General features: G+C 34.7%; 5 protein-coding genes across 5 annotated transcripts; 1 reads left to right on the forward strand and 4 right to left on the reverse strand.

Annotated features, from left to right (window-relative positions):
- Positions 1-17143: 17143 nt before the first annotated feature.
- On the reverse strand, positions 17144-36912 carry LOC146166387 (multiple C2 and transmembrane domain-containing protein 1-like). The gene is made up of 19 exons (XM_083390840.1): positions 36802-36912; positions 36128-36250; positions 35339-35368; positions 34376-34455; positions 33035-33089; positions 32453-32499; positions 29614-29686; positions 28498-28832; positions 28146-28269; positions 26251-26393; positions 25768-25898; positions 25111-25276; positions 22632-22828; positions 21994-22198; positions 21395-21589; positions 20986-21131; positions 20299-20433; positions 19449-19656; positions 17144-18875 (listed from the first exon to the last, which is right to left on the reverse strand). The coding sequence occupies exons 1-19, from the start codon at positions 36860-36862 to the stop codon at positions 18813-18815; spliced, it is 2517 nt and encodes an 838-aa protein (XP_083246966.1). The 5' UTR covers positions 36863-36912; the 3' UTR covers positions 17144-18812.
- Positions 36913-40788: 3876 nt separating this feature from the next.
- On the forward strand, positions 40789-52782 carry LOC146166388 (uncharacterized). Its single transcript, XM_083392105.1, has 14 exons — positions 40789-40986; positions 41727-41977; positions 43078-43113; positions 44077-44112; positions 44431-44542; positions 44715-44936; positions 45487-45629; positions 46138-46269; positions 46579-46644; positions 47779-47872; positions 48153-48188; positions 48555-48603; positions 48998-49225; positions 50363-52782. The coding sequence occupies exons 1-14, from the start codon at positions 40917-40919 to the stop codon at positions 50547-50549; spliced, it is 1662 nt and encodes a 553-aa protein (XP_083248231.1). The 5' UTR covers positions 40789-40916; the 3' UTR covers positions 50550-52782.
- LOC146166389 (E3 ubiquitin-protein ligase UBR2-like) lies at positions 50490-75951 on the reverse strand. The gene is made up of 36 exons (XM_083392143.1): positions 75797-75951; positions 75329-75442; positions 74817-74895; positions 74189-74290; positions 73453-73592; positions 72804-72942; positions 72542-72604; positions 72037-72169; positions 71082-71186; positions 70459-70646; positions 69638-69807; positions 68983-69082; positions 68517-68645; positions 67691-67957; positions 66931-67131; positions 66323-66499; positions 65901-65983; positions 65363-65490; positions 64166-64323; positions 63530-63626; positions 62797-62954; positions 62079-62230; positions 60946-61148; positions 60308-60467; positions 59673-59857; positions 58974-59161; positions 58342-58566; positions 57592-57771; positions 57031-57117; positions 56487-56578; positions 56247-56402; positions 55318-55443; positions 55147-55255; positions 54422-54516; positions 52772-52870; positions 50490-51833 (listed from the first exon to the last, which is right to left on the reverse strand). The coding sequence occupies exons 1-36, from the start codon at positions 75949-75951 to the stop codon at positions 51692-51694; spliced, it is 5085 nt and encodes a 1694-aa protein (XP_083248269.1). The 3' UTR covers positions 50490-51691.
- A 3015-nt stretch (positions 75952-78966) lies between these two features.
- On the reverse strand, positions 78967-88559 carry LOC146166390 (uncharacterized). The gene is made up of 19 exons (XM_083392153.1): positions 88471-88559; positions 87887-88018; positions 87371-87496; positions 86513-86654; positions 86122-86171; positions 85898-85943; positions 85361-85485; positions 85051-85113; positions 84275-84396; positions 83711-83791; positions 83032-83351; positions 82467-82593; positions 82102-82169; positions 81667-81708; positions 81469-81516; positions 80657-80765; positions 80432-80515; positions 79751-79913; positions 78967-79446 (listed from the first exon to the last, which is right to left on the reverse strand). Exons 1-19 carry the CDS (start codon positions 88480-88482, stop codon positions 79324-79326), a joined length of 1983 nt encoding a protein of 660 aa, XP_083248279.1. The 5' UTR covers positions 88483-88559; the 3' UTR covers positions 78967-79323.
- Positions 88560-90055: 1496 nt separating this feature from the next.
- LOC146166391 (AP-2 complex subunit alpha-2-like) lies at positions 90056-111952 on the reverse strand. Its single transcript, XM_083389024.1, has 22 exons — positions 111781-111952; positions 111242-111310; positions 108653-108795; positions 106916-107109; positions 106192-106321; positions 105733-105864; positions 105281-105359; positions 104647-104797; positions 103981-104149; positions 103547-103684; positions 102166-102348; positions 101057-101281; positions 100170-100364; positions 99782-99880; positions 99333-99469; positions 96721-96803; positions 96436-96527; positions 96043-96161; positions 95408-95530; positions 94532-94608; positions 93806-93933; positions 90056-91978 (listed from the first exon to the last, which is right to left on the reverse strand). The coding sequence occupies exons 1-22, from the start codon at positions 111845-111847 to the stop codon at positions 91901-91903; spliced, it is 2811 nt and encodes a 936-aa protein (XP_083245150.1). The 5' UTR covers positions 111848-111952; the 3' UTR covers positions 90056-91900.
- Positions 111953-113815: the final 1863 nt, after the last annotated feature.

Raw genomic sequence — 113815 nt, forward strand, 5'->3', positions numbered from 1 at the left:
CACGCCCTCGTTTGTTCAACATTAAAGCGAAAGTTTATTGCTACTTTTCTGATACATTTCGGGTCATAACTTAACTTGCTTTAAAGAAAGAGCTTTTGCACAATTGTGCTTCATCAAACAAAAATACATTCTTGGAGTCATTTTGAGTTTATAGATTGCACAAACGCGGCGAGCTGTTAAGATGTTAAAACCTTTAATAAGTTCTTCACCCTCAACATAGAATTTTGCAAAGAAAGTTCAGAAAGCTCCAAAACGCAATCTTCAAAGCAAAAAATAAGAAGAAGCTTGGAATAACAAAACTTGTTGACATAAATCGCAAACAAAGTTAACGACAAAAAAAGCATCTAAATCTAAAATCGCGCTACAAACGTTTTACAAGAAACACCTTTGACAGAGTTAAAAATAAAAATAAGCGCTCAACAAATACGACAAATAGCTCAAATTGCCAAAAAAACGAGCCACAAAAATCAAAAAAACAAGGAATAACCTAAAAAAATAAAAAAAATATCTTTGAACCACTAAAAATAAGCTTAAACTAAAAAAAAAAAATATGTCCCAAACTACAAATATGTGCCAAAGTATTACCCACAACCTCCAAAAATAACAAAATAAAACACAACCTGTAAAACCTACAAACGCTATGAACCACTTAACAAGCAGCAATTCTAAGCTCTACTGCACGAATTCACATCTGGCGTCAACCCCCCCAAACCTCCACAGCGATACTCTACTCTCTCCTCGTCACACATTAACCCTTCGTAAACCGCGACGTCGCTCGAAAACGACAATGTAGGTTTTGTGACGTCACTGTGACTCAGTGTGGCAGAACAATCTAAAATGTTGCTGGAAAAGTGGAGGGAATTTAGAAAAGCAAGCTTTAAAAAGAAAAAAATAAACATTTCAACAGAATGTCGTTTAATTTATTTTCTGAATGATTCTGCGCTAAAATATCAAACGTTATATTTCAATCAAATAATTCTTGCTTTTTAATAGGCAACTTAAGTTAGCAATTGTATTTAAACTTAAAATTGCAAATTTTATCTTGGTGCGGTTTTCTAAACTTTATAAGTTTTGTCGAACATTCTAAAGATTCTCTTTATTTTAAAGCAAGAATAAAAAACCGACAATTTTATTAATTATTTGATCGCATTCAAATGCACAAGAACAACTATGCAAGGTAATTGTTACCAGACAATAAACTCATCCAGCAACAATCGCGTGTTTGTGAGCTGTAAAACACTTGTGTGACATCACAATGCACCGCACAACACACAAATGAACCTAAATCACATTGTGACGTAAGAATTAAATATTACTTTTACCACATCAGTAGTTTTAAAACACATCGAACATTGTTTTTCAACGTAATTTTGCGGCAACTGTAGTTTCAATTGTGATTTAAGTGTATATTTAACTTGTCACTCTGTGCTTCTGTTTGTTTAAGTCAAACTACTTCCAAGTTTTGCTAAACTATAACGCCTGACTTCCACTTCAACGTTAACTACAGCGCCACAAGAACTGTAATACTAGATGCTACAACTAGGAATGAAATGCACCGAAGTACGTTCCGGTTACATGCGCCTCAATATTAAACAACAACCAACCTGTTCCGCGTGACTGCACATCAATTCATTAACTTACTCGCCTCCGCAATGACGTTTACCAGTTCATGTCCGGTAATAATAAAAGATGCCCTTTTGTAACTAAAGCATTTCGCCTCTTTGCTTGTTGCGCACAAATGTTTTTGCAATCCACGCTCAAAATACAGGGGTTCGTAAACTCGGTCCCGTGGAACCCTAGGGGTATGTGGACTAGTTTTGGGGGTTCTTGAAGGCTTAGTTAAAGTTTTACTGAGTTATTTAAAAAAAGGAATGATTTTGTGTTATTTAAAGAAAATTAATTATAAAAGATTTGGCGCCTTGAATCTAAAACTGCTTCAGTTCAACCTAATGTACTTTAACCGTAAACAGCTGACTGTAAACATTACGATCTGTCGCTGAGTCCTGGGACAAACAACTGTAGTTTCCTTTGTAACTTGTTCTGCGTTATTGTTGTTTTGGTTCCAAAAATTAAAATCTATCTCGTTCCTTCCATCATTGTCCACAATAACTTTCACAAAACTCTGGCATATTTATTAATATTGGCATAAGTTCAAGAAAAATAAATGAATTTTCCGAAAAAAAAAAAAAAAAATTAAAAAAAAGAGAGAAAATTAATTCTTAACACTAATGACGATTTACCTGAAAAATAAAAAGTTAAACTGGAAATTGCCACTAGGAAAAAATAAATAAAGACAAAAAAAAATTCAACAAATTGTTTTTTAAAACTCTTACTGAAATAAAATGAAACTTAAATCCATATTTTTAAAGTGGAAATATTTAAAATTTTTAAAAACAAATGACGAAACTTACAAAGAAACGACGAAAAAACAGCTTATTCACAGCGCATAATTTATATATTTATTGCCATAATACTTTCCACTGTGATGGTTTATTGCCGCTTTGTGACATTAATCCGCATAAACCTGTGCCCACGTTTCCAAGTTAATCATATTAATTATGGCGAAAGAAAGCCCCCAAAATAAAAAAAATCCAAGTTTGCTACAGGTTAGTCACGCTCTGTTACGCTCGAGTGCGCTTTACAATTATTACGTGAAATTTGCGCCTAAAACATAAATTGTGAGATACGCTACTTTGTATAAACAGGTTGGTTAAGAATAATGGTTGAATTCTCTTAAAAACAATCTATTTTTGCGATTTAAATCGAAAAAGTTTAAAAACTACTCCAGGTTTCCATATTTTTGTTTTCAAAAATAATTTTTGAAAAATGTTCTCCAAATTGTCTTAAACTGTGATTTAAACCGATTTAAATGATTCTAAAAAATATTTCTAAAAAAGTAAAATGTAGAGATTAAATAAATTCTTAAATAGATAAAAGACAAGAATAAAACCTCGACAAATTTTAAAATTTTATTCCAATTACTCCATATTTTGGTTTTAAGCCAGTTCTCTTCAACTGGGACCACGGTGCACTTTGCGAAACATATGCTTTTGAACTATTAATCCACAAATTTTTTTCAGAGATCAATTCTACTTATTGCAAAGAGCAGTGCGTGAACCAAAAGTAGTAGGTAATGTGTTATTAAATAAACTGCTTAGCTCCAGGGTATTAAACCTATTAAAATTACCGCGAATCAAACAGTAATGATAAAATCATAAAACAAGTTGTAAAAAAGTTTCCAAAGTCAATGACCGCTTTGCTTCTGGTTCGGGATGGGTAATGAGTTGTTTAGAAAAATATATTCACAAACAGAACTCCATGACGACTCGAATGGACAGGGTGCATGAGTCCACCACAACATCTTTAGAGGTGCACCATGGCAAAAGGTTGAAGAGCACTGGTCTAAATTATTTTAACTTGTAGCAAATCCGGCGCAAACCAGGTTGAAGTAGTTTAACAGGTTGAAGTAAAACAAATAGGGCGGATTTTCCTACAGAAAGGAAATTTTTTAATCCGTTTTCGATAAAATATAATACATCTTAACTAACCCAATAAGCAGCAAACTTCAATGTTTTGATTCCTAATTTTCATCAATAAGAATTTACGTCAAACATATCCAACCGAAAATTTCGATAACTAACTTTTATATCGTATCTGAGCGGATGCCAGCCTTATGTTAGACGAACAAATAGAGTGTATGAGTTCACCACAACATCTTTAAGCGCCTCAATCACCTGGTATCGGACGACCGATGCCAGCCTTATGTTAGACGAACAAATAGAGTGTGTGAGTTCACCACAACATCTTTAAGCGCCTCAATCACCTGGTATCGGACGAACGATGCCAGCCTTATGTTAGACGAACAAATAGAGTGTGTGAGTTCACCACAACATCTTTAAGCGCCTCAATCACCTGGTATCGGACGAACGATGCCAGCCTTATGTTAGACGAACAAATAGAGCGTGTGAGTTGACCACAACATCTTTAAGCGCCTCAATCACCTGGTATCGGACGAACGATGCCAGCCTTATGTTAGACGAACAAATAGAGTGTATGAGTTCACCACAACATCTTTAAGCGCCTCAATCACCTGGTATCGGACGACCGATGCCAGCCTTATGTTAGACGAACAAATAGAGTGTGTGAGTTCACCACAACATCTTTAAGCGCCTCAATCACCTGGTATCGGACGACCGATGCCAGCCTTATGTTAGACGAACAAATAGAGTGTATGAGTTCACCACAACATCTTTAAGCGCCTCAATCACCTGGTATCGGACGACCGATGCCAGCCTTATGTTAGACGAACAAATAGAGCGTGTGAGTTCACCACAACATCTTTAAGCGCCTCAATCACCTGGTATCGGACGAACGATGCCAGCCTTATGTTAGACGAACAAATAGAGTGTATGAGTTCACCACAACATCTTTAAGCGCCTCAATCACCTGGTATCGGACGACCGATGCCAGCCTTATGTTAGACGAACAAATAGAGTGTGTGAGTTCACCACAACATCTTTAAGCGCCTCAATCACCTGGTATCGGACGACCGATGCCAGCTTTATGTTAGACGAACAAATAGAGCGTGTGAGTTGACCACAACATCTTTAAGCGCCTCAATCACCTGGTATCGGACGACCGATGCCAGCCTTATGTTAGACGAACAAATAGAATGTGTGAGTTCACCACAACATCTTTAAGCGCCTCAATCACCTGGTATCGGACGACCGATGCCAGCCTTATGTTAGACGAACAAATAGAGCGTGTGAGTTCACCACAACATCTTTAAGCACCTCAATCACCTGGTATCGGACGAAAAATGCCAGCCTTATGTTAGACGAACAAATAGAGCGTGTGAGTTCACCACAACATCTTTAAGCGCCTCAATCACCTGGTATCGGACGACCGATGCCAGCCTTATGTTAGACGAACAAATAGAGTGTATGAGTTCACCACAACATCTTTAAGCGCCTCAATCACCTGGTATCGGACGAACGATGCCAGCCTTATGTTAGACGAACAAATAGAGCGTGTGAGTTCACCACAACATCTTTAAGCGCCTCAATCACCTGGTATCGGACGAACGATGCCAGCCTTATGTTAGACGAACAAATAGAGCGTGTGAGTTCACCACAACATCTTTAAGCGCCTCAATCACCTGGTATCGGACGAACGATGCCAGCCTTATGTTAGACGAACAAATAGAGTGTGTGAGTTCACCACAACATCTTTAAGCGCCTCAATCACCTGGTATCGGACGACCGATGCCAGCCTTATGTTAGACGAACAAATAGAGCGTGTGAGTTCACCACAACATCTTTAAGCGCCTCAATCACCTGGTATCGGACGAACGATGCCAGCCTTATGTTAGACGAACAAATAGAGTGTATGAGTTCACCACAACATCTTTAAGCGCCTCAATCACCTGGTATCGGACGAACGATGCCAGCCTTATGTTAGACGAACAAATAGAGCGTGTGAGTTCACCACAACATCTTTAAGCGCCTCAATCACCTGGTATCGGACGACCGATGCCAGCCTTATGTTAGACGAACAAATAGAGTGTATGAGTTCACCACAACATCTTTAAGCGCCTCAATCACCTGGTATCGGACGACCGATGCCAGCCTTATGTTAGACGAACAAATAGAGTGTATGAGTTCACCACAACATCTTTAAGCGCCTCAATCACCTGGTATCGGACGACCGATGCCAGCCTTATGTTAGACGAACAAATAGAGTGTGTGAGTTCACCACAACATCTTTAAGCGCCTCAATCACCTGGTATCGGACGACCGATGCCAGCCTTATGTTAGACGAACAAATAGAGTGTATGAGTTCACCACAACATCTTTAAGCGCCTCAATCACCTGGTATCGGACGACCGATGCCAGCCTTATGTTAGACGAACAAATAGAGTGTATGAGTTCACCACAACATCTTTAAGCGCCTCAATCACCTGGTATCGGACGACCGATGCCAGCCTTATGTTAGACGAACAAATAGAGTGTATGAGTTCACCACAACATCTTTAAGCGCCTCAATCACCTGGTATCGGACGAACGATGCCAGCCTTATGTTAGACGAACAAATAGAGTGTATGAGTTCACCACAACATCTTTAAGCGCCTCAATCACCTGGTATCGGACGACCGATGCCAGCCTTATGTTAGACGAACAAATAGAGTGTATGAGTTCACCACAACATCTTTAAGCGCCTCAATCACCTGGTATCGGATGAACGATGCCAGCCTTATGTTAGACGAACAAATAGAGTGTATGAGTTCACCACAACATCTTTAAGCGCCTCAATCACCTGGTATCGGACGACCGATGCCAGCCTTATGTTAGACGAACAAATAGAGTGTATGAGTTCACCACAACATCTTTAAGCGCCTCAATCACCTGGTATCGGACGAACGATGCCAGCCTTATGTTAGACGAACAAATAGAGTGTGTGAGTTCACCACAACATCTTTAAGCGCCTCAATCACCTGGTATCGGACGAACGATGCCAGCCTTATGTTAGACGAACAAATAGAGTGTGTGAGTTCACCACAACATCTTTAAGCGCCTCAATCACCTGGTATCGGACGAACGATGCCAGCCTTATGTTAGACGAACAAATAGAGTGTGTGAGTTCACCACAACATCTTTAAGCGCCTCAATCACCTGGTATCGGACGAACGATGCCAGCCTTATGTTAGACGAACAAATAGAGTGTGTGAGTTCACCACAACATCTTTAAGCGCCTCAATCACCTGGTATCGGACGAACGATGCCAGCCTTATGTTAGACGAACAAATAGAGTGTGTGAGTTCACCACAACATCTTTAAGCGCCTCAATCACCTGGTATCGGACGAACGATGCCAGCCTTATGTTAGACGAACAAATAGAGTGTGTGAGTTCACCACAACATCTTTAAGCGCCTCAATCACCTGGTATCGGACGACCGATGCCAGCCTTATGTTAGACGAACAAATAGAGTGTGTGAGTTCACCACAACATCTTTAAGCGCCTCAATCACCTGGTATCGGACGACCGATGCCAGCCTTATGTTAGACGAACAAATAGAGTGTATGAGTTCACCACAACATCTTTAAGCGCCTCAATCACCTGGTATCGGACGACCGATGCCAGCCTTATGTTAGACGAACAAATAGAGTGTATGAGTTCACCACAACATCTTTAAGCGCCTCAATCACCTGGTATCGGACGACCGATGCCAGCCTTATGTTAGACGAACAAATAGAGTGTATGAGTTCACCACAACATCTTTAAGCGCCTCAATCACCTGGTATCGGACGAACGATGCCAGCCTTATGTTAGACGAACAAATAGAGTGTATGAGTTCACCACAACATCTTTAAGCGCCTCAATCACCTGGTATCGGACGACCGATGCCAGCCTTATGTTAGACGAACAAATAGAGTGTATGAGTTCACCACAACATCTTTAAGCGCCTCAATCACCTGGTATCGGACGACCGATGCCAGCCTTATGTTAGACGAACAAATAGAGTGTGTGAGTTCACCACAACATCTTTAAGCGCCTCAATCACCTGGTATCGGACGAACGATGCCAGCCTTATGTTAGACGAACAAATAGAGTGTGTGAGTTCACCACAACATCTTTAAGCGCCTCAATCACCTGGTATCGGACGAACGATGCCAGCCTTATGTTAGACGAACAAATAGAGTGTATGAGTTCACCACAACATCTTTAAGCGCCTCAATCACCTGGTATCGGACGACCGATGCCAGCCTTATGTTAGACGAACAAATAGAGTGTGTGAGTTCACCACAACATCTTTAAGCGCCTCAATCACCTGGTATCGGACGAACGATGCCAGCCTTATGTTAGACGAACAAATAGAGTGTATGAGTTCACCACAACATCTTTAAGCGCCTCAATCACCTGGTATCGGACGACCGATGCCAGCCTTATGTTAGACGAACAAATAGAGTGTATGAGTTCACCACAACATCTTTAAGCGCCTCAATCACCTGGTATCGGACGACCGATGCCAGCCTTATGTTAGACGAACAAATAGAGTGTATGAGTTCACCACAACATCTTTAAGCGCCTCAATCACCTGGTATCGGACGAACGATGCCAGCCTTATGTTAGACGAACAAATAGAGTGTATGAGTTCACCACAACATCTTTAAGCGCCTCAATCACCTGGTATCGGACGACCGATGCCAGCCTTATGTTAGACGAACAAATAGAGTGTATGAGTTCACCACAACATCTTTAAGCGCCTCAATCACCTGGTATCGGACGACCGATGCCAGCCTTATGTTAGACGAACAAATAGAGTGTATGAGTTCACCACAACATCTTTAAGCGCCTCAATCACCTGGTATCGGACGAACGATGCCAGCCTTATGTTAGACGAACAAATAGAGTGTATGAGTTCACCACAACATCTTTAAGCGCCTCAATCACCTGGTATCGGACGACCGATACTATTATCGGACACAATTGAATTTAAATCTAATTTTTAACAAACTCACACAAACCCGTGCTGTCATCCGGTTTAAGCAAACGCACTAGTCACGTGGTTATCTTGCCAGTTGCACGCGCCCGACGCGTGATCACGTGAAGTGACGTCACTTATATGACGTCACTGAGACCGTGTTGATCCCTGGTTGGCGATTTAAGGTTCCAGGAATGCTTCAAACATACGATGTTATCTTACGAAGCGTCGGCGGGACTTTAACCCCGTACCTTTGGAACTTGCTCCTGCTTGGTCAGTAAGTTTGTCAATAATGTGGCGTATAATGTCACTGCTTTATTCGTGGTTAGTTTTTACCGACGATGGTTAACGATGAAATGTGGTTTTTCTTATAGGTTGAAAGAATCACCCACATGTGCAATTTCTGCTAATGGGAAATTATTTTGAGCCATTTTAAAACTTCGAATATTCTGTGTTTACTGAGCTGGTAATTTTTAAATACTGTAAAGTTTAAACAGAACAACCATAAAACCTCCTCCTTATAAATACAAAGCACTAAGGCTTATTTACTTTATACATTCATTTATTTACAACTATAACAACTCCAACGAAACGGTGAATATACACAAGGTCAGCAAATCAAACTCAGCAAGAACTGACAAGCCGCAACAAACTTACAATGTGTTATAAAAACGTTTGCAATTTATTATAATAATTCTAATTCAGTGACGGGCCGAGGATTTTTTGCAACTAGTAAAAGTTCGTTAAAAGGGTGAATGCGTTTGTTTGAATTAAATTGGCAAAAACTTCAATTTAAAAGGAGACGTGACGTATTAGGTTTACAAAAATGTGAACATTACTCTATAAGGTAGAGGTTTATCTTAAAATACGATTTTTGCAAAAACAAATATTTGTGACAACAATTAGCCCCAGCACAGATATATAGCTGCACAGAAATCACTTAAAACTGTTAAATTGGAAAGTTGCGTTACAATAATTAAGTCATATTGACATATTTGTGAAGACGTTAAAATCGAATTTTTGTAAATTTTCACAACACAATGATCCATGGCCACAAAGAAAACGATGTAAAAATATTTGTTAACGAAAACATATGTACTTTGCTTCGTGCGCTCTACTCAAACAAACAACGTAAGCGTTTCACAAACTACATAAATGTAGGTGATCGTGCACAAACAAACAACCCATTGATGACGCACAATAGAAGGGGGGTTTCCCACCCGGGACATCCCCTCCCGCTTTGGTTGAAATCGACTGAATTTGGTGAAATTAGAAACAAGAAAGTCGTTACTTCATTTTTCCCCGAAACTGTCGCCATATGAAACCAAATGACGTCATTGCTGAGCTTAAGCAAAAGAATAGATTTCAAACTAAAGTTTCAAACGTGTTTGTTTAGGTTATTATTCCAAAATTTTGGCCGAAAGTTTAGTTACATCCAGTTGGTTCACTGTTTTCTGTGAAATTTACCTTTTAAGGAAAAAAACACGCTTTTTTAACCAAAAAAAAGCCACAGAGGTTAGTTTTTGTAAACTCCTATTTTACCGCAAATATTAATCGAAAATAATTCACAAATCGAATTATTTCATGCCAATAAACCATAACACATAATAAAAAGATAAAACATTAAAAAGAACGAGAAAAGTAATTTTGCATAAAAATTTGTGTTTTTTTTTCATCTATAAAACGTCCTTTAAATAAAACATCTGCAAGATTTCGCCAAACTTAATAAAAAAGCGAACTTGCAAAAAAATGGCGGATTGAACTTTCACGCGAAACGAGATTTTGTTCCAAACTTAACAACCCACCATTGTTCTGTCACAAAGGCGTGGGTTGAAATGTTAGTGGGAGGATTTACGCATTTCTAAAAACAAATTAAAAAAAAACAAAAGTAAAGCCGTATAATGAAGAACACATTGATTAAAATCATTAAATAATAATAAAAAATAATCATTAAAAATAAATTACCAATAAAAAGTCGAATATAATAAAACACAATTATAGAAAAACAAATTCATTGAAAAAAATAAAACGAGACATCATATCAATGGAGGATATTGCGCACTTGCATAAAACTATAAATTCAATATGTTGTAAAAATATAACGAAAGTCATTATAATTGTAAGGAAACGACAATGAACTTTTAACAAAAACTTTTAGTGGAAGGTTCTAGGACTGGAAAGATAAACAAAGCGACAAACAATGATCGGAAGAATGGAAAGGAAACATTTATAGATACGTAGAAATATTATTACATATTAAAACATGATTTGTTGAAGGTTTTGAGCAAGTTTGTTAAAGAAAGCAAATTTATTAATTATAAATCCAAATTTTAATGCTAACAGCGACCGTTGTTGGTATTCAACATATTTATGTTATATATATAACGTACAGTAATTGTTTTACTTAGACACAATGCTGAGGTTTCTTATGTATATCTCAATAATGTTCGATCGTCGTTCAGCGCTTGTAAAGTCAGTAGCTTGTTTCGCGGCTTCAATGGCAAGCTCGTAATATTTCGCAGCTTCTTTATTAACTGACATTTTGTGATATGTCACTGCGATGTTATTCAATATGACACCATACAATCGATATTTGGCAACATCTTTGCCGTAAGTTTTCTGCATGAGGTCACGAGCTTCGAACAATGTCGACAAGCTGGAATCGTATTCTTTAACCAAAATATAACTAACCCCGATAAACAACACACACCGCGATTGTCGTTGAAATCGTTCTTTTGCTTCAATTTTGTTCATGTTTTGAATCGAGTGTAGCGAGTCACGCATCATTGGGATTACGTAATCGCACGTGATTGGTTTAATCTCAGCTTTGTTTTCAACTGACAAAGCTCCCAATGAGACGTAAATGCCAAACATACAGTTACTTACTACAATGGCAGCATTAAGTGAATTTTCACGCGAGTAAAAAATGGCGGAAACTTCGTAAAACAAAATGGCCTCGTAATTATTTCCCTTTAAACGAATTTTGTCAGCGAGTGATTTAATGTCGCCTCCTGACGCCACAAAGTTGTTTTTGAATAATTTAAGCACTTTGTTTTTAACAACACCGACTTGATCAAACTTGTGATTTTTCATGTAAAGTTTGTAATATTGCAAGTATCCCATCATTGAAATCAGTGCTTCGTCCAAAACTAGATCCGATGAAGTTTTCTTGAACTGCTCAGTTTTCACGATTTCCAAAAAATCTATAAAAATAATAAAATTTTTGCAAAAGTAATGCAACTTAATGAGCGAAAATCAATGTTGAAAATATCTGTGGGTAAAAATAGTATTTTGTGGCAATATTTAAAAACGACATTAATTTTGGATTAAGAGAATCGTAATTATTTAAAAATATTTAATAAACCTACTTTTTTTAAAACTTAGAAATGCCGAGCTGCACCAAATTATAATTTTGCTTAAAATTGCAATTCATGTTGGTCATGGTACTTTAAGTGACGTGTAATTTTTTGGATAATAATAATGTCCACGGCCACTAAACCATTTGGCTTTTTGTGGCAATATTTTAAAGGTGGAAAATATGCTACGTTCTGTTGATTAAATAATTTTTTACAATAATTGTATATTTATATCACTTAATAAGGTAAACCACTTACTTGTAATGGTTTTAATAGCATTTAAGTAAATACTTTTACTCACCAAAAACTGATTCGATGTCTTCAATTTCCAGTTTTCTCTTTTCTACAAAAAAATAAGTTTTTTGTTATTGTTCTATTTTTTATGATTTTATCGTTTTATCAACTTCCGTCATTTAATCAGGGATAAAAAGTTTTGTTGACAACGCGCAAAAAATAAAATTGCGGTAACTTTTCGAAACCCGCGTGTTCCAGTCAATGCTTTAATGCCCTTTAATAATAATTAGTTGTGAACTTAACTGTTGGGGCACTGAGGTTGTGCAAGTAAGACTTATGCGACAAACATGTTGTCAAGCTGCACAGAAACCACGTTCAAATGTCGACAGAAGAGCAAAAATAACTTTGCGTTAATTGTGTTTCAAAAGGTGTTGTGGGGCGCTGCCACAATGAAAGGATATTTATTGCAAATAAGCAACGACAAACAGTATTTATAGGCTTACAGCTACTTCGATATACGTACAATAATTACCTCCGTAACGTACGCGATCTGACTCCAGCTAAGTGAACAATGGGACTGCTGCTTTTGACATAAAACAAAATCCCTTTTATGCTTAATACCAGATGGCGTAATTTGATGAATTCACAGAGGCTGGTGTGACGACGTCACAACCGGCCAGCCTGCTTCATCTGGTTGGCCGGGGTTTCAAGCCGGTAACAATATGGGGCAGCGCAAGCTGCTACAGTTTGATAAAACATGCAATGGCCATACTGCGAATAATTCGCGCAAAGAAGTCTGATTCCCCGCGCAAAACAATTTCGATATATGAAAGACAGGTTCGCGCAAAGCGAAACACTTTTCGCAGTTTTATTGTTAAAAATGGCAAAAACGCAGTTTGTGGAGAGAATGACATGGTTCAAAACCCCTGCGCACAACTCAGATCATACCAGACCGTTCTAACTAAACACAGCCCGAATCGGCTGTAATAAGTAGCAAATATTGCCCAAAAATCGAAAAACGATTTAAAGATAGTAGCCGAAAAGTTCGCAAATCGCAAATCAAGAGCCATTTATCTTCGGTACTAATCTACACAAGTTAAATTTTGATTTAAATGAAGCGTAGGAAAACAAACGAAACATGGAACCACTAAATTTGTTGTAAAAATTTAAATATTAAAAAGAGCTCGCGCCCCCCTAAGGATTGTTTGGCGCCCCATAGGGGAGCTTGTTCCCGGTTAAGAACCACGGGTTTAAACAATGTACGTTTACCTTGGTGTGACGTATGAAAAGGTGCTGGTGATGTTTCGTGAGTATCTGTATCACGAGATGAAGTTGTAGGTGTATCACGAGATGAAGTTGTGGGCGTATCACAGGATGAAGTTGTAGGTGTATCACGAGACGAAGTTGAATCACAAAATGAAGTTGTAGGCGTATCACGAGATGAAGTTGTAGGTGTATCACGAGACGAAGTTGTAGGTGTATCACGAGATGAAGTTGTAGGTGTATCACGAGATGAAGTTGTAGGTGTATCACGAGATGAAGTTGTAGGTGTATCACGAGATGAAGTTGTAGGCGTATCACGAGATGAAGTTGTAGGTGTATCACGAGACGAAGTTGAATCACAAAATGAAGTTGTAGGCGTATCACGAGATGAAGTTGTAGGTGTATCACGAGACGAAGTTGTATCACAAAATGAAGTTGTAGGCGTATCACGAGATGAAAAAGCCTGTGCCCTTTCATGCTGAAATTCTTCTTCTAAAAATCGAATTTCTTTCGCTAAATGAAAACAAAAAGTTCTGATCAAACTTGCATTACGGATCTGCACTTTGTTGGAGGTTCGCTCTACCAACTGAGCTACAAAGGGCCAGAGGGGATCCATTTGAGAAACAAGAACACCACTGTTGTCTGCTGCATCCTGTCCGTTAAGCTAGCCTGTGGTGAGGTTCGAACTCACGATCTCGGCCATAAGGAGATCATCGAAACCATGGTACGAGTTACTTGTGGAATTGCTGGTTCCAGTTTCTTTAATAGTTGTATAATTAGTTTTAAGTAAAAAATAATAAACTAGGTGTTTTCATAAGATTAACTCTGTTTAGTGGAACTTACTCTGTTTGGTTGTTATAGTTTTCTCTGTCGTCTGGATTTCAACGTAATTTCGAGATTTGTGGAGGTTTTTCTGCATAAAACAGAAATGTGGATTGAAATGTATTGAGGATTTAGCGCAGGCCAACCTGTTCAAGGTGGATGACTGACTGTAAGTAATTACAGCTAGGAAAATGTTTTTCTTAAATAAATACGTAACCTTAAAGGCAAGAAATTAAAAAAACATATACGACAATTTTCAAGAAAAAACGAAAACTATATCTTTGGTAAACTCTTAGTTCAATTGCAAACAGTATTTCTATTAATCCATGTAGATAAAAACAAAGCACCATAATTCTTGTGGTCATTTAAAATATTTAAATTAAAAAACAGAAAATTACATTGAGGTTTATTGAAAGTCTTACATTCTGTAAACAAGTGACAGCCACTGTTACATTTTCGATAAATAGTACCTCGTATTTGATTCCATTAATGGACGCCTCTTTCATTTCTTCATCCGCCTTTTTCTTCAGGCTTTCCAAATCACACAGGCGTACTTTTGCGTTTCCAGGTTGAGCAAGAACGATTTTAGTGAAGGCAATTTGAGGATCGTTATAAGCTTTTTCATATTTGCGCAATGCGATGTTAAATTGCTGCAATAGAATTCCTTCCTCGTAGAATTGTCGAATTGTTTCGGCGGTTTGTTGATTCTCAGCGATTAGAGTTATTTCCAGCGAACCAGCTCGAACTTTCTCGATAAAAGCTTCACCAAGTCCTTCAACCACACGAGTTAAGGCCCCAAGGAAAGCAGGAGTGTTTGCAAGTTTGTAAACAAGGTAACCCCCTGCCATAACCACCCCTACTTTAACCGCTGCATCCGAGGCTGCTGTAACCACAGCAGGGGCGTTTTCAAGTCTTAAAATGAACCTTTCTGCTTCTATTTCCAACCCCAGTGCATTTCGGTTCTGTTCGTGCTCACCAGGTTCAGCCATATTTTTACTATACCTCCTAAAAGCTGTAAAAGTGACGAACGATGGCCTCTTGGTTATATTAGAAGTGTAATAACTCCGACATCTCACTTGTAAGTATTGCCACAAAATTGCAGGAATTCAGACAAGCTTGTGGGACTTATGCCCACCCCCCTACCTTATCCTTGGTTTAAAAAAACAGACATTGTGAAACATCGATTATAATTATTATTTTCATGTTGTTTTTTAATTTTGTTGTTGCCCCCTTAGCACAGTCTCGCGTGGTTCGCAAAAATACACTTTCTTCCATCATATGGCCCTGTTTAAACTCGTGTATTTTAAACTGCGTCCTGAGCTGCTGCAAAGTTTGCTTCAGGATTTAATTTAGATGTAAAAGGCTTGACTGGGAGTTTCTGTTTTTGCTAATTACTTAACTTGGACTTAAGTAACTTATCAAATGACTTGAGTGGGTCTTAACTCTTAAGTCATGACCTTTTTACAACACTGCAGATAGTCATACATCTCAACATGCGAGACTGTGGTCCATTTAGATAAATCATAATATATATTGACGAAGTGTACGACAAACTGGAAGACAGTAAACAGCAACCAACTAACTCCATATTCTATGAAGTTGTGAAATTTACGGTGCCTTACATTTAAGGGGTTTTGCAACAAAGCTTGTTTTTGTCGCACAGGCCTTTCTAACCACGCCCCTTTTTTGAATGGAAAGTTGCAAAAACTATTCAAGAAGTAATTATGGAGTTACAAGAAAACTATACTTGCTGTCCGTTGTACATTTTATTCAGCTGCCAAAAGCGTTAAACAAGTTCTCACACAAGGAGTTTAGAAATGCAGTTGATAGCATCCCAGTAAACTTACTTCCTCTTTCACAAACTTAAATAAGTTTACGCTTTTTAAAGAATTTTAGTATTGAACATCTCACTTGTTATAAACTTATTGCAAATGTTGAAGAATTGAAAAGTACCTAAACTGAGAAAAATAAAATAACTTTTAAGGTTTAACAAACTACTTGCTGTAACTGCTGTACAGTTTGTTTCAGCTGTTGGCATTTTATAAAGCTACTTTATTGCTTTTGGAAAGCGCAACGCACAAAATAGTTACAAAGCAGCGAAGCTTTGAGCAAACATAATCCCGCCAGTGTAAACTCCAGACAGGCTTTGGGAAAGTTTTGAACAATTCTACGATGTAAATGAAACTTTATGGCACATTTATATTTCTTGCTGTGAACTCTAGCGACGAAACCTAAATAAGAACAACATCAACGCTGGATTATAACGCAGTTCGGAATAAAACCAAAATAACAGTTGTAATAACGTCTAAATCAGAATAAGTCCAAATAAGATGCATTTGTACTTTAGATGGCTACTTTGTGGAACCACTACTTTGTACAGGATTGGTGAATTTATAAGAAGCATGAAAACTAGGTGTGACGTAAAATTACTGCTGTTAGATCTAGCAAACGTTTTTAAAGCAGGCATAGACGTTTGATTTAAAAATATAACTTGCTAATATATAACATATTTTATTATTGGTTGCGCTGTTGTTTATAGTCAATAAAAATTAACATTTTAACACTTTCTAATATTTTATGCTGGTAACAATATAGTGTAAGGTTTAGGCCTATAAGGCGGATATAATTTTAATCCTACTATATTTGTTGTTTCCTAAAAGTTTATTTTGAAACAAGAGTTTGTGTGAGGTGAGACCAGAGTCTGTTGGCAGCTTACAAAAGCGAACACAAGAACGAGTTGAACAGTAAGTTTGAGCATAGAATACTAATCACAGGGATCGGGGGTATTAGTGAGGAAAACGTTCTGGCATATTGCGACGTTAGATTTATTTAAATTATACTGCAAACCAGACACAATGATATGAACACCATACTTACAGCGGAGCTAGCTTAATTTTTCAAATGTACAATAAATCTATAAGCGACCTGACAGTATGCTCTTAGAAATGCAATTGCAATTGTTTAGTTTCGATTTAGTGGAGTTCAGTTAGGAGTGTGGGAAATGTTTCTTGATTTTTTTATTTTCTTGAGGAGTAAAATTTAGTCCCATATTATCAAAACAACATTTCAGTAAATAATTGGTTTCAGATTTATTTTCGCACCAATAGTTACAAACTACGGAAATCACGCCAAAATATACTTGATTAAAATATTGAAAATGCATTTCTACGCCAGGTTCAGGAATGAAGTTATCGATGAATATATTCCCCTTGCAATTCACGTTTTTAAACATTTCTACCAAAAACACGAATTTCATGGTTGGTGCGTGACTACCTACTTGTGTTCCTGGCGTATTATGAAATATATGATTTTTTAAGTGGAATGTTGAAATACGTCAACGTTACAGTGATCCCTGAAAAATACTTTTGATGGGTGATATCACGTGGCAAGAAATAAATTCACATTAGGTTAAATTACACTGAATGTTGTGAGTTTGAATTGAATAGAATTCGCCCGACAAAACGGGGTAAACTTTTTGTTTTTGGATTTTGAAAAATAAGGAACTTTTGAGTTTTTGGAACAACTTCAGCAAAATGTTTGAAGAAACTCAGTCGGAGTTTTAAGCAGAAGTAGAAAATGTACAAAAAAACTTGATTATCTGGAAAAACTTGAAAGAAGAACATTATTGCAAAGTGCTAAAATGATCGTTGAAATAAATACATACTTGACAAGGTAGACGACAAAAAACAGAAAAGCAATAACTACTCATAAGCTTAATAAATGATAGAAAACATTGCGCCAATTTAATTTACAATTACAACAGTTACCACGCAAAAAAATAAGAAACACCAATTTCTTTATGATTCTAACGATGAAAAAGCAAATAATATCAGTAATTTTTTGCAGCAAAATTATACAAGTGCGGGCATTGTGGCTCTTAAAATCAACTGTTTTCTTGTTTATGTTGTTGTGATAAATTCCGAAAGGCGAATATATAACGTTTAAATAAATATTAAAGCAGAACATTTGGTCCTGTGTCTAGTTTGAATTTCACTTGCAAATTTATGCGTCTCTAGTTTTTATAAAATAGTTTGTGCAAAGCATTTAAGTGAAACGAAGTAGATTCATGTTTTTTTACAATATAACGAGCAACGATTTATTTAATCAGTAAGAAAGCTTTGGGAATGTTCACAAGATTTTGGCGACATACTTTTGGTCCATGGGAAAAAAATAAAATAAAAAGCCGATTGGCAGCTGATATTGCTTGGTCATGCTGAAAATTAATGGCATTATGATTTAACAATAAAAGTCACTCTACAAGTCAAAATTATTTCCACCTGACACTTCTAGAATGCTGAAATTTAGCTGAGGGACGGATTCGTCATATTTTCGTTTATATTTCCACCAGGTTTAAAAGGTTTTTTTAATGAGATAATTTGAATTTTCATGAAATATAAATATAGTTTCTAACTTAAAGTTAAACCTAAATGCAAAAATAACTTGTTTGATTTCACGGCGTCAGAGGTTTGGTGTCGATTGTGTAAAATGTGGGACTGCAATATGTTGTGAGGTAAAGCACGATAAAAGTTGATCAACAAGAGAAAAAATCAAGAAATAAACAGAAAAACAGCGTTTTCTTTGTGAAAAGTACACTCTAAGCAACGCAAAGCTATAAAAACTTCAAGGGTTGAAGAAAACAAACGATAATTGTGACGTCATCTCTTCTTTTTGCTCCCCTTGGGCGAATCAGGGGAGACCTTCAACTCTCTGTATTCGTCCTGGGAATAAACAAGATGTTACGTCGAAGTTGCAAGCAGGTTGCGTGCGCACTCATGCGTGACAAAGTCAACATGGTAAAAGGGTGGTTACCCTATTGTGGAGTTTTTGTCGCATTTTGTTATATTTAAAAGCACCAGGAAAATAATATAAGGGTTAGAAAAAATCATGCTGCTTAAACTGGGGCGGCAAAAAGTGTTGGTATATTTGATAACTTCTGTGTTTGGTTTCGCGGAATAATAACACCGAGAATCTTTTTCCTATTTTTGACATTTTTGTGGCTTTTGCAATGATTTCGTAATAAATAAATTTACAGGAAAATATAAAGTTGTAAGGTGGCTTGTTAGTCCCTTCAAATCGTTGTGTGTCACAAATTACTTCTGGATAATTTAAAATAGGAGAAGTAAGGAAGTATTTTTAATATATAAAGTATAAATTTTGTCCTACGGAGTGACTAAAATTAGACAAATGGTCTCACACTTTAAAATCATTAAACAAAGTAACAAAATTTGAAAAATGCGCAACATTCAGGGCAATTGGCCAAATAAAGAATATTTTGAAATGAAGCATCTCACCAGTTGAACGTTGCTCGGGATTCGTGATAGAAAGTCCATGAGTTCGTTGTTGGGGACGTAATCGGGTTTGCGAAGCCGCTTCGTGAACTTGTTCACGCCCCAGATGAGAACCAACACTCTCACGGGGATGAGATAAAGAATGAGCGAAGCGACGCACAAAACTATCACGGCAAGCGTGGAGAGGAAAGGAACCGTCCACGTGAAAGTGCTGTGAACGAGCATATGAATGTTATCACGATCATGTGATACATGTTATTGTGAATAGACGAATAAACGTGGTTGTACATATTACTAATGTAGTTATTTTTACCATTATTTGATAGTTATCACAATCACATGAACACCTTACTGTCTATACCTCTATTTAATGGACGTTTATATGAAACCCTAACTATATTTCACCAATATACGATTTCAACAAGTATCACGATCACATGAATATCACAAAATACAGCGAATCACCTCACTTTAATGACCTCAAAGCGACAAGACTACGCTGTGATCAAACTAAAGTATTATCACAACTGTTTTGTTTTCCATTTTACCAGCTAACACGATTATTTAAATTCTACCAATAATCATGATTAAATGAGTTACTTCAAGTACAACTACGCTTTACTGTAACAGCCACGAAGTTTCACGATCACATGAATTTTCCTAAGTATTACGATCATATGCATACCTCCCTTGTATATCACGAATTATCACGATTACACGAATATCAACAAAAGTATCGATCATATATATTTGCTTTAATAAAATTTCACTATCACCAATCACATAAATGTCCCTAAGTTTTACAAATACATGAATGTTCCTAAGTATCACGATCACATGAATGCCGCCTCACTTGTAAACCCTCTCCCCGAAGGATGCGATTGTGTCGAGTATGTTCTGTACTTTGGTGAGAACATCCTGAAGCGCGTTGAGTCTTTGCATCAGCGACAACTTCCCCGCCTCGTCGTCAGGTTCATCGTCCTCAGCCCTGCGTGAGTCAACCGTGAGTTCAAAAGATCATATGAACGGTGAAAGTTGTAAATATAACACATGTCAAATATATGATCACAGTGGTCATGACAAGGAGATGCGAAACCAAAATATCACGCCATGAATATGCGTTGTTTTTTTCTGTCTGGATCATGTTACAAAAATCATTCCATGAAAATTACATCCGTTATTGCACTACGCTATGAACATTCTATGAAAGTTTCCTGACATGAACATTTCGTGAAAGTTTCATGACATGAACATTTCGTGAAAGTTTCATGACATGAACATTTCGTGAAAGCTTCATGACATGAACATTTCGTGAAAGTTTCATGACATGAACATTTCGTGAAAGTTTCATGACATGAACATTTCGTGAAAGTTTCATGACATGAACATTTCGTGAAAGTTTCATGACATGAACATTTCGTGAAAGTTTCCTGACATGAACATTCCACGAAAGTTTCATGACATGAACATTTCGTGAAAGTTTTATGACATGAACATTGCACGAACGTTCCACGCCGTGATCGCATCACGAAAGGCTCACCTGACGTTGCTTGTTTCATCGAGTGCGTCTTGTCTGTGAGGGCGACTGCGCCTCACGAAGATGTCGATGTAATTCTTGAGGAAGAGAAGGAGCAGAGCAATTGGGAACATGTAGAGCTCAAAGTTCCAAGCGATCAGCAGGAAAGTCTAAAAACAACCGGAAACACTCAACATATCTGCATGAAGGGGTTGACAATAGGTAAAGCAAACTAGGAGCACGGTAAGTCGTGATAAGTTTATCAAAATCATATTCGCATTTAAAATAAAACAACAGTTTAAAAGAATTTAATTAATTTCAAAATTTCTTACATTTCAGTTATATTTATGTAACACATTGACAAATATATCTTTATAATACATATTTTTTTATATATTCAACTGACAAATTGAATTTAATTCGAATCACTCACGATAAAGGCGAATGCGCTCCTTCGGGGGATTTCCCAAGTGAAGCAGGAGTTTACGAACTCGGCGGTTGCTATGGCAACCTGCACTAGCGCCCACACGCGGTGAAAGTTGTTGAGGAGAAGATTCTTCTTGAACTTCACTTGCTCCTCCATGAAGCGCTCCTCACGTGGACTGAACGTGCGGATCGCCGCTCGAACCTACGTCACAATCAACTATATGTTACGTCACAATCAATTATAGGTTACGTCACAAACAATACAACGTTACAACTTTTGAAATATTTGTAACCAGAACCCATTTTCTTTACCGGGTTACAGATGAAAGTATTCTATGCGACGCCAACCCTGAAACTTGACCGGGTTACAGATGAAAGTATTCTATGCGACGCCAACCCTGAAACTTTACCGGGTTATAGATGAAAGTATTCTATGCGACGCCAACCCTGAAACTTTACCGGGTTATGGATGTAAGTATTCTATGCGACGCCAACCCTGAAACTTGACCGGGTTATGGATGTAAGTATTCTATGCGACGCCAACCCTGAAACTTGACCGGGTTATGGATGTAAGTATTCTATGCGACGCCAACCCTGAAACTTTACCGGGTTATAGATGTAGCTGATCTGCAGAGTGACAGTTCCCTTGCTTCGGTCCTTGAGTTTACGATCTTTAAGGACGTACGACTTTTCCTTCCCGCTGGAAACCCTCAGGACCGGGATCGAAACCCGGCCAAGGAACTCACGCTCGCTGTCCTTGTCTTGGTCGAATATAAGGAGCTCAAGGACGTCGTGGACGTCGCGAAGCGGGCTGCAACAATAAACCATTATTACGTCATTGGACGGTTATATGAATGGACGTCACGGGTTTGTATAAATAACCGTCATGTATTTTTCAGTCTCGAGTGACGTCATTGATGTGTTAATTTATTGACGTCATAATTGGTTTAACTTTAGCTTATTGCGTTACATTTATATGCAATTAGCGATCAACATTTTGACAACTCAATGTTTCACTAGTTTTAAATAAAATAATAAAAGCAAAATAGAAATGAATTTTGGGAAGTTAATCACTTAGTATTAAAAATTTCCTATTTCACAATTTTCTATCAAATTTCTCTAACTTACAATCAGAAATAATATCGTAAAACACTTTGCAACCATAAGTGTGAAGGAACGAAAACTGCTGCTTAAAAGATACAAGTTGAACCCTATGACGTAACAACCCGTCCATTGTGACTCACAATGTGCAGACGCGGTTCCAGACAGGGTCTAGCGTCTTGTAGCAGGTTTGTGTTTGGGCCCTCGCGTTGCAAAGTTGCGCAACACAGAAGGGGTCGGACTTGCCGTTGATGTCGGCGCTCTTCAGCCCACTCGCTGAAACCACGCGCACCTCGACGAAACCAACGTCCTTGAGACTTCGCAAGGTCGAGGAAAGCGCCTGTGATTGGACGAGACAGGGTCACGTGGTTGATGTGAACATATTGAGTAAATTGCCTAAAGCTAATCCACCTTTTTATATACGTTAGGTATCCAATACCTGCGCCCTTCTACGAAAAGCAATTCGGCATTTTCAACTAAATAGTACTGAGATAATTTGAAAATAGTGAAGACGGATGTCGGTAAAAAAAAGGAGTTTAATTGGTTGAATTGGCGCTAAAATGTAACTTCAGGAGGCTTTACGCATTGGGCACACAACGAATTGCTCGAGCTCGACACATTGATTTTTATCGAGCTGATATTGACAAACGTATGGTGAGGGTATTTACTCACAGTTGTAGGGCGGTGATGTCGAGCGTAAAACTAAACATTGCGTTATCGTGTTTCAAAAGATGTGACGACACACAATACAACGGCAATATTGCAAAAACATTATAGTTTCGCGCAAAAAAGTCGGAGTTCCCCTGTTGCGAGACTGTTGTCATATAGAAAATATGGATAAAAAAATAGTTTGAACGGGAGATGACTTTTATCGTTTATCAATAAGTTGGCAAAATTGCAATTTAATATGGCAAAATTGCAATTTACACTTAAAGAGACTTTGAGCTAAAACGTAGTCAACAAAAGTAGAACACATAAGATAGATTTCCGAGAAGCGCGAAAATTTTTTGCAGTTTTAATGTTGAAATTGGCAAAAACAGAGTTTGTACAGCGCTGTAGGAGTGGTGTACAACACAGCGAACCATTGGAATCATTGCAAAAATTAAATATTAACTTAGAGCTCGCGTCCCCCTAAGAATTACTTGGCGCCCCCTGGAACCGCTGCATTATAGAGGGCAATAAAAGTAAATGCGGAGCAGATAGCAATATTTTTTTATAAAATTACCAACCTTCAGCATAATTGTGCTTTATCTGGTCCAAATCATATTAAACCAATTAAAAGTATTTCGTTCTGTTGGCTTTAATAAAGTATTGCTGTTGAAAGACGATGGTTTTATGACAACAGAAAAAAACATTTAAAGTCTAACTGGACAACGATAGTGGTGAAAGACAATATTACTTAAACCCGATGAAGCTGGGTTGTGCTAAAGCTTGCGATATTAAAGCACGGTTTGTCCTTCAACAATGTCGCCTGATGAAAAGGTTTCGAATCAGACAAATGCGATTCATCTGAGATTATAAATCGATGCAGAATAGAACAGAAACTAAAAACAAATCCATAAAAGCGGGATTCGCCATAAACAGAGATTGTTTTATCGATTGGCGCGCAAGTAGCTCAATACAAACGAAAGCATCGCTACAATGAGGTTTTTGGAAGTAATGGCGGTAAGGACTCTCGCGTGCCTTTGTTTCACAACAATCGGGATTTCTTACGCCCTTTTGGCATCAAGCCAGTTATTTTATAAAAAGCAGGAAGAAATTTATTTCAGCTAAAGCAGCATCAGTTAAAAACATAAAAAAAACACAATGCAAACCTACAAACCACAGCGGAACTAAGGGCAGCATGGCTTGGAATCAATTCACAATTTGATCTTTCTATCTAAAATATCATCAATGACTTTATTGCTACACCAAAAAGTCTAAAAATGTTTGCTTTAATTGCAAGGCGGAGGAGATGTCTTGTTTGTAACCATTCAGTGTTTTTTTTACTAAGGTTTCCTTGCCTTATAAAACATATTAAGCATTTTGTGGTTTGCTGCCACTAATATGCAAACTATGGAGTTTGCACTTTCTATTTGAATTAGTTGGGTGAAGTTGAGTTGGACGTTTAATCGTGTTTAACAAGTGAGCCACTGGGACAATCATTTATCATAACCACACGAAGGCTGATATAACAAATATTAAAACGTGTCCGTTTGTTTTAAAAGCAACGAGTTTGGTGTTCGGTGTGCGACACAAACCCACCCTATATATAGACGCCAATATTTTTAACGTAGAATTTTTTTTCACAGCACGCTACATTGGAATAGATTCGTTCCGCGTTGGACGCCATGGAGTCCAGAAAATTTCCAAAACCAACGAGAAGACGACTAACATATTTATCTCAAAGGCAGAAAACTTTGAACTTACAAAATGTGTTCACCATGTTCAATTAAAAGCAAAGTCAAATATTTACCCGATCTTAGTTGAAGGTTAACAAAGTCAAAAGTTGTAAATCATTTGTTTGGGAACATGTATTACTTTTTTGAGGACACAATTGTACCAGAAAAAACTTTTCAACATTGCCATTTCAACTTCATTTATAACCAAGACACCGATTTACATGACGTCACTTTTGCTTACGTATTTCTGACGCAATTCGCTGAGGTCATAAGTGGTGAGGTTCTTCTGCTCTGCCGCCACCTCGTGGACGGTGACGAGAAAAAGCAATGACCCCTGCGTGTCCACCAAGGTCATCGACAGCGAGTGGGTCTCGTCACGTGACAACGACCACAAATCGAGCTCGCACCTGCGGTCACGTGATCAAGTTTAAATTTCCCGCGCAGTTACGCGAGCAGACAATAGGGGGGATGTAAAAGTTGGGAATTTTGAATGAAATTAACGAGAATTTAATGATCGGAAAAAAGGTAAAATAAATTTATGAAAAAAAATTACCACAGCTTGAGAAGCTGACGGCTTCGAACAACAATCAGTAAGCAAGATCTAAAACTTTTAATATAACTTAGCATTTCGCCACATATAAAAGAACAGCATCATCAGCATCTTAATTCGAATGAAGCTATTATAAAAACACTTCACTTTTATCGTCCCCTTATGTTCAGTTGGTGGGCAAGATTCTGTTGTCGAAGCTTAAAACTAACATTTAAAGTTAAAAGGCAGTAAACACACTTTAACTTAACCGATATGCTGTGAACAGATGGACCAGGGTGTGTCAACAATGTAAAATAGTCACAACATTGGAAAAAAGTGATAAACATGATATAATCTATAGAATGTTACCTCCCAATGAAGTCATCCCTTCTGTACACGTCGCGATCCCATACTGTGACGTCAACAATGGAGGTTTCCTTGCTGGTGAGATGGAACATGTATTCCTCCTTCCAAACTGGGTTGAGCGTTTTGTAGCAAACCTGCACATTCCGAGGGTAGGGGGTTCAAATCCCGAGGCGGTAATGAGATGTTTTATTATTTTGGATATTTTTTCCTAAAGTGAGTTTGTTAGATGAAAGGTTTCGCTAGTAACAATAAATTTCTGTAATAGGAGATTAAATAAAAGCTTTTGTTCTAGAATATAGTTGAAAATATTAGCACGTTGACAAGTTTAAAACGCGTTTTCCTAATAATAATGTTCTCATGAAACTACCAAAATTAAATAAGTGTAATATAGCCAGTTCTTAATAACAAACAGCAAACACATTCCGAACTATTGTAAATAATTAATCAAACAAAAGCAGATAATTTTAACACTTTATTGTCACCCACTTTGCTTTTTCTTTTCACTTTCCCCAGCTGCAGTTTGACGTAAGGATCCGACAAACCGTTCGCGTCCCTCGCTGGAAGGTCTGTGCCTGAGACTAGCTGCACTGTTGCTAGGGCGACCGGAGGCTGCGTGCGCATGCTGCTGCCTGGCAACAACAACAGGTTCCATTCTGGTATTATTTTACTTTTTTACCAAAATGTAAATTAATAAATGTCGTTTTTTATTTCAAAAGCCGCAATGAAAAATAATTGCACTTGTTTAGTTTGAGGATAAAACAAAGTCGGGTAAAAAACAATCAGATGTAATATTTTATTGATTATTAGTTCAATGTTTTTACCAATTTATCATTTCATTGTGAAATATTGTTCAGATTTAATGAAGCGCTTTTTGTTTTAAATTAAAACGAATTGTTTCCGGTCTGAACAATTCGGATTGAGTGCGTTAGTTTTAGCGTGGAACAGTTTGGGCATTCTATATTTTCAAACGGAGCCTTATTAGTGAATTTACTTCTCGACAAATAACTTCTTTGGCAACTTCATTTTCACAATAAAATACCGCTGGTGGACAAGTCTTGTCTATTGAAGGTAAAGTAGCAAAACAAATAGTTTAAAGAGAATAATCATGTTTTTACAAACAAGAATTAAAAAAAACGCTCACTCGGTTTACACAGTTTTAAATTATTCCACGAACATGAAATAACTTCTCGCTCGAAAACACCGGTTTGTTCGGTCATTCAAGCCCTTTGTGACGCAACAGTTGCCCCAGTCGATTGAAACCTAATTATCTTTTGTGACGTCATAAGCGAATGCTTACATCTCAATAGCGTGTTGCTTTTGGAAAAAAACAGAAGGGATTAATAACGATTTGAACTTGGGATGGACCATCGTTATTATGTTTCACTTTATTTTTTGTTGTTCAATAAATAGCAGACATGTCTGATAGCAAAAATTTACTTCGGCAGCCCAGTAACTAAAACATGTAAAGTTGGGACATTTAAAAGTTACGTTCACCCTTATAACTTTAGAAAATGCTATTCGATGAGAAATAATAGAAGATTAAGTAAGAAACCTTTTTATAACTGTGATTTTGTCCCTTTGTAAAAATACGTCCAAGCAACCCTACGTGCTGTACGCCCACGATCACGTGATATTACGCCAGGGCCAGTTTATACCAAACAGCAGCAACTTTAGCAACTAATTGTTTATTGCTGTTAATCATAACAACTGGATTATAAAAGTACAGAGAAACTTTTTTAGTCACCTGCGCATTTTTGACTGATATATTTTATATTTTATTTTGCGTGAAAGGATTATTCAAACTTCTTCACAACCAGAAGCATAGTTTGTTCCACAACAACCCAAGTAATGGTAAAAATAGAACTATTCTTATTGTTAAATTGTATTGTTTATTATTGTATATTTAAAAGCGCTTTTTAGTAAGGTTTCGAAACCATGCATTCTGAAAATGCGCGAAAGTAATTGTGGCGTCACCATTAACAATGACGTAACAAAGCAACAGCGGAAATCCTTACACGCGTCGGAAGCACGTTTTCACGAAAAGATTGATGATCGTAAGTTTCCGTAAATTACTACCCGAATGTTCAAAGAAGGTGGTTTCCTAATATTGCAAAAAGTCGCTCGTTATTGAATTTACCTCGAGCCGTTTTTGTTTTAAAGTGAGGCTTTATAAAATTCCAACTAACGGCCTTAAATATCTTAACTGGATATTTCATAGACTACTTAAAAACAGGAAATTTTTATGATTTTCTTGTTCGTTTTTTTAAATTCACCATAAACGAATAAAAATAAGACCATTTTATAAAGATTTATTTGAGTGCATTTTTCAAACAGCACCCAATAATGTCGTCACAACGCCATAGTTACGTCACAATTGCTACCTTTGCGTTTTCTCAGTGCTAAGCTTGCGACGTCGCTCACCCTTCTGGTTGGAAGTTCGGGGGTGTTTACAGGGGTGGGGGGGCGAGGGGCGGGGGGTAACAACTTGCTGGGGGCGCCGTCCGTCTGTGACGTAATAAACGGGGGTTAAAGGGGTGAATAACACTTTTTACAAAAATGTTTTTTTTTAGGAGAAAACAATTCGCACAACAACAATATACTACTAATTGGTGACGTCACTATAAATTAAAAAGCAGAGTAGTACATAATTATGACATTATCATATATATTCCAGAACACTATCCTTGCTTTTATGACGTCACTCAAATTCTGAACAAAGCCATTGTGACGTACCTCTTCAGCGTTCTGCTTGGCTAGTTTCTGCAGCGGAGTGAGTGAAACGCTGATATGAAGAAATCCCAGATCCTCGTCGCAACTCGGGTCTTCCAGCTGCAGCGTGACGTCACGACTGGTGACGTCACACCTGGTGAGGTCGAGCGCGGCGCTTCCCATGAAGTCGTCCCTCATTCCGCGGTCCCAGTCGTAGACGTGCATTGTTACGTCAGAGTTGATGTTCAGTGGGATGTGGAACTGCTCGTCCCAGCGGGGGTCAAGGGTCAGTTTGCAACATTTACTTTTCCTCACGGTTTTCCCATCGACCTTCACCTTCACGTATGGGTCGCTCTTGCCTGTTGGAATGTGGAAAGTACGAATTTACGCTCAGGAAAGCAACTCTATAACAAAGGTGAACTTTGGTTGCGAAAATAAAGATGTTTTTCGCAATTGGGATTTTACCTAACAGGCACTTTTTGTTTACATTTAAACAAGATTTGTCGCCTGACAGAACATCTACTCATATACCTGATGATGGCAAACTATATAGATTTTACAGACGTCAAAGATCGTATAACTCACATGAAAGCTTTAATGATAAAAAAATTCACTTAGATTTAATAAGGTATGAAAACAATTTATATTGAGAGTTTTTTTACCAGCTACAAGAAATGTGGCATTTATTTGGAAAACAAGCTTCTTAACAATAAACATTTTATAAATGAACTTGATTTGGGTATTTTTTCAACGTTTATCCCTTTCTTGTAAGAATTGATCTGGCCAGTCGTTGTTGAACATTATTAAATGCTTTCCACTTATCTTAGGTGTTTTTACCATTAAGAGAGATGTGAGCATAAGGCTCAGAATCCGAACTCTCGCTATGTGCGAAGGGCTCACAGACTACAAAATTACAAATGCCTGGTACAAGCCACTATGGTGGTTTACGTTGAATTAACAATATTAATCATTAAGTCAATTGTTCCCTATTGTATAGTTCTGGACACTTTATGTGAATTAAATCGCCCAATAGTAAATTAAATAATTTGAATAATCATACAAAGAAAAAATTTAAAATATTTAAAAAAAAATAATATTATTTGAGTATCTAATAATAAGTAGTGATCTTAGTGATCTTACCATTTGCATCACGAGCAGCGAGGTTCTCTCCGCTGAGCAAATGAATGTAGAGTTTGTGTGTCGGTGCCGCGTTCTGCAGATGGAAGAGCGACAACATTTCACTAAAATACGGCACCAAACATCAGCAAAACACAACTCTAGGTAAACAAAGAAGTATAGTTTTTCAATTTTGCAACTAAAATCTGTGCTAAAAAACAGCCAAACATGCAGATCCAATAGTTCCAGGGTAGATTATAGAAAATCATTCACAAGTGTCATTTGAGTGATCAATAGAAGCTTTTTACATAAACCTTTGGAGCCAAAAATTTTCTTTATTGATAATAGCGGCATATACATAATATTTATGCACAATATTTCCAACTCTGTAAGAAGGGAAAAGTATTTTTTTTTGCAATTGAAGGTTTGGCTAAAATAAACAAAACATACATATCTAAGTTTTTCAAAAGTTAACAAATTAGGTTTATATTACAAATGGCTGAATATACGTAAATGCTTAGTTTCTTGATTAAACAAATATTATTCTACGGTTTTGCTTGAAAACATGTTGTGTAAAGTAATATGTAGTTTGCCATAAAATATCATTAAAAGCAGACTGTTAAATAAACAAAATTAATTGGCCTTAGATAAGGTTTTGAATTGGGCTCAAGTGCCACAGTAGCATCTTAAACAAATGTGGTTTGTAACGATAACATCTGCAATAAGCTTTGCATTGCTTAGGATTGTAATGACAACAACTTGTTAAAATTTATATAAATATGTAGTGCAGATAATACAAAATAATTCAGACAACTAACTAAAGTATAATTAAAAAAAAATTAATATGTTAAAACAGTTATTATAGATATCAACAGTAGTTCATTTAATCCTCATTACTAAATAGCTTTGCTTAAATATATACTTGACCTGACACATAGAACAACATATACTGCTGCTTCTAAATGGCTACAGGCTGTAATATAAACCCTGCAATTACGTTAAACCATGGGTCTTAGCGCAAATATGAGAAGCATAATTAAATAATGCTACATGCTTGTGATGTCATAGCTCAGGGCTGTTACATCACAAACAAACAACATCAAACACTACAAGGTACACAGAAAAAATGTAATTCAGCAACACTTAGCATTCAGTAAACCAATATAGTGAGGAATGTTTTAACAAGGCAATGTTCAACGGAATGTAAACCAAAGAAACTACAAGATTATGGAAGGACTAGCGACAAAGTTGTGCCTACACGCTCCTGTGGCTTCCTGACCAACCCACACACACGTTTTTGGGCTCCAAGCAACATCTTATTTACAAATGCTGCATACCTCCTTTTAATTGGTGCTAAACGTTTTTTTTTTAAATTATTAATTTGGAAAAGTTCAACATTTTTTTAAAGTTATTAATTTTGCAATAGTTAAACTTCACCAATATTTAACCATTTCATTTTCTTATTACCCCTTAACGCTCAAGTTTGTTCAACTAATAATGAACTTGCATTAAAAGTTTAACCCAAACTAAATAGTAATTATGCACCAACTGTAAAATACATCAGGCAATAAAACTAGCAATTTACCACAAACATGGGTCCTGGGATATTTGACAGCGTCAAAAAATCCATAATTTATCGAGTATCAAGCCTGGGGTTAAAATTAGGAATGCAGCTTCTAAAACAAGGAGCTGACGGCCAAGAATAAAGGTTACGAGCGATAATGTATTGTTTCCCGATTACTCAAGTGCATACTAAGCCAACATAACAGGAAGTTTGGTGAAGGGTATTAATAGTTGGGTGTTGTTGACTGGGAAAAACATAAACAAGGCTAGTTGTAACGGATCGGTTGATCATAATTTACATACTTGACGTTTCCCTGTATTAAAAGCTTGTTTTAACCACAATGTAGTTAGTCACAGCATTACTACTGATAGTAATGTTGTGGTCACACAATTCTCATGTATACAATCATAGCAAACAAAAACAAACAATGTTGTGAAGAAGTACCATTAATCTATGCGGCTTTTACAGTTTTATTATAACTGAAAAATTTAAAACATTCTACAATATTATTATTTAGTATAGTTTGCTGTGTTGAATGAATGCTTTTATTTTAGTGTAATATTTACAACAGCTTAAAAAAAATTGAATTAACCTGCACGTTAACCTAGACTCAACAAGAAGTCCACATTTCTCAACTTTAACAATCTATCATTGAACTAATAAAAATATAAATTGTAATAACTGATAAAATTTTTTAAATAGTTTGATGCAACATTCTGGTAATAAAATCAAAATACCTAACAAACTGTTCTATATAGAACACTATTATATACGGATCTGTTCATAAGTTTAATGGTGAAAATAACGGCCCAAATAGACGTTAAAAGCAACATGCTTTATTTTTGATATGGATATCACTGATGATGGCATGAGTATTTGTCGAAACGTTTGAACAATAAAGCATGTCGCTTTTTACGTCTATTTGGGCCGTTATTTTCACCACTGTTCTATATATCTTAAAAAAAATCCCAAAACTAAAGTTGCATTATTTGGAATTATGTTCTAAACTATTTAACCTTAAAACAGTAAATACTGTCCAAAGCTAAAAAGTTATTATCAGCATTTTGTTTCATATGTGCTGAATTTCAAGATAAAAATATTTATGCCATGTTAACTGTCATCTGCCCTAAAAACTGCAACAAATCACACATTTAAAACATATTCACATCTTGTGAACAAATCTGTGCAGCTTAAAAGTCCCAAGAGACAACTGAGAAGTGTTGCAATTACAGCACCAAACTGCAATCAGTGTGCCAATCATGAACACCTGCCTAAAGACATGAAAATTTAATGATCTACCTTTTTGTTCCCAACTTGGTTCATTTTTCTTCCCTCTCCTGCTGCATCTATCATAACAGGAAAGGTCAGACTGATTATAACAAGTTTGCCTCGTTTATCCCAGTTTGTTGTTAATAGGGTCAGAAGATAATAACGTATCATTATAAAATGTTTGGAGCATAAAATATAAGTTTAGCTCGGCTTGTGGTTTGGTTTCTTTATATATTTTGTATCTTACATGATGAATACAATAGAACTTGACCAAATGCTATGTTGCTAGTAGAGTATTATGCTCATCTGTAGAACATAACATGCCCTAAACTATAAGTTTCAACAACTTTTGGTCATATAAAAGCAGAATAATGCTATATTAAACATTTCAAAAATGTATAAAGTTATTTGAATAGATTTGGCCTTTCTTTTGATAATACATTTTATAAAAAGATTGGGAATTAACTTATAAAAAGGATACACTTGTGCAAATACATATATTTTTTTTATCTGGAACAGGTGTTTTAAGTGTTAAAACAAACCAATTTTTTTTGAATATTTTTTATAAAAAATGTATTAGTAATATTTTTTGAGACATGCAGTTGAACTTACCGTGGATAGACTTGCTGTCGTCGCTGTCAATCATCTTTCGTGACGGTGTAGGGCTCTAGGAACAATAAACAAGTTTTTACTAAAACAGTTGATTGATTGCTAGCTTCTATTTTCATGAGTCACTTCCCCCCCCCCCCGGACAGTAACGCAGTTATCTATGAACAAAACACAGACAACAAATATCGTGTATTGAATAGAATAGAGGTTTTTAAACTAACATGCCTTAATACCAGGGCGATTATTTTTTGACTAGTCAAAAAAAGTAAAAATTTTGTCAAAATTTACTTGTTAGGTCAAAATTATTGCAAATCAAAATTAAAAAAGTGCACATAAATTGTTTACAAAATTAAAGAAGTATTGTCAGATTTTTAAAATTGTCGTTCAGTTAAAATTTTATTCAAAAAAATTAGTTTTAAATTATGCTCAACGACATTTTCACTGTATTAGATCTTTATAAGAGCAATATACGGTATATACGAACCAGCGCAATTAACCACCCAGGCCTAGTTTATTGCAATATGTTCAGCTTGAAAAAAATTGTCAAAATTTCAGTTTTTCAGGTCAAAAAATAATCGCCCTATTTATTACTTATAGCCTTAATACAGTGGTCTCCAACATTTTTATTAACCGACCTTAATTTCAACAAAATGAAATTAGCATTTACATGAGCCCCAAATTTGTTTTTCGATAAGTAATGCTTGAACTAAATAACACTAGCGGTTGATTATTTTTACGAGAAGTGGCTACACATGTGTACCAAATTAAAGTATAAATTAACACATGGTTTAAAGTTAACACATAAAACACAAAGTTTTAATGGTTTTACCATTTTTAATACACTTATTGCGCTTGTTTAAACACTGAGCGCAGTGGTTAGTGATTGCGACCCCCAAAAAGCCTTCCGTGACCCCACATGGTATCGCAGTCCATAGGTTGTAGACCACTGCCTTAACATTGATCCCTCCTTACAATTTAAAATACAAAACAAATTAACTCCAAGTTGCATTTTCCCCAGACAGCAGCACAGGGGTAAATTTGAACAAAAGTTAAGATAAAATGCTTACAGTAATGAAGCCAGCCCTCTTATAAAGGCCCTTTTTAGGTACAATGCTCAACAAAGAAAAAGGATATGTTTAAATTTATATAAATGTCTAGAATTTATGTTGTTATTATAAATAAAAATGATGTCTATGAAACAAAGGAGAATTGCAGCAATTGATAAACATCAAATTTTAGTAAAAGCAACTAAATGTGAACCACAAGTTTAGTTAACTAAAAACTTTAAAAAATCCTGCTAGATAAAAATATGATAAAATGTTCGCAAAGAATGAATATATTTGCCTCTTTTCTATCCAAAGTAGTTTGTTGTGTTGTTTGTTGAATCGAGGTTACTGACTTTGTCATTGCAGTTGTAGTGGTCACTGAACAAAACAAAAACACAATAATGTGAACTCAGGTGACTACACAAAACTAAAACACTTTAACAAAAATAAAACAGGTTCAATAAAAAATGTGCTCAACTTAAAACTAAAAGAAAAAAATACTGGTAAAAATTGTTTTGGTTTAAAATCAATTTCAGACATTTTTAAGCACCAAAAACATGAAATAAGAATTTATAAAAAATGTTACACTCCAAAATAAGTGTATGATTATTGTTTAAATTGGCATTATATATTGTATATTGTTTACACATGTTTAAGTACTAAACAAACATAAAATATGAAAGTCTGTTTTAAGAAGCAGCAGGTAAACTACAATGACAGGAAAAAGTGAAATAAAACAATGTATGAATCACTTTCTTTGGTAAAACAGCCAGGTTCTAATGCATTATTCATATGATAAGTCAGCCTAAAAGTTAAGCATTCAATATCTTGATTAAAATTCATAATAGGAAACTCATGAAAATTGTACTACATTTGCTATTCTGGGGGTAATAAATATTTAACGAGCAAAGTATGAAATATTGAAAAGTTATTTGGCAACTGAAACTGAAAATAAGATGTTGTGCTTCTTATTCTTGGTATGCAATGATATCCAAACTAATGATTGCAAAGTTTTGGATGCCCAGCTTGGCATATTAGGAGTTACCCTGGGTTTTTGTTAACTTTTAACAGATAAATATTTTGTGAGAAATCATAATAATATAACATAGGTTTGTTTTTGCACATTACCCAAATGACCTCTAATCAGTGCAACTCAAATTTTTTTAGAAAATTAAAAAAACTAAAAGGCAGCAAATTATTCAAATGTTAAATCTACTATTTGTGAGAATATAACAACAAATATTGCGAAGAGCAGATTCACCTTGCGTTTGTTCAACATGAATATCAACATCTAAAAAAATAATAAATCATTATTTGCATGCATTAAATAAAAATATACACATAGATTGTAAAACCCTCAATTAAAGTTGTTTTTGTGCAAATAAAACATAAACAATTATTTACGTTGCTTTAAAAGCATAAAAAACATTGATTTCACATCAGACACAAAAAACAAACAGTAAACACAACTATAAAAAGCATAAATGACATTGCTTATGATAAGACAAACAGAATACCTTGGCAATTAGAACTTTCAAAACAAAGACCAATTAAAATAAGTTTCAATGTGGCATGTTTGTTAATATATGTAAAACCTACATTATATAAATGAAAAGTAAATAATTGGAAAACTCTTTTTATGTAGTTAAATTATGCATATCTTACAAAATTGGTTAAAAATGTAGCTTGATAATGAACTGTGAAGCCAAAAAGGTCAAGTAGATTGACAGTTAGCTTGATTAAGAATCTGTTTGAAGCCAACTTGTGTCATACATTAACTGAAGATGATGCAAGTTCAAATAATCGGTTATCGGGTATTGATTGAAAAAAACATAAAAACTTATTCTTGGGTATTGGTCCAAAAAGTGACATTGGTCAATATGTCATAGTAAATATATCTTTGTTAATATAAATGTGTGCAGCAAAACATGAAGCACATTACATTACAGATGATTCATTCTGAACCCGACACACATACAACAAATTTGAAACAAAATACAGAGTTAAAAAGTAAAAAATGAGTGATATTTTTTAATTTTATTATTTTTACCGTTAACTCCATTGTGTACAGTTTCCATGCTTTCTCGTTTCTCAGTTTTTTTGCTTCTGATGTGGAAAAGTCCATGTTTCTTTTTCTTCTTAACTTTTCTGGTTGGAGAGCCTTCCATTGATCCTATTGTGACATCAACAATGCTCAAGAATGTAAATAACAAGACTCTGATGATGACAATGTGTATCAACAACAAATTAAAAAAAAACTAACGATTTTGTAAATTTAATTTTAAAGAATGAAGCATAGGGCCACTATTCCAGATATTCAAACCATTCACAAAACTAACTGGTCAGTTTCGGAGATTAACCCAAAAATGATGGCGTGTTTTGTTTGCTTGGTGGGAAGGATTTTATTTACTTTGAAAAGGGGTACAATGGAGGTTTGTCCACTTTATTTACTCATTCCCCTTTTTTAAATCAAAAAGTTTATTGGACTTATGCACTGCCATCAAAATTCTATTTTTATGTGCTGCTGTCTAACATAAACTGTTTCTTAAACTATTACTGAGAAATATTAACCCAAAAGCTATAATGTGTCTTATGTAAGTGTTATCAGTGGCAACTAATGACAATCTGCTATAAACACATAACACATGACATAATAAAGTAAGCTATTGTTTAGCAGAAAATTTACTGTTTAAACAAAAAAATCATTTTTTTAAATTTACAAACCTTGAAGTGAAAGCGTGTCACCATCGGATAAATCAGGATTCTTGGATTCGTCAGCAGACATAATTAAACAATTTGGAAATGTACAAAATCAACTTAATCACCAGGATTTCTATTTAAACAAAAAGTGATGCATATTATGTTGTTGGCCTGTTTATACAACAGACATAGAAACTATTTTTTAAATGCATTAAAGATAAATATATGCTCTGTTGCTAAGCTAACTACTAACTGACTTGAATCTTAAAAAATTTTTGACCCAGAGATTAAACATTAAGCTGTTTTTAACATTAAACTGAACAGATGTGCAATAGACATTTCAAAATAACATTGACAGTAAGGAAACTCTTATATTTCAACTTCTTTCCATATGAGCTTCTAATTTAGTAAAGCTTTTTAGTAGTAACCTTTTTTCCCAAGACAGCACTAAATGTTCCATAAATCATTATCTATTGGCACTTGAGATCAATAATTAAAGTTAAGTGATCATTTTCAACGATTTGACCAACAAGCCAATTGGTTCAAGCCAGTTTAACAATAATTAACTTAAGCGTAATAAAACTAATGTTTTTAGTTTTTAAATGCAAAAGGTAATGGAATTAAAATACATTACAAAAATTTAATAATGAATTTTTAGACGAATAGGCAGCTTTATTTTAATAAATCATAGCATATTGATGCTTTATTATTTTGTTTGTCTATTACTACTCAATATGTAAAGTTACAAGAATTGAATTAGACTCTTTTATTGATAACTTTGTATTGCATTTAGTTCAAATTTTTAGGCATTTAAATAGTAATTTTAAATGTGGTTTAAAGCTTTTTAAAATAACAAAACAATCGTAGCGTATTGATTCTTTATTATTTTTTTTATCTATCAGTATAAAAAACGCAAAGCGATTGAATGACATTCTGACCCTTTATCAATAACTTTGTATTGCATTTGGTGTTTTGAAAAAGCACAAACTTTATATTTCAATGTGGTTTGAAACTTGCCCAATCAACAGAGCTATCAATTTCACACTTAAAAGGCTTGTAATGTGATAGATAGGGGCACCTGTGCTCACTGTGTTATTAGAACTAACTTCAGGAAGGTAAGTTCCACTCTGGTTGTGGTGCATTCACCAGGTGGTACACAATATAAAATAACACCTGTGGTCTGCAACACTACCCACTTGCAAAAAAATATTTAAATTATTGCATAATGTCACCTAAATTGTATAATGAATATAACATATCTGCTGTATACCCATAAAATATCTCAGCATACTAGTGCATTATTTAATAGGCAATGAAATGTATTTCAAAAACAATGCTTTTAAATAACAACAAATTTAGCATAAGTTTTATTATTTAAATCTGTTCAACAACAGTAGCAATCTATTCAGTTTTTCAACAATATTGATCAGCATCTTATTTTCTATTTTAGGAAATTATATAATATATGTATTTTGCCTTTGAATGGATCGATAATTAAATAAAAATTTGAACAAGCCAGTTATTAATAATGATTTAAAAATAAATCTCAAACGTGCAGCACCAAATTATTAGGTGTGCAGGTGTGAAATCAAGTTTTATTGCACATTTAAGTTTTAGCATCCCACAAAAGATTTATTTTTTTATTTAAGTAGCCATTAACATTCATTGACAATGTATTACCAGACTGGAGAAAACACCTCCAACATTTTTGCAACGTTCATATAGATTGGTAAGGGGTAATATTAATTTACAGAATTATGAATGGTCGGAACGCTCACCAGTTTAAGTGTTACCCCGTTAAAACAATTATTAAACCAACGCACAATATTTGAGTTAGAGTGGGGGTTAGCGTTTGGGTGAAGGTGGGTCAAGTGTTATTATATTTAATAATAATACTGTGAGCGTTCCGACCATTCATCATTCCGTAAATTAGTGTTGCCCATTTGTAAGTTTGTAAAAAAAAATTTAAACTGTTATCGTCATTAATGTAACATAATTTGTAATAAATCTAGCAAAATAAAATCTAAATTATAACCGTCCCGCTAACAGCTTTAAAAGCGCATAGAATCCTACCACAGCATTGAAAGCAACGCATATACCCAAACGCTAACCCGCACCATAACCCAAATCTTGTTGGTTGTGGTAGGATTCTAGACTAGCGCCAACAGCGCTTTTAAGACGATTTGTCGAGCTAAACCGAAATAAACCGACACTATTAACTCAACCCAGCTCTTTTGAAAGAGTTCCGTGGAACATAACTGAACATTTCGTCCGAGTTCAACGAAACATAAACAAACCCATCCACGAACCACAACCTCTGACCCCGCACGCACCCGACTGTGACCAAACCTGCTTCGACTTCTATGAAAAATCAAAAACACGCTAATCTGAATGCGTCATCAAAAACTTGAACCAATTTTTAAACAGTATTTTGATACGCAATATAAATTATGGTTTTGCACGAGGTAAGCCTGTTTTGGGATTAGTAATTTATTTTTAACCTGTGCTGTCAAATGTTGTTATTGGTTGTCTACTTCATGACAATGCAGTGGGCAAACTAACGTCCGTTGACCTCGATTTTCATAAAACAGTCCAGCAAAAATATTAAAAAAACCCTTACGCTTTTTATTTGAATTTTAAAATGTGTTATAGACAAGTTATTTTAAATTAAGTCTCAGTCCAAGTCATTACTAGAGCAAGTTAACTCCAAGTCAAGTCATTGTCAAAAAAAGTCATCTGTTTGCCGCAACACTCCATGTTTTCGGAAGTATTATGAATAAGGCATGCTTGGTGCCAATTCTGAATAGCTGTGCTCAGTCGAAACAATGCAAAACGAAGTTGCCTTCACATAAGAGCGAATCTGGGATATTTGTTTGGTTGGATTTATAGGCGTGACAAGTTTGGGGGTACAATTGCCTCGTGCCCCTGCATTCGCCCCTGCTTCTGTTTGCTTGTTGTTGCGGCCGACGCAGCGCTACAAAACCATCAGCCAACAACTTCCACAATATACTATCTAAACGCCGTAATGTGTTGCCAAAACTTTGTCTTCGGAATAAAATACAAAGAATCGGATATTTCTAGCTGGTGTCATGGAGTAAACTCACAACAAACAATCAAACAAAAGTCAGCACTTAAAGCTTATTACAGCAGACGTTGGCCCCAGACGTGCCTTTCGTGCTTTCAGTGCAAGTATCGTGTTCCGGTAATGCATTCAAGTGCGTGAATCGTTGATTGCTTGGCCGACCCACGAAGCACACAGCGATGGTTGCAATCCGAACTTCGTTAAATGTCAAGGACAAATGTCAAGGACAAATGTCAGGACACACGAGCTTTCCTGGAGACAGCCACTGGTGATTAACACAATGTCACCACAAATATAAAACCTAGCTAAGGAACCACAATTTGTGAAAAAGCTCGCGAAAAAACGCCATTCTATTGATATAAGCATTTAATACGTAAAGCTGTTGACAAATCAAGAACGTCCCGCAGCCATTAAGGAGATATTATTTGATTGGAAGCCTTAAGCGGCAAACATTTTAAGGCTGGTTGCACAAAAAATGGATGATTTTTTTGAGGCCCGTTTACACTGATTTTTCTTTTTAAATGAGCGATTAGAAGAAAATCCTATGGGCCTATCAAATTAGTTCAGACAAGCGCTACAGTTTGTAATAGTTTTTTTATCGAAAACGTGGTAAATAGTGATAGTCGATACTTTTTATCACGATTGTTTTATATTGATCGCAATCCTACGGGTTTTTTAATTAAAAAGTGGAAATTTGCTATTAAATATTTCGAATAAAATTGAAATTTATTCAAAGCAATTTTTTTCTGATTTTGATTTGGTTGAATAGTATTTACTTACAGTTCCAGATGACTGAGCACCGAGTCTCAAATGGTTCCGCTCGAGTGCATTTGTGACGAAAGGATCGGAAATGTTTTTTGTTGAGCTCCGAAGAACGTCTGTCTGTGGAATTAGTGAAGTTTCAAGGCAAACTTAGTAAAAAGCAAGCATCAAGCTTCCACCAGACCTTCTGTGATCGAACGTAAGCCTTTGTGCCAGCAGAAAATAAAATTCCACTTAAATCTGCTCTTCTTTGTTGGATTTGAGGATTTTGGATTTAACCTGGACTTTGGTAAATATGAAAGTGACCAGAAAACATCGGATTAAACTGAGAAGGGCAGCCCGTGAAGCAAGGACGCCAAACCATGGTATGTTGTGGTTATTTAATCTTTTATCTAAGTTCTGTGTTTGTTAAACCAGATTTTTTCAAAGAACTATCAATAGATTTTTTCGTTTTTCTTTTTAATTTTGTTAAAACACTAAAATATATTGGATTTAGCAAGGACACCAAACCAGTGTATGCTCTGAATTAATATTATTCCATTCTGGTATTGGCATTGTTTTAATACAGATTTTTAGGGCCATTATTTGATAAGATGTCCTTTATTTATTCAGTTGTAGTTGAAACACTCCATGTTTGTATTTTGTGTATGTTGTTAAATATTCCCAAAATCTTCTTACAAGTATTAGTGTTAGCATAGAAAGAGAAATACTGTAAAGTCATTTTTATTTAGATTGAGAAATCCTGTAGGAAATTTTATCTCAAAAGTGCCAGTACAGAGGGCGATTTTGATCTTTAAATATGCTCCAAAATATGTGAAACTCAAAAAGACAAACGAGAGTTAAGCGAAACGCAAAAAACAATTTCCATTTTAATCTAAACAGGCCAAAAATGAAGTTTGCCAGGTCACATATCCCTGGAAACAGTGAATATTTATGTTTCAACCAAACATGTAGAAAGTCTCCCTGGTTGTAAGAAAAATGAGCCGCTGGCCGGTTTAAATTACTAGCCAGGCCGTATATTGCCAAGGTCTGCTTTACAGCCTTTTTTATGTCAATGTATAATGTTTATTAAAATTATTTATGTCAACAAATTGATATATTTTAGAATCCTCTGAAGAGGAACAAAGACCAAAGCCGAAAAAATATCGGCGCAAGAAAAAAAAGAAGGAAAGTTTAATCGGCGAGGACATAATCGATGGTTTCTGCATAAAAAGCTTCAAAACGTACCAACTACTCCGTGAAAATAGCAACAATGTCGAGAAATCTTTGCTGACTGCTGAAGTGATAAAAGAAAATTGTAAAAAGAAAGATGAAAGTACGGAAACGAGTTCGGCAAACGCTCACGAAGAATCTTATGTAAGTTACAAATCAAGTTTAAAGTTTGTCCTTGCTATAATTTGGTTTACTTTTCAGAATGTTGTTTATGGTGAATTTATTTATTTTAATGCTTGATAATAATACAAGGTAGTTTGAAAGAAAATTACCAGTACCTGATATAAATTGTAAATTATGTAATTGGTAATTACAAACTTAATCATCGATATTAAGCCCTTTAGTCCAGGGGTTCTTAAACTATAGTCCATGGACCCCTTGGGGGGTCCGTGAACTAATTTCAGGGGGTCCATGAAGGCCAAATTGAAATATTAGTGTACGTTTAAAAAGTAATCAAATTTAAAAAAAAGAGTTTATTAAAAATGAAACGTTTTACCACTGAATGTTAGACTCCTTTTTACTTAAACCATCAGCACATTTCTGACAGGCTATTTGATTGTGACGTCAATTTATGACGTCATTTTTAATAATTTCTTGCCTACAGGGGTCCACGTGAAGCAAAAAATAATTTTAGGGGTCCGCGGTGAAAAAAGTTTAAGAACCCCTGCTTTAGTCGCTGATGGATAACATGCCCTGCGTTCATCAAGTCCTCTTTAAATATTACTAATTTTAGAGCTGAGAACAAAATACTAAACCTGATTAAACATAATGTTGCCGTCTGAAGTTATAAATTATCATAAAAGTTAAAACTAACCTTATGTACAAAAACCCCAAAATAATCACACTTTTACCAGTCAATGTCGCTGTACAAGCAAAATTCATCAGTTTTCTTGCAAAACTTTCATTTTATGTTAAGATTATTTTTTCTGCTGCAATATTGAAAATATCAACTAGATTTTTTCTCTTGTGTTTAATGCGATTAAGCAGTGGTTTAAAACTTTTTAATTGATTAACTGAGGCGAAATAATGTCGCATGAATTTGTTAAATTTCATTAACAAATAGCAAATCACGCAATTTATTGTAAATCTGAATTTTAGCTTATTCTTTACTAAATCTTCATAACTCACCATAAAGTTAGTGGCATAACACCGCCTTAAAGGTTTAGAACCACTGCAGAAGCATTTAAACCAATGTTATTGTTCTGTTTGCTTTCCTGTGTGTATAATGTGGCATTATATTGCAGGCAAGCTCTGTAAGCACGACATGCCAAGGATACTTGGTGAGATTCTGTTTTATTTGGTTTTAGTTTTATGCCTTCTTTATTTTGCACACTTTCCTCTTCACTAAAAAACATAGATTTGTGTTCTCTGATGAAAGATGCCCATGCACACTTGTACAACAATTGAAAGATGCCCATGCATACTTGTACAACCTTCTGAATTTTGCGTTCTCGCTAACCTTTGTTTTCCATAAAAAAAACATTTTTACGGATAAATTTGACAAGGCCCAAACAGACAAGAACAAATTTATTGCTGTTTTATAAAGAGATATATAAAGAGATTAATACATATAGTTTTTGCAATATTTAAGTCTGTGAGTTTATACATTAAACATGTGAATCAATCACTGGTTAGGTATTTTCATCCCTGCTTTGCTTGAAATTTCTTTACAAAATGATTTATTCTGGCGAGACCCACAAAAAGTCCTACTAATGATAGTTTTAAGACCAAGATATGTGCTTTCACGACTACTAATGGTTTTAATCTAATTACCCTTCAAACCATAGTTAATCCAAAACTTTACAACCCACTGTAAGCCAACTTTTAGAAAGCAATACTAATTTATATGTTTTTGGTGCTTAGCTTTTATCTGTTACACACAATTATAATTTGAAAGGAGACACAACTCGAATGTTTCACATATAAATTGTTTATACCAGGCACAATATTTGTAAAAAATAGCTCCTCGAATAATTATATTTGTTCTCCAAAATTGCGACCCAGTTAAAGCGCCTTCTTCCGGGTGAATTACCTTGAATGCTCTTATACAAGCATGATACAAATATCTGTATATAAACAAAGGGTTTTTTAAGTTATTTACCTTGAAGATGGCAACTCGATTAGCTTGTATTATCGCAGAACACAATTGATTACCAGAGGAGCTATCATTAATTGCCTAACAAAGTAACAAAACTTGTACAAGGGTTGACACGTCACTAAAAACACTGGTATTCACTTTTTAGGGTGAATCTGAGAAAAGTGAAGGCGAAGATACAAAGGTTTGGAATTTATTTTTGCTTGTATGATTTTTATTCTTTATAAAATCAAACAATTTATTTATTTTCATGAGTTGTAACCTGCCATTTGCTTTATTTTGTAATTTATATCTTAAGTGTCTTTTGATACACGCCTTCCAACCTTGTAAAATAGAAAAAAACTGATTCTAAGTCGTAAAATTTTCTAATATAAACGATCTGCATTCATTGATAAAAATTGCTGTACAAACCAGATGTAATACTTGTTACACATTTTGTAGTTTTCAACCAATGATGTTTTTTCAAAAATCTTAGTTTTTATTTTTCTGCAAACTATTTCAGAAATCTGGAGATGAAACTTTTTTCCAAGCTCACAAAAAGAAACCTACCCCTCATCCACCGAAAATACTGGATGAGCCGATCATTGTTTCCGACTCGTCGTCCGAACAACATGGTAATAAAAATTGCATTTATACATAACTTTTTCTAATTAGTATTTTCCATGGTGTGCAAAAAAGGTTTTCTTTTAATATAAAAACGTAATTTGTTTAATTAATTTTCAGTGTTTAACTTGATTGTCTTTCATTGTTAAGTCACAACTATGGTAACAATCAGCTTTTGTTCAGTTTCTCCCCCGAAATATCGCAAGCAGTCGTCTCACGCGACCACTGATGCACGAAAGAGACGTGTTGTCATGCCGATGGCCACGGTTGCCAAAGCAACAATGCCCCACCAGCCCCCGTACAAGACCCACCCGGGCACGAGGACCCCTAAAGTTACCCCTCACCCCTACAGCTTACCCAACCCAAGCTTACGGTCCCCCATCAGCCCCGCGCAGGGGTTCATAGGTGGGTGGTGTTTTGTTTAAAAAATTTAAAACAATTGGTTGCAAATTGCAACTAAAACCATTTTGGTCTGGTTTGGTCGCCGACTGCAGCATTTTTTTATTTGTTAGATTATAAAGAAATGACAAAAAAATCTCTGTGTTTTTGTAAATATTAACATAAATTTATTTGTAGGCCGAGAATGATGTTTCCAAATTTAGAATATTTCAAGCAATACAAACACATCACTTATATTATTAAATTTTCACTGATTAATGTTAATTTCTTATATTTTGCTTACAAAAGCTCCAGAAAAGAGAATGAATTCACATAATTTATTGAAATCGGTTCTGGGCGAGATTTATGAAAATTGTGAAGAAATACGAAGAAATTAGGATATATGATTACATTTTTGTTAAAGCTGAGCAATGTTAAAAATTGACAAAGTTGTTTTCTTTAGTAAAAATATTTTTAATGTTTCCATCCACTTGGAAATAGTTAGATTAATATCCATAACATCTTTCCATGTGAAGAACTTATTAAAAATAAATATTGTTTACAATATTTTGTACAGACCAGAAAAGCTACTTGCGTGCCGAGTTGAACAGTCGGTTCCTCGCATCGACCAGACCGACCCCGGCCCAACGTACCGAGTACCACCAGCACACACACCAGCATATGCACCAGCACACCATCACTAACCCATTTGAAAGCATGGTAAGAAACCATTTTATTGGTTTTATTCCCAAACTGAATGAAAAGACTTAAATTTCAAAAAAATTGCAAAAAAAGAAAAAAGAAATAGTCATTTTAAAAAATGTTAAACAGGCCTCAAAATCAATCAAAAATATTTTTTGTAAATACATTGTGACAAGAAAAGCAGCGTGACACAGAATGATGGAGTTAATTCTAATATAAATGTAAAATTGTTGTTTATTTAATTTATATTTTGCATTTACCAAAAAATGAATCAGACATTAGTACTAAGAAAGATTAAAACAAGTCTTTTTAAACAATTGTATTTGATATTATTAATTAAAATTAAACAACATCATAGTTTTATCAATACATTTTGCAAAGCCAACAGATATGCGAAGTAATTTAAATATGATTGTAAAATCTCGTTTTATATATAATTTTAATATTTTTAGTGATTTTATGATATTTGAACAGCAGTTCTTTAACTAAAAAATGCCGTTTATCTGATTTAATTACTAATTTCCAGCCTGGTCCCTACAACTTTATGTACAACAACTACGGGGCGTTTCAACCCAAGTCAACCCCGGGGATTCCCCCTAGATTGGTCCCTGCTGCCCCCATGAGAAAAGAAAACCTGGCCCCATCTTACAACTCACGGGTTGGTTGATCTTAAAGTTTTTATCTGAATTTTAAAATCATTACTTGCTTTAATAAAATTAATGGCAGCATTTATTTCTAGAAATGGTAAATAATCAAAGTTTTATTAAAAAAATATCATGTTGCATGTTTTCAATCAAAGTTTAGGAAATGTGTAAAAATTAAAAAAAAATTTTAGATTTTTACACCTGACTCACTAATTTTTAAAAGCATGATTGTTTTGAAGTTGTAAAACTTTTGGAGGAAAGTAAAGATGTTGACAATATTCTAGCAGTATTTATATTTAATGGAAATTATTATTTTTTTTTAGAAGCGAGGTCGTTGGTGTGCTCTGCATGTGCAAATCGCCTGGCAGATTTACAAGCAGCAAAACAAGGTACAAATCATCTCAATATTTGCAAGTTTAAATAGTTTTAGGCACTCTCCAGGTCGCCTTGAAATTTTCAACATTCCCCAAACAAAGTAAAAATTAAAACAAAAAGTTTGAAATTAATCAATTTTTAGCTTTTAGATACGCTTATATCTTGAAAAAATTGTCAATATGAATGTTTTAAATCATATTATTATTTAACCTATCCACCAACTATCTTCATAAACTATATATTCCACTAGTTAAATAACTTTTATCAATTAGCTTTGTTTGTCTTACAAAAATTGTACCACAAAAAAGGTTAACTTTTTAATTTATCAGTATTTTTCATAACATTATAAGGTTTAGGCTATTTACTTTGAACAGTTTAGTTCAAGTGGCAACAGCTTTTATTGAGTTCTAGCGCATGGCACCTACACTGAGGTGGTTAATTGTGTTGCAGCGCGTAGCGGTGAAATACTGGGCCTCTCACAAAACTGCTGTAGTGTTTCCTCTTTATAATCTAAACAATTTCCTGCCGAGCGAAGCCGGTTTCCTTATTCAACAGATTATAACTCAGCTAAGGTTGCCACTGGCTAACCAATGCTTCATATCTTGCTCTGCACTTGCTAAATTATATCAATATTTTAATTACAGTTTACCTTTTGTTTTTTTATTATTTTTCACCATTTTTGCTAAAATAGTGTCAATTTTCAGCTTTTTTCATTTTGCAAACTAAACTAATAAAACACATGATAAAACTTTGTAGCCGTGTAGCATTAAATTGGTGGAAGAATATCATGATTCCATATTACAGGAGAAATATTAAGTATAACCTGATTACTGTGATTGCATTTGCCAAGTCTTCGATAGCCAAGCTTTATAAATCTACTGCCGTCATAAAATATATCTTTTAAGCTGGATTTTATAGTCAAGAAAATTTAATGCAGACAATATTCCTTTTTACATTCCTGACAATTATCTATAAATTAGAAGCATTTTTTATATTGATCTTGTAATATGTTTACACAAAAATTAATTTTCTACCTAAATTATTATTATTGATACATTACATTTTTTACACTTAGTTGCATAATTCTAAGTTTTGCACTCTTTGCCTAGGAAAGTATTCTTTTAATTTATTCTTTATATTTATTCCAGAAAAAGGAGCAGCCTGGTGTGTTTTTGAAGCCCAACAAGAATTCATCTTTCCACGCCCCCCATACTTCAAACCAAGCACCAATTCTTCCAACAGGTAGAATATTGCTCCTATAGTTCTTACTTCAAATATAGGGATCTTTTCCAGCTGCTTTTTACAAAACAATTGTCAACTTAGCTCATGTTTTTAGTTTCATTTTACAATCTTTAAATAAAATGTAAATTAACCTCTGCAGTGTTGGATCATTCATTACTTAAACTTTGGCCTGTAAATAAATCTGTTTTGAGCGACATTTTCTTTACAACCACAGCCATATGTTCATAGGTATTTCTGTTAATATTTTGGTCACATGAAACAATTTATGTTTTATCTTCAGGCAATTCATTTGGAGGTCTTGGTGCTTTGAGCAGTAGTAAGTACATTTTTCTACAGTTTATTTATTATGTGCAACAACCAACTGCTGTTGGATATGAATGTAACAGCTCAGAACAAATGTCAGAAGATCTGTATTTAAATATTCCGGTTTCAACTAAACAGCATTGTTGTTTGTTGATTTTATCAAAGTTTGGTGATAACATGCTTTTTATCAAAATAGTTAATAGTTAAACTGTTGGTCTCTATTGTGTTGAATAAATTTAAACTTTAATGGGCCTTTTTACATATTTATGGTGTGCTGGTTAGTTGTCAAATTTACCGATTTATGGATATTTTATTGTGTGTTGGGAATTAAGATGTGGACGTTTGTTATAAAATGTTAAAAATAATGTATTTTCTGCAGGTTGGAAAAACACCCCATCGTCGTTATTTAAAAAGCACCCTGAACCGTTGTGAGTTGAATTTAATTATTTTTGTTTCCAATGGATTTTCTCTTGTTTGAATTTATTTACTTTCTTTATTAGTTTTTCTTTCTCCCACAAAGAATTAAGCTTGAAATTAACCACAAATCTGTTCAGACAGTAAATTCAATGTATTAAGCCAAAAAGCAAGTTTAATAGTTGAGATAAATCACAAATATGAAATTTGTTTTAACTTGTATATTTTACAATTATCACCAAGCGATCGGTGCCAATCACCATAAGAAGGCGATTTGAATGTGTTGCCGATACGTTGGCTAACAATTATCAAATGAACTGTTTGGATCATTATTATGCCTAGTAGCAACAGTTTATATAAATTATCAACAGAATTAAAACTTTTTTTTCCACAACTTTGTTTTTCCAGGGACAAGCCCGATCTTACACTGTTACGTCATAACGAACCAACCTTGTTACGTCACAACGACCCCACTTTGTTACGTCACAGTGAACCAACCTTGTTACGTCACAGCGACCCTTCTCTGTTACGTCACAACGACCCATCATTGTTACGTCATCACGGCGAGAGCTCGTCACAGCTGATGACGGAATTGACGCGTCCCCCTCCGCAACATATTTTGCCGCACTCAGCGAGGTAAGTCCCCCTTGGTTCAACAGTGGTTCATAAACTTAACAATGTTGTGGGAAGAAATAATAAATTAACTTTTGCTCCATAACAATAAGTGTTTCAAATGTAAGCTTTGAAATGTCATTTAAACCGCATGTCCGCAACTCTTGGCCGCAGAGGTTATTTACGAATTACATGGATTTGCAGAATTTTACGCATTTTTTAAAAGTAACGAACTATGAGCTGCAATGATTAAATGATTGCACTAAGAATGATACTTTTGTTAAAATCAATCGCTCACACAAGTATCACTGTTCAAAAACGTGCGCTTTGTAATTGAAATATTCCAAAAACTAAAGTCTTGTTAGATTGTTCAATTTAATTCTCCCACAATATTAGCTAATAGGATTAAATAATCGACGCTACATTAAAATACTTAATAGTCCATTTAACTTTACGTAGGCTTTCTATGTTTTTTTTACGAGTCACTGCTCCTGATATAGTTACTACGTCATATGTGGGCCTGTGACGTAATACGAGTGGTATATGTGTCCAGAACTGCTAAGCTCTTTTTAAATGGGATATTTTCATCTTAGTTATGACGTTATGTTATAACCTATGAGTGAATTCAATATGTTTTTTGTGACTTTTTTAGACAGATCTAATTGATTTTTGTCAAAGGTTAAACATGCGTATTTATTGGGTCACCTTATTTTTGCAAAAAGATACGCCCTGTTTTTGTGTTAAGTAATTGCTCATTAGTGTAATTAGCAATTACAGTTATCATTGTTTTTGCCCATTTCTGGATTCCAGAAAATAGTGATAATATAGTGGTTTCACTGTGAAGTGTTTTTTTGTGTTAATTGTTATCAGTAAAAATATGCCACTTGGCAAAAATAGTTGTTAGCAGAATCCATGTTCGAAAACGTGGCGTTAAGAGTGTTTCCATGCATTTTTATAAAATAATTTGAAGACTTCTCCAAACGCGAATTTGTTTAAAGGCATTTAAACATTCAAAGATGTTGTGGCGATCCCGATCGACCGATAATAACCACGCATGAAATAAAATAACCACGCATGAAATTACAACAAGATATTTGTCCAGTTTCTTTATTCACACAAACAGCTTCGTTCAACTCCACAAAACACTTTATTTATTCACAGGTACGACTTCTACACCCCTCCGGACCCCCTATTCACACAGGGGCTCATGCTGCCTTACCCCTTGCCCCCAGGGGGCCAGTATTACGCGCCCCACCCGGCCCTCTACCCCCCGCATATGTACCCCCACTCGATGGGCTACGGGGTTCCCCCCATGACCCACCACCCTTACATGAGGCCCCCTCACTGAAGGGTTCAAACAATGGGTGTCAAAAAGCTGCTGCTTTGTGGAGTCGGACACAATTGTAAGTTGTGCAAAATCACTCAAACGCTTTCACGACTGCATAAAGCTTAAATGCGAGGTTTAAGAGAAGCAAGTGGAAGAAGTTGGACTGAGCGTGGATCGCAAGATTCAATTTGCGCGAAACTTACAACAAACAATTTCACCGAGATGTGCAAAGTCAGGAGTACAAGACAAGTGCTTCTCAGCCTGTTAATGCATTGTATGGCGGCCCTTCAAGGGCTCAACAATATAAACATTACCCACTAAAGACTTGAAATGGGTTGAACTGGCCAATAGTTAAATATGATTTGCTAGTACTAACCTTCCAGGGTCAAGGCTCATGGCTTGAGCGCTGCTGTCTTAAGGATAAAACGCAGGGCTAGAAAGCAAGCAAGCAGGGGGCCTAAAATGATTTGTTCGACTAAATAATCGCCTGGTGTCACTTAAAAGCCATAAAAAATGTAGAAAAACCTTAGTTCAGTCGATTTATTATTACTATATGTTCCTCAAATTTTTGTTGCGATATATTTAAAGCATATTAAGCAATGCCAAATATCATTTCAAAATCTCGGCAACAAAACTGCTGCTTTAGGTTTTTATGGCGGTGCTGTGAATTGCAAAACATAATTCGGCGCAATTTAAAATAAAATAAGCGGCGCATTTTCCGCATAACAATTCCAATAAACCTTGCAAGCTTCAATAATAGGATAGCAAATTATTTTTTCCATCCAACACAACCATTCGGGCTCATATATCAACTAAACATTTCACGCCCAAGAGAATTTCTACCTATAACCTGGCAAGACCTTTAAACGTTAAAGTTTATCAATTTCGCTTGTTCAAGCATGGCAATGACGTCATTATCCGTTATACATCTAAGTGTATTATAGAGAGAAATGTTGATGATGCGTATCACGTCTCGCAATTAGAAATGCCTGACACACTTGAGAAGGCCTAAACATGAAGGGTGCAGCCACAAGTTCCACAATTAGCTGAATATTTAGAAAAAAAAATATTAAAAAACGCGAACTTTATCATTCCACTTTATATCATACAGCGATAAGCTTCATTTATCAAAAGCAAAAACACACTCCGCCGCAACAAATCGTCTACAAATGGCTCCAATCGAATGCGATCCAGGTTCTGTTGGCTTCAACCCCGCTCGCAATGTTCTCAGCAATCCCATGTTCCAACCACATTAGGTTAAGTTCCCGAAGTCTGCGGGAATCCACCTTCAGGGGGTTTCCCCGTCTGCAATTCCATTTTTTTAATTATTTTTTGTATTTTTTGCTGCGTTTTCTATTTAATGAAATTTGTTGCTGAATCTTTGCTTTGCTGCGTATTTTTCGACTTTTTAAAAGTTTGTCGAATATTTCAACTGAAAGTTTTAATCCGTTTCATCTCGGCCTTCTAGTTGCGTTTTAAACAAATTAGTTTAATGCTTACAGTGTTAATTTTCAATGAGATTAATTAAAAACGAAATTACAGCTTCTATTTTTTAACGACTTAAATCAGCAAGAAGCGAAAAAATTGCCCCGACCAATGTACACCGGTGGAGTAGACCACAGAGGGGATTAAATGTGGCATCAGCCCTCTTACGGAGTTGGAACAACGTATGCTTGCATTAGCATAGAAATATTTAGAATCGCATTAAACATTGGCATATTTTCTTAATGAAGATAAAGTACAGTCGAAAGCCATTCCAAACAAATTTTAAAGAAATTCTAAACTGACCGACCAATTATTGAAGCTCACTTCAGTTTTTGTTTCAGAGTTATTATTGTTTCCTTCGTTCAAGGATATTCAAGGTAATCCGCGCCAGATCGTTTCGCGGCCTTTAAGTATTACAGTTTGGTGGCCCATTATTTAACCTGTTGTGATGCAATCAAGGCCCAATTCCAATGTACCTATGATTTGTCTCTCAATTAAAGTTGAAAGTATACGACCATGGCAACCGATTATATGATTTCTATACTCTCTTCTATGAAAGCCCCAAGAATGGATATATTTTCTCAATGGTTATTAATCCAACTTAGGTTTCAATTTTTATTTTATCTGAACCACGATTTAAACCCGTAACGTTTAATTGTGCCACGAATTAGTTCAAACCCTCCACCGGGGTGCATTGTGTTACTTCCTGCATTCTTCAAGCCTTTATTTTGTTGCGCGATATTTTGTAAATAAAGCACCTGAGTCCCTGGTCTGTCTCCCCGTATTCATCGATGTAAGGAGCCGCTCGAAAAGTTCCGCGGTTCCCATTCAACAAGACAATAGAGTTCTCGCGCACTCTAAAAGTACAAGAACATGGTAAATGTGAGGAATAAATAAAAAATGCATTTTGAGAAAAAAGTTTTACATTAAGAATATATACAAAAAATTTTTAATTAATTTAAACCACAGATATTTTTCTCTAGTTGTACTTAAAGCATTCTGGAAATTGTTAGACCATTGTAATTTTGTTTCTATGTTCTGAAACAAAACTGCCAGCAATATTTGTTCCGTTACGTGTTACACCCTTAAAATATTTTAGCCCTATTATATATATTTTAAAACTATGGAAAAGTTAGGAACACTAAACACGGATCTGTTGATTATCTTCAGTAGAAAGAGAGTGGCCCAAATAATAGATAAAAGATTCATTCTTTTATTAGCAAACGTTTCGGCAATTACCACGCCACCAAAAAGTGCAACTTGTGCGTACACTTATATCACGCGCGTACAAGATTGCCAGCTCGTATGCCAAGATGCACAACGAGTTCCGGAATATCACTAATATCCTACTGAAGAATGGCTACCCCATCAATTTAATTGATGCCAACATCAAGTCCTTCCTCCATCGTTTACACTGTGACACGACGGTGAAAGAACCTATGGAGAATGCTTTGCGACATATTGCCATAAAACTTGTTTATCTAGGCAATATCAACCACCGCATCAAGAAGGAATTGTCGCGGTTCGTTCTCCGGACCACGGAGGGAAAAGTACGTCTCCGGGTAATCGACCTACCGCAAAAGTTGTCAGGACAGTTCTGCAGCATAAAAGACCGACAAAGGCCGTTAAATCAATGCAGTGTCGTATATCGCCTGAATTGTTCATGCGGCCATTCTTATATCGGCCAGACACGACGTAACCTTCGAACCCGTATGCATGAACACCAGCGTTCGGCGTCCTCCGAAGTTTGCAAACATTTGCAGAGCAATCCTAACCACCGAGTGGACTTCACTTCCCCAGAGATTTTGGGCTCGGCACGAGACCGCTACCGCCTCCTTCTGTTGGAGTCGCTGCTTATACAGCAGCACAAGCCCGCTCTCAATGTTGACACGGTCTCAGTCCCCCTGTATTTGTTTAATACTTAAATGGTATATTCGCGCAATTCCATCGTCGTGTTCATATTTCATTTTTAATTTATTACTAATTCCCTCTTACGTGTATCTGTTGCTTCCCATTGACCTCATTGTCTTATCTTTGCCCTACTTTCGCCTTACTGATGTAATTTTTCGTTGCAGTTCTTATCTCCGTTACTTTGCGACTTCCTTTTCTGTTTATATAACGTTCTAAAACGTCCGAGCGTATATATAGTGACTCGTTTTTATCTTAGTCTAACTTACTGCACTGATGATGGCAAAAGAAATTGCCGAAACGTTTGCTAATAAAAGAATGAATCTTTTATCTATTATTTGGGCCACTCTCTTTCTACTATGGAAAAGTTGATCTCATAAGCCAAGAATAGAAGAAAAAGCGAAGAAATTTTCACAGTTGAACGACAAACTGCTGTCAACCATGCTTTGATTTCTACAAATATAGCGTCCAACTTTTACAAGAGTTTAGTTTGAACCAACCTTAGAAAGATTCCGAATCCACACGAACATTCGTGAGCGTGGTAAGTACAAGCGCCCACGTTGTCGCCTCCTAGTGGACGCTGGCAGCAGTAACTCTGCAACAAATATAGCTCTCACTAGGGGGCAGCACGTTGCATTTAAAACATACAAAAAGAAAGTATTTCTAAAAAGTGTTTTTTATAATGCCCCCAAAGATGTTCGTTTTCAAAAAGAACGATTGCGTATATTTTTTGAATTAGATAGTTTCAAGCTTTTTGTAGTTGGTTATTCAAATTAATTCAGACAACCAGGGTTAAGATTTTGCATTGGCCAATGAAGGTGGATCGAGCAAAAACGAACTGTTGTAATGCAACTAAAAAATCGAATTAAACCACAAGTTTTAAAACGTCCTACTCACTTCATATCCGAGCAAACAATGAAAGCAATGTATGTATTGTGGACCCACCCAAAATACGTTAAATCATTAAACAAAGGCAGACGACTGCCGGCATTTTTTTTTACCTTGTAGTTTTTGTAAAATAAATATTTTTTTTAATCAAACTTACTATTACGCGCGTTTCGAGCTTAATTTATGCACTTAAATTTGTAACTATATATTTTTAACGTTTTAAGTATTAAACAGAATTTCTCAGTGATCCGTTAGTTTAAAAAGTTGCAATTAGTATGCGTAGGTATGAAAAAAGATAAAAAAACGGGCAAATAATTTGGAAACACTGATGTGGTACCTGGGAGCAGAGCATTTGTCCGCATACCAGACACAATGTGGGGTTCACAGAATCGTCATCACTCCTGAACCTCGGGCACACGAAGTTCCCCGCGCGAGCCATCATGTCGCTGCACACACAATAAAGCGTTGTGACGTCATAATAAAATAACACGACATTCCGATTAAACACCTGTAATCTTCGTCCAACTTTACCAGGGTGTTAACTTCCGCTAGGTGGGGGTATAGTTGGATCTTTGCTACCCCCAAGTGGTGGATTTGTGCGCAACGTTCAACAACCGAAGGATGGGAACACCACCTGCAATTACACATACATCGGGGTTAATATTTAAGGTATTGCTTATACACCTACACCACACCTTTATATGGCATCGACTAATTTGGAACTTACTGACTTGTATTGGGGTAACTTAAGGTCACAGTGTAAGTGGAATGTGAAAAAAATGAACAGATAAGGTTAAATGCAATGAATCACAGTAAAGCTCAAACACAACGATGGTCTGTTTTCAAAAGGATTTAATTTTATGAATATATTAAAGTCATAAATGAACTATGGGGTTACTATAGGTCATATAAAGCACAATAAGGATCCAATACGTCAGAGTCCCTCAACCTTTTTCGTAGCGACCCATATATTAACGTTTTTATAACAAGAGAAACTTTATGGACCTAACTACTTAAACCCAACATGAGCAATCAAAATAAATTCAAATTTAACGTATTTCTTCCACATTTTCTTAAGTATTGCAGGATTCTTGCCAAAAACAAGCCGTGTGTGGTGTACTAGCTCATTGATGTCGGCCTTTAGAAAAGATTACCTTTTATAAATTAATAAAAGATGGGAAAACTGTAGTTTACGATATTTGGTGCTCAAGATATTTTAGGGGTTACTACAGGTCATAAAAAAACACAACAAATTCAACAAATATACGTTAAAGCGGCGCAATCTGTTTTCCCGGCGGCTTAAATGCTTAGTGTTAGTATAAGAGCAGAAAAGCTTTATAAATCTAATTATCTAACCATATAAAACTACTGTAGTTGACGAGCAAACCAAATCAAACAGCCACCAACTGGTTGAAAAGCATTGCTTTATATTCTTACTTTTCCACGAATGGCTTTAGTTCATTGACTTCGAACAGTTGAGTGAGGTTGTTTGGCAAACCAACGAAGGCCAGCATTCCACTGAAGTCGTCGCTTTGCTCGAGGGAGGTCGGGACAGGAACGTCCATCGTGTAATGCCGGAATAGCACGCAACAACTGACAATAACATCAGGTTGTTGAGAATTAGGTGGAGGTAAAATGGTCAAAAAACTTAAACAACTTCAATTAAATTTGACTTACCGTAGAAAAGGTTGGAAAGATTTTCGGATGCAGTTATTAAGTTTCTCGTCACAAACGTTTGATACTGGCGGCAGTTTGGCAAAAGATCGGACCTGAAGGTAAGAAACATATAGTTTAAAAGTGAAAGCCTGTTATGCACCAGTGATTCCCAACCAGGGTGACGTTTTTAACGATCAATGGGTGCCGAGATATAATTCAGAATTTATTTTTAATTCAAATTTTCCCAATTGGAATCTTCTTGTTACGATGAACAAGAAACAAAGCAAGAATGTTTTTCAACTTTGTGTAGGAGTTGGCTTGTTCTGACAATACATTTTACAACTTGGCTAAAACTCTGGTAAGGTTGCCGCAAATTATTTGTGTTTTATGCAGGGCGACCAAAGTCCAACTTGGGAACCACTGGTTGGTAATACGCGATATATATATATTTCACATAATGTATTGTCAAGGACGATTTTGAGCCACAACACCCAATAAACACAAAATAATAAACAGCAAACAGTGGAAATCAAATATTAACATCATCGCCCCTTGTTTAGCTTACTTTGTTAAATAGTTGCGATAAATCGGATTGATTTTCGTTTTCTTGCGTTATTTCGTCAGTGTCAATAAACAACATGGTCTGCACCACCTGGATAAAATACGATTAGCGTTAAGTTAACAATCTTGAAACATAAATGTAGTTTTTTATTACAAAATATTTCGCTTCCTCTCTATTCTTTACCTTAATTATTTAGAGGCTTTATATTTATTGCCAAAAGATTTGTTTTAATGCGAACACTTTAAACTTGGTTAAAAACAACAACTTGGATAAGCTAAAAAAGTTTAATTTAGGTTCTATGCCTCACTATAATAAATAAGCAGTCCATGCATTTTTACCAGATGTTTCTGAATTCTAACAAAATATATATGAATAATGTCAAAATTTGAATAAATTCGGACAAAAAGAGACCTTCACACAATCGCATGAACTTAAAAAAATAAAAATACGTGTACATCAGATTGTATCTATGAAAGGAATTATCTAACCGCTGCCCTGGGAGTCGCTTATCAGCTTCGATACGATATTATCGGACGCCCCTGTACATTTGTGAGGAGGACCAACCTTAGCGAGCGCGCATATCTTGCTGACGTGTCCGTCCCACCTTCCTCCCATGTCTGTGTGTCGGTAAAGCACCAGGGAATGCACCAGCTTCACGAATGCAACGAACAAATCACCCAGCAGGAGGGGGGATTCCCCGCATATGCACTTCACAGTGTAGATGTGACGCGGAAGAAATTTCCACTGGATGAAAAAAGTGGGTTCTGTAAGTACGAGGGTCGCCGGTTCGAATACGGGCTCGGGTAGGTGAACTGAGATTGCAGGAAAGGGACGCATTTAAAGCCCAAGAACGACACTTTTTACTTATAAATAGTTTGTGATCTGCCTTTTTGTAAAAACAATTGAAAACGTTTAAACAGAAAAATGAGACATTCAAATTATAATTTACACCAAAATGAAAAAGTTATGCCTCCTTTAAATGCAAAATACTCGCGACGTTTAAACTTTAAACATAAAAAATACTGGTCTTTGTGTTTTTTCTGGGTAATGCGCACAAAAAAGAGAAAATATACAAAACTGTGATGGAAGTACAAATATTACATTTTTAATTTTCATAATTGGTCATCTAATTTTAGCATACAATTTTTTCTATTTTTTTTAGTAATTAATTTACTTTTTTATTTTATAGAAAATTTACAACACGAGATTGATTTTTTTGTAATTTTTTGTAATTTACAACTTTATGATTTTATTTACTTGTATATATTTACACAACTTGCAGTTTTTTCACTAATTTCACCACAAACCACTCACTTTGTTTTCCGCTCTCTCGTCCGCTTTATTGATCGCTCCAAGGTAGAAAGCTCTCAGCACGTTTCGCATGGTTTGGCACACACGGATCGAAGGGGGCGCCATTAGGGGGCGCTGTGCGTACCTCGCCACACACTCGACCACCTGACACACGGTGGCAGCAGAGTGCAACAGTGCGAGGTCGAGATCTTGGTGAGGTTTGTCATCCAAGCAGTTGATCAGTAGACTCTATTGGAAGCAACACACAGTCAGCATAATCCAGTGTTTCCCAACTTTTTTTCGCCCCTGTTTAAGAAGCGCTGGTTGCAGCCAAACTTGGAAAACTAGATTTATAGCTTTGTAAAATTAGATTAGCTTTTAGAGAATTTAATTTTTTCCAAATTAGATTAAAATTAGAACTACCGAATTTTTGAAAACTTGAAATACATTTAATTATTCACAATCAATTTTATTTGAATCGCAATTCATTCTTATAAGATTGTGAATTGTATTTATTTAAGTGCTAATTTTTATATGTTTTAGCATAGCATATGTTTTTCAAACTGAAAAAACATTACTATGCTTAGTACAACAACAAAGAAACATAAATTTGAATAAACAAAAAATTTGTTAAAACTATTTATTTTTTGCCGTACGTTTTTCCATTTTTCGATCGACTTCTGTAGAAGTTTCTTCTCGCTCACAACATCCGCTGTTTCCATAGCAACTGGCTCATGTGATTCGTGAACAATGACCTCCTCCGCGTCATGCCACTCCTCGAGGCTCTCCTGTGATGCCATGATCGCATCATGGAGGTCGTGAGACAGTGAGCCGGGAGTTGCATCTGGTTCATAGGATAATTTGATAATCGTAAGGTTCGTGAAACTTCGTGAGTTTAGTGAACGTTAGGATCGTGAAATGCATCACGAGAGTCTGGTTCATGGGAAAAGTAATGAGTGCTATCATCGTGAAACCATTTCGTGAGAAGCATCACGATGGCCTACTTTATGGGATAACGCAGTGAGTGTTAGGATCGTGAGGTATTTCGTGAGATGAATCAATGGTTCATGTGAACGTGATGGTACGTTAGAGATGATTTAAGGGGATAGTTTTCAGCACTACAAAAGAATTAATTTAGTTTCAAAAATAAAAATAAAATGGGAAAATTTAGATCAATGTAACTAGCAAGTTTCTATTTGGACCAGACTCCTTAAACGACTAATTAAATATTTTACAAGGCGAGGCTCCAATAAAAAGTTTTTTGAATATTTGCAAAAAAAATTAAAAAATAATAATTAATTATTTTTATCAATAAGATGAACCACATTCAAATTAAAACACAATGTAAATTGCACCCGAATCTTCCATCAGCAGGGGTGTGCGCTCTTGTATGACGTCATAATCGCCATTCTCCAGCCGCGCGGCGTGCGACTCGTTGAGGTGTTGGACCCAGCGGAGCAGGGGGGCGATGGGTTGGTCGGTTGGGGTCCTGGGAATGAACCCCCCTGGAACCACAGGGATGGCACAATTGCTCAGGCGGCTGCAAACAGAATAATTGATCATTACTACTCCACTAACATTATATAATTGCTACTAGTAGAGATGTGTCGGATAATATCGGTCTGGAGCCGATACCCGATGAAAAGTTGTATTATTGTCCGATACCATAGTGGTATAATAGCCATGGTAGTTTGATCGTTTTGCTACTTTACCTACAAAGAGGTTATATTTGCTACCGTACCCACAGAGCTCTTATGTTTGCGACCGTACCTGCACGATATGTTTGCTACCGTACCTGTACATTATGTTTGCCACCGTACCTGCAGAGTATGTTTGTCACCGTACCTGCAAAGCGGTTATACTTGCTACTGTACATTCACAGCTGTTATATTTGCTACTTTACCTGCACAGCAGACAAATTTGCTACTTTAGCTGCCGAGCGTTTATATTTGCAACGGTACCTGCACAGCGGTTATACTTGCTACCGTACCTGCACAATGGACACAGGTACTCTAGCAGGGCTGTGTTGAAGTTCTTGTGCAATCTCCTCATTCGCTGGATCCTTCCTTCTTGCTTCTCACGAACCGACTCGAAGAATTGTTGCCAACATCTCGAGTGCATCGCGTGGCTGCAGGAATCCACGTAGAACCCTGGACACACGGACACAGGGAGTGATAAGCGCGGTCGCTTTACTTTTGTGATTTTTCAACATATTTTATTCCTGTTTGAAAGTATTTTCTGTATCCGTATTGGTTTTGCTAAACTTCCATTTGTTTCTTATTTTTTGTTTTAACTCATACCCTAGTTTAAAAAAACAAGTAAAATTAAAATTTTCAATCCAAACTACTTGCTGTACACAAGATATCAATTATTATTGATGTCATTGAAAATCGATAAGACATTATGCTTAAGACATCATACTCCACTAATTATTGTTTTACAAAGAGCTGGCGGAAAACTTGCTTACGAGCCCAAGTTTGAGAACCACTTTTCTGATATGTTTCAAATCGCCTGATTTAAACAATTTTATTGCAAAAAAGTCCAGATTGACTAAACCTTTTACGTTTAGAAAAAGAGCAGATTATATTCCGAAGTTTGTGACTTTCACCAAATAGTTCCACTCCTCACCGATTGGATTATTGATGCTGGGAAGTTTGGTCAGCTCCAACTTGTTGTCGCTTCGATCCTTCGAAAGAACCTTGGACTTCTGGACAAACGCTGCTATGACGAAACAATCGTCGTCTATGTCGTCATCCTGGCACAAAATGCACACGTTCCGCTCATCCGGTATCACGCTAGCTTCAGCTGGAGCGGATGAGAGGTCGGAGCTCCTGTGACGAAAAAAGTACCTTTTGTTACGTAGCAGTTAAACAAACACTAGAAGGTTTTTAAACTCAACTAAACAAAAATATCGGAAGTAAAAAGTTTGCTGAATATCAGGAAAGTTTTGTTTTTGGTGTTAAGCGTCATATTTGAAATTTATTTGAATAAGCTTGTTTTTTTAAGAACTTCAGGAAACACAAATATTAAAATAGATTCTAATTTAAAGAACACCCGGTTATATTTTATTTGAGCGGTTATTAAACTAAGAAAATTGCCGAGAAAATGCAACTTGTAGTTTTTAGTGGATCCGTCATAATAATATATGATATTATCTTTGAAAATTTGTTTTTAAAAGACAAGTCCACTCAAGAAACGAGAATGAAGAACTAGATTTAAGAACAACTTTTCACAAACACCAATCTAACAAAGAGGTCGGGATACTTTCTCATAAAGGGTCGTAGAACTGTAAGAACCAGTAAACTTCAGCGAATTGAAATCTTTAGTTTTGTTAAACAAAATTTGTTTTGAACTTGTTTTACTTGATTATTAATAAAACATTTAAAAGTTTTTCTAAACTATAAAATGAGCTTAAAGAAATCGCATTTTAGCTTGAAATTTCATAAAAATTTAGCTTTGATTTCAACCAAATAATTTTTTCCGTTAATAAATCATCAACGACCGTATTTTTGGATCAATAGGAAAACACGTAACTGGTTGAACTGGTGGGTTATAGTATCTAAAGAAAGTTTATCAAAAGACCCAAAAAATGAAACACCCATAGTTAGGAACTTCACCCCGGTTGGAAACCACTGACAATATGTTGTTGGTTTTTGAGGCTTTCAACCGTTTACAAACGTTTAGGTAGAACTTGAATGGTTTTAAATGCCCTGGTATGAAAAATAACAAATCTAGGCATACAGCAAAGGTATTCCCCTCACCCTTGCGACCCCGAAGCAGGTTGTGGGGCCGATTGTTCCTCCCCGAACATGGGGTTGACCTCCATGAAGGACTTTTGCTGCTGGGACATCTGATTCATCAGCTTACGACGTCGATCTTCCGCCAATAGACGACGCTCACGCTTCTTTGTGTCCTGGAAAAATATAAAATATAACGGCATTTAAAACGGAAGGATGATGTAGCCTTTAAAATATTAAAAATTTAGCATATCATTAAAACTTAAGGTAATTGAAAAAATACATAAATAAAAAATAATAAATTTTAATTAAAAATATAAAGCCGACAGATTCGGCGAGTCTACGATGACTTTCGCACTAATGATACGTAAGCCGTAATCGTTGGTCAAAAAGCAGCTTCGAAGGGCTAGACTGCATTTGTTAACACACATATGTGTGCGCATGTTTCATTGAATAAAGCAGATTAGTACAAAAAATAAACAATAAAAAAAGGTTTAAAAAAAAATTAAACAGGTTATCAAAAAATGGCAACAAAAAAAAAACAATTTGAAAAAATTAAAATGAGGTTAATAAAGTATTACATTAAAAAGAGTAATTAAAAAAAATCGAAAGTATATAAAATATTTGTGCCTAAAAATTTTGGAAAAAACAAACATTTTAATGACATAAAGAAACATTGAAAAGCTCTACAATAAATTCTTATCTAAATTAACTACAGTGAACCACTTTTTAATTGTTTAACCTCCTCGTTCCTGGGTTGCTTGGTGAAGTCTCCACTCTCCTCTCCTCTCCTCCTCCTTCCAACCTCCTCCATTCCTCCCAGGAGCCAAGAGATGTTCTCCTTGTGCAAAGACGCAATCTTCATCCCAACAAGAGAACGCAGCCGATCATCAACCTTAGCTAAACAACTCCACGGTTAGCACGCCGATTCCAAGCACCGGGTTCGAATCCCGGCTCAGGTAGATCAACTTTATTTCTCTTGTTAGCACGCGGATTCTAAGGACCGGGTTCGAATCCCGGCTTTGCTTATATGAAAATGCAAACTTAAAGAAAATTTCGGTTGATTTTTAAGGAAATATTACAGGCAGTAGTATTAAATTACCAATCTGCATATTTGTCTTTACACTAACAATATAATTTATAAGCGTGCCACTGTATTCTGGACCAAGGGTCGCCAATTTATTTCTAAAGGGCCGTGTAAACGTAAGGCCTAGTGATCTCGGGTTTTAAATGTTGTGTCGAACTTTAGTAACTTGACTATCGTTCAATGAAAGATATGCAGCAAAATCTGTGGTAAGTTAAATAAAACTATTTTATTTTTTTTATCAAACTTCAGTTTGCAATTGCACCCGCCAACCTTTTAACTGTAGGCTACTTAATCTTTATTAAATCGTATTTAATATTCATTAATTAACCCCGCGGGTCGTAGTTAGGTGAACCCTGTGTTCCAGGGTAAGCAGCTTAAAGCATAAAACCTGATTGTGCGAGCTGACAGAAGTTGAAATCACTCCCGGGGTTTTTCTTCACTTCTTCCCTTTCTTCAAGAATCACGCACCCGATCAAATAAAACAACTGAAAAAGCACACAGTATTAAAACGTTTTGGTATAACTAAACATGTAATATTGAAAGGTAAATAATATCAAAACAGCACTATTGATGGAAAAGTTGCTTTAATAGCGGTAATACCAGGAAAAACTGGCACCATTGAGAATACAAGCATATCGGTACGTACATGTGTTCAACTTTTTAGTACTGTGCAATATAGGTAAAAAAATTAGAAACTTTATTCTCAACAAAGTTTTTAGTTAAACAAAGTTTATTTTGTCGGTATTATAAAAGTTTCTTATAACAAATCTGTATATGGATATTAGTTTACAGCGTTTTTTAAGTTGATTTACGTAGCCTAAGGTTCAGTAAATATAACCTACTTGTGTAACCAAAGCAGAGATTAGCAATTTATATTCTTAGAATTAAATAATGGCGGTCTCTTAAATTTACCAGCGATCAACAAGATTAAACCTTTGAAAAAATGTTTACTTTCCAGTATTGTGTGAAAAGGTTAAAAAATCTAGATATTTCGACTTGGTTTAAAATCTTAAATTTTTTTCACCTTTTCAGCGAGTTTATCTGACCACCGGAGGGCGGTAGACTCGTCGATGAGGAGCGCCAAAGTATTTTGGATGAAATCGACGAAAGGTTTTGTGCAAAGGAAGTCAGTCGTCTTCTTGAACATGTTTGTGAATGGCGGGGAGATGTGGGGAGTGAAATCTGAACAAGGTGATGTTAATTCTAAAACAGGTTCCTCTGGCAATATATATTATTTTCTACCAACGTTTCGGCTTACTATCCGGCAAGCCTTCGTCAGGGACTGACACACAAAGCCAACAAGACACAAAGTAAAATCACAATAAGAAAAAAGGAGATAAAAATGTGCGAGACGCGTTCAAAATTCACAGCAATAAAACCACGTTCAAAATCTATCGCTGTGAATTTTGAACGCGTCTCGCACATTTTTATCTCCTTTTTTCTTATTGTGATTTTACTTTGTGTCCTGTTGGCTGTGTGTGTCAGTCCCTGACGAAGGCTTGCCGGATAGTAAGCCGAAACGTTGGTAGAAAATAATATATATTGCCAGAGGAACCTGTTTTAAATATACTATGCTTGGTAGCAACATCATATTTAGTAATGTTAATTCAAACAACAAGAAGCATGTATACTTCACACAGTCATGTGCCTTTCTGAATGTCTTATTTTAACAGATTTTATAACTCGGGCTTCAGACCGAAATACGAACAACATCAACTTCGGAAATAAGACCAAATTAGGACGTTAATAGGGATAATAACGTATAAAGTCTGAAACCCGTCGGAATTATACCTAAATGCCCAGAATAATCGCGTATTTGGCTTATTTTAGGTCGTTGGTCTTTATTCTATTGCATTATAGATTATTCTTAATTAAATCTGTTGCATTGTAGCTCTTGTTGTGCGTTCGCGTTTTTTAATGTTCTTTTTAGAAAGCTCCCTTTAATACACTTATTATATCAGGCGGAAATACAGTTAAACTGTTAATAGTTATTACATTTAAGAACTATTGGTAGAACCTTGGAGAAATGAATTTAAAAGGTACTTGATAATTTACTGGTTGAGCTTATGAGACCTTTGGATTGTATGCGCGACACAAATGTATGGTCTAATGATAGAGTAACTATGGTTGAATAATTCGCCCAAAACCTGGTAAAATTGGAATAAAGTTGTGTAAAACATTCTAGACGGATCATAAAGCTTCGTATAGGGTTGGAACTCACAACAAGCGAGGTTCTTTGCCTTCTTCCTCCTTATAACTTCGTTCTGTGCGTTAGTTTGGTCGGTCGCTGTCCCGTAGTGGTGGTAACATGGAGATACTTGGTCGAGGAACGACTCCTTTAACTCGTATCTACAAATGTGATATATAGGCTTATTCCTCTATTTGCAACCAGTTATGCAAGGGTTAAGTTTGGTGTATTGCTGTTTGTGTCTTATAACCTACGTCATGTTAAATGGTATGGAGCGATTTTTTAATCAGTTTATTGCGCATTAAGGTAAATATATCTATATGTTATATAGAATAGATTAAGTTGCCAATTTCAACCTGGTAACATTAGAATACTAAAGCATGTCAGACACCACTGATCAGAAGTATCGTTTTTAAGGTGAATGTTCAAACTAAAGTATAATATTACTTTAAATTCTTAGAAATTATGAAAAAATTGACTTGGAACCTAAACAAATGTATGTTTTAGTTTATTGTTTCCAATCGTGAGTGTAAACCAAACAGTTAGCGTGGCACATGTATAGATGGTTCACCTTGGTGCTGAAGTGGTGTTTGTGGCTTGCCTGTAATCTGCCACCTCGTTAAGAACAACTTCCCACCCAGGAACCTCACTTATCTGTAACAGAAGCAATTAATAAGTGGCTACCAACGTGGGAAACTAGGCCAGTTTTCCGAGTTGAAATATTAGTAATTAGGGACATACTGGACTTTTATTCCGATGACGATAGCTGATATTTTGGGTTAAAATGAGATTTAATACGAAATGACGTCATGGCTGTGGTCAATTTACTTAAATTATATCAAAATGCGCAAAACATCGTTTTTTAGTCTGGACAAATGATATACCCTTCCGTTGTTATCATTTTATTAAAAAAACTCTTGATTAAAAAAAAAACGGGTTTATTTGTAAACCATTTTCAAAACTAGGGATGTCCGATAATTTTTATTATTGTACCGTTTCCGGCAGATGCTTTTGTATCTTGGAGTGGGGTTTGGGTCCAGCAGCAAGGATGTGTATGAGCTCCCTTCTTGTGATGTCGTTAGTTGAGACTTCACCTATTCCCTCAACGTTACGCTCAACGCACACGAAGATTAGCAGAGAGATAAACTCCTCATACACTGGAGTCATGTGCTGTGAGATATAAGTAACATATATATAAGATGCCCTACTAGAGCTTTTCAGTGTGGGTGTGGCTTAGGATGCCTGAGGGTGAAAACAGAATGATCTTTTAAAGGACTCCAGCCATAATATCGGCATTAGAACAACATCAACGTCAGAATAAAACGCAGTTTGGAACAAGATCAAAATACAAATAATACCTATTAGTCGTAATAACGTCTAATCAGAATACGTTCAAAACAAAAGTTTACCTGTCCCTAACCCCAAGCAGGGGCAATCTGGAGCAAAAAACAACGGTGCCCTAACGGCGCCGGCCAGACCAGGGTGCCAAACGTCGACACCAAAACGGCCGATGTCAGGCCAATGGCCCCCGATCGTCCCATACCCTCTATCTACAGTTTCAGGCGTTATTTTGGTCATTTAGGCCTTAATCTAATAACTACCTCCTTGATAAGGTTTTCCATGTGGAGGTTCATCTGCTTGGAGAACATATCAAAGAACTTGTGGGGATTCCCCAGAGCGGCGCACAGCTGCATCATCTGCACGTCACGGTCGAACGCTTCCGCCCTGCACCTGTAATCCCTGCAGTAATATACCTGGTTGGCGAGCGACAATCCGTTGCGGCGCCAGGCTCCTGCTGTTACCTGCGCGAAAATAAGGATTGAGAGACAGCGAACAAATTTAAAGACCTTGTTGTCTGTGTTCTAATTTAATGATTTTTTTATTATGCTCCTGAAATTACCCGAGAATAATTCGGTTGATGCGAGAAAATTTGTGAGAATTTTGAGAAACTCAATTAGCATTGTTTTATTTTAGGAAAAATCCACGACGTTTGCCGTCCGCTACAATTGAAATGCATTTTACCTTTGCTTATTTTTAACAATTTTTCCTAATTTTCTGGGCTTCATAAAGTTAACAAATGTAGTAATATTTTTAAAATATGTTTATGTTCACTTCACTTTACATTATTTTTTTTTTTTTATTAACTAACACAGAAACAAGTGTTTTTAGTTCAATGTTGGACACAGATTTAATATTTAACTCTTGTGGTCATCCGAAAGAAAAAAATCCAAAAGAAAGAATCCGAAAAAAAAGTACAATGTGAAAAAAGACAAGCTAAAAAAATCAGATGTGATGGAAAAATACAATTTCGTCCATTTTCTTTCAGTTTAACTTTCGATCTAACTTCCTTACTCCACCAACCTGTGCGCACATACAGATGGTCTGCATCGCATTATCAGCAACATCCAGTATATCGAGCTTAACTTCCGCGTCATCCCAAACTTCACCAAGCTTCCCGTACTCGACCAGCAGCCCCGATAGCAGTCGTGTCAGTGGGATGTGCACAGACGCGCCAGTCCGTGTGTAGTCGTAGTCCCTCACTCCATCCGCAGTCGTGGTCGGTTTGATGTCCTTCCATTGCTTGAGGTGGTCAATTGTGACTCGAATGCACTCCAGCAAAACTTCTTTCTATAAACCGCCACAAACATACAATTATTTCACCGTGATCAAGAACTTAAACGGAATTCAGTGCAAAAATTAAATAGCTATAACTTTCTTCGTTCACTACCATGACCAGTAAGTAGAATTCACCATAATTTAATAAATTAAACCGTAAACTTGAAGTGTTATTTTCCTTGCTCAAGAATTGAGTAGTAATTTTTGCAATTCAACGAAATTTAGTGCAAAAAGTTAAAAAAAAGAGCTATTTTTATTCCACTAGAATAAAATAATATTTATTTTTTAAATAAAATACATCACACTTGAAAATTTTAAACAGCGATTCTCAATCTGTGTCAAGCTGGTCCTTAGGTGTGTAGACAAAGGTTTTGTAATTTTGGAAAAAACTTTTGTATTTCGAATAAATAGATTAAGTTATGCAGGCATGCATGCTAGACATTAATGCACACTATACAATATTAAACTGATGATAATTTTGCAGAAAATCCAATAAAAACAACACACTCTGTTTTTCTCGGGCACACCTCCAGGTGTTAGCATTACAAATATACTCCCAGTTTCAACTTACACTGTACGAGCACCAGAGGTATAGAGGCCTCAACACAGGAATGAGCCGCATGAGGAAAGTTATGCCGGTCTCCCACTCAGGTTCGTGCTCAATGTGCCGTCCCACCTTACGCTCAACGTTGTCCATCCCCTGTACACAACACAAGGCTAAATATACCTGGGTATACAACTAGTGACGTTTTGTAGATTCAAACGCTGAGTAAAAACACACGCTGCTGCAACACGCGTTTAAATAAGCTCCCACTTGGTAAAATTAGAGTTGTTTTTTGTAGAGTTTAGTTAAATGTCATCCCTTTTCACATAATAAAAACTTTCCTTTGAGGTGAAAATAAAAAAAAACGACAACACAGATAGAATTGAAATAAGCTTTTTTTTTTATATAATTTTCTGTAAAATCCATTATTTCCTATAATAACCTTAGTTGTGTTGAATGCTGTCGTTTTTTAGTGAAAAAATAACTTTTTTACCTCAAGTGATGCCAGGAAGGCACAAAACATGTGGAAAAATTCTTTAAACTTTTGATCGATTTTTGAATCCCACTCAGAAGGAACATTTGTGAGGACGTACCTGGGAAAATATTTAATATCATTAATGTGGCGATCAGTTCGCTTTTAGTTGAACAAAAAAAATATATTTTTCAAGTAGCTACTAGTTTTTTGTATTGCAAAATAATAACTACTATTTTTTTTAAATTTAATATAAATTTTATGCTTATTGTTCAAAAGTAAAAAAAATAAAGCCGAATATTTACACCAGAAAAAAACATTGTCATTTTCATTCACAATTGATTTTCAATACAAAGAAATATTACTAACAAGCAGTTATTGAAAGATCACATAAATCTTTTTTCTTTTATTTGTATACTTGACGTCACTATATAATAGATTTTTCCTATAAGATTTATAAAATTTCGAACTTTGAATACATGGCAGATTAGTCTACAGAACAGTTATTTACATTTTAATTGAAATTATAAAAGGGGTTAGCATCTTAAAGTCGGCAAAGTTTTGAAACATTTTTATTATTAAACGGAAAACAAAAAGAACCACTACCCCCTTCGTATATTATAAAAAACGGCTGTCGACAGCCGTTTTGGGGGTTAGCAAAAGAGTTGGTATTTACTTGATATCGTAGAAGGGGTAAAGCAGCCTCTTGAAGTTATTCCTGAGCATATTCGGGTTAAGTTCGAACTTTTGGGGGTGGTTGCTCCCCTCCTGGGTGTCACAGATGGATGAGACGACAGTGTGGAGTAAGACCTGAAGAAGATTCTCTTCAACGATCAGATGCTTTACCTAGTGGAAGAGTTTAGTAGGTTTAGTGCAGGAAGAATTTATTTTTAATTTAAATGAAAATATTTTTATTTCAAAACCATTTTTTGCAAAAGTTTGGTTATTATCGAAAAAAACAATTTGTGATGCAAACACCTTCATGCTCGACTTGGTGAGAAAGTTTATCATATTTTTTATTTAAAAGTTTTTATTTGCAAAGCACCTGGCAGTTTAAATCAATAGATCTCAAAATGTAAGCATTACAAGTTTTTGTTGCAAATTTTTGTATATATCGAAATATACAGCTTGATTTGCAAATAGACGAGCATGAATAATTATTTAAACAATTATTGTGTTGTTTTTTTCTGGGAAAAATATAGGTTTCGCTGACAACAGATATCTATATTATTAAAATTTTAATATTTTTCTTCCACCAATTTATTGAGCTGACATGACTTGGAAAAAGAGGATATTTAAGCGCTGTAAACTAGCATTTTTAATTATCTATTAAAATACCAAAGAAGTATAATTGAATTTTGCAACAAATCATCAAGTGAATTTAAGTTGAATTAAATTAGTTTATGCACTTGAAGTTCTGTTTTTGTTAGAAAATAACGAGTAAGCTTCGACCAGAATTTTAATTAAAACTAATAAACCCATAACTGTTAAACTCACAAGGGTTGGAACAGTGAATATCTGTACAGACAGTGAGGTGATTGAATCTGCGTGATCGTGGTCGTCCTTGAGGAAGTCAGCCACCAGCCGCTCGTAACAGCGAACATACTCGATCGCGAAAACCTTCTTCGTGTCAATATCGAGCATTACAATCGCAAGCACGAGCTGCTGGTACGATGTGCGCGCAACTGCGTAAAAACAACTAATAAGTAAATAATAGTAGTGAAAACACAACTAAGTGTGTGAAATCATAATAAATAAATAGTTAAGTTAACGAAAACTAGCGGTTCGTAACACTGGAACAAAAGATCAGCAAAAAAGCAGTGAAGTGAAAATACCTGCTACAGAAGCACAAATATGATGCATAAAAAAATATTTTTTTTTATTTTTAAAACATTGTATTAAAACTTAAATTGAACAAAAAAACTACAAAGGCCTAGATATTAATAAAAACATTAAATAATACCAAATTACAAAAAAATTAATTTTTTTTATCTAATGTCTAAAACATCAGCTTTTAAGACTATTTAACTTAAGTCCCAAAATATTAAACTATAAAATTATCACGCTTAATCTTTTTTAAACAGAAGTAAAGTTTAAACTTAGACTTCCCCTACATTCACCTTTCCAAAGTGTGGTGTCGTGCAACATGCAAAGTGAGATGAAAGTTTCATTCCTTCCTTCCATCTTTGTGAGAATGCTGTCGGAGAGAAGCAACCTCAAACCATCTGTAAAATAAGACTTGGTTTAATAAACTGTTGCTACCAGGCATAGTACACTAAAAATAAGGTATTCTGGTATATTTTTATTCAACCAACGTTTCGGCTTACTATACGGCAAGCTACTATTCAGAAAGCCTTCATCAGGGAATGACACACATGGCTAACAAGGCGCGAGTAAAATAACAAAAAAATATAAAAAATAATAAAATGCGCTAAAAAACTTTCAAAAATATCTCATCGCTTTTATTTTGTTTGCGTCTTGTTGTCCATGTTTGTCATTCCTTGATGAAGGCTGCCTTAAAAGGTGAATACCAGAAGAACTTATTTTAAGTAAGATTTAAAGAAGTAAAAAACATACTTAGGCGAGGGTTAACAGAAACACTATCTGACCCGCCAAGCGCACCTATCGTCTGTATGAGCGGACATAATGCAATGTTTATAGATCCAGTTTAGTTTTAGCAAGTCCCTTCTTAATCATTAATGGAAAACATATAACAATAAACAATTGTATACTCAGACTACAACACAAATATACTTTAAAAAAAAAAAAAAACTTTTTTAATATAAAGACTTGCTATCAAACATTAAATCAGCATTGGAAACTGACACAGGTGCTTGGCACCCCAATGCAGGGCTTCCCACAGTTGTCAGTTTGGCCCGCATTTGTTAAAGTAATCTGTATTTTAAGGGTTTTGTTTTGCCATGTCCTATAAAAAACAACAACACTTTTTAGATGTAAATTTAGACGGAATTCCTCGTGACCACTTACTTTGCACGTCCCCAAGTTTGGGAAGTCCTGGCCTAAGTTACTTATATAATACCCTAAAGCACCCCTAACCCCTTAATCATCACCCACCGCTGTGTTTCACAAGCTCCTCCATCCAGGACATGAGAAGCAGTGATATTTCCTGGTGAGCGAACACCACGCTGTGCATCACTTTTGTCACTAGAGGTGCTGATAAGCGGTGTCGGATGCCACTCACCGAACCCTGAACATAGAGTGCTTACTACGCCTTCAAGAGAATCTCAATTCGATTGTTAGTTTGTGTTATAAGCCCTAAATACTGTCAGTCGTTCATTACATGTTTCAAAAGTAAAAAATTATCCTGCAACATTTCCAATCAATTTTTATTGCACTTTTGCTTTTAAACAAGCATAAAGATATAATGTTTATTTGTCTCCCCTAATTCCAATATATTAGTAAAGGAACAATAAAAAACATCATTTTTTTACATAATTATGACCCTAAGCGTATGCAGAAATAAGAATAAAAAAGGTTGTTTTAAATGTTTTACAACTTTGGATTTTTTTTTAAATGCGTTCATATTTTTATTTAATTTTTAACTAAAAAACATAGTTACCGTGACTACAGACTGGCAATCCGTGCATTCAGATTTTTTTCCAAACTTGATCATTGCTCGACCCTGAAAATATAATGTAATTAAAAAGTTTATTTTAGCCAAACAAGTGATGCTATGACTATTACAGCTGGCAAGTGGAAAGATTTTCTGAAGAATATGATAATTATGGTTTAATATTATGATATTAGATTTACACTAACTTGTACCCAAAAAGCAAGATGTTGAATAGAAATGACTAAACCGTAATTATTTGCAAACTTACTTCTCTGTCGATGTAGGTTGCGTAATCAGCAGCTTTAGCTTGTGAGCAGTTGGTTGCTTTCTGTAGGGTCGTGATCACGTGGTCGAAAGTGTGAGATTCATCGTTAAACACAACAGTTACAAACTGGTCAGAGGGTTTCCTACAGAAGACGATTATTGTGAAGATTATATTCCAGTCACTTTTACTTAAAGTTTTTCCTATTAAAATTTCAAGCTTGAGTTGAAAGTTCACAATGTTTGAAATTGTTTTGTATTTTGAATGGCTGTATTTATCACTTTTTTATTCCAACCCATGTCAATTAAGTCATAAAATTATAACCTAAAAACATCAAAGATATAGTTCATTTTTGGTTTGTAGATTTTTTTAGCCTTTGGCTTTTAAAAACAACCCTATTTTTATAATTCTGAGATTTTAGAGTGGCCAAACACAATAAAATAAAATAGGCTTTTTGTGGAAAAGTATAAGCTATTACACAATTATTTTGGGAAACTTACTTCAGTGATACATTGAATTCACTAAAAGCACTTTTAGTGTTATGATTTTAATTTGACTTCCCTGAGTAAACTTCTACACAAGGATACCCACTCACATAAATATATATTCTACATGTCACAATAAACATTTATCCACATAGATAAACGCAACCCACTCTATTTGTAGCTGTACAGGCAAGTCAGCGATGTTTTCTCGTTCGTCAATCAACGAAGCTATTATGTAGTGGAGTAAAACGCTGAACATCGTCTCACATTTGTGTCGCAGTTCTCCCGGCAAACTAAGCCGAGCATCGACCTGGAAATAAATGAACTTTTTACACCCACTATAACCAAGTTGTCTGATCATTATGTGAAATGACTAAATAAACACCGCTTTAGGTAAATCTACAGTGGGCATAAACCATAAAAAGGAAACATAGCTTTTATAACAATTTATTATTCAATGTAATAATGAAACATACTCTGAAGAAATTTACTTGGTTTTAACTAAGATTTCTTAAGCCTGAAGTAGTAAAGTAACCTAGATTTGATATTACTTTAAAACAGTTTCCATTTTCAGAGGTTAAATTCATGTATAGAGTTGTTTAACTTGTAATTATGTAACTTTTGAAGCACATTTCCAAATTGTCTTTTGGTAAATTAAAAACCAATCACATTTTAAACCACAATTCATAAATATGTCAACATATTATTTTTTTAAATATATTAAATATCAATTTGTAAGTATTTTTAAGAAAAAGTTTAACATTATAGGAGTTAAGCAATTGCTAAAGACTAAAAAATACTACTAAGTTTAAAAAAATATATAGTTATTAATTTAGGTCAGATAACAATTAAACACAGTTATAAATTAACTAATAGCTTAGAATAGATGTAAGTTTAGTTTTATACGTTTGATTGCATTGTGACGTTGTGTAGCGAGCAAGAAGGGAACTTGGTCCAAGCTTCGACATCTCCACAATCACAACAACCACCTCCACCTGAAGTGTGGACCTGGACAAAACATAACACATATTAGCGGAAATTCAGACATTTAAATAAAATATAAGACCTAAAAGTTGAGAGCTCTGCATGTGTTTAGTATAATTTGAAAACAACAGTATAAATGTCATGGTCAGCACAATAACTATTACAACACTTTTTAAACATAATATAACCCTAAGCTGGACATAAAATAAAACCATGTTAACTATGATAATAAAAATTACTTTAGTTAATCGGTACACCACTGAAGCTTGTAAAGTTATTTTGTGAAGAAATGCAAGAAAAGGTTAAATCTGTGAGTTTAAGGTTAGTATCTTGATGAAGTATTCAAATTGGATATTTAAGTTTGCAAATAATTTATATTATTTATTTAAATAATTGAGAAAAGAGGAAACAATTTGAAGCATTCTGCCAAAACATACCTACAACATGGCGAGCTTAAAATATGCGATTTAATTTAACACAACAATTTACTTTATCTTCCTCTCATCCTTATTTCAATATCTGCACGACACTTAATTGTTTCAAAATTTACCCGGTATTTGTGTTTCTTATGTTCACTTTCCTTGAAGCACTTCGGGCAGAACACACAGGTCGGGTCGACTGCACATTCCCTGGAAAAAAATCAGTAGTTAAATTGCTCAATAAATTATTACATGATCTTTCCCATGGTCAGGGTCTTCTCAGAAATGGAAAGAAATAAGGGATTCCCACTAACTGAGAAGCAATCTATAAAATAAGCTATAAGCATGGTTTTTCTAAAGCATTTGCCGTACAATGTCAATTAACTGACTTGAAACTAACTATTCAGGGGTGGAATTGAATTAAAATTTGTCCTTACCAGGCAAGTGCCTTCAATCAAAACATTTATACCCAATGTAAACAATTTTGTTCCTAAATTACAGAAGCATAAATAAAAACGGTCAAAATGAACGAAGGTTCACATTAAACCTTAACAAATGTAACCAATGCATAAAAATAATCAGCATCCTTTAGTATTAAACACAGTATACAGGTTTATTGATAATGTTGAGTTAATTGAGACACCTGCAGCTATATGTTGCCTCCCCTGATTTAAAGACATGTCCACAGATAGGGGAAGGATTGTTTAGCTTCTTCAACTCATTTAGTGCAATCTCCTGATCATCACCGAACAACCACCTACAAGAACAATACAAGGTTGGAAAACAAAAGCATGCTTGTAAAACATTTGAAATCTATCCTAATAATGTTGCTTACAAGTTGTATGTCTATAAATTCTGATTTTGCAAAAGCTTTTCAAAATAACTTTAACCTGTTGGTAGCTCTATCAATGAAAATCCCCAAATTACTTGAATTGCAAAAATATTAATCTAGCTGCAAACAGAGTATGATGACTTCTTACTTTCTTGAATAAACACCATGAATATCCAGCATAGCAATAAATGGAGGTTCTCATGGACTAATAACGAGTGAACTTTGTCCATCACTGGACAATTTTTTTGGCATTTGGCAAAATTAAAAAAATAAACTTACAAGGCAACATTTTGTCTGATGGCGATCCACGCTTCTTGGTTAATGGTCTCCCCCACAGCTGCGCCCTCATCCGTATTTAGCAGGTTGGTCGATTCCTTCTTGAGCAAGCGGAAAAAAAAATCCTCAAATTTTTCATTGTCTTGAATATTTAGCATTTCAACTTTCTATTAAACCTTAAAAACAAATTTTCAAAGGTTATTAAGTTAACTAATAATAATTGTACATTTTAATTATTAGGTGCTTTTATTGAGAATCGCTATATTATTTGACAAATTAACCTTTTCATGGGGAATTGTCAGTCAACTAAACTAAATATTTAAATTTTAGTTTAATATTTAAGTTTTATAAATCATTTAGAGTTATAAAAATGGGTGAGGTACCATAGCCACGTTACTTTTGGAAGAAAACATGCCCATAATAATGTAAAGTAAAGAAACTGTTCAGTAAAAAGACATAAACTATAAATACTAGTTTGGTCTTTATTTACAAATCGTCTAAGACCAGTCAGAATTCAGTGGCAGGTGCACCTGAGATTCTTAAAGTAAATCATTAGCACAATTAGTAAATTTCACACCTAGATGTTATTACTTTGTTGACAAATGACCTTGACTTCAAACCTCAAAATAGGAAACTACATAACCAAAATCTCAGCAAAAGCGCCATGAAATGCAGACTAGGGTAGAACAGAGGAATTCGATCAAGTATGATGAAAAGAATCTTTAATTAAATCATGGTATTATGTTACAAATGATAATCATGAAGGTAATAAAGTCTTTGTTAATATAATTATCTGGGACAACCAAATTTGATGATATTGTCTTGTACATATTTTAAAAACACATTCTTAAAATAAAAATGTGCTAGGAAAAACTTAGACAAGCGCCGAAATTTAATATGCAGTGCAGTGATCAATTTGTATTTGGGCCAGAAGCCTATTGGCTTTAGGTAATGTCCAATCTGCGTTTCATGTCATTTTTCTATACGATCTGAGTTGTGTGCAGACCCAAATAATGCACACCAGAGCTACTTAATCTTACCACAATCTGTAAAATTTAAATTACATAATTCAGGTCTGTACAAATTTGTATCGCAGAATTCACGTTGGCTAAATGTTAAATTGTTAAAAAAAAATTGGCGCTGGTCTAGAATCCTACCACAACGAAACACCATTTGGGTTAGGGTACAGGTTAGCGTTTGGGTTAAGGTAGGTCAAGTATTATTATTAAATTTGGAATATAATAATACTTGACCCACCCACACCCAAACGCTAACCCGCATGCTAACTCAAATTTTGTGCGTTGATTTTAGAACTGTGGTAGGATTCTAGACCAGCGCCAAAAAATTGCTTAAATCGTGTGTTTTCTTACTTTAGGCTCTAAGTTGTTGCGTTTGCACAGCATCTTAGTGCACAAGACATTTTGTCTAGTAAAGTTAAATCCTATTTTGTTGTTTATTACTAGTGACTTGACATAATATAATAGTTAATGCAAGTGTTACATTCAATATGAAAGGAATGTATAACAGGATAGGTAAAAACAAGTCTAGCTAAGCTAAAACAAACTAATTACAGCTGTTTCTTCTTCAATACGGAACTTTCACGCAACAAAAACATCTGTTCCTGAAAATAAATAAATTCTCAATGCCAAGTGACGTCATTCCAAGGAAGGAGCGTGACAGGGGATTTTTTATGGATGTGTAATTTTGTTTAAAAAAATTAGTTTTAAACTTTTAAGGTAATTGCATTCTTCTTAGTTAAGTTCTTTCTTTCCCATAATTGGTATACATTAAACGCAATAGCTCCGTCTCGGCAAAAGTATTTGAAACGGAACGTAGATTAAATAAAAAAGACGAGTTTTTATATAATATTTTTACGTTTTTGTCTTAGGTAGTTTTAAAGTCGCGATGCTGTTTGCTTAGCCTTAAGTCCTATTAGTTATATGCTGTGCTATGCTTTGCATCAGATTTACGCATCTAATTTATTATCTATGACAGTGATTCTCAAACAGTGTGCTGTGTGTTTCTCGAGAGATTCTTAAGTGTGCCGGGAAACTGTTCCTAACTTAACAAATAAACGATTTATATTACTGCAAGCCAGCATGCAAGACTTGAATGCATACTATCATTTAGAAAGCTAATAATATAATATTTACCCATTGCCGTGCTGTGTAGTAAAGGCATTTGTCAAGGTTGGATATTAATGTTTTGTAGAAAGTATGCCGCGAACTTTTTATAAGTTTTTTTATTAGTGCAAAAAGTTTGAGAAACACCAGCCCAAGTCCAATTTGGCGAGAGCCATACAGCAGTTTATATTTTCAGCCCCGTGCCGCCTGCTACGTCACTCGTTTGCTTTAAAGTAACTTGTGCGAGGGAATACGGATCCCCTCGGATCCAGGGACCAGTGCTTTCCAAAACTGTGTTTTTGCCTGTTTCAATTACAAAGAAATTTTAAACAAATGATGCAGCTCTCTGGACTTGCTTCGACGAGAGGTTGGCAACTTTTTGCTCAAAAAGTTATTTTTTTTAAACGTTTTCGAATAAGGTTGAGAAACACTGTTATATGCGAAAAAGGGGATAACGTATAACGTTAGCTCTGTGTGGAACAACAAACAACCCTAGTGGGCCAGTAGCCTACAACTATCTAGCATTTGCTTCCATCGCTGATAATTGGATTGTAAAACGCTATTTAAATGGAAAAAAGTTATGTTTCAAAACAATAGGTTTTATTAGAATAATAAAAAGTTTTTCAGTCATATGTGTTAAATTAACCATAAAAAAAAATTCTGGTTGGAATTTACCGCCCAAACATAGACTTGATTGACGACGGTGACTGTTCTGGAAAATATCATTAAAAGGGTTGAATAAGACTTCACAAGATCCACAATATCGAGATTTGGAAGCGGTTTGGGGTTAAACGCCGAACACACATGACAACACAAGGCTTCGTGAATTTATATCAAGAAAATCTCAGCGGCCTCCATCAGTCGGACTTTTTCTCTCGCGGTAAAGGTTTGAACCAAGAAGAGTGTCTCATCATTAACTTGGACACTTTCTTGCAAAAACAAAAAATTGCACAAAATAGTGGCAAATTCACACATAATATAAATCGCGTTAAGAAAAGCGTTAAACTTTGGGCACAACGGGATAAATACAAACCAGCATTTGTGAAATAAGTTAGAAATTAAACAAATGATGTTTTTCCACATAAAAATAAATATCAAATAAATGCAATATTTAAAAAATAGTTTGATTCTTACAACAATAAATCCCAAGTATACTTCTATCTTTTTTAAATGTTTCAAATAAAAAGATGTTTAAACAAGGGAAACGTATAGTTTCGTTCAAAAAACAGTAATAAGTCAGAAAAAAAAGGGGTTTTTTAAACTGTTTTTATCACGAAAAAGATTTCTCAATAAGCGTCTCCAGGAGTTGTTCATACACTTTGTGACGTAATACCTTCTATTGCATCTCACACTGACGTCAGACGTCCAGTGACGTCACATTTCGCCGAGGAGTGACGTCACGCGTCTTCAGTTGACCTTGAGGTGTTTTTTTATCCGCTGGATGGTGTGTAGGTCGAGTGAGCAAAGGTCAAAGTTCATCTCGCCTTCTTCCATCGAGAACTTTCCAGATTTGCGGACTATTGACGCCACCTAGCGGAAATATGTGATCGGGTTTTTACCTTAGTCATCAACTTTTTTTCACACGGGAGTTTTTATTAACAATTTAGACTTAGCTGGTTAACACATGATTTTATGACCCTTATAACGTTGGAAAGTAGGGTTGACCGTAGATATATTTAACAAACACAGAAAACAGTGACACCTGAAAAGTTTGGTAATTTTGCCTCTTGAGAAGAAGTTTGCAGATTTCAAAACCCATTGTAATTTTAATTAGTGTTTGTTTTAAATTACCCGGAGAAAACAAATGATTTTTTAACAAATGTCTGCAACTCACCTTTTTCTTGACCATGACGTCATCCACTTTAGCTAGTGACGTATGCAGGATCTTGAGTTGTTCGAACAAGTCGAGCGTCAGACCCGGAAACGACTTGAGCTCGGTTCCCACGGTGACGGTTACTAGGGGCGACGGTTGCCTGGCAACGTGGCGAGGAGGGGGGCTGGGGGAATTAAAAGTTGTTTAAACGATTGTTTGTTCGAGAACAATCAGCGGGCGTCGAGACAGAGATAAAATAAATTTCGCAAAAATAAAAACCCAAAGTTTACAACTTAAAAAAACTGATTAAAGGTTTATATGAAAGACACAGTCCAGTGCAACTATAGCTCTAACTATTCGTATTGTGACGCGTGAAGTTATTACTTATTAAGCAAAAACTCGTAATACAATTACCTTAACGTTGAAATAAAGTCAAAGTTAAATATTGCTCTGATTGTTTTATTACTGCTTTTTGTTTTTTACATTGAAAAACATTAAGCTAAAACATTGATGAAAGGGTAAACAAATAATAATATATACAATAGTTTAAAAACAAAATTAGCTTCACCAATTTAAATATTTCTTAATAAAGAAAAAAAAACAGTCTTTTAAACCTGTTTCTCACTGGCAAAAGTTATCTTTCTGTTTAAAAGTGTTTAGCACGCAAACATTAAAACATCAAGAACTCATGGAGGTACTCACGATCCGCTTCTTCGTAACGCTTGACTGCTTTCTTTGTGACGTTGCTGACTTTCGATTGGTTCAAATAAACCGCCATCGCTGTCGCTAGAGACAAAAAGTAAAAGTCGATAAAAAATTTAAAAAAATCCTGTCGCTAGAGACAAAAAGTAAAAGTCGATAAAAAATTTGTCGTCAATGGAATAAATATGGAGGACAAAATATTTTGAACATTAACTTTAAAATCACCTCGCGGGGTCGGCGTGAATTGATGACATCATCGAATCGTCGCTCATTACGTCATCGGTTGGCTTGGGCGGTGAAGGCGGAACTCTGGGGGGTTCGGCTTGTGGAGAATCTGGAATATGTCACATGAAACACTTACGAATCACATCACATGAAACTCTCACGAATCACACATCACATGAAACACTCACGAATCACATCACATGAAACTCTCATAAAACGCATCACGTGAATTAATCACGAATCACATAAAACACTCACGAATCACATTCACAAGAAACACTCACAAATCACACATCACAAGAAACACTCACGAATCACATCACATGAAACTCTCATAAAACGCATCACGTGAATTAATCACGAATCACATAAAACACTCACGAATCACATTCACATGAAACACTCACGAATCACACATCACATGAAACACTCACGAATCACATCACATGAAACTCTCATAAAACGCATCACGTGAATTAATCACGAATCACATAAAACACTCACGAATCACATCACATAAAACACTCACACAAAACGCATCACGTGAATTAATCACGAATCATATGAAACACTCACGAATCACATTCATAAGAAACACTCACGAATCACATCACATGAAACACTCATAAAAAGCATCACGTGAATTAATCACGAATCACATGAAACAATCACGAATCACATCACATAAAACACTCACAAAACACATCACGTGAATTAATCACGAATCATATGAAACACTCACGAATCACATCACATGAAACACTCATAAAACGCATCACGTGAATTAATCACGAATCACATGAAAAACTCACGAATCACGGCACCGAAAACTGCCTCAGGAATTGTTCTTTCATCATCGCCTGAAATAAATAAGAAACTTGCTTCAACGAATATTTAAGGTTACTTTGTCTTTGTATTCTCACAATTGGATTTACATTAAGGTATCGTAATTATTTAGCATTACTGGAAATACGATAAAAAATCAACTTCAATAAAAATGATATTCTTACTTTCACTTGGAGAAGCATCTGGTGAAACATCAAACGCAGAATCTTAAAATTGAAAACAAACCATAATTAAAACTAGCGATGGACCGATATATCGGTATCGGCAAATGTTAGCCTATTCTTTTGCCGATATTTTAATTCAAAAATATGATATAATTTTTCCTGTACAACAAACAACTTAGCAATTGTTTTATGAAAAAATTTCACACTAAGTTAATATGCAGAATATTAGTTTAATAATTAATAAAGATACATAAACTAAACGTTATTTGGATTTTATTTTTAAATAATTCAAGTTTTGAACATTTCCCAGGTTTATAAAAAATATCGGTATCGGTCCAAAAAATGAATATCGGTAGATCTTCAATTAAAACCTTGGTGTTCAAGATTCATTGCAGAAAACTTTTCAGACTGTAAATGTTTCAACTCCATACTGACCTACAGTTGGTGAAAGAACCAGCTTCTTGTTCTCCAAATTGAAAATGCTTTCTTTATGCTTTGAAGAACTGAAAAATAAAACATCAAAAACACATAGTTTGTATTATTAAGTAACTATTTTCCCAGCTTAATATTGCCATTAAAGTCCATTTAACAATATATAAGCAGAAATGTAATAAACAGAAAAATACAAAATAAGAAATTTTATTGAATTGACTTGTCCCTTTTAACTTTATAAACGACTGCACATATAAATAAACTTGGTACCTAACAATACACATGATTCACTTATTGTTAAAAGCGCCAAGTTTAAATAAAAAATTCAAGTTGAGACTAAATTACATATATTTATTTCAAGTTAAAACCTGCGCCTGGATTTTTCCTTCTTTGGTTTTCTGTTCGGTGAAATTTTCGTCTTTGATTCTTTGTGAGATTTTGAACTTGGCATTGATTTATTTTTTTCCTTGGATTTGGAAGATTTGTGCTTTTTCTCTGGTTACAAAATAATTAGAATTGAAATCGAAAGATTATGAAAGAAAAAAAGTGTCGGGCAGCAATAAATAAACTTTTAACTAACAAAAAAAGAAGTAAATTGAATGTCGAGGTAATATGAAACACTGGATGCTTGCTAACTTAAGAGACGGACAGATTTTTTAGAAAACTATGTGTGGTAATGTTGGGAGCAACAACTCTGTTCATTTATCTAAAGACAACTAGTTTAAAAATAATTTATATAACTTTAATTATGTAAACAATTTGATATCCGTATGTTGAGGTTTGTTGAAGTATAGTCAATCAGTGGGTTCAAAGTAACTAGTAAATGTTCAATTATACCTTATTCTGCATTGGCTTATATATTCTATCTTTGATAAAGGTTTCCGACAGATTTAACAAATAGTTTCTAAAGCACCGGAACATATTCAATCTTACCTTTATGTTGAGTTGGAGGTTGCACAGTCGGATGAACTACACAAACCCGCGGAGGAGTTGCGCTTATATCCATGTCCATGACCTCGGTGTTGTCCACAAGCGAGTCGCGTCGAACTTTTTTCGTCGACGACTTCTTCGACTCTTTCCGCTCACTTTTGTGTCGCTTTTTCACCGGCTTTTCGTCCTCCGAACCATCCGAGCGTAGCGCCTTCTGGTGGTGATCCACGCTCGGGAAATTGTCGCTGTCCGATGACGACATGGTTCGTCGCTTCTTCACTTTTAACTCTTGTTTAATTTTTGAAGTATCCAGTGAATGTTTTCTAAAAATATGCTTTTTAAATAAAAAAAGAATATTGTTAATTTATTAGATTAGACAAGTTTAGAAAATAATTGTTTTCATTTTTGTTGAGTGAATTAATCAGAACAATATTTAAATTTGTTTTTTTTTATTAGAAAAATATGTAAATTTTATGTAAATTTAAAAACTGTATAAAATCATACAGAAATAGTTCAAAAACTACTTTATTTAAACAAAATAACAAAGTTTTTAGAAATTGTCCTACATTTGATTTTTACCTATAAAATCAATTAGATGTATTTTAGAAATATTACTAGTAATTTTTAAACACAATTCTTTGAACAAATATTTACAAATTATTTCTAAAAATTGTAAATATACTTTTCTTTCTTCTTCTTTTCTTGGTATTTCTCAGGTTTTTCAATCGACTCCTTTTTAATTTTCACTTGAATCGGGGAATTTCTAAAAAAAAAAACTGATTTTTATTATTGTTAAACAGCATCGGATGCAATATTTAAAAGTGACTTTAGGATTATAAATGGGGATGTTTGATATATTTGATTGTAGCCGATACCCGATGCTAAGTGCTAGTATCTCTACTCGGTCAATATTAGGATGGTAACGTTTATGATCTAATAACAAATTTATTTGTGTGTAATTCATTGGAGGTTGTAGTAAGGTGCAGAGTCTTTTAGGTTTAAAATCAAATTTTATCAGAAAAAAAATGCATTAACAGTGTAATTAACTTATTTCGGCCTAAAAACCTGAAAAATTACATTGTACGGTTGATTTAATCAATTGAATATTAATGACATCAGGTTCCGGATCAGGTGACTGTAATAAATTGCCTAAAATATCGGTTATTAGTAACAAAATAAATTGGGAAGTTTAGGAAATCATAATAACAGAAAGTAAAACACACATCACAAATACTTTTAGCTCCACCTGTTTTTGCTGCTTTTGCGAACTTCCTCTTTTTTAATCGGATCTTTCTTCTTGATTTGTTTGATGTCTATGCTCTCCTCCCTCGCAAATAAAGTCGGTTGCCCACCTTTCTCGATTTTTATCTAAAAAAAGATGTCATGTTGCAAAGTTTCAAATCAAATATAGAAATCTGTTTAATAAATTATCAAAAATATTGCAATTAGGTTGCAAAGGTTATAAAGGTTAGTTATTAGGCTTAAATTCCAATGAAACAAGGTAAAAATGATTTCACTAAGAATCCGTGACGAATTTCTTACAGGAAAAATAATTTAGTAAGATTTAACTTGTTATTAAAAAAAGTTTCTATCCAAAGGGGTTAAATAAAACAGAATTTGTAAAATTTTTAGTGGCTTGATAACAAGAGTTTTTAAATTGAAGCTACTTGAACACATTTTAATGAAAAAAGTCAAAGACATTAGAAGAAAAGAAAGTTTGTGTTTTTTTAAGAAGTGTTTTAAGACCTATTGGATGGATGTTTTACAAAAAAAATTGGAAACAAAACAATATAAATGTCATGGTAAACACAAAAAAATATTAAAAAAAATAGTTTCTTTTTTTGTTAACACATTACTTAAGCTAAACATAAAACAAAATAAAAAATCATCAAGGATTTTTAGAAAACAAAGGGTTTTTACAGAACTAGTAATGTGCAAATCAACTCAAAAGCTTTATGGAAACCCTGACTTGATAGTTGTGCTTCAATAAACAAACATAATTTAGTTGACTCCTGGTCAAACCTTTATCTTATTCAGTTTTTCTTTAGGCTTCTTTTCAAGAGGAATAGTTGCATTTAATTTATCCTGTAAAACAAATGTGAAACTTAATTTATTAAGTGTGGTAACTTACATCACAATGCATTCGAATATTCAAGGCATATTTTACATTTCATAATCCAAGTTTTTCAGTAAAAAATGCTTATTTCGCTGAGATGTTACGTATTAAGTTTTGGGAGTAAAGTTTAGGAAATCAATTTAGCTGAAGGGAATATATTTAAAAAAATTAAAACACAAACAGAAAATGATTACATTGAACATTTCGTCGATTTACCTCGTTTTTCTTCTTTTTAACCGGTTCCGCTTCACCGATGCTGCTTCTTCTTTTTTGCCAACTTTCTTTCGACGAAGATTTTTTCGGAAGTTTTTCGCCGCTCTTTATCTTCTTTGGAACATCAGCTGAAAAATTAATAATATTCATGTTGAAGCAAAAAAGTTTGGTAAATCGACATCATCTACATAAGACGTTTCAATACAAACTTGTACTGTTTACATTGCCTTGGTTATTGTGATAAAACATATCGAAACCTCTTTATATAAGATGGGACGCAATTCTTATCACTCCTTTGTATGTAGGATGGTGAAAAGGTTTGTAAAATTTAAGAAAAATTAGAGTGGTTGAATTTCTTGACTGTGTGAATTGACACGGAATGGCCCATTCATTATCAAGCTAATTTACAGATCTGCAACTATGAAATATATGTTTTAAAACACTTGTCGTACAAAACACAATAAAAAAACCCTAAATAATTGATCTATTCAGTTGTCTATAAGGAAAAAACGTTTAAACCTAGAACTTCATCAAACTCACAAGATTCTTTGGCAGAAGGTCGTTGCTTTTCACTTTGACGACTTTCCTGAAAAAAACTATCATTTTTATCAAACAAAAAACAAAACAAGTGACCAATAATTTTTAACAAAAAAATAGTTTTAAATACAAGAATAATTAGTGAATACGGTTTTAGGATTTTGCCTTGGTCTTAAATTATCACAGTTAAGTTTCAAGATATGTTTAAAATCAAAATATAAGCTAACCTTGGGTCTTTTTTCTCTTGGAGCTTGTTGCCCTTCAATCTTTAAGCTGCCTAGAATAAATGGATTTATTTTTGCAAATACCAGTGTGGGAACATTTTCATTGTGGTCTGTATATTTTATAGAACCGAAAACTTATTCACCCAAACATCCATATCTGCGTGACCCAAACAAATTCTTACTAAATTACCTGCCAGTGTAACAATGTTATATTGATATTTATTAACTTGTTCTATTTACGCATGATTTGGAGGTTTCGTAGTGTCCGCACAACACTTCTCTTTTAAATGTAACTGGACATTTCAGGTTAAACTCCTACATGAAAATACACAATAAATACTTTTTGTCCTAGATACGTTTCTAAAGCTCAAGGGTGCAAGCACGACACTTTCACCTCCAGCTTTGACGAGTTTTTTCTTGAAATCTTCGGCCGGGCTTGTGAAGGTTAGCATCTCGATGCGTGTGTGATTGACAGGTGGCATGCTTTCCGTGTGGAGAAACATGTCGTAGTTGAATTCTACTTTCTTCGGGTCAGTCTAAACAAATTGCTTAACTCAACCCTAAACTGGTAAAATTATTTATTTATTTTTTGTTTTTTAGGTGTTCAAAACATTAATATAGTACAAACATTTGACAATTATATGCATATATGATTCAATGAAAGAAACACACACATATGTGTTTAACAATTGTGACCTTCCATTCTGAAGCTGCTTTTTGACCAACGATTACGGCTTACTTATTAGTAGTACACCGAAAGCCATCGGAAACTAACTGTATCTGTTTATCAATGATGCAATCATGGGAGAAAAAAAACTAGCCTGCAGTGAGGTTCAACCTCGCCACTTCCTGTCATACCAGGACCGTACACGGTCAGCTGCTCAGTCTGCAATTACTTTCAGAATATTATACATATATATAGAGTTAGCTCCACCAGGCAACATATCAATAAATATAAATCGCTCTTCTGGTGTAAACGAAGTATAAACCGACGTTTCGGCAGCAGATACCAGCTGACCTCATCAGGGTTAATAATTAAAACGAGAGTGCGTTAGCCATCTTATATACTGAGAAGTAAAAAATGTAGATTAAAATTAATAATTCTAGACGTCGCTGAAGTATGCGGTTTTATACTTCGTTTCGCTGAAGTATGCGGTTTATACTTCGTTTACACCAGAAGAGCGATTTATATTTATTATACATATATGTTTATAATTTATTTTTTTTTATTCATTACAAAAAACAAACATACCTTATTTTTAAAGTAGACTTCTATGAGAATGTTGAAGCCAGCATAACCAGTCTGTCTGACTTCATACGGTGGACTTTTAATCACATGTTTGCTCGGGGAATAAGACTCGTGGAGCCAAAAGACGACCTGAAAAACACATATGGTTGACTTATGACACACAAGTAAATGCATATTCATAACATGGATATTGGATAAGTTATAAAAAAGTTGGCTATAATAATTTGCATAAAAGCAAGACTGCTTTAAATACTAAAGCAAGGTATTGTGAGGAAATACTGCTCTGTTTTGTTATTTTTCAAGGGGTATAGCTTTGGGCAAACTTGAGATTACGACAATGCGTACCAAACATGTATTGACAACTCATATAAGAGTTTTGCATTAAATTTATAAGTTAAACTTCCAACAAACCCTAAATTGAGCATTAAACAACTTTATTTTTTAATTAGATTGGAAAACACTCAAACCTGTCAAGATAATTACTATGATGTAAAAATTACACCACAATGTCAAAGGTACCTTCTCAACAAAATGTTCGATGTCAATGCCATTTGCTCCTTTAGCGAACACCATCCAATCGTGGGTGTGACCTGCTAGTGTGGGGACGTCTCGTACTTGCGCGACATGCCCCAACTCCAACTTGACAACAATCTGAAACATAGAAAAACATAAAGGTAGTTCAATGAATATCTGGCCTGTGTTGTATAGCAGGTACACATCAATTACATCCAACTTGTGTACAAACTTGATTTAGAAAATTTCCTGCCTAATTTTCTGATAGCATTAACTCAGGTGCGCATAAAAGCTTGATAACATGCACACCTGAAATCTCACTATTTCAAAATCAGAATAATGAAAATTGCAAATTTAATAAAATAGAAATTCTACACTGGTATTTTTTACAGTCAACAAGCACAGCTTTAGAATATAAAATTTTGTATGTTCTTTATGCAGAAATATTTAAGGATAAGAAACACTGTAGGTATACAAAAATACTTCAGTTAAGCAAAGTTTTACAAAGCTGATTTCCACATTTGCTTTGCAGCAAACTTTAGTTGAGCACCAAAAAATTTGTTTTTTAGAGTCAGCCCATCAATACTTACAGATGTAACCATCTTTTGCTTTTTAAACTCCAGAATATTCACATTTAAAGGATTACTTATATTGCTGATAGAAACATAAACTTAATTGCTGAAACAAGGAACATTAACATAACAACAAGGTTTGAAATAAACAAATAAAAGATAAGTAAATGCTATCGCTTATCTTTCCTATTACATTTTCAAATTGTTGAAACCTCTGTGCCTATCAGGGGTCTATCCAGAAAGTTGGGCCAAACCTACACACTGAAAAACTGAATATGAACCAAAATGAGATGAGATTTGACATTTGTATGATTTCAACCAATTTTTTTTTAGTTGTTTACCCACAAAATCTTGTTAAAATCTGCAAAACTTTTCTGATGAGCCCTAGGCCCTCGGATTGAACAATATCGCACAAGAATATGTTTGTGCAGCCAAAAATTGTGCAGGTGTAATAAAGTTATTGTAGTTTATTTGGGTTAGGGTCACTATGAAAAATATGACAGGTGCTTTCGCCTTTTTTTTTCAACAAACCAGACCCGCACCCCTAGGAAATGAATATGCACCCTATATTTCTATACGTTATAATAGTGGACCAATGTGGATAGTATGGCAAGTGTACCCGCGAGTTATTTTTAACCTTTGAAAAGTGAATCCTGATAAAAATCTGAAGTGAACCACAAATATGTTAAATGCCTGGGCGGCATATGTTTAAAGTGCAATGTATGCAATACAGAGTTCATCGCAAAATTGAAAGTGCGTCTGAGGTCCACTTTTTTACCTTTGTTGCACCCGGCGACCCGGATTTTTTCGGCTGTTAACCCGCAAGATCTTTTTGAAATCTGCCATACTTTCCAAACAGGGGTGTCGGTGGGTCAAGCGTTACTTTATATTATTTAATACAAATACTTGACTCACCCAAACCAAAACTACATTTGTGTGTTGTGGTAGGATTTTAGACCAGCGCCCTAATTTTTTGGCAATTTCCATAAATGTACCTTTATTTGAATATCATAGCTTAAAACTGCTTTCAAGGCTGAGTTTCATCCTAATTTTACTTTTAAAGTTTAATGAACTATTAAATGTTACATTTGTATAAAATGCAAATTATTTTTATGCATAGGGAGTTATTAACTCCATAACAAGTGTTTTTTTTATAACAGTCTGCATGATCAATAATACGCCGGGATAAAAACGTTAAACATGGATTTTAATAAAAAGCGCGGAACATTTTACGAAGTTATATTTATTTCTTGTTAAAATAGTTTTGCAACAAATTCCGGGATTCCCCGTATTGGTTACTTTTTGTAAAAAAATATTTTTGATTAATTACGGATATTTCATGGGAAGAAGTATTAAAAATTGAAGTTACTGTTAAAATTCTAAAACAAATAGAAAAAATACCTTTCCTAAAAAAATCATTTTAAAATATTTCTGAAATTAAATTTTGCGAAACTTGCCAATAAGAATGATAAGTCATAGAGGTGTAGATTTATTTGAATCAAATTATCAGAGCCTTACGGAAAAAAATTAAGTGAACTTATTTCATAAGCAAATAAGACTTGAAATATCTAACTGTGTTGAGATTGGAACTCACGACCTCAGCGCCATTGCAGATATTTTGTTTATTTGGACGTTTGCACACGTTGTGTTAAATTCAAACATTTTCAGCAGAAAAGTTTAAGACGGAGTTTGTCTGTCTTGTACATGTTTTGCTTGCATCAGACCGAAATAATGTGAGTTCATCGTAATGAGCGGGAAATTATGGAGTGTACACAACCTGAATAAGTCATACAGACTAGGGCTTGGCGTCGGATATTTAGGTCAGCATTATGCTACCATATTTGACATAATTTCACTCATACGACAATTCATAACATTCACTAGTTCATAAAATGATAGGTCATTGAGCAATAAACAAAATTAACTAAGAACAAAATCCATTTAAAATTCCCAAACAATTGCGTATAACAGGTTTTAAAAGGGGGATGTTTTCTACCCCGGAAAGTTAATTTGTCGGAAAACTGAAAATAAAAGGAAACTGAAACAAGAACGGTTAAAAGCCAAATCCTTTAATAAAATTGCTAACAAGAATTTTGCTGGTACAAATTTCATTCATTGTGTTTTGACGTATTTAGTATTTATTTTTCCGCAAATAATGGATTTAATTTGTAGGCCGAAGACTTCAGTCAATAAACAATGCAAGAAAGTTTTGAGACAATATTCTATTCGACGATTTGCACGATTTTATGAGCGCCGAAAAACATGACTTTCCCGTTTGTACACGTCACAATACAACAGGACAACGCCTTGGTGGAATAGTACAACAAATAATACAGTATATTACATCACAATGCAATGACTGTGACGTCTTAATGACACAACAATAGATGGTAGTTTGGCAGATTGTTTGGTAATAGTGCATTTACGCTACGTAAGATGATTAAAGGTTTAAGGAAATGTGTGAAAAGTTTAGTTACATAACTTCTACGAAAATATCCGGCTTCAAGTGAACAACCAAGCTTAATAGGAGAGATATTATAGAAAAGCAGAATATTTGTTGTCCATACAAATGTAAATTTTTGGAAGACTTATTCTTTTGTAATATTCGACATTTTTCAGCAATGTATACTTCAAAGTAGCATTTCAAGGTAACATAAAATGCCACTAGTAGTTATGGGGAAACAATTATACTGGATAAATTCCGTTACAATATAGGATTTATATCGCACGTTTTCACGCGCCACGAAATTCCACGGCCCTTGAAACTACCCACACGAGCATAGATAATAATTAAGAATATATATGTATATGAAAATGGGCGATAAAAAGTTGCGACGCTCGAATTAGCGCCAAACAATAACTGTTTGATGATTGTAACAAGATTCCGCCAGATTTCTTAACCTCAAAAATATATTTTAGGCATTATATTTAAAATAATAGTTTGATCAAAGGTAAATTGTGTTTAGAATAGGCTTTATTTCAATTAAATGCAAATAATCGCTAAAACAAGAATTTAACGTAAAAAACAAGAGATTTTTTTCTACCCAGGCGCAATTTAACTAGCAAGCCGAGTTTAGGCAGCTTTTCAAATTTGGGCAAACTTAGCAGAAAAGCGGCTACAATGGAATAAGCAATCGACGGTTTAGAGATGGTCAGCTAAACAAAATATGCGAAGTTTTAAAGAATTACTGAAAATGTTAAAATACAGACTCCCAGTGTTTAACTAAATACCTTAAATTTTCAAATATTAAAAAAATCGCCAAACAAAAATTACTTATATTTTTTCTAGAAAATTGAAGTAAACCAAAAAATCGCAGGAAACAACCCCCTTTCCCCACTTTAATTCAAATATTTGAAATATACATCATCGATCGTGGTGATAATAATCGCACATTGATGCTGGAAGGTGATTGGTTGTCCGCGAGTAGGCGTGGCAGGTGTGGACCAATCAGAACTGTTCCTCGAGTAGGTCGCCGAGTATTTGCGCCAAATCGCACACGCTGGCCCGGATGGTTAAGCGGTACATCTGCAACAACAACATAAAGTAAGATGACCATTGAACAACTATTAACAGCGTTTAAAGAAAGCACAAGCTGGTACAGACAAACACAATAAAATTAAGTTCTTCTGGTATATATTTGTGATAATTTTATTATGCTATGCCTGGTAGCAACAGCATGTGTTTAGTCAGGGGCGTATCCAGAAATCCAAAACGGGTGGGGTCCCGAATTTTCAACTTCGAAAATTCCCCGTTTTTCCGTCTGACGTTAATGACGTCATAAAATAGGGACAGATATGACGTCATAAAACAGCGATTGTAATGACGTCCTAAATAATAAAAATCGTCAGAAACAGCCAATTAACGTCCAGCAAAAGCAAACTTTTAGACGCCAAATACACCGTCACACGTACATCGTTGACACTCCTGCCAGGCCTTTTCAACTGAGTGCACACCTGGCGAGCTATGTGAGCGCGAATTTTTTTGGGGGAAAAACGGCATTTTAAAAAATTTCTTGCAAGTTTTTATTGCATTGCCGAAAATAAAAGTAAAAGAAATGTTGAAAAATATATGTCCAAAATACGTTTTCCGTTTGTCCGCGACGCACTTGGCAGCCTTCCACGGCGCAACAGTAGAGAAGCGCTAATCTATTTCAATAGACAGCACGAAAATGTAAAAAGATCATTCGAAAATTTTTCGCACTTACGTAGTTAAAATAATCAAAAAGTATTTAAAATAGACTCGTGTATAGTTTGTTAAAGAGGCAGCGGGCCCGATGAATTACAGCGACCGCTTGATTGATGTTATTAATTGTCGAACACACACTTGCTGATCAGCCAACCCGAACGAATAACGAAAGGCGAAAGAGAAAAAATATCCTGCGTTTACGGTCGACCAAACGAGAAACGAAAAAAGTGTTTTGCGTTTGATTTTGGTTTTTCATTAGCAAGACGTGTGACCCAATTACACTGAGAAAAAACACGTAGGCTTCAGACGGTGAGGTAAACCCTGACAAAAACGAACAAAAAACGTTAATGTCACTTCCGAAAAGGGGGGGGGGGTCCGAACCATGCTGACAACACACAGGCAGGCGTGTCGACGCAACCGGCCAGGCTGAATGAGCGATACAGGGCATTGACAGTAAGATAAACATCATAGCAACGGTTAGATAAACACTGCTGTGACAAACCGTAAAGTAATCTGAAAGGCTTAAAGGCGCAATACTGAGTTTACAGAAATAAAGTTTTTTTCGTAATTTGGTTAATACAAAAAAAAAATTAAAGCCAAAAAAGGTCGAGTAGATCGACATCATCTTGATTAAGACGTTTCGATACGAACTTGTATCATCTTCAGTTAATGTGACTGAGAAGAAAATCAAAGCTTCACTTATAAAAGGTGGGACGCAATTGTTATCAGTCTGAGTTTCTAATCGTCTATATCAAGATGATGTCGATCTAAACCTATTTGGCTTTGCTGTTCATTATTATCAAGGTACATTACAGATTCGTGCATGGTTGTACAAAAATAATTGCAAATTTTAATAGACAATTATCAAGCTGAACTGTTTTTCAAGCTGAAATTTAAATTCTTCTTTTATACTAAACAAAGGGTTTACTTAGGTAATGACATTTCACAGCAAATGATTTATGGTTTTTAGAATTCCTTTCAGGAAAAAATAAAGAAAAAGGGAAAATTGAAACAAAAAACTTTACAGAAAAAATTAATAAAATAGTGTAAGAATTTGAGTGAAAATTAGCGAAACCGCTGGGTGCGTCGCAAGTCCAACAACTTTTCCAATAGCGTCGCAGAAAAAAAAGGTTTGAAGAAGCGGCTGGTGCGATTATTTCTACCGACCTTTGCTTGTTGGTTTGGTTCCAGTCGCAGCAGACAACCGATCTGGGCCGACCTTGTCTTAACGATCCCCACAGCGACCAGGTTGTCAGGGTTGGGGTCGATGTTCGACAAACAGTTCATCCCAAAACCTGAAACACAAGTTGTAAGGTTGGTGAGTCGTTGCAGCTATGTTACAAGCAGGGTTACGGCCGCTCTGACGTGCAAGGTAAGGCTAGGTTGCTTGTTCATTTAATGCTTTGGTAAAAATCAGATAAAAATTTTCTAGGATGTCTCTAGCGCAAGGGTCTTCCATTTTTTATTTTTAAAGGAAACCCCAAATTTTTTTTGAGAGTCGGCAAGATTTACTAATATGACGTCATAAATTTACGTCATGAAACAAACATAATTGATAAACCTGCCTTTTTAGACCAAATAATGTGAAACTAAAACGGAGTCAAAATCCAATTAAGAAGGCGCCAGAGCGTCGTTTCAACAAAATTTTTTATTTAAAAAATTTTTTTAAATTATACAGAAGATTTTAAATACGCCTCCATTAACCATTTAAAAATATTTTATGCACCCCGAGGGGTCCATAGAGCCAATTTAAGAACCCCTGCTTTTAGCAAATGTAATTTGTTCTGTATCCTTTACACTGAAAATAAGTTAAGAAAATAGCTTCGTTTCAGTATATACTAAGCCTGGTAGCAACAGCATATGCGCGTGGAGGTTAACATTAAATATTCTCACCGGTCAGTTTCATCGTCGTTGTGCTGGAATCAAAGGGATTCTTCGCTTGGAAGATTTTCTGGCATTCTTGACCGGGTCTGCGGGAAAACATTAGGTGATGAAATAGTTTGTTTTAGGTGCAGATCCACTATGCACGGGTCAGTAATGTAGCTTGATAATAAGCAAAAAGGTTGAATAAATCGACATCTTCTTAAAAAAGACGATTTGATACAAATTATATGATCATCAGTAGGGCGATTATTTTTGACTTGTCAAAAAAAGTCAAAATTTTGTTAAAATTTACACGTTAGGTCAAAATTTGTCAAAAAATTTTCAAGTCAAAATCAAATAAAAATGCACATAAATCGTTTACAGAATTAAAACAAAACTATAGTCAGCTTTTTGAAATTCGTCGTTCAGTTATTTTGAAATTTATCGTTTAATTTTATCAAAAATAATTAGTTTTGATTTATATTCAAAGTCATTTTAACCGTATTATATCTTTATTAGAGCAATATACAGTATAAAAACGCGTGATTAACGACGCCTAGGTTATTTACATCAATGTATTTCTAACATGTCAAAATTTGTCAAAATTTAAATTTTTAGGTCAAAAAATAATCGCCCTAATCATCAGTTAATTCGAAACATATTATTATGAAGATAATGTCGATTTACTCGACATTTTTGGCTTTAAGAAAAATAGTTTGTTTCATAAAGATATTTAACCTATTTCTGATCTTTTTTTTTGTTTCCAAAATAACCGACTTAAACCTAAAAAGGTCAAAAAAATAAAAAATAGGAATTTCAAAGCTTAACGTTACAAAAAAATAACGAGTTTTTTTTTATTTTAAAGTTGTTTTGTGGATTATGTAGTTTTTTTTATGTCGAACTCACCCTCCAAGCTGCTTCCACCTCGAGAAGAAATCCTGAGCGTTGAGGTCTGCCCCCTCGAAGAATTTATTTATCAGCACAGGCAGCTTTAGCGCCACCGAGTGTGAGCTGCCCACGTGGCTGTAACTGTGGGTAAAAAATTAATGAGGTGAAGGTTAGACAAATATGTTAAGTGTTTTTTTATGGTAAACTTTGGGGTTCGTTGTTGTAAAACATTTTGTTGATCATTAAAGCAGCAATAACAAATATTGCTGTAAGTCATTGGATTTGCAGAAAAACTATCACGTCGATATTAAACAAATGAAATGTTTTACTTTGCACAAAGCAGTAAATGAAAAAGTGGGCGTTAGTGATGTACAATAAATTATATTTTGTAACAATGAGACCCGATGGATCGACAGCAAAATTCCAAAAACTATTAATTATCAACATCGTGGGGACACAACATTATGAGACATAAGCATCTTTATTCAGATCCCTGCAGGCAATCACGGTTGCACTCAAATCCTACAAAGAAAATGTCAGAATGATCTCAATGTCCTCGCCACCCTTGAGCGCTAGATATTCTGTTAACTGCATCATTATAGCCCCAGGTTGGGAACCACTTCTATAGCGAGAAGCAAAACACAGACATTTACCCAATTTTAATGACGGGAGCATCTTTGAAGAAGGTCAGGCATTCCATGTTGAGGAAATGCTGGATCTGTGCTCCTCCGTCAATCAGGTTTGGGGGGGATTTCTGGGGGGCAACATTTAACTGGAACAAAAAATTTGAAATTAGGTTTGTAATCCAATTCAAGTAAACTGTGTTATGCAGCTAAATACAATGGTTTAGATTTGCGGATAAAAAACAACAATATTTATGCTAAACTTGTGTTAAAAACGTTTTCAGTTCTATAATAATTAAACACTAATAATAATTAAGTTTTGTATTTTTGTTTTGATAATGTTTTTTTTATTATTACTTCCGAAATCCAGAAAAACATTAATTTATGTAGAAAAATAGAAAAAGGTTTTTGTTTCTAAGTCACCTTCCCCTCAAGGTCACTGTCCAAGGTCACGGAGGCGGAAAATTGAGAAAGTTGGGTGGGAGTTTTGTTTCCGAAGAACAAACCGACCCTTCCTAAAAAGCAGGAACATTCATGAGTATATAAACTTCTAATTAAATAACTAAAGGTAAATCTATTCAACATATCAATACTTTATTAGATTACATTTTATTTAACACATGAGCCTGTTTAATTGTAATTCTCAGTATAAAAATTTAACAAAGAAGCAAGTCAATAAACCAAGTTCAAATGTTCAACTAAACGCACCAAAAACATCTTTAAATTCACATTTGACTCCAATTTGAAGAAGATCATTTTCAAACAGAACTCCGCTGTTCTTGAATAAAAATCTGAAAAGACGTAATTTCAGCAAATAATACACAATTCTATGCACAGTGTGGGAAGCAGAAAAGTTGATGTTGACGATAAACAAATAGTTTATTACTGTTTGTGTCCGTAGATGTTTTCGCTGTAAAACTTGCAGAAGTTTTAATAAATATCGGTCGAGCATGAATAATTAATAGAAACATTATGCAAACTGAATTATTCAGCGCAAACACAAAATCAAAACTTACATGTAAATTTATAATGTTTTATAATGTTAGGAACTAAAGCATAGGTAGCCTCTATAGGAGATCTAGAGTAGACTCTAGACAGTAATTGCTTTTGAAAGACAAAACAACAAAATATGAAATTTTGTTAAAAGCAAAATCTAATCTAAGCAACAAAAGTGACAACACCACAATGTGACAGAAAACAAATGAAAACTGGTGTTTACAGAATATAAAGAAAAAACTCCGCAAATGTGTTTCTTCTGGACAAAACAAAAACAACAATTGATAAACTTCTTGAATCTACAAAATCTAAAACATTTTGCAACACTACTCTTGAAAACAAGTTGACGCCCCTCCTGTCTTACAGAAATGGATAAACTTGGCCTTTGTAAGATTTGTCAGAGATATATTTATAAATACAAATAAAGAAAAACAAACTGGCCCTTCGATTATTAAATATTTGTTTTCGTAAACCAATTAATCCAATTTTATTCATGACTTTAAAAAAATTTATTTTGTGCATTACTGGGTCAATTTAAACACAAATGCAAAATGAAAGAAAATTGGTCTAACTAATGTCCAACTATCTCTTATAGAGATAAAGAAACAAAGCAACAAAAATATTTGTTGCAAAGAATGAATTTGACCTTAAGTCACTAAACTCTTTCATCTAACTACACAAGTACAGTAGCCACAACTCGTTGAAAGCACTCGGTGATTGGACGATACAAGGTTAAGGGCTACAAATGCTTCCGCTACAGCGACCAAACCTTACTTTACAACCAATTCATCTTCGGTGCCAAGTGTGCCGGACGGGCCGATTGAACCGGTTTGGCCAAATGTGCCAGACGGGTCGATTGAACCGGTTTGGCCAAATGTGCCAGACGGGTCGATTGAACCGGTTTGGCCAAATGTACCAGACGGGTCGATTGAACCGGTTTGGCCAAATGTGCCAGATGGGTCGATTGAACCGGATTGGCCAAATGTGCCAGACGGGTCGATTGAACCGGTTTGGCCAAATGTGTCAGATGGGTCAATTGAACCGGTTTGGCCAAGAGTGCCAGACTGACCCAAAATGTCGCCAAATTGGTCGATCGGTTCGACTAAAGAACTAAACTGATCAGAAGAACCGGGAACCTCAAGGTTTTGGTCGAGCAGGCCAGAAAGCCCCGTTTGGTCGAACAAGGGGCCTTCCAACCCCCCAGAATCAGGGGGAGCATCAAAACCGGCCAAAACACCCCCAGGGTTATTTTCCACTGGCTTAGTGTTGCCAATTGAGGCTCCAAAGTCAGCAAGAAGCAAGTTTTGGCTGCAAGAAAAATCAGTGAAGAAAGTGCGAAACTCAACGGGGGTCAAAAACACAAACAGTGAAAATTACAATTTTTTGCATATTGGTAAAACCATTTTCATGACTATTTTTTTGGAAAAATTACACTACTTTCGTAATATATGAATTTTTTTTTCATATTTTTTTCAATTTTATATTTTTGAAGTTTAATTTTTTTTTTAAATTAAACCAATTTAAAAAACACTTTCTGTCCTAGTTTATGAAAATTACATTTCCAAAACAATTGAATTGTGCATAATTGCATGAAACCAGCACCAATAGCACACCACGAGCAGCGTTTCTTACTTCGTCAAGTATTGGACCTCGTTATCAATCAACTGGTCAGAACCGGGGGTCGATTCGGGGGCCGATGGGGATTCCCCGGTGCTTAAATAATAGTGGGGTTAAAGTTCATGTGATCGGTGATAACACAAACTAGCGTGAACTTGATTTTAAACTACTGTTTTTTTAAATTTGATGAAAAAAGAGACTTTATTTGGATAAAAATATGGTCTAATTTTACATTTAATCAAATAATGGAGAGTTCATATTAATATTAAGTTATATTACGATTTGATAAATAGGGTTTTAGAATACGTGTTACAGCTTTCGTTTGCCAAACATTTTCTTCAGTTACATAATACCATTTTTGATGATGCAATGTTTCATTATTGTTGTGCGGTTAAAGCAATCTGTCGATTTAATTACAAATTCCTGAGTTTTTCGTGTTTTAGGGTTTAGGCGTCACCCCCAGTACACAAGTCGCGGCGGGGCGCAACACATGTGTTTAACAAAAAGCAACTAAGTTGGGTAAATCGGGCTGCGCTTTTTAAATGTTTCACATATTCAGTGAACCTTCATTATTAAAAATAAAAGCACAGTGTAAATTGGAAATTAAATTTACGCCAACAGGCATTTATTACATGAACATAAAAGAAACGTTAAAAAAATAAAATATAATATGACAATTAGAACCAAAAATACGAGGAAACCCTTACTTTGGCATATTGACGTCGACCACTTGCTCAGTTGCAGGTGCGGGACTTCCCCCAAATACGTCCCACAATGCATTGCTGTTGGTCTCGGGGACGGCTGGGGGAGTCCCCAAACCGAGAAGGTCAACAGAGTTGGAATTCTAAAATAAAATTTGAGAATTTGAACTGGATTGCAAAAAATCTCCGCTCAAAATTCTACAGTCATTTTTTTAACAACAACTAATTACAAAAGGTTGAAAGACCAATTAATTGCTTTTCCTGTTTAATTTTTACAAATAAAAACAAAAAAAATTTCGGTTGTATTGTATTTTATAAAACAAAAAAAAATAAATATTTTTTAAAAACTTATACATATTTCATTGACAATTTTAAATTTCCAGTCTTTAACAAACACCGTCATTTTAAAATGTGCTAAAATAAAGAAAGAAATCATTGTGTTTTTGTGAACCAACCTGCACCGGTGGCGGAGTTGCCTCCTTTTCGACATGGTTCTCACCACTAGCGGGCGATGTTGTAGCTTTCTTGTGCTTTTCGTCATCTTTTTCAAGCGCCTAAAAAAAATTGAATTATGAAAAATCTATAATAAAAAAGGTTTACAGACTATTTGTTTAAAATACGACTAGTATTTATAATTTATCGATTAAATACAAATAATATTTCCTAAACAAATTAGTAAAGATTACTTCGCAATATTTTATGTTTTGTAAGATTATTAAAAGAACTATTTTTATGTAATTTAAAAAGTAAAGGTAAATTTAAAAAAATATATAGTTTTTTACATTTTTTTAAATCTTTTTACATTTCACTCTAAAATAAAACCCACTGCAATGTTATTGTTACCTGGGCAGCGGCCGGTTTCTTTTTCTTAAGTTTAGCGAGGATTGATGACTCGCGCTCAGGGAAGGGAGGCATCTCCTCGAGCACGGTGGCGAGGACATCTTGTGACGTAATCGAGCTCAACTGCGAGTACTCTAGCGCCCTCTGCTGGAGCTCAACGTCAGCGTTACGAAGCTGGTTGTTGTTGCGCAACACGTTCTGCAAAAATCATATTAGATTTTAAAAAGTTGCAAATGGTTCAGAACTTAATACAAGCAATAAAATTACTTGTCTCTAACACATCCCAAAAATATTATTTATTTTAAAAAACTTTAAATCTATTATAATAAAACAAATGCAGTTTAAATAATTTGTGTTAAAGCCAAATCTGTTTTCAATATAATGCACATTTTGAATTTTAAAAGAGAAACTATAAAAACTTACACCAATTCCTCTAATAATTTTAAATTTAAAAATTGTGATAATTAGTACTTGAAATAATTTGCATGTAAGCGAGTACTTTGAACTTAACTACAGACAACTGAAGTCTCATCAAAATAAAACTAGCTTTACTTTATAGTTATTTCAAAATGCTTTTAGGAAAAAATGTAGATAACAATAGGATTTCGCTGCCACTGAAGATGATAATATTTAAGAGAACATACAGAACTACAGGTACATTAGAAACAATTCAATTTACTTGAAAACATGTTTAAAGTATCACTGGCTACTTGTTAAATGACAAGTACGTTGATTTCACTCAAAACCGGTCTGAAGACAATGTTCTCTGAAGACAATGTGAGGTATAGTTTTATGATATTTCGGTGGACTGCCAAAAGTATACGTCTCTGAAATATCTCATAAAAATACTAAATTTTATTCTGTTCTAAAAATGTAAAAAGGGTTCACACCTGAATAGTTGTTTTTATCTCCGGGAAAAGGTTGATGAACTTGATGTAAGTTGATAGCAGTAGCGCTCGTGTGGCCGGGGTGCAGAGATGGAACTTTGAGTGAAGAAGGTTGAATTGTACGAGGGGCGAAGAACGGGAATCCCCAGCGATAAGGTTCCCAAACTCACCCAGGATGTAACCCCCAACCTTCACCATGTTCTCGTGGCACGCCGGCGCTTGCAAGTTCTGGGGGAAGGGGTTAAGAAATAGTTAAAGCCGAAATTGCAATTGTTTTTCCTACTTTAAATTTTGTTTTGTTTAAACATTTTACTTGCACAGCTTAGTTTGGTCATCAGATTTAGCTATGCAAATTGCAAAACACTGATTAAAAATACAACATATACCGATTTTAATTGTTAAAACATTTATTAATTGTCCCAATTACATGACTATAAAAAAATGAACCCTTATATAAAAACATTAGAAATGGAACATCAGGGTGATACAGCATCCTGGTTGAACACAATTTTGCAATTTTTTTGGAATATTTGTTTGTTGAATAACAGACTTATAAAAAAATTTTACCAAAATTACAAATACATTGAGAAGCTTTTTTTACTAAAGTTAGTTAACCAGGTGGATAAATTTAATAGTTTAACTTGGTTTGAAGAAGCTTAAAATTGCTCTCAGACAAGTTATGTATTTTTAAAGGCTTAGGTGCCCATTTTGGTTGTTTTTACTATGTTATGATTTAGCCAAAATTAATTAAATATAAACACACTTTTAAAAAGAACTAGTTAAATAGTTTGTTTACAAGTTCTGAGGGTGAGGGGGGAGGGAAAGTTTGTTAAATATGTGGATAATTTTGAACTTTTTTATCAACTTTGAATATTCTATCAAAAGTTTTGTGCATATACCCAAAAATTGTTACTTTATTGAAAATATATTTCGGTAAAAACTTTATCTCTTTAATCTTCATTCTTCACATATATACTTGTCTTAACTACAGTCAGTACTTTAGGTTTAATATTAAAAAATGGTAAATTTACTAACAATATATTTACAACTTATTTTAGCTTAGTATTATTGTTGTAAAAAATAGTAAAATGCCAAAAATGTAACTATTTTACCTCGAATACAGTTTTTGCCGCGTATCCTTGTGCATCGTCCCTGTTAATTACGATCTGAATAACTCGATGCCAAACCTCTTCCGATACATAATCCCCTGCCACTCTTATAAGCTGAAGAATCGTGTCGACATACCAAGTATAATCCGAAGCATACTTCTCCGATAATATCGCAACCTTCAACACCTACAATACAATGTTTGCATAAAGTGCATGTAAATCTGAATTTATTACTTAAGAAACTCAATAATTTTAGCCGAAGAATTTGAGTAGAAAAATATGGAGAAAATTTTATTATTTTTGACCATTTTGTGTGCCCTGTCATTTAATTATAGAGTGGTGAAATATAAAAACCTAATACGGGTAAATAAGCTCTGTCTATTAACCATCAAGAAAATATTTTTTTTAATATTGAATACTGGATTTTTTTTCATACTTCGAATTAAATCTCCCTAAATGTTGATAAATACTTTTTTTATACTTTTTAAGTATTCATCAACATTTAGGGAGATTTAATTCTACATGGATGTCAGGTCATTGTGAGAATAATAAATTAGCTCATTAAGTAGAAAAAGTAGGTAATTATCCTTGCAATAAGAGTTACGTCACTAAACAGTTAATGTGCGTCAAAATGCAGTCACTCAGTTATAAGCCATAATTGAAAATTGCGCGTCAATCAAACTAAAGCTATCGCTAGCCACAGGGCACGCCGGCAGATCACCTCATTGCAGCGTCCGCAACTAGTTAGTGGTGTGTAGAAGCTAACTAATCTGTATATGCACAAACAAGCTTAACTGGAGCATGTGGGTCATGACTTGTACCACTACGTCAATCAGCAAAAGCATGGGTAATTGATAAACAGATTGAACTCTTAGAATTCTTCAAATTTTTGAAACTTAAATTAACAACCAAATTACCCATTTAGCATTAACCTCAACATTATAATTATTTTAACATGCAAAGAAAAACTCAGAAATTGTGCCCTAATCCAGGAATAAAATGCAGAATTTTATAAAATGCAAACCGTTAAACCGAATTTGTTTTTAAAAAAGTACACACACACCATTTATAAATCTGTTTTGAGATTAATCTAGTTACTAAAAATAAAAAACTTTATTTTAAGAAGCTATTAAATTGTGTTTTTATGGCAAAAAAATCTAGTAACCATCTGAAAAATAAATGAGTTTAAAAAGTTTTCAGGAAGGAAAAAAATTAAATATGTTTCAGCTTGATATGTTGCGAAATGTATAAGGTTTGCCCTCCCTGCAGAAAATAGGTAAAAAACACTAATATGGTAGATTGTTTTTATTATTTTGTTGCTACGATTGTGAAACTTCACACAAGAGGAGTTAGTGGCACTTAAGCTAAAAATAAGTGAACCAACCATTTCTTCACGGATTGCATAATCTGCGATCTTTAGATAATCCAACATTTCTGCGACAATTTCCTCTGAGTTTGTTTTATCGCACATTGCGTAAAGGAGGTCCACAGCTCGTTGCCGAACACTAACATCGCGCTCAGTCTGCAATTATTAAAACGATTAGTTTTAACCAACTGAGGGGCGGTGCAACATAAAGGAAACATGATTTTATTAAATTGTGAAATTTAAATCGTTCGAGTGAAAACCAACATTCTTGCCAAGTTTTGGGACAATTCGTAGAGAAATGTGAACATTTTGTCATTTTAAATATAATTTAAATTGACTTTGTGTAATACACAGAACATAGGGTTCCATGTAAGTTTTATGAACTGAAAAAGTGGGAAAAAAAAGTTAATTACATAAATTGCTTATACTTCTATTGCTGTTATATCAACCACCTTCAAAGCATTGATGACGGTTTCTCTATGTTTTTTGACAGCGTCGGCCGAGAACTCGGATCCAGCCAACAAACACATGCTCTCTAGCGCTAAGTAGCGCAGGTTTGTCTCTCGATGTTGAAGAAATTGTCCGAGCTGATTGCACGCCCGAACGAGCAGGCTTGGTTCGCTACAATAAGAAAAATTTTCAGCATAATTTGGCTGTCGATCAATATATGTCACTAACTTGGATTTTCAGGAAAATGAAACAGGCCAAACTATAAGGGTATTTTATAAAATAGCTCTAAATTGAGATTTTAAACTAATATTTTGTTCATTTAATCCTTGATTTGGCAAAATTTAATCCTTGATTGACAAAGCACCTTCAGTTTGGTAATCTTAAAATCGACTTTTAAAGAGACATTTGTCCTTTTACCAATGGGTACTGGATTGTATAGATACTCATGCAATACTGTTCCATGCCTAGTGTACAACACTTGTATACCTGTATCTTGATTAAATTAGTCAAAATACATACTATTGATATCTATAATTTTTAAACACCAAAGGAAAAAATTATATAATACTTTAAATGCAAAATAAACATGATAAGTATTCAATTAAATGATTTGCACTATTTTTAAATTAACTATTTTTATAATACTTTACACAGCATAATTGAGCCACCTGTCTGTATGTATGATGAGGTTTATAGCTTCGAACAAAACTGCGTTCTTAGCGTTGGAATGTTGCACTTTCTTCGACTTGGGAGGTTCCTGGCATTTGTTTAAAATAGTCTCCAAACACTCGACCAGTCGTCCACGGATCGCTGGCTCGTCTGGAAAGTTTAAGAATATAAAATTCCATTAGGAAAGTTTTTTGCACTAAAGATACCTCCAGATAAATGTAAAATGTATTTTTTTATTTTTATTTTTATTTTTTTTTATCTCATCCTAAGAATATCAAAGACAATACAGAAGTAGGTAGCATTTTAAACAGTTTGAATAACTCTTTCTTCATTTTTAACATAGTTAGAAGTTTGATATTTTTTATCAACCTCCAACCGCTTCAATATCTCACTTTAGTTGCAAATTTAACATTCCAAAACTACATTTTCACTAAATGTATCTATTTAGTAGCATAAAAAAGTTCTACATTTTAATGAGCCATTATAAATTCCACAAATTTATTTGAATTTTAATTTTAAGTATTACTTGCATTTTACATTAAATAGCATTAAATAATTTAATGATTTGGACCTGAACATCACACATTAAGGCAGCTGAATATACAACAAGCACAGGTGATGTTATTAGCTTACCAGGGACCGGGTAACATTGCAACAAGCGAAGAAGTTTGACGCTTAACCATGGAGCCGGGACAAAATAGTAAGTGTAGTCCTGCAATAAACACAACAAATAGCTAACCTCAACAAGTACGTACAAAAACTAGATGAAATATTTAACACAAACAATTCAATATTTTTTAGCTTTAGATGTTAAAATTAGAATAAAAGCATCAGATGCCACAAAAACACATGTCCTCCTTCATGAATGAAAGAAACATTTAAAAAAGTCACAAAGGAAGTCTCCAAAGTCATTACAAAAGCACAATTTTAGTTAAACTATCAAATAATTAAAACATTACTTGCGTCTCCATAGATTGCTTTGTGACCATTTAGGTCAGTAAAGGGCCACCGTTAAGAAACATTGGTTTAACTACTGTATACAAGCTACAAATTCCTTAGAGATATTGTTTTCACAGAAATCTCACCAAAAGGTCGGTGTATGTTGAAGTTACGATTCTACTGAGTCGTGAAACAGCGAGCGACACGCAACCTCGGTACTCGTTCGGGCTGTGCTGGGCCAGGGCGTGGATTAGACTCACAGCAGCCGTAACTACACCCTAAAACAAAAATGTAAATTTAATTACGAAAATTGAAAAACATTTTCTGTGAGAAACAAAAATAATAAATTAAATTTTGTATTTTTTTAACATCATCAAGTCCAAATTTGTATGAAATGCAAATTTTTTTGTTCAAAACATTTGATTTATTTTCAAAATAAACTAAAATAAAAATAAATAAAATATAAAGAACTTATTCAAAGTAGAAACCTTTTTAACATTTGCAAAAATTTTTTGTTTATTTTACAATCTGAAATAACTTTTTTTTAGTTATAAATACGTTTTATTTTATTTTATTTTACAATCTGCCAATACTCTTAGCCCCACCATGTGTTGGTCGTTGAGCAGATGTATAACCCTGGAAGCCCACTCAGCGTAAGTCATTGATTCCGGCATCGTTCGGAACAATCGAAGGAGACACAACGCAGCGCTCTGTTTCACCGACTCATTTGCTTGCCTGCCACAACAAAACTATTGTCAAACTTGCAATAGAACTGAAAATTATAATCTTTAAAATAACTATATAATACATCTTTGCAAATTGAGTTTATTCTATTATTTGGATAAAACAACACAATATTGGTAAATCCGAATTATACAACAAAATTGACACAAAAAGGAAATGTCCTACTGAGAAAGATAATGATGGTTTAAAAACATGGCATTAGTTTTTGACAGTCCATAGAATAAAGTTACATGGCCACTCAATCAAACTACATAGCTAGTATATTATTTGCACAAAATTGTCTGTAAATTCTTGCAACAATTTGTTTTAGCAAGAGTTTTAAATATTTTTGAAGATGTTTTTTTTTTTATGAATTATAAATAATCTTGAATTACGCATTTCATTTTATTTTGGTTTCCAGTTAAAAAGTCAAGAAATTATTTTGTTTCAACATTGGCTTATAAATGAGTAAAAAACACAGAATAGTAACACATCCTAAAATATTTATGAAGGAATACACGAAAAACATAAATATAAAATGACGAATTTTTATTACTACAGAAAAGTTGAAAGAATATAAGTCAAAAAAATTAGTTAAAAACTTACGCGGACACAAGAAGTTTTGGAACCTCGGAGCCGAATGCCTCGGCCATCTCGACGGAACCGATGTTTGCGATGCAGTGAAGCGCGAGGTTTACATGGACTGGTTTTGGCGACGAGATGTCGTTCTTTATGTTCTGGACGATCAGCTTCATGAGGTCCGAGTTGGAACTGACCAGGACAGAGATGAACAAGTATCCCTGCAAATAAATGTGGTAAGTATCGGCAATGACTGTGACAAGTCTGGCATGCTTGTCTTATTTGTAATAAGAATATGTTATTTCCAACCTTACAGTTTGATAAACACAGATTTAAACACAAAGTTATGCCCCACCAAAACATTTAGCAATGAATGTGTTAGGCTTTTGTCATCTGTTTTTCCGTCTTTGTTCTTATTGAAGAATATAAACAAATTCATGTTTAATGTTTCTATTATATTATTGTATATCCTATTATATCAGGCACATGAAGCCTATGCAAGCACAAAATGCAAATAAATCAACCAGGAAATATGAAATAAACAGATAAACATGAATATATTTGAACATTAGGCTGGGCAGTGGGCATTTTTACAAGCATTTGTACAATGTACAAAATGCACTTACAAGATATTAACTGTATTTTGAAATAGACCATTTTTTTAAATGTTTAAACACTGAAGTTCAAAGTAGAACACACATAACATGGTGGACTCCTGTAAAGATTAATAATTAAGACCAAATTACAAAAATACTTTGATTTCATTAACAACAAACAAGATTTCAATCAAGATTTAAACTACTAGGTGTTGCCAGTTTGTTGTCAAATGCAGTGAACTTTTTTGAACTGTGAACTACAATGCGTGATCAGTAGGGCGAATATTTTTTGACGTAAAAAATAGGAAATTTTGACCTGAAAAATTTAAATTTTGACAAATTTTAACCTGAAAATAATTTATTTTGACAAAATTTTGACCTGTTAGAAAAACATTGATTTAAATCAGCTAGGCGACATTAATCACATGTTTTTATACCGTATATTGCTCTAATAGACATATAATACGGTTAAAATGACTTTGAACACAAATCAAAACTAAATTTTTTTGATAAAATTGAACAATAAATTTCAAAACAACTGAACGACGAAAAAGCTGACTATATATTTTTTTTAATTTTGTAAACGATTTATGTGCATTTTTATTTGATTTTGACTTTACAAATTTTTGACAAATTTTGACCTAACGTGTAAATTTTGACAACATTTTGACTTTTTTTGACAAGTCAAAAAATATCACAGAACTCTATGAATCCCAGCTGAAAGCCTTCATGGGACAACATATTCTTAGTGCTATATCTATATGTGAAAAGCATTTACCAAATGTGGAAAAACAGTATCTTAACTTGACCAGTAACACAGTAACTTATCATAAGACTTCAACAGCATAAACTTTATCATTACACAAAATCTTATAAGAAAATCCCAGTGAGCTTTTATAAAAACCTACTATTTACAATCGAGTTTGTGTATTTCTGAAGTTAAGTTTATTTTTTTATTTGCCACCAATAAAAACAAATTCTATTTGCAATAAAACAGTATTTTAGCCCAATGTAAGCTTCCAAAAGTGAATAGTAAAATTTTAAATATCCATTTCAAACATTAGAATAGAAGTTCCGTTCTGCATGGATTCAACATCTTGCATGCAACATGAAAAGCGAAACATCACATGCTTCAATTCTAAACTGTGATGCAATTATTTCAACTCACGATTTGTTTCTCTGTGTATTTGTTGGAACTGAGGAGGTTTACTGCCTCCATGTGGCCAAAGTCGATGTCGTGACCGAGAAGAAATATGAAGAGAAGTTTGCAAACGTATTTCTTCTTGCTGTAGCCATCCAAAGTCTTGTCACCTACAACCATAGTTCGTACTTATTATAATTGTTTTACATAACATTGGTAAGATTTCACATTCTAACACTAATATAACTAAAGATGTCATTGATAATATCGTATTTGAGCAGATACTTGATGCCAAAGTGTAATATTGGTAGTCGTCCACAACTAGGGTGGTATCAGTGTCGAACCGATATCAAATTAACTCAAACTAACGGAATTTTAGCAATCAATTTTAGGTCTAATTTATGTTACTTGGCTTATTCATTGTATCAATGACATCATTTAGTGTCGGATCGCGATAGGCAGTGTCCGAAATATTACGTATCGGTATCGCAATAAAATCTGAAGTAACATAAATCCCTAATACTAACTAAAATTTACTGTAAGCGGTGGCCACATTATATTTGAGGGTTTCTCTTAAAATTACGAACCAACTTAGGTAGAACGTGGTTGTTTGGCACAAAAAAATAACAAGCATAATATTATATTTACGTGAAAATCCCATTCTCAAGAAATTTAACTGCTTTTAACCTTGGTAATTTACAACAGTGTAACTAAAAGCATCACTTTGTCAAATCTTTACTGTTGGAACTATTGTGCTACAAAGAGTTTTTCAACCTAAAGTGATTGTCCATTGAAAGATACCAGATACCATAAATATTTATTTGCTTGTTGTTAAATTAGGAGGGAACCATGTGATTTGTAAGAGGGAAATTTTCAATATTTCCTTAAAACATATGATTTTTTAACTCAACTCATAGATAACAGACACTACTTGCTTGTATTTGCTTTGTCAACATTTTATAACATATGTTATTTTTTATCCCATCCTGCAATTTGTTAAAGAAACATTTAAACTAGGTAAAGTTTGTAAATTGTTTTTGTGTAATACATGTGGTTTTGTTGTACTGTATTTAGTTGCAAATAACAACTACGATACCGGTATTGAAGTTTTTAATAAATTATTTGTACAAAAATGAAAATAAGCCAAATGACAAGACAGGACATATTGATTCCACACTGACTAGAATGTTATTGGGACCTTTTAAAACTAACATGAGAGCTTTTGTTTTATTGATTTTGTAACAAGTAACACTTTACAATGACAAGTGCTTATTGTACCACTTTTAAAGTTGGATGTAAATTAGTTCAGCTTTAACCTATAAAGTTACAATTTTTTTGCTGTCCTTACCAATTTGTACTAGGTTCATGCAAAACATGTGTTAATTTAAAACATCGCCAAAGCATAAAAACAACGAACCCACACAATTATTAAAGTTCAGCTTTTTGATATTAGGTTTACAAGTTAGTCAATCATTGTCCACATTAAGTTGATAGCTATGTAATGCATTTCCTGCACAGCCATATACGTTTGTGATAATGTTGAAACACAAAAAATCAATTGATAAAGGTTTCAAGCTGGTCATCTGGGCTGTGCTTTAATTAATTAGAATTGTATCAGTCGTTCTAAAATTTCAATACTTTTTTCAAACTACAAACCAATTTAAAATACAAACCAAATTATTGAAGCATGTATTTAAATCCAGGCTTTGTAACATAATTTATATATTATTCCATAACTGTTAAAAGTTTTTAATTAAATTAACAGTTAAAAAAATATTGAAAACAAGAAAGTAAAATGTGTATGGCAATATTTCAGGCCCATTTGTGACTTATGCATTCTAGTTTGTGTGAGCATATGTTAGATGAAATAAAATATTTGAGGTTGTAAAATAATGCAGGTGCTATAAAAGGTCATAAAAGCAGTGATTAAAAGTAATGAGTTGTTTAAGTTAATATGGTTTGGTTGAGGTTAGTGAGTAAAGCTATCACATTAGATTTGCCACAAAAAAAATTAAAAATTATATGCATTTATGAACAACACTTATTTATAATCTTATAGCTGTGTTTTGGTAGTAACCGTGTAGTGTTACGTTGGCCATAACATACACTTCAAAATACTTTAAACAACTGAAGTAAATTTAATGTGTGCAGTCCATTAAGCAAAAAGTGGAAATCATTTTTACAACACATTACTTGGTATAAAATTGTTTTTTTTTTATTAATTGTTCATCCTTGGATTTTCAATAAATAAATTGCTTAGATTTGTACCAAGTTGCCTCATAAAACATCGAAAAGTTCAATTATTGAAAATATAAGGGCGAAAATGAAACATAGGAGAGTCAAGAAGCTTAGGTTTTTTAGCTTTCTGCTGAGCTTTACTTGGCCACCAAGTGAATTAACAACTTCCCAAATCGTGCATTTCACTACAACGCACACAGGAAACAAAGTGCTCTGTGACGTCATAAGCACTTATTGATCAAAGTGACTGCAGTGATGTCTCGGCCGGTCGTGTGCGAGCCACGCTTTCAGACAAAACTGCACCAAAGGGATACTAGCCCATAGTTTGTGAATTGACATAATGTTAGATTTGAACTTGAGTAACCCCTCAAACCTCACCTTTGAACTTTGACCTAATGTTGGCCAACTCTTTGTTTATTCTTTTACTTTCGGCTTCTTTGCTTTTACCTGTAAAGAATTTGTGTGTCAGTATATTTTTTTTGCTTATTTTATATTAAGTTCTTTAACGAAAGTATTATTAAAAAAAAATAATAAATCTCTATATCTTTAACTTTTGGCGATTGTCATCCTTCTAATTTTTTACCAAATGTGCAGGTGCCAAAAAAGTTGCATTTTACTTAAATATCAGTGCACAAAGTGCACAGCTTATCAAACGTAAAGCAGCCCAACACAGTTCATTACGACACATATTTAAAACTTTGGTAAAGTAAGCATTGGGCAAAAAAAGTAAATATCCTTAAAAAAAGGAATGTTTGGGCTCAAAGTGTTGATTGGCGTTTGAAACTCAAAAAAAAAACATTTAACTTTTTCTACTTCAATGAAAAAAGTGAGCAGGTGCCAAAAAAATGTGACTTAGTTAATTCCTTTCAAATTAAAGAAAACACCAATATTTGAAATCAACTAAACTACAAACTCACAATTCCTGATGTCTGAGATGAACACAGCCAAGCCTCTCATGGCGTCTCCTCTTGATACTGCCGGCATTTTAAGCGTTTAATATTTCCAAAAGCAAAACAAATGGTTCTGATCAAGATGGTTTCTTTGAAAAGCAGATTATATTTACTGACATAAACACATACTAAACCAGTGGAAGCCTAAAAATAAAATCAAGGGTTGGTTTTGTTTGCACTTCCAGTCAGCACTCTCGCTGACAAAATTAAACCCACCAAAAATGTCCAAATACTGTCTGCAAATTCCGTCTTCTACAAGGATTAAAAAGGCTAAAGATTGGAGCCTGGCATAATTATGCAAACCTTTAAGTGTGATGTCATGAGTTATTCACCTTAAACTATGGTAAATGCACACATAAGTTTGTTCAACAGACCAAAAAAGAAAAACGAATATGGATCTTGCAGCAACAGTTGAAACAACTCTGACAAGTGCATCTGTAAGATTTTTCAACAGGCTTAATCTGCTACCCAAAAAATAGAATGACACCTGATTTCCTACATGCCACATTCGTGGGGTGCACTTTTGACCTTGACCTTAGGTGCACTCCGTCATCCTGATTTTTTTCGCTTATACACAAAATATATATCTGGTTGAGATCTGCTATACTTTCCATATGTGGCAGGAGTGTTGACATTAATATGGTGCATGTTATCCAGATTATTGCACCAGTGTATCAGTGTATTGGAGAGTCGGATTGGCTGACCAACTGTAGGCTGTCGGTCGAAATGCTTAAGTGTGTTGTGCCCTTCTCTGATCATCAGTGTATTCATTCATTATAGACTAGCTTGCCATATTATCAAACACAAACAAAAGGCCATGGGTAAAGTTAAACCTCGGCCCACTGAGCAAATTATGGCAAATGCACACGCAAGGTATTTCAACAGAGCAACAAAATAGGAAACACGCACCTAATTTTTTCTATATATTACCAAACAGATGAACTGCTACTCTCTGTTTTCCTGTGTTTTTTCTCATTGACACCCGCTTGCATAATTTGTTTTTGTTTGTCTGGTATAAAAATCAAGCCAAAATAGGATTTTTTTCAGTCAAAAATTTTTTTTCAGTTGAAAATGTTTGGCAAAATTCTGCAATAAATATTGAAGAAATGCTATTTTTTATTGTAACTCAGTTATATTTCATGTCAAAAGACTTCACTGGGCTGCGATTTTGGCAAAACATTGTAAACCATGGTGATGCGATAAATAAGGGTGAACAAACGTTTTATTTTCTTGTTTTTTTTGCAGCAGAATTTTTCCAGGGTGCCCTCTTGATAGGTTGGAAAACTTGCAGGTGCACTTGCCATACTTTTCACAGTGGGCCAGAGGTCCTAGCTTAAAATGTTATTATGTGCTATAGAATTGATTGTAGTTCATAAAAAATATGTTTACCATTAGAACTTTATAACAAGGCGCTGGTCTAGAATCCTACCACAGTTAATAACGCAGCCCTCAATATTTACTGTTTAAATGTGGGTGGGTCAAGTATAATTATATTTATTGTTTAACAAATAATACTCGACCCAACCAAACCAAACGCTAACCCGCAACCTAACCCAAATAATGTGCATTGTGGAAGGATTCTAGGTCAGCGCTCATCGTTTTAATGAATCATATTGTAGCAATTGTCCTGCCAAAGCCAAGATAGGCAAAAATTTTTACATTTGTTCTGGGAATTCACTTTGTAAAAGCATATTTTCACCTATTTCAATTAACAAACACTAGTATTCCCATTAAACGTTTGCATACTCAACATACCTGTGTAGCATTTATAAATACAGGAAAAAAATAACACGAATGCAATATAATGTAACGATAATTTACGTAAAACAAAATTTGAAAAATATAAAAGTACTGCTTGCGACACTTCTACCATACAGAAACAAGTGGCGTTGGTGTAGAATCCTATCACATCAAGCATTATTTGGGTTAAGGTGCAGGTTAGTGTGTTAGCGTTTGGGTGAGTCAAGAAATATTGTTAAAAAATAGTATTTGGCCCACTCTT

Source organism: Ascidiella aspersa, chromosome 1 (assembly GCF_963924565.1).
Source record: "Ascidiella aspersa chromosome 1, kaAscAspe10.2, whole genome shotgun sequence".
Lineage (NCBI taxonomy): Eukaryota > Metazoa > Chordata > Ascidiacea > Phlebobranchia > Ascidiidae > Ascidiella > Ascidiella aspersa.

Bases quoted from the DNA above. Each gene is read 5' to 3' on its own strand.
- LOC146166390 (XM_083392153.1), bottom strand. The intron at 81,709-82,101 runs GTCAGTATGGAG...TTCAATTTTAAG, and splicing joins GGTTCTTTCACCAACTGTAG to ATTCTGCGTTTGATGTTTCA. The intron at 80,516-80,656 runs GTGATTTTAAAG...TTTTGTCTCTAG, and splicing joins ATTCACGCCGACCCCGCGAG to CGACAGCGATGGCGGTTTAT.
- LOC146166388 (XM_083392105.1), top strand. From the start codon at position 40,917: ATGAAAGTGACCAGAAAACATCGGATTAAACTGAGAAGGGCAGCCCGT. The intron at 40,987-41,726 runs GTATGTTGTGGT...GATATATTTTAG, and splicing joins AGCAAGGACGCCAAACCATG to AATCCTCTGAAGAGGAACAA. The intron at 44,937-45,486 runs GTGGGTGGTGTT...TATTTTGTACAG, and splicing joins CCCCGCGCAGGGGTTCATAG to ACCAGAAAAGCTACTTGCGT.
- LOC146166389 (XM_083392143.1), bottom strand. From the start codon at position 75,951: ATGCTAAATATTCAAGACAATGAAAAATTTGAGGATTTTTTTTTCCGC. The intron at 69,808-70,458 runs GTGAGTTTAACA...CTCTTCCACTAG, and splicing joins TATTCACTGTTCCAACCCTT to GTAAAGCATCTGATCGTTGA. The intron at 54,517-55,146 runs GTACCACATCAG...TATTTGTTGCAG, and splicing joins GACAAATGCTCTGCTCCCAG to AGTTACTGCTGCCAGCGTCC.
- LOC146166391 (XM_083389024.1), bottom strand. From the start codon at position 111,847: ATGCCGGCAGTATCAAGAGGAGACGCCATGAGAGGCTTGGCTGTGTTC. The intron at 105,865-106,191 runs GTGGGGCTAAGA...TTTTTGTTTTAG, and splicing joins TGCTCAACGACCAACACATG to GGTGTAGTTACGGCTGCTGT. The intron at 101,282-102,165 runs GTAAAATAGTTA...CCCTTCCCCCAG, and splicing joins CGGCAAAAACTGTATTCGAG to AACTTGCAAGCGCCGGCGTG.
- LOC146166387 (XM_083390840.1), bottom strand. From the start codon at position 36,862: ATGTCTGCTGACGAATCCAAGAATCCTGATTTATCCGATGGTGACACG. The intron at 32,500-33,034 runs GTAAGTTCAACT...CTGTTATGATAG, and splicing joins CGACAGCAAGTCTATCCACG to ATGCAGCAGGAGAGGGAAGA. The intron at 28,270-28,497 runs GTACGTCACAAT...ATTACGTCACAG, and splicing joins CCAAGCAGAACGCTGAAGAG to ACGGACGGCGCCCCCAGCAA.